Genomic DNA, 142883 nt, shown 5'->3' on the forward strand with positions numbered 1-142883 from the left:
AATGGATGGTAAGAATCTCAGCAGCTGGGCAAGAGCCAGACCCTGACGTGTTCCGGGAGTGTTTGCGGCTTCCTGGCTGTGCAGCTCAGACACATTGCTGCGTCGCTTATTCCTTACATCAATGGTTATTTTACATCCTCTACCTACCAGCCACAATGCTGGACTGTGCAGGTACAGAACTCCAGGAATTCTTGCAGCGACATCAATCTGGTGACACGGATTTGGCACCATGGCCAGCTGCAAGCAGACCCACGTGCCTCGGGGCTCCGTTACTACTCGCTGGGGGTGGCGGGGGGGAGTCACTCCCAGTTGCCACTCCCAGTCCATAGCCCTGGCCTGCTTTGGCAAGGTTCTGCCAAGTGGAAGCCCCAACAACGCCAGAAGAAGAAAGAAATTGATGGTGTCTGAGACAAGTTCAGGCTGCCACCCAAGAAACCTGTAAATGCCTAAGTCATAGCTCCTGGTGATTTTTCGTGCAAGAATATTAAGAGATCAGGACTCCTGCAGTCAGTATGGAATCCACGTTGGCTATATGCTTATCAGAACTCAAAACAGTTCAGGATCATTCACTCTGGCAAAAACACATCTCTGGAATGGATGTTATCAGCTCCTCCTGCACACTGGAGGAAATTGGACACTGTGGTTTAGATAACCCTGGAGAGCTTGCAAGTTTAAGAGGCTTGGTTGCACAACACCCAAGATATTAACAGCAATTCATATTCAGTCCTGATGACAGAAAATTCTTGTATTCAGGGAATGCTTCCTAATTCTTGTATAATACAACAGAAAGGGCAGAACCCAAATGTAGCAGCTGAGACAGAAAGTCAAGGATCAATCACATGCTAAACTAGACACAATGAGATAAGTGCTGAAACGCATCAGGAAAACAGCAACGATGCAAGAAATGACAAAACTCAAGACAGAACTTTGAGATCTTGAGTGCTTCTTACATGAGCAATTGTTTTTAAAAGTATTTATTTATTTATTTGGCTGTGTCAGGTCTTAGTTACAGCGGCATGCCAACTCTCAGTTTCGGCATGTGGAGTCTAGTATCCTCACCAGGGAAACCCAGGCCCCCTGCATTAGGAACGTGGTGTCTTAGCCACTGGGCTACCAGGGAGGTCCCAGCAATTGTTTTAAGAGGCCAGAACACTGATTGATTGTGAGGAACTGAAATCGTGCAACTCAGACTGGGACTTGAAACCATGATCTTTTGATGGAGATCACACACCTGTTCTGAGGACGTAATGAAGCTCAGGTTCTTGATGTCTCATCACAGAAAGAATTCAGCAATTGACAAAGTGGTAGCAAAGAAGTGGATTTATTTAGAGAAAAACACACTCCCCAGAGTGTGGGCCATCTTGGAAGGCAAGAGGCCTTGAGAGAAACAAGTGGATATGAAACAGGAGGGAAGGAGGCAGGGCACAACCTTTACAAAAATGACACAGCAATAGGACATGACAAAAACTGGTCAGAACCAACTAGGTCCAAGATGGCAGACAAGTCAACCTCCAGTAGACCTTAAGCCTCGGTATACACTCACTGTAACATACTAGCATGCTAAATGATATACCCATCAGTGTTATGACAGATCCCGCAAGCCGAGTAGTTGTGGCGCACAGGCCTAAGTCGCCCTCCGGCATAAGCAGCAGGGATCAACCCGTGTCTCCTGCATTGGCAGGCAGATTCTTAACCACTGGACCACCAGGGAAGCCCTCCCCTGTCTTTCAAGTGTGGGTTCTGCCCACCGTTCCCACAGTGGGAGCTGTTCCGAGGACACAGCTTTGAGAGCGAGGTGTGGTTGAAATCATCTGGACTAAAGGCGTGACTGAAGCCTGTCAAGGCCTCTATAGAATAAAGATTCTTGTGGGTGAGTAGGGAGATCTACTTCTCTTGTTGCTGTCCAGAATAAGCTTCAATTGTTATAATAAGTTCCCTTGCTTATTTTAAACCTGTCACCTACCAACCTGGAGCGGTCTACCTCTTTCTTTCATCTCTCCCTGCCCTCTGTGAACGGGGGCTGCTTTCAGAGTTTACTTAGGAAGCCCTGGAGGTTTTGAACCAACAACTAGGTCCTTTACCTCCCTCAAGTCTTTTTCTTTTCTTTGGCTGCAGCTGGTGGCATGTGGGATCTTTGTCCCCCAACCAGAGATGGAACTCTGGCCCTGTGCAGTGGAAGCATGGAGTCTTAATCACTGGACCACTTGGGAAGTCCCAAATCTTTTTTTTCAAGTGGCACTCTTAATTGGGATTCTTTCAAAGCAAACTCAGTGACGAAGACCTGGGTGCAGGTAGTTTACCTGGAAGATGATCCCAGGAACTACGGTGAGGGAATAGGGAGTAAAACAAGGAGAGAGGGAGGCAAGTATATAGAGGGCACGTCTAAATAATAGTGCCACCAGGGCTCCACTCTGCTGGAGGCCCTGAGACTATGTAGAACATTTACCCACTGATACTCATCCCTCACTGTTCGGAGTTGCTCCCAGGAATATTACTCCCTGGCAGTTTGGGCCTACCCTGCATGGCTTGTTTCCAGATAATAGTCTCAGCCTGAGATAGGAGCTGCTGTCATAGGTGGGAAGGATCTGCCAGAGGTAGCCTCGTCTGAGGTTGTCTGAGGGGGTATGGAAGAGGCACCCTCAGAGTCTGCTGGACACCTTCTCAGTGCTGCCTGCCTAGGCTGCTCTAACTGAACCTGGAACCTGTATTTCACAGCTTCTTTGCTCTCTTGGCCTTTTCTGTTGCACGTATCCCTTTAGAATACATAATTTATTGTCATACGTTGCTTTTTTTTTCTTGTCTTACTTCCGACTCTTGTTCATTGATGTATATCCTAATTCCTAACCAAATGGCCTGGCATAGAGTAGGCCCTCACAAAGTAATTATTAAATAAATGCATGAAATCCTGGCTTTTTGATACCCAGTGGGAAAACTGGATAACTTCATTTGTTGGAAGAAGTGTTGGAAGAAGCTTTAGGAAAAGAACACAGTCAAACTGCCTCATGTACAAATGTGTACTATGGGGACAATAACTCAGATTCACTGATGTCCAGGACCTGTCTTTTCTAAAATACTTTGCTGCTTGTTATTACAACCATAGTATAATTTTGATTACTAATTAAACTCTACTGTAGTTCCCTTAATACTCAGTTTTCAAAGTGTCACCACATATATTATCTCATCTGATAGGTAAAGCAACTTTATCACATAAAGCTAAAATTATTTACTATTTATTCCCTTTGTTGAGAATCTAAGTAATTTTTGAATTCCCTTCTGAATTCAGAACAGTCTCTCAACTCCTCTCTGTCCCCTGACAATACCCTTTTTTTTACCAGTTTTAAAAGTGGAGAAGGCAATGGCACCCCACTCCAGTACTCCTGCCTGGAAAATCCCATGGACGGAGAAGCCTGGTAGGCTGAAGTCCATGGGGTCGCTAAGAGTCGGACACGACTGAGGGAATTCACCTTCACGCTTTGGAGAAGGAAATGGCAACCCACTCCTGTGTTCTTGCCTGGAGAGTCCCAGGGACGGGGGAGCCTGGTGGGCTGCTGTCTATGGGGTCACACAGAGTCGGACATGACTGAAATGACTCAGCAGCAGCAGCAGCAAGCATATCTAAGGTTCAGGAATAATTAAGTCTCAGTTGCTATGGCTTTTGGGAGACCTTATTTACTTACTTATTTATTTTTTGGCTGTGCTGCATAGCATATGGGATCTTAGTTTCTGACCAGGGATCAAACCCGTGCCCCCTGCAGTGGAAGTGCTGAGTCCTATGGATTGCCAAGGAATTCTCAGACCTTGTTTTCTTGAACCAATTGTGATGACATAAGTTTCTTCTCCTCTAATTTTATCTAATGTGTCCTAAAAGAGCACAGATTTTGGACTACTAAATTGCTTAGAAACATTAAAGAAAGCTGACTACTGCATACTAGGGCTTTGATTTCCTCTTTGTTACAGGAAATCTGTTTTTGCACATATTGACTATTGTGTCATAATAAGTAAACAAGAAAAAGGACAGAGTTTTGGGAGGAGGAAGAGGCTATGATCTCTAGTGAGAGGAACCCCACTGCTGTCTCACTGTGGACATGTTCAGTCATGTGGCCTCATAAATCACACTTGAAACCACTTGGCCAAGAGTCAGATTTAGTGTGCCCGAACCAACCAGCTCAGAAATGACAAGGAGGGAGCCAAGGAAGGTGAGCTGAGGCCACAAAGGGTCCAGGCCTGCACAGAGTGTAACTTCAGGCTACACATTTGTGTTGGCTGCTATAGTTTACTCACTGGGCACTATCTCCAGAAACAAATGTTAAAGAATAACTCAGAATAGTTACTCGCACGGAGATTAGTATTTTCCAAGCAAATAATGTATCCACATGTGAGCGAATCAGTGGAGAGAATGAGTTAGGCACAAAGGCAAAATGAGGATGTGGTAGATTGCTACACTGGCGGTCCTTAGGGAATCAGTGAACCTCCCAGTATTCACACCCCAGCGTAGCCCCTTCCACACTAAACCTGGACTTGGCCATGTGATTTACTCTCATCTAGGGGACACTAGCAAGCGCGATGAGAACAGAGGCTTGACAAGCACTCATACCTTGGAGCTTGTCTTCTTGGATTACTCTCTGTGGAAGCCAGAGCCATGTAAGAAGTCCAGCCACCCAGAGACAGCCAAGCTGTGAGGCTGTCAAAGCCAGCTACATAGCAAGGCCACACGGAGAAGCAATGAGGTATCATACATGCAAATGAAGCTTCTTGAGTCTTCCAGACCAGGTACCAGCCACCAGCTAAATGCAGCTGAGTGATTCCAGCTGATGCCATACAGAATGGAATAACCACACAGCCAAGCCGTCAGTCAGTCTAGCCTACAGAATCAGGGGAAATAACCTATTGTTTTAAGCTACAACATCATGCAGTGATTTTTATGCAGCAATGAATAACTGCAACCAAGATTTACAAGAGAAAGGGAAGAAAGAAAACTGCATTCTGAGAATAGTGAATCTTATTTGTCTACTTTTGGAGTAAGCTGAGTAGCTGGCATCCAGCAAAGAAGTCAGTCTGATATTCTGTCCTCAAGTAAACTGTCCAGGGATATCAAATAAAACAATTTTTGTTGTTTACTGATTCTCAAGAAAACCCTGAAGGTTTACCTACAGAACTTATTGTATAATATCAGCCAATGTCCTTCTGTTAGTACTTTTGACTTTAATTAGTTCAGGTTGAACAGTGTCTCTTGTTAGAATTTTATAGAAGAAAATAGAGATTGGGAAAAGACCCAACACAAAGTGGCCTGCAGAATCTGAACCCTCCCTCCGCCAACCCCACCCTAACTTCTTTTCTTCTGTTAAAAACAGCATCAATGACATATATACACTACCATGTGTAAAACACCTAGCTAGGAGGAAGCTGCTGTATAGCACAGGAAGCTCAGCTCGGTACTCTATGATAACCTACTGGGATGGGATAAGGGGGTGGGAGGGAGGTTCCTGAGGGAGGGGATACATGTATACACATAGCTGATTCATTTTGTTGTACAGCAGAAATGAACACAACACTGTAAAGTAGTTATATTCCAATAATAACATTTAAAAAAGAATAAAATAAAAACAGCATCAGGGACTTCCCTGGTAGTCCAGTGGTTAACAATCTGACTAGCAATGCAGGGGATGCAGGTTGTATCCCTGGTCAGGGAACTAAGATCCCAAGTGCCACGAAGAAACCACGCCTGGGTGCAACTACTGAGCCTTGCATGCCACAGCTAGAGAGTTCAAGTGCTGCCGAATAGATATTAAACAAAATAAAACAAAAACAGCATCAGTGTCATCAGCAGTTTGTCTGTCCAGCCCTTTAGTCAACAGTCAGAACTACCTAAAAATGGACTATCTTAAGCTCAGGGCCTTGCAAACATCCCTGGAGCCTGAGTTCCAACCATGGTATTGCACCAAGGAGGCAAGGGTGGAGGGGCACTTGGGAGGCAGGGTCCTGGAAACGAGAGTTACTTCTCAAGGCCAAGTGGTAACTGGGATCTTCCTGAATGGTGGGACTAAGAGGATGACAAAAACAAAAGACAAAAAGGACAAAGAAGAGGTCAACTGGTGACAGAGAAATGCAACAGAAACAGGAAAGAGCTAAAACATTCACAGAATGGAATTACACAAAATTAAGCAGAATTAAAATTTATTTGGAAGACAAGGTGAGTCCATCACGGGTGACTGGAGCTCTGAGGCTGCACTTTCTCCTTAGGAAGCTGGGCTGGAATGGGGTGGGCTGTGTTTGGCAAGGGCTGTGGTGGTTTGGGATCTAAGTAGATGAGTAGAATTAGTTTTTGAAGACTGGCACTTTTCACACCAACCCAAAACTCACCCTCTGCAGCTATCTGTTACCCATTGTCTCTACTCCCTGGGTTAACCCCCATTTTCTCAACCACCTCTCACCTGCCTGGTTCCCCAGCTGGGCCTCGGGCCGGTCTCCCCAGAGCACATGCCTCGGGTCGTTGAGGAACCGTTGGCTGCGCTGGCATGTCAGGCAGGTCTGTACAGTCCAGCGCTGACCCTTGCAGCCTGGAATGCATGTGGGAGAAAGACAGTGCCCAGGTTTAGGAGAAGAAAAGGTCTCCTGAACCCAGTGTTGCCTCCATTGTTTTCTAGTAGGGATTCTCCTCCCTCCCCATCTTGAACGCAAATTTGATGGCGTCAGGTCCCTGAACAAAGTCTATCATTTTCTTGGCACCCTTTAAGACAAAGTCCAAACTCCTTAACAAGACTCTTCAAGATCTGCCCTGTTTCCCTCTCCCACCTCAGGTCTTGCCCTTGCCCACCTCAAAGCCCACCTCCTGAACTCTCAGTTCCTTGACAGCAACACAGGCTTTCTTTCCTGCTGCTACTGCTAAGTCACTTCAGTCGTGTCCGACTCTGTGTGACTCCATGGACAGCATTCTACCAGGCTTCCCCGTCCCTGGGGTTCTCCAGGCAAGAACACTGGAGTGGGTTGCCATTTTCTTTCCTGAGACCTCACAAATGGCAAGGACTTCCATCTCCTACTTCCCTGCTCTTGTAATGAACCTCACCATCACTGGTTTAAATAACTTAGTATTCTACTCCCCTAACTGAAGCATTTTTCTGCTACTGCTAAGTCGCTTCAGTCGTGTCCGACTCTGTGCGACCCCATAGACGGCAGCCCACCAGGCTCCCCTGTCCCTGGGATTCTCCAGGCAAGAATACTTGAGTGGGTTGCCATTTCCTTCTCCAATGCATGAAGGTGAAAAGTGAAAGTGAAGTAGCTCAGTCCTGTCTGACTGACCAACCCCATGGACTGCAGCCTACTGGGCTCCTCCGTCCACGGGATTTTCCAGGCAAGAGTACTGGAGTGGGGTGCCATCGCCTTCTCCGAAGCATTTTTCTAGGCTATTCTAATTGTTCCTGTCTTAGTCCATCCCATGAGACCATATTTCAATGAGAATGTTGATTCTAGAGAAATCCTTGACACATCTCAGAAAAATAATTCTTGAGTGAACGAATGAAGATGGGAATCATCCTCTATGATGTCAAATAACATCTATTATCATGGCCGGGCGAGGTTGCCTCTCAGGGCAACATCATTTTTCTACTGCCCAGATCTGTCTGTCCAAGTAGAGTTAACAACTCAGAGAAAGCCACCGACTCAAATCCCACACCTGGCACGCGTCTGCCTCGAGAAAGGGATCACTACCCGTCCCCTCCCCAGCCCGCAGGTGTTCCTCATACATCCCACCTCAGCAAGAGGGAGTACTCACGTCTCTGGCGCTGGGTGCAGGTCAGACCCGGGATGAGGAGGGAAGAGCAGCCACGGCAGAGAGTTCGCTTCACCGAGGGGTCCCTGGGGGCGGAGGCAGGTGGTGGTCTGGACGCCCGCTCTCCCTCTCTAGTCTTTCCCCCGTCCCGCTCCCTGCCGGGCTCCATAACCCCTCTTACCGCCGTAATACAAGCCGCTTCGCTATGGTCCTCTCCGTGTGGCAGTAAAATCTCGCTAGCGCCTGGTTCTCTGGATCCTGAGCGAGGACGCAGTGGGCGGCCTGGGGGAGTGAGCCGTCACTGGGGGCTCTCCTCATTGGGCTCCCCGCTGTGCGTGCGCCGTGGACTCACCTGGTACAAGAAGTTGAGCCTCTGGAAGGCCTCGCGGTCCTTCACCGGCCCCGCCATCCGCGCTGCGCGAGCTCTCCACACGCGACCGTCCACAGGCCCCGCCCCCAGGATAGCCACGCCCCCGGCGTCCGCGCAAGACCTCCTGGGAATTGTGGTTCCGGGAGCCATGTGCGCTCCTTTCTTTCTAGCCTTCCTTTCTCTGGCGCCACCCTGTGGCCTCACAGACCCAACTATTTGCAAATCCCCTCCGCCCCTGCAGAGTCCAGGGGCCTCCCCCTAGTCTTTCTCAAGCCAATAATTATATTAGGCAGAGACTGGAGAAGTTAGTTGAGCAGAAGTCTTAAACCCCTAAACATCGTCAGGACAGAAGACTCTTCTTTAGGCAGATAGGTTGGGAGATGGTTGCTGCTGCTAAGTCGCTTCAGTCGTGTCCGACTCTGTGTGACCCCATAGACGGCAGCCCACCAGGCTTCCCCATCCCTGGGATTCTCCAGGCAAGAACACTGGAGTGGGTTGCCATTTCCTTCTCCAAAGCATGAAAGTGAAAAGTGAAAGTGAAGTCGCTCAGTCGTGTTCAACTCTTCGTGACCCCATGGACTGCAGCCTAAGAGGCTCCTCCGTCCATGGGATTTTCCAGGCAAGAATACTGGAGTGGGGTGCTATTGCCTTCTCCAATGGGAGATGGTTAGGTGCAGTTTATACCCAGCTAGACTTTCTGCCCTATGCTTCTGAAGGCAAAGGCAGATGCCTGGAAGACCTACAGACAGAAGCAGCAGGTCTCCCTTTTTTTTTAAAAAAAGGCACTGGTGCCAGTGGGAGTGATGCTGGAAAGGATCATGAGGGTAGTGGAGGGAGGGAAGAGGGCTCCTGGCCCTTAGAAAGCACAGCTTCCTCCCAATCTTTTCCACTTACCAGATGCAGTGAGCACAGAAACCTTTCAACAGCATCCCCTCCCCCTGAAGAAACATCCCCTGTAGTACTTCACATCCCTCCCTTCGATCTCCGCCTCTCCTTTGCTGTTTGACCTCCTGCTTCTGCTTCATAATTAATACCACTCCTTCCTGAGGTTAGAAGTAGAGGGGCAGAATATGCATAAACCCTGAGATGGGGAGAGGGTAGCGATGTCAGCAGAGGATGAGAATTCTCTCCTCTATCAACTACCGCCCCCCACACCTTGCCCCAATCAGGACTCCAGTTTGAAAGAAAAGGCTGAAATTTCCTCTCAGATTACTTTCACAAGGGCCTCCAGACTCAAATAAGGCATATGTTTAAAAGGCAGATATGCCCAGGCCCACTCCAGACCTCAATCAATCACTGAGGGCAAGCACCAGGAATATGCTTTTTTTTTTTTTTTTTTGAGGCCACACTACAAGGCTTGTGGGATCTAAAGTTCCCCCACCAGGGATCAAACCCAGGCCCCCAACAGTGAAAATGTGGAGTGCTGACACTGGACTGCCAGGGAACTCCAAGGAACATGCATTTTTAACATTCAAGTTTCTAACACATCAACAGAGGTTACTGTCAAATTACCACAGGACACAAAGATTACTTCAGTGGATCCTTTGTTCCATATTATGTTTTACCAATCAAAGCATCTTGCCACAAAGAACCACAGTCAAGGCACAAAGGTAAGAGGAGAGTCTGGACGAAGTCCTGTTGAGGTGGTAGGAGGAGCTGAAATGCCCTCAATAAACTGCAGTTTCTTGTCCCAGTCTTCTGTGAACCCCTGATTAGCCAGTAGCAGATAATCCAGTCATTTTAGTTTGGTTTGGCATGCATTGCGTTACCTTTTCTGTAACATATGTACCCTATAGGTTGTTTATTTTGCCCTAACATTAAAATGATTTACATTCTCTGATAGGAGAAATGGCAAAACATGAAGGATGGCAACAAACAAACAAAAAACCGGCTCTTATGAACACTAGTTTCAGGCCAGATGCACACAGGCCAAAGGAAGTTGCCTGTCTGGCTCTCCCCTAAACATGCTACCCTCTTCTACCCTGTCCCCAGGGTAAGGAAGACACCAGTTTCTTTCTCCCTGTCTGGCTTGGATACCTTAGTCAGGTAACAAGGCTGACAACTTGGGAGCAACTACTTGGAGCCATTCTTTAAGGCCAGGGCTTTGGATAGGAATGCTTTTCTCTTTCCTCTAATACCTGACTCTCCTTTCCAAGTTCCCTTGGGGAAGCAGTGAGAGGGTAGACATGTCTTGCATGATCTCTTGCATCTTGCCCCTCCAGATGAGCAAGGTAACAGCTCTTGGAAACAAACAACTACAAGAAAGCAGGCGACAAGCCAGGCCTGCTGAAGATGGAGGCAGGGACCTGGGTTCTCTTTCTTCCTACTCCCTCCTCCTCACATTCCTACCTCTGGCCAATCCTACTCATAATGGAACCGAAGAAACCCTTCTCTCTTTCATTAGTCTCTAGGAATCGGGTCCTTTAGCCCTCTTTCCTGACCTTCGTTCTAAACTTCTTGATGCCCAATCTCTGCCCTGAAAATAACTCCTCAACTTCTAGACCCATGAGAACAACTGTCATTCACCTTTATTTCAATTAGAGGTACAAAGACCCCTGAGATCTTCCTAAAAAAAAAACAAGTCTATTCTGGGTCAAAGAACCCCCTGAAAGGCTGTACAGGGGTTTCTGTTTCCTTCTCTGGTTTGAGCAAGTCAGACCCTTCCACAGACTTGTTGTTTCTGGAAAAGTCTCTCCTTCCTTCCCAACCGGTCCTTGTGCAATAGCAAACCCGATGGACTTCAGGGGAGACCACCCCCTGAGGACCAGCTCTCCACCCTGTCAGGAGGGAGACACTGCAGTGCTCTCGACCTAGTCCAGTCCTACCTACTCCTCCACATAAACCATTCGGGAAACCAAGGTGTTCTCCCACATGGTTCAGAACCAGAACCAGGCAGACACGAAGACATTCCAGCAGGTCACAGGAAGGAAGGCCTGTAGATCTTGACCCTGCCTCACCCTGATGATTCCCATGCCCCGACCTGTCACTCCCAATCTGTTGGGGGCCTGATGGTGAGTGGTGCAGCATTCTTCCGACCCGCCCGGATGCCTGGATAGAAGAGGGGCCAAAGTTTCTCAGTAAAAGTATCAGTGAAGGTGTAGATATGAGAGCGGTCTGTGACGTTGTAAAAAGACAGTGTGCCGGCCTCATAGTCTAGGAATATGCCCACCCGCTTGGGTTTCACCTTGATGTGCAAAGGGGTAAAAGGCGTGGTGGTGGCTGCGTACTTGTCCCCGTTCCATAGCCGCACCCGCCAGTAGCCAGTCTCAGGAAGCGGGGTCAGTTCACCCTTTCGGCTCACGGAGTCCCGGCACACGCCCACTGCCCAGTGGGTCTTGTCGCCCACCTCCACCTCCCAGTAGTGTCGACCCGAGGTGAAACCCTCAGTAGCCAGGACGCAAGGGTAGAAGGTGAAACGCCGTGGTGTATCAGGGAGATCCCGGAGTCTTGTCTCCACGAACTTGACGCTCTTACGATCTTCCGACAGGACTAGATTAGGATGAGCAGTTTCAGGGTCCAGGGTCACATCCGCTGGCGGAAGAAGCCACAGTGGGGAGCTAGATGAGGATGGGAATAGCTAAACGCCCCCGCCTCACTCTTCCAGCCTGCCTTTACAGAGCCTGCCCCCTGAAAGCCCCCAGAACCCCATGGTTTGGTTAACCTTCTCAATCCTCAGTGTCACCTAAGGCGGGGGTGGAGAGGGGAGGGAACAATGGCTTCTCATCCTGGCCCTAAAATAAACAGGTAATGATCTCTTGACTCTGCAAGGGCTGGTGCTTGAGGCTCCTGCCTGGTCCTCCCTCTATTCCTCTGATATCACCATGCATTTCACTGGGTGGAGAAGTACAAGGCACAGACCAAGGGCCAGAAACAATGAAAAATGTTAAGAAGGATACAGAGCAAGAGAGCATTACAGTCTGGCGATACAGTTACCATGTGTCTGTTTTCCTCCAACAGTCTGGCTTATGCCTGTTTTCTGAGTAAGTATTAATGAGACTCCCTTTCATTCTCAAGAGGAGACCAGTTTTCAGCAAATTATTTAACCTCTCTGGGTCCCTATTTAGAAAAGTGTGGGACTAAGAGGAGACCAGTTTTTGGCAAATTATTTAACCTCTCTGGGTCCCTATTTACAAAATGTGGGACTAAGAGCAGATGACACCTGAGGCTTCTCACTTTGAGTTCTGTGACTCAGAGTGAGATTAGAAGCCAGGTAAAGGAGTGGATGTGGATACAGGCATGAAAAGTGACAGCAGGGATAACTGAAGTCCAGATAAAGTAGGACCTAAAGACTTCCTTCTCTCTGTTGATTCCCTTTGCTAGTTTCCTTTTGGGAACAACTCACCAATTAGCTGTTTAAGGATTTTCCTTAGTGCAAAGTACTGTCGGGGGAAATTGCTGAAGTTCTTTTCCAGCTCTATGGATACTGAAGTCACCTCCATGGTCTTCACCTTCTCACATCTAGGAGGGATGGGGAGATAGGGGAAGAAAGGGCAGGGTCAGGGGAAGCTCCAGCTTAGTCACTATTCAGATGCTGTCATCTTTAGGGAGAAACTAAAATCATTCATCCTTGTACTTTCTCCTCTCTCAAGATAAGTACTCACTGCTTTCTTTTGCCTATCTATGGAAAGAAAGGTGGTCCCTTGGACAAATCCTTAAGAATGAGTTTTAGAACTTTCTGGAGGTATTGTTATATTTCATGCAAAGAGATATCACCCCTACTCCCCAACCCATTCCTCCTTCCATCTTGTTTGGACATGATTCTACCCACAGGCCCAGGCCGAATCTGGTTCTATTACATTATGTTGGTATCTACCCTACCAAGGAAGTCCTGATGCTCAAACGGTAAAGGGGAACAGATTAGTACTCCCAATCATTTGCTCTGTAATTGGCTTCATGGATGCAAAAACCCTTCTCCCTTTTTCTACCCAAACACTGCATGACTTTCCCATTCTTACTCCCCCAGCTCCTTACTGCACCCCTACTCTTTAAGCCAAGACCTAACTCACTCGAAGAGATACAAGAATCACTTACTTTTCCAGGGTACTTTTGACATCCTAGAGGAAGGAGAAAAGAAAGCAATATTGGTCCTGGTAGTCAAGGGCCCTACAGGCAAAAGGTTCCCCTCCTCCCCAAAGTTCTAGAACTATTAAACAGGCACAGGACAACCTAAGGGTCACAGTGCAAAGGGGACTAACTCCAGAGGGATCTGAGTACATCTTTCCCAACCTAACCCCCACCTTCAGCTCTCAGTCATCATGAAACTTGGTAATTGATGTCACTTCCAAATAGTTTCCTGTGTGTTTGTCTTTGTTCCTCAAGAACACCGGGAGCTTAATGCCAGGGATAGGATTGTCTGCTCTTTGCTCTGTCCCCCAAGTACCAACCACACACCTGCCTCCTCGAGAATCAGTAGAGATAGTTCTAGACTGCTGGCATAGGAATGAATCACTCTCTCCCATTGTGGTTTGGTATCCCTTGTCTAGTATTGGTTAATAAATATTAATAAGTGCGTGCCAATCCTGATTTGTGAATACTTGGGGTCCAGAAGACAAAGAAGACAAATCTCTGCCCCGCCAAGGATTTCCCAGTTTAATGTGGAAGGCAGAACACACATACATGAAAGGACATGAGAATAAATACCAAGCAATATATAACATGCAGGTAAATATACAACAAAGCCTCAATGCTGGTAATGTGATCTCTAAGATAAGAAATATGTTTCCTGGAATCTTGCTAACACCATTCATTTGCTTAAGAAAACAGACTATTTCAAACATTTTAGAGGCACTATTTACATATCAAAAGCAGCATGTTACTATACATTATTTCAAGTGTCATCACACTATTTTTCTATTCTTTTTGAGCACTAGGTAAATCAAGTTCCAGGACTTAAAAGTAACAGTTACTGCATTTTACACAATTTTTAATGCATAGATTTTTCACTAATTTAGACTAGACTGCCCTCCTCTCAAAAAAGTGAGTTTTTTCTTTGGTACAAATTAAGCACGTAATTGTTGACAAGACATAAGAACACAGAAGTGATCAAAAGGGGATGTGAGAAATCAGAGAAGGCTTTCTGTAGAGAAAAATCCTTTGAGCATGTCTGGAAGAAAGAACTGGATTTAGAGAGGCAGAGTGGAGGAGTGAGCATTGCAGGCTGACAGAATGACCTGTGCAAAGCTAGACTGCGCTCGGCCTGAGTGGCTATGCAGGGGCAAAGGTCGAACCTTAAGCATCTCGAAGCCCGACTGTAAGCACTTGCCCTCCACCTCAGCAGCCAAGTGGGCGAGGTCCCGGCGCTTGTCTCCAAGGTGAGCAGCATTTTCTCGGAGGCGCTGTAGAATGTCCTGTTCCTCCTCCTCCAGCCGTGAAAGTAACACCTGCTGCTCTTCATCCAGCCGTCGGTGAAGCTCTTCAAATTCCTTTAGGATCTGCTGTCGGCGACTTTCCACCAGTCTCTGAGAACAGAGGGTGGGTGTTATGTTTAACAGGGTCAGTGGGGCATAGGATACCTTCCTCACCCACCATGTGTATGAATTCACAGACTTCAAGTGTCATTGGAAAGAGTTTAAAAGGACACTCATGTTTCTCTCCATTGATATTTCCTTCTGTAAAGAACGGCTCTATCCCCATTAGCACCCTTACTGATACCTTGGGATGAAGATCATTGAGATAAAAAAATAAACCAATGCTGAAAAAATTATTTTATTTACTAAATTAACTTCTAAAAAGCATACTTTTATGTTGTAGTAAAAAAATTCAAGACATAAGAACTCAATAATATGACAAGTACTATTACAGAGATACCGCGGTAATACTGCTGCAATAATATGACAAGTACTAATAGCAGAGATGGCTCTGCTATCTCTTACTCTTAAGTTCTAGCTAACGCAAATTGTCAAGAAAAGCAAAACACAAATACTGGAAAGTTAGAGATTGTCATAATTTGTACACTGCAAGACATCTACTTGATAAAAACCATAGATGGAAAAACTGGAAAAGTATCAGAATCAGTAAGATTTTAGTAATGGACTGTTATAAAATATAAATTTAGATTTCAGGGCTGAGCCTGCTAAAGTTTCAAGTCACTTCAGAGACTGACAGTTTACACCCCAGGAATGGGTTATAGATGTGAAAAAATAAAAGGGGCATTGGGTCTGGAGGTGGGGATGAGGGAGAGGGAAGAAAGAGAATTCAAAAGTCACTGAAGGAAAGTTGGTGATTGGTGACAGTTTCTGAGACGACTGAAATGATAATTTACATAAAAAAAAAACCCACACCACAGTTCTATTCAAGCATTTAGCAGGTTTTTAAACCTTTTATTTCCTTCTCCATCCTTTACCCTTAAGAATGTGATCAATAGGAAGAGGAAAGCTAATGATTAGGAATAAGCTTCATTTTCACAGATTTTAAGTGTTTCAAGACAATAACTTTTTAAAGTTTACCTTTGCAATCAAAATTAGTTCAACTTTTAAAAATTTCAAATGTGTGTTTTTAAAATGCATAAAGGACTAAGGTAATAATACTTGCTTCCTGTTGAAATGTTGTCATTGTTAAAAAACAAACACACACTAGTGTTCCCACTAATGTCAAACCTGTTTAGTTCTTGGTAATCCCTAAATTCCATTTATTTCTTCTGGAAGGCTTTAATGACGTTGAGTTTCTCTGCCATATTCTTGGGAATTTGCAGCTGTGCTTTTTGTGTCTGTTGTTTCTATTTTCTCTACCTGACAGTAAGCTCAAGGAGGGCAAGGACCGTGTTTTTGGTCATCAATGGCCCGGTGTCAAAGACAGGGTGTGGCCTATACTGGAAGCTTAATAAATATTTATTGATTCCTGCAGAATCAGTCGGAGAAGGCAATGGCACCCCACTCCAGTATTCTTGCCTGGAAAATCCCATGGACGGAGGAGCCTGGTGGGCTGCAGTCCATGGGGTCGCTCAGAGTCGGACACGACTGAGCGACTTTACTTTCCCTTTTCACTTTCATGCATTGGAGAAGGAAATGGCAACCCACTCCAGTGTTCTTGCCTGGAGAATCCCAGGGATGGGGGAGCCTGGTGGGCTGCCGTCTATGGGGTCGCACAGAGTCGGACACGACTGAAGCGACTTAGCAGCAACAACAGAATTAGTATCTCTGGTTTTGCCACATAATGGCTGTATGATCTTGGACTAGACACTGATTCAAGTTCTGTTTCCTTCTGTGTAAACTGGAGATAACAAGACTTACCCTACAGGGTATCTAAGTTCACTCTTGCCTAATATGCTTTGCTGGACTCCCTTCTCCTTTTCTTGTACCTTCTCTGTGTTCCACTGGGGCCAAGGCTAGCCTGACCTCTTAGAACTTAAAACTGGGCAGAACCAAGCATAAGAACTAATACAATACTTGAAGTTTGGAATGTCATGAACACCTAATGAATTAATGCCAAGGAATCAATAAATACTAGTTATTTTTACTGTTAAAATTCATACATGTTTCACTATCCAATAGAAGAAATAAGGCAGATACCAAAATACCAGGCTACAAATATGATAATACTATAGAAAAGATGTGAAATTGTATGAAAATTAAGAAAGTGAATTTCTGAAGGGTCAGGAAAGGCTACATAGTAAATGGTTTTCATTTTAGGATGGACAGAATCCTATAGGTAGAAGATGGGAAGGGGAAGAACATTCTAGGAAACCATACTACCTAGCATACTCGAGCTTATGTGAATTAAGAGAATGTGGTCCTAATGTGGCTGGGGGGTTCTGGGAGCTCTCGGGCAGGTTCTTCATCCTTCCTCCCCAGTGCACCTTCCACATTCTCCAGCAAAGAGCCTCCTTCCTGCTCTACAAAGAAAAGGAGACCAGCGGCCATGAACTCCCTCAACTCGCCAAATCCTTCACCCCTTATATCCTTCTCCTCAAGTCTTAATCCATGGCAAATAATTTAAGTACAATGTTTAATGACAATCAAGCTTAATAAAATATCATCGTTTTTGAGAGAAGAGCATTTTTTAATAAACCAAAAATGGTGGATTAAATAATGCGTCATTAATGTTCAGTTAAATAATGTTCAGTTAAATAATGTGTGGCTAATGTTCAGGGATTCCCTGGTGGCTAAGATGGTAAAGAATCTGCCTGCAATGCAGGAGACCTGGGTTTGATCCCTGGGTCAGGAAGATCCCCTGGAGAAGGGAATGGCAACCCACTCCAGTATTTCTGCCTGGAGAGTTCTATGAAGAGAAGGAACCTGGTGGGCTACAGTCCACAGGGTCACAAACAGTTGGACATGACTGAGTGACTAACAATGTTCAGTTATTGCCTGTAGGGCAGGCCAAATGGGACTGCCTGCCTTTACCTTGAGTTCGCCAGGCTTCTTCTCCTCAGCGGACTTACAGCGGCTGATCTCCTGCAGCTTCTGCTCCAGGGGCTCCAGGCACTTCTGCAGTTTTTCCTGAGAGGTGTGAAGTAGGAGAACAACATTTGTGGTTGGCTGGTACAGCCTATGTTCAGAGCTTAATCCATTTGTTTTAAACTACTTGCTTCCTATTCATCTCAGTTCAGTTCAGTCGCTCAGTCGTGTCCGACTCTGTGACCCCATGAATCGCAGCACGCCAGGCCTCCCTGCCCATCACCAACTCCCAGAGTTTACTCAAACTCATGTCCATCAAGTCGGTGATGCCATCCAGCCGTCTCATCCTCTGTCATCCCTTTCTCCCCCTGCCCCCAATCCCTCCCAGCATCAGAGTCTTTTCCAATGAGTCAACTCTTCGCATGAGGTGGCCAAATTACTGGAGTTTCAGCTTCAGCATCACTCCTTCCAATGAACACCCAGGGATAATCTCCTTTAGAATGGACTGGTTGGATCTCCTTGCAGTCCAAGGGACTCTCAAGAGTCTTCTCCAACACCACAGTTCAAAAGCATCAATTCTTCGGTGCTCAGCCTTCTTCACAGTCCAACTATCACATCCCTACATGACCACTGGAAAAACCATAGCCTTGACTAGATGGACCTTTGTTGGCAAAGTAATGTCTCTGCTTTTTAATATGCTATCTGGATTGGTCATAACTTTCCTTCCAAGGAGTAGGCGTCTTTTAACTTCATGGCTGCAGTCACCACCTGCAGTGATTTTGGAGCCCCCCCAAAATAAAGTCTGACACTGTTTCCACTGTTTCCCCATCTATTTCCCATGAAGTGATGGGACCAGATGCCATTCAGTTTTCTGAATGTTGAGCTTTAGGCCAACTTTTTCACTCTCCTCTTTCATCTGACCACCTCTTAATCCAACTCCGTCCCTTGCTCATGAAGTGTCAACTTCCTATAGGTTCCTCCTCCTGCCACCAGCCTGTCTCCAAGCCTTCCTTGCTTGCAAAACTTTCATTGAATCTCACTGTGTCCAGTTGTCACCAACTCTCCGTTCTTCCCTAGCCCTATTCATTTTCTAACTGAAGGAATTGCCTGTACTGACAGTGACCTTATGTACCCTGATATCCTTCTTCTGTTTTTGGCCACATGGCATGCAGGACCTTAGTTCCCTGACCAAGGATTGAATCCCTGCAGCACTGGAAGCATGGAGTCTTAACAACTGGACTGCCAAGGAAGTCCCTGATATCCTTTTAAATCTGTTTTCCTATACAACTCTAACCACTTGCAAATGAAATAAAATCTTGATTATTCTGTGAACTACCATAAAGTCTTGTTTGTAAGACTTCATTAACATAATTAGGCAAACTACTTGATAAAGTGCTAAGACAGTAAAATCTCTAGTTCCTATTACTCAAACATTTACCCTGTGTCTCAGCAGTAAGTTAAACCAGGTGTCATGTTACCCATTAGCTGGGGAAGATGAAAACAGGCTGGTTTAGCTTAGCCTGGTTGGGATTATTCTAAAATGATGTTACCTGTTCCCAATACCAGTGGGTAAATAAGCGGTGTGCTGAGCAGGGGGACAGAATGAAGGAACCAGACCATTTTTCAGTTCTTCTTAAGTCTGAGATTCTCTGTGTGGTTTCATTCATTTATGAAAAATAGGGTACATTCTAAGACCACACATACTCAAATGTGTTACAAAAGTCAAGAAAGAAATTTGGCGGGTACTTCTTACTGCTCTTCTTCATGCCTGAGGACAACCAATCAGAGGGGACTATGTGCACTGTCCGCGCCCCGCACCCCCCCGCCCCCGCCCCCACCCACCCCTGCCGGCCCAGTACATTGCTCCAAGGGGACTACAGAGTGAGGACCAGAGACTGTCTTGCCCTCAGGAACTTATGACTTTCTACCCAGGGAGTCTCCCATCCTCTGGGCTCCTCCTTCCTGCCCTGCTTTGAAATCAAGTGTCTGGTTCCCTACCTTATACTCCTGTGTGGCATCGTCCAATGGCACGACGGTATGGGCCCGGTGGGTGTGGGAAATTGCACATATCAAACACACAGCCTCCTGGTCCTCATAGCAGAAGAGGCTGAGGGCCTCATGGTGCTGGGGGCAGAGGCTCTCATCTCGGATCTTTCGCTTGACGGCCTGCAGCTGCTTAGCAATTTCCACCATACTGCCCAGCTGTCGATTAGGCCGGAGACTGCGGTAGCGGGACGTCTTTCGACATACAGGACAAGGGAAGTCCCTCTCTAGGTCCTCCCACCAGCGAGTGATGCAAGCTTTGCAGAAGTTGTGCCCACACTCAATGATGACAGGCTCCTTGAGATACTCCAGGCACACAGAGCAACTTGCCTCCACCTGTAGGTTCTCCAGAGCTGCAGCTGTGGAGGCTGCAGAGGCCCCGGCCTCTAAGAGACTTGTCTCTGCCATTATTTAACTTGAGGTTAAGAAGAGAGAAGAGAAAAAAAAAAAAAGTTAGTTGGGAGGGTTAATTTTTTTGCATCCCTGGCCTGACATTTACCCCCATGTTAAATCCTAACTCCAGATTTAGCACTGTCTTGGTATTTTTACATCTTCTGTTCCACCAGTCAATCTCTTCGGTTTCTCCATTTCCAAAAATTGTGACTCCCAGCTATGAGCAAACTGACACACAACCCTCAGTCTTGTCTTTCTCCACTGCCTTCTCTTGTTAGAAGCAGAGGCTTCTTTCAAGTCTAGCCCAGAGTATTCATCCTGATCCAGGTTCATTCCACTAGTATTGTAACAGTTTCAGAAAAATGTATTCTTAGTTTGACATCTTTTTCTAATAGATGAAAAAAGAGTATGGGAAAGTGAAAAGTACCTTAAGAGTCAAAGCATTAAGATTGCTTAAATCAAGTATATTTTAAAGTTGAATGCTACAGAAGAGTTCTACTACAATAGCCCACTGAAGCCTAAGCTTGATTCTCTGCCACTGTTCCCTCAGTCTTTCAAATGGTAGATATTGGAATGAGTTAGGCAAGGGTAACAACCTCTTCTCTTCAGAAAAGTGTGACACTATGCTTCCCTTCACCAGGCCTAGAGAAGTGTGCACTTATCATGGAATGAAACGATTCACACAACTGTTTCCTATTTGTGTGCATTTGGATGTTTGGAGCTGCTGTAAAAGTGATAAATTTACAGCAGCTATACCAAAGAGTTTATTACTGAGCCCAGGGCAATAATTTCTTGAAAAGAAGAGTTGACAAATTTATTCTAAGTATTCAGTGAGGACTGGAGTCTTTTGAAATAGTTGTTGATAACTAATTCCTTGGATATACTGTACTTTCAACTAATAGGTTCTGGGGTGGTCGGGAATTAAGAGAGAAAAGTAAAATGGCAATCAAAAACTCTAATGAAGCCTCAAAAGAATTGGAAATGCGCCTGAGAGATGTATAAAGCAGAAGATTGGTCCTCTTTAAGGTCCATCCTTAAAACATAACCACTATTATCCATGAAATATTTCATTTCTCTACCCCTTAACCTCTCTTTCTAAGGAACCCAACAGAAGAAAATTTAATACGTCTATCTATGTGTTAGGAGAGAAGTGGCCATGTAGTGAGTTGGGTTAACAATGATTGTATCTGTATATACTGATGGCAAACGTGAAAAGTGTTTAATTTGGAGTAGGAACTGATAACATATTTGGACCTGAATTTCTCCCTCAACCACGAGAGAAGTTCAGTTAGATGATTTTTCTCTACCTACAGGAATCCAACTTCGACGAGTAGCCCTTCCCTTTTCCTAATCTAGAAATTAGATGGTCGCCTCACCCGAGATGAGTTGAATTGTATGCTGAGTTAGGGACCAGGATGGATCTAGACTGGCGAAAAAGTAGCGTTAGAGAGAGATGGGGGAAAAGGTTAGGGAAGTATGGGGAGAGGGCTTGGAGCTACAGCATTAGTGAGGCCTGGGTCATTTCCCCCCTATTCCTCGTGTCTCAGTAGAAGGACAAACTTCAGAGAGGTCCTCATTGTGTTTCTACCACTGTCGGGGGTCCCACCTTGCGCCCCTTTCCTGAGCGTGGTCCACAACTCGGTCCCACCCCCGTCTCCATCTTCTCCCGCCTGATCAGGCGCAGGGGGGCTGGAGAGGGGGGAGAGGAAACGTCGTTGTTGGCAGGGAGGGAGGGATGCGAGTCCAGGTGAGAAGGTGTGACGTGAAGATGGGATGCCCGCCGCTATGACGCAGCCGAGACCCGCGGTGACGGCGTCAGTTTCACCCGGGGAGGCGAGCGGCAGCGGGACGGGGTAACGGCGGGGTAGCCAAGCAACGCCGGACGCGCTGACGTCGCCGGGGCGGCAAAACGTCCGCCCGGGCCTGAAACGGGCGGAGGCAGCTGTGGTTACGTGCGGGGGGCCGGTGACGCAGTCGCGGGGCGCTAGGACGCGGCGTGCGGAGCCGGCGGGCAGGGGCAGGCCCCAGGGTCCCGGCGCGGCGGCGGGACAGCACCTACCTTCCCGGCTTCGGGTCCGGGAGTGCGGGGCGCGGAGCCGCCGGAGCGCTGCCTCCCTCCTTCCTCCTCCCCCCGCCCCCGCCCCGCAGCGCGACACACAATACTCGCCGGAAGCGGAAGCCTCGCCGAGAGGCTCGTGTCAGTGGAAGCTGGGGTGTAGGCGGGCGACAGCGGGAGGGTCTAGCGGCGCCTGCCGAACAAGAAGGCGGGGGGCCGGAGGTGAGCACCAGCTGGAGGAGTCAGGGGCAAGAAGAGACCCGGAGGGGCAGGTGGCTGGAATGCGGTCGTCCAGGTGACCCGAGGAATCCGCTGGAGAAAGACAGCCGCGCATGCGCGTGCCGGAGCGCTGAAGCCCATTGCCCTCAGGGCGCCTACGGGCGCCGGGGCAAGCGGTACTGTCCCGCCCAGGGTCCGCGCCCGGACTCTGGCCTGGCTCGGTTGTTCCCAGGTGGCACTGGGAGCCGTCGAGGGCGGAGCAGGGGCGGGTTGCGGACTTTGAGCTACACTTCTCCTCTCTCCTGGCCAGTCTCGGGAGAAGGTGGCTCGCCGAGTCGGCGGCCAATAATGTGGCGGTCCTGCTGGTCTCAGCTGGCACGTCATTTCCGACTAGTTGAGTTTTAGGCTTTTAACATTCAAGGATTAGCTCAGTCCTGCTTTGGGCTTCGGATATTCCTTACCTTGTCCCTTCTAGGCGGGCTTTATGGAAATTACCTGCTGTCTCCGCTGGAGTGGGAGCCTCGAAAGAGCTGGTACTGCGACTCTGCTGCTCACCTTCGCATCCTCGGCTCCTTGCTCGGGGCCCGACTGCAGTGAGCGCGCCTTGAACTCGGGTTCTGAATGCGAGAGAATCCTGTCTTTTTCCAGTTTGGGAGCTTTGACTTGAGTTTCTCCCCAAGAGTAGATAGTGCTTGTATGGAGACTCCAGACTCCTGCGTTATTACCTCCTTACTTTCCTCTCCTGTTGCTGGAAGCTTCGCAGGTCTGTGACTTTGGAGGACGAGGGTGAGTTGAGGCTGGAAGAGTCTGCTGATGGAGGTGTGATGAGACTGGGAGGAGGTGCGGAGTTGATGGAGCTGCGGAGGGTGGGTGCTGGGTAAATGGGTGATGCGGCTGGGTAGGAGTTAGTGCTCTAAGCGCAGACACGGCTGGTAGAAAAGGCAGCCCACCTCCCCTCTTCCCCCAATATTTGGCATACAGAATGCTGACTGAAAGAAATAAGCAAATTTTGGTGTCCCCTTCGAGGGGAAATGGCCATATGGCCCAGCTTGTTCCTGTGTAAGTTGTGATGCTGTTTACAAACACTGTGCAGTGTTTAACCTCAGAGCATCCTGGGAGCCAGGAACTTATTTACTTGCAGAAAATATCTAATATGGGAGGTATGAAGATTTAGAGTCAGACATGCTAAGTACAGTTGATCTGCTTTTTCTTCACTGTTCTTTGCTTTTTGTTCACTTTTCTTTTTTCAGTAGCCAGTGGTTGAAGATTAAATTCGATAAAATTACATTAACTCTTCTCCACCCCATTGTTATTTGATTGTTAGGAATTTTAGAAGCAGTACGTTTTCTATTTTACGGACTGCCTCAATTCGAATGTAGTGAAAGCCACTAACTAGGTGGTCAGCCTCTTTAGCCTTGCTTTATGGGGAGAGTGGTGAGGTTTGGTTCTGGTTTATGATTTGTAACTTTTAAGGTGTTGGCTAGCACTTTACTCTGGCTTTCTGTTTGTAAAAACAGATGTGGTACTAAGGAAATTATCAGGAGCAAGGACATTGCCTAGGAGTATGAAGAATGTGTTGGCCTCGAGTAATAGATTTTTAAGGGGACTTCATGCCCAATAGGGCTTCCCTGGGGGCTCAGAGGTTAAAGCGTCTGCCTGCAATGCGGGAGACCCAGGTTGGATCCCTGGATTGGGAAGATCCCCTGGAGAAGGAAATGGCAACCCACTCCAGTATTCTTGCCTGGAGAATTCCATGGAGGGAGGAGCCTGGTAGGCTACAATCCACGGGTTGCAAAGAGTCGGGCATGACTGAGCTACTTAACTTTCATGCCAAGTACGGAAGAAAAGGGAGGAAGAATAGGTAAAACTATAAAATTATAGTTTAGAAGTTTATTATACTATAAAAATACAGTTTAGAGGGCATTATTGTCATAGGCCAGGGGTAGATATTGCCCATACTGTCTTTGTGGTATGAAAATTGCATCAGATTATACTAAATGGTGAGCATTACTGAAGTTTGAATTTCATATAAATTCTTCACTTGTTTTGAAAATTTATTCTCTTTTTTATTTTACCCCCAATCATTTAAAAATATAAACACATTTCTTAGCTTGTGGGCTGTACAAACACAGGTGGCAGACCATAGTTTGCTGAGCCCTTACATAGAACAATAAAGAAGTACTCGGTATTTTTCAAGAGAGAATAATTGAGAAAGAGGGTGATCCCAGTGCTATGATCTCTTATTTTCATCTGTCTATATGATAACACACAAAATAATAAAGAAAATTTGAGATCTTAACACAAATTTGTATTTTTTATGACCTGTGAAACTTGATCACGTGAGAATTATGAATATACTAATAAGATACAAGTACATTCTTTAAACAAGAAAAAGTATTCCTTGTCTAAAAAAGGGATTGTAGTTCAGGAGAGGTGGAATAACATCGAGTTGTGGTGTTGATTTAGACCAAAGGATTTCCAGCACAGGAATATGCTGGAATAATAGTAGTAAAATATTATTACTATTATGCAAAAGTAATTACTATATAGTAAATATTACTATATTACTATAATTTATGCAAAAATAAATAATAGTAATGTGAAGGATAATTCAAAAATTTTAAATATACACTTTAATATTGTTTTTATATCAGGGAACGATATATCTGCTATATCTTTTATATAGAGGATCTTGTGGAACTGCTGAGTCATATAGAGGAAAAGCAGGTATTAGCACTGCAGGTTGGAGAAGGAAATGGCAACCCACTCCAGTGTTCTTGCCTAGAGAATCCCAGGGACAGGGGAGCCTGGTGGGCTGCCGTCTGTGGGGTCGCACAGAGTCGGACACGACTGAAGCGACAGCAGCAGCAGCACTGCAGGTAGGAAACTGGTGGAGGTCGGATATACGATATGGTAGGTTGAGGAGGGAAAGAGTTCAGCTGTCCATACTTCTGAAATTCTAACTCAGAAAAAGGCAAAGCATCTAATTTTTCCCCACCTTTTTTTTTTTCAGTTATGAAAAATTTAAATTACAGTCTTTTTATAGGTTACTTTGGCTTTTATCTTTCCCGTTCAGTAACATTGGAGTTACTTTGTTCTTTTTCAAGTCTACATTATTACTTCTTTGTGTAGACATATGATTGATTCAGCCATTTGTTTAAATAAGACATTTAGGGCCTTTCCGGGTGTTAACTTTTTGGCCACGCGGCTTGCAGGATCTTAGTTCCTCAACCGGAAATCAAACCCAGGCCTTAGCAGTGAACGCGCTAAGTCTTAACCTCTGGCCTGGCAGGGAATATCCCCCAAGTCTTATTAAAGGCCATAGTGGACATACTTGTAATATATCTATTTCCCTCATTTTTACTCTGATAATACTTGACGTATAAACACTGTATTAGTTTAGGTTGTACAACATAATTATTTGACATATTTGCACATGTATCTTTATTTTGTCATAACATCTGTATTAGTAGGACAAACTCCTGAAAACTGAGCTTCTTTGTGAAAAGGCATGGAAATTTAAAATCCTAATCGTCTTTTCAGTTTCCTTGCCATAAGGTTGTACCTATTTATGCCCACACCAGCATGTAATGAGATGACCTCTTTGCTTACAGTGGAGCCTGTGTTGATGTTTTCATATTTTAAATTTTTTGCTAATATTTTTCATTAAAAGTTTTTAATGATTGCATAACAGATCTTGTTCTGTAGGTAATGTACATTTTCCAGCCTTTTTTTCAGCAGATGGGCATTTACTTAATTTCCTTTATAAAAAATTTTTTTTAATTTTGCTGCTGCATAAACAGTGTTAAAAGATTCTCTGAACATTTGTCCTTATGTGCTAGTGGATTTATTACTGTGAAAAAGGTTGGATTGAAGGCTATAATTTACATCAGCCCTCTGTATCTGTGGGCTCCTCATCTGTGGATGTGGAGAGCTGCCATTCTTTAGAAAGCACTTGAGTATCAGTGGATTTTGGTATCTATGGGGAACAGCTGTAGTACTAATTTTTATGAATATTTCCATACTGATTTTTAAGAAGGCTATTATTATTTACATTTACCTTGACAGCAGTATTTGAGCTTTCCTGTTTCCCACATCCCAGAAGAGATGGTTATTATCTATGTTTTTATTTCTTTCTGGCCAGAAAAGAGATGTTTGGTTATTTGAATCATATTTTTTTTCTTCCTTAGTAATTTTGAGTATCTTTTTGTTGTTATTTGTTTGTTACTGGGGTTTGTTTTCTGTGCATTTCCAATCTTTGGCTGTTTTTCCTGTTGCATTGTCTGTCTTTTGCTTATCAATTTATACATACATACCACACATGACATACTGTCCTCATTAAGAAATCCAGTCTGACTTCAGATTCTAATTTACTTTCCTACGTTTTCCTACAATGTTTTTTTATTTTTTACATTTAGATCTTTATTTTTTAGAATATGATGTAGCTTGAAATTTTCCATGAATAAAAAGTTGTAGAAATTAAATAAATTTTTAAAAGTATATGATGTAAAAGGAAGATCTTTATTTTTCTCTAGAGCAGTGCTGTCCAATAGAAATGGAATGCAAGATACTTATGTAATTTTAAGTTTTCAGTCAAGCCGCATTAAAAAAAAAGTAAAAACAGATGAAGTTAATCTTAATAGTATATTTTATTTCACCAACTTAACCCATTATATAAAAATATTATTTTTACATATAATTTATTTTGAACAATTATTAAACGATGTCTTTGAAATCCAGTGTGTATTTTACACTTATATCAAATCTCAGTTCAGACTAGGCACATTTTAGTTGATCAGTGGCCGCGTGTGGCTAGTGGCTTTTGTTGAATAGCGTGTGTTATATGGATTGGATGGATGGCTCGTTGTGCTAGCTTCATTTATTAAATAATCATCCTGTTTTTGTTGAATTAAATTTCACACTTGTCACACCTGAAATTGTTTCATAGTGAGATCTGTTTCTGGATTTTTGATTCTAATCTATTTGTCTCTTACACCAACACCACAGATTTTATTTCATTGAATTTTCTTGGATGTTCTTGGACATGTATTCCATATATAAATTCTAAATCAGTTTTTTTTTTTTTTTCACAGTTCTCTCCCCTCAAAGGAATTAAAAAAACCTATTGTGATTCTAAACAGAAAGGGGTTTAATGTATAATTTAATTTGGGTATAGTTGGCATTTTTTATATTGTCTTCCCAGTCAGGAATTTGGTTTGCCTTCCATTTATTCAGGTCTTGTTTTATTTCTTCAATAAGATCCTCATTTTTAAAAAACAGATTCTTTTATCTTTTTTTTTTGGCTGTTATGCATGGAGATCCCCCCCCCCCCCCACCCAATTTCTAATAAGTAAACCACGTGCTTCATTGCTTGGATAAAGAAGAAATAATTGATATTTGACTATTTCTTACATCTAGACCCCTATCATAGTCTCTTACTAATAGTAAATTTTTAACTGTAGAGTTTAAGTATTACTGGCACTCTATGTTTTCATGTGTTTCCCCAGCTCATTCTTATGCATTTGGCCAGAGAAGCTCATTTGAGATCTGCAAATCTGTATGCTAAAGATTCTCAAAATTTGTTTCTGGCTTATCTCGCTTTCCTGAAACTAAGACATCTGGAGCTCAACATGTACAACCTGAGGTTTTTCCCTCTCTTGCACGACTAATGTGTTACTGAGTTCCAGAAATTCTTAACTGCTGTCCTTCTTTCCCCCTCTGGAGTATCAAAGAATTTGTAGATATTTTAAAAACTACTGCAGAAATTAAAAGGTCTCACTATAGAGCCTTCAGAAATAAATTCCCTTGCCCATTACATCACCTGTGAAGTTGCTGTTTTGATTTGTTGAGTCATTCTGCTGCTCTCACCAGTACCCCTTTCCATGTGCTGAGATAGTTACTAGCATTGATATCTATCCTTTTCTGTCCAAGAAGATGGAAAATATCCTAAATCCTAGAGCATGTAGGAGGAAAACGTGTATTCTGGGGGGTATATATTGGTGTCCTAGGGTTGGTATAACAAGGTTTCATGAACTAGTGGCTTAGAAGAACAAAATTTATTCTCTCACAGGTCTGGAGGAAAACTGAAATCAGTGTTGGTCAGGTTGATTGCTTCTGGAGGCTCTGAGGGAGAATCTGATCCATGCCTCTCTCCTAGCTCTTGGGTTTGCTGGCAGTCCTGTGTTCCCTGGCAGTCTCCCTCTCTCCACTGTCACAAGGTGTTCTTTGTGTGTGTGTGTGTTTGTGTTTCTGTGTCCAAAACTCCCTCTTCTAATAAGAATGTCAGTCTTTGGACTAACACCCGTGTTAGTCCAGTATGACCTTATTTTAACTTCATTACACCTACAGAGATCCTATTTCCAAAAATGATTACATTCGGAGGTTCCTAGTGGACATGAATTGGGAGGGGGCACTATTCAACCCAGTACAGTATAATAGAAATAAAATTCACAGGTGTCGAGACTTCCCTGGTGGTCCACTGGCTCACTGGCTAAGACTGCGCTCCCACTGCAAGGGATCTGGTTCTATCCTCGGTCAGGGAACTAGATCCCGTTTGCTACGACTGAGAGTTCGCATGCCATGACTAAAGCATCCCATGCCTCAGTGAAGACCTGGCACAGCCAAATACAGAAATAAATCTTTTTTAAAAATTCACTGGAATCTCTAGACACTTCACCAGAGAGAAGTTTCCACGACATTACGATTTCCAGAGGTGCTCGGTGTAGACATTGAGTTGGTCAGTGGACTAGTCAGACTGTAGAATAGAACCTTGGCTGCTACTCATTCATATGTACATATTTGGTTCTGGGAAGCTAAAGAGAATTGGTACTAAGCAGAGGAAGTTGAAAACAGACATAAAGATGACTTTTCTAACCACTTTTATGTATGCTCTCATTGTCAGCTGAGCCTGGGAAATTTGCCACTTTTGATCATCTGGCTCTGTGTCATCGTACCACCTTGCTCGATTACTTGGTGCCAAGGGGTCATACCAGAGGTCATATCTGGCATCCTTCCGTCTGTAGGCAAAGCCTCTTTTCAAATCTGAGTGACACTTGAGTAGAGGAATCATGGGATTGTCAAGCGCTCCTCCACTCCACTTGCTTGATATGGACAGAAGGGGCACTTTTACCTCCTAGGAAAGGGTGCAGAACTTGGTTTTCAAGCTGGCTGTATTTTAGGGAGCGGACCAAAAGGCGAAGAGTCTGCTCCTAGTGCAGTGAGTATATAGATGGTATTCTATAAATGCGTGTTGAATTAAGGAATTTTTTCCTCATGGGGTAGCTCTTGGCATAGTACGTAGCTAAATGTTTACCTGAATAGTGCTTTGACTCCTTTGACTTCCAAAACAGCAGTATGTGGAAGGCTTTATTACTCCAGTTCTCCTCACTGCCAACGTACCGTCCGTCAGAACTAAGTTATTTGCAGTTCCCTGAATCTAGTGCCCTACTTTGCAGTTAGATATTTGTTGTTTCTTCTGGATTCCTCCTAATCTTGCTCCCACTTCCAAGTTACTAACATTTTTCTCTGCAATACTTCTGTACTTTTACAGTGTTCTTGAATTATTGATGTTTTTATATCTGTCCTCCACTAGACTGGGAGCTACTTGAGAACAGAAATTGTCTTTGTTTTCCCGTCACCTCATAGTGTCTTGACACATGGGAAGCCTTAGTTCAAAGAAGGAAATCAAGGCTTGAAAGAGTAATTTGCCTAAGGTCACACAGCTGGTGTATGGCAGCACCAGAAGGAGAATCTAGATCCTAAATCACTCAACAGCTATAAAGAAAAAAGTGCTGCACAGGTGTCAGGAGACCCAAGGACTAACCTTGAGTTGGTAGCTCTTTGTGTTATCCTGCCTGGGTGTGATTCTTTACCTTTATGGTATTTTGGTTCTTGTTTGTAATGCTCTTTTTAGGACCATCAACCAAAGGTACTTTTTGTATGTGTTTCTTCCAAGGAAATTGAAAAAGTCTCAATTCCCTCATTTTAAGGTAAGCAGCTGAAGAGAGTTGTTCAGGTACTTTTGGATCTTATGTTCCAGGTCTTTGTACCTTACCTGTATGCTCTCCATAGGTAACTCCACTACCCTTTATTCTTTATCTTCTTTGCATGTTGAGATGTGAGATTTCCTCAGGAGCAACTGCCTTCTGCTCTCCAAGGTTCTGAAAAGATACCCCTGGGCTTCCTGAAAATTCCTGTTTCCCGGAATGCAGATTTGAGTTCTGATTGGTTCTTCTTCTTCTTCTTCTTTTTTTTTTTTTTAAGTCTTTATTGAATTTGTTACAATATTGCTTCTGCTTTATGTTTTGTTTTTTTGGCTGCAAGGCATGTGGGATCTTGGCTCCCTAGCCAGGGATCATACCTGCACCCCCTGTGTTGGAAGGCAATGTCTTAACCACTGGACCACCAGGGAAATCCCCTGATTGGTTCCTGAAGAAAAAGAAGATGGCAGTTCTATTTCCAGTTTTTTAAGGAATCTCCACACTGTTCTCCATAGTGGCTGTAAACTGGAAATAGAACTGCCATATGACCCAGCAATCCCACTGCTGGGCATACACACTGAGGAAACCAGAAGGGAAAGAGACACGTGTACCCCAATGTTCATCGCAGCACTGTTTATAGTAGCCAGGACATGGAAGCAACCTAGATGCCCATCAGCAGATGAATGGATAAGAAAGCTGTGGTACATATACACAATGGAGTATTACTCAGCCATTAAAAAGAATACATTTGAATCAGTTCTAATGAGGTGGATGAAACTGGAACCTATTATACAGAGTGAAGGAAGCCAGAAAGAAAAACACCGATACAGTATACTAACGCATATATATGGAATTTAGAAAGATGGTAACAATAAGCCTGTGTACTAGACAGCAAAAGAGACACTGATGTATAGATCAGTCTTATGGACTCTGTGGGAGAGGGAGAGGGTGGGGAGATTTGGGAGAATGGCATTGAAACATGTATAGTATCATGTATGAAATGAGTCGCCAGTCCAGGTTCGATGCACGATACTGGATGCTTGGGGCTGGTGCACTGGGACGACCCAGAGGGAGGGTATGGGGAGGGAGGAGGGAGGAGGGTTCAGGATGGGGAACACAGGTATACCTGTGGCGGATTCATTTCGATATTTGGCAAAACTAATATTGTAAAGTTTAAAAATAAAATTAAAAAAAAGAAAAAGAAGATGGCAGATGATCTGATTATTGGAAAACACGGGAGAATTAAAGGCACTACTCAGGTGATAGAGTCAGATCTTCTGTTATTTTGTCTTTCTCCTTCTCCCTCTTTTCTTTGGCTGCCTCAGTGAGTCCACCTCTGCTTTTCTTGTTGCTGAGGTCTCAGACTTTACTCTAGGGGTGCTGGCATGACTGAACTCAGATGAAGGATTAAGGAGATTAGGACTGGAGGACTAGGTAGGGTCCAGAAGCTCATGGGTTTATCTATCAGAGAGACTTAAGAAAGTGTATCTCTCATACTCAGACCTTGGTCTGGGGTCAACACAGTGTTGTCATTGATCACACCCTGAGGATTCACCTCAGTGAATCCCTGAGAAACTAGAATGTCTTCCCTCTCATCCTAAGAATTCTGCTGCTTAGGAAATGACCCCAAAGTGATAGTCCTAAAGTCCTCTCCCTGTTCCCACAGAGAACTACAGAAAGATTCAGATGAAGAGCCTGACTCAGGATGTGAAACTACCAGGATGAGATTTTTTTTTTTTTTTTTCTTTTAAAGAGTATTTTCTTTGCTATTGATATTCAGTGCTTCACTATTTTGTTAATTATGTTATTCCTCTCCTGTATCCCTCCCATTTAATTAATTGCCAGTTTCTGACATTTTAAAACATCTTAGCCTTCTCCTTCCATTTCTGCTTTGTTCCATTTCAGGTCTTTCCTAGATAGTAGCCGCTGACTCCCTACCTTTATCTGAGCATTTGTTCTCACTCTGTTGCCCCACTCCCAGTGTTTCCTCTGTACTATGTCTTTGGTGATGTTTCTGACTCAAAACTCTTGTCATCTGACTACTCAGTCATTTTAATGATGACTTTTATCCTTCACCTGTTGGGTAAAATCTAAATCTCTTTGGAATGGCTTACAAGGCTCTTGATGATCTTGTCCAGTGGATGGTCCTAAGTTTATAGATGGGGGATTTGTGAGGAAGAACAGACCATTTGCAGAGAAATAGACAACTGCATCTTTGTGCACTTAGGTTTTTGGGGATTCCATATGTGATCCCATTAAAATGTGAGGAGAGAAAGTCTTTCTACAGTCTTCTTTTTAGCTGATGAAAGAAGCAAAGGAATCCTTCTCTTTTGTCAAACTGAGTACTTTCTAGGGAAACCAAAATCTTTACAAACTGCTCATGGAAATTACTCTTTCTCTTTGTACTAACAGAGGTGGGCCACAGACCACTGAGGACACTCATTAAGCATGTACTCCCAAAATACTGAAAAGAGAGTCCATCAGAAACAAACTTTTATTAAAAGACTATGTTAGGCACTGTGCTCAGTCACGTGGATACCAGTGAACAAGACAGACGTATTCCCTTCAGGAATCTGTGCTCATAGCTTGGAAAACAGACAGCTAGTTCTGAAGTATTTCTCTGGAGATATAACCAGTTCCAAACTATCTTTTGTCTTGATCATAACTCCTTTAGAGTTACTGTCTTCATAGTCGTCTTTTTTCTTAAGATTATTAGTCCCTCTTGTGCTTCCTCTTTTTTGCTTTCAAATCAGCATTTAACAAAGCGTTTATTGACTCTGCTGACCTATGTAGCAACAGTCTTCCCTTTTCTGCAATGAAAGAAATGGTATACGTTTTAGTTTCCTCAGTTCTCACCTCTCTGGCTTCTGCAATCCCTCTTCTCGCCACTGAACGCCCCTCTTCTCACACTGTCGTCCAGGGGTCCTCAGAGGCCTTTCCCTAGGCTTCTCTGCGGCGCCTGACTCCACTCAGGCCTCTCCCTCCGTAGTCTCAGAGCACTGTTGGATACAGTCCAGTTTGCGCAGTCTCTCCCGTTCTCCCCACCACCTTTACCCCTACCCTACTTGCTTCTCCTGTGAACCTCTGACAGAATCTTCATATCTATTCAGGGCTTTGTTGCTGTTTTCAACTTTGCGTCTGGTGATGTTTTCTTCACACCCAGAATCCTCTAGAGGATTCTAGAGAGTAATGTGAAATCTTACAGTAACACTGATGTTTCTGTGTCATGCACATAGAGAAATTTCAATTCTCTAGTGCCTGGGAATTTTAGAAGTGAAGTACTATAGTATGCATTCACAGATAATTCTTAGCAACATAATCCAGGATTGAAAGCTATTTTGTTGCATTTAAAATTGTATTTAGAATACAGTAGTTAATTTTTCTGTAACTATGCAAAAGTAACAGAGCAGGCCATCCCAAGGTTCATACCTAGTTTAGACAAAAGAATCAAAGGATTTACCTACCTTATAAGACCTAGCATTTTTCTCCTTCTGTAGTACTTTTCAAAAAATGGGCAGCAGATCTAAATAAACATTTCTCCAAAGAAGACATATAGATGGCCAAAAAAGCACGTGAAAAGATGCTCAACATCACTAATTATCAGAGAATGCAAATCAAACCTATAGGGAAGTATTCCCTCATACCATTCTGACAAGTGGCCATCATCAAAAAGTCTATAAACACAGAAAACAACATAGTGTTGTAAAGGAATTATCCTCCAATTAAAAATAAAAAGTAGGGACATGAAAAGAGAGAAGATGCCAATAAAGGGTACTTTAATTGGTAAAATAAAAAAGTGAATACATACCCAATAAAATACAAAATATTTAGTTCTTAAAAAAAAAAAGGCTACAAACAATAAATATTGGAAAGGAAGTGGAGAAAAGGGACCCCTCCTGCACTGCTGGTGGGGATGTAAATTGGTATAACCACTGTGAAGAACAGTGTGGAGGGTCCTTAAAAAACTAAAAATAGAACTACCATATGATCCAGCAATCCCACTCCTGGCCATATTTCCACAGAACTCATAATTAGAAAAGATACATGCACCTCAGTGTTCATTGCAACACTATTTACAATAGCCAAGACATGGAAGCAGACTAAGTGTCCATTGACAGGAATAGATAAAGATGATGTGGTACGTGTATATATAATGAAACGTTACTCAGACATAAAGAAGAACAAAAGAATGCCATTAGCAGCAACATGGATGGACCTAGAGATGATCATACTGAGTGAAAGAAGTCGGAGATGATTTCAGTCATATGTGGAACCTAATTTTAAAAAATTATACAAATGTATTTTTTTACAAAACGAAAATCATCACAGATATTGAAAACAAGCTTATGGTTACCAAATGGGAAATGTTAGAGGTGGGAGGATAAATCAGGAGCTTGGGATTTTGGTGGCTCAGACAGTAAAAGAATCTGCCTGCAATCAGGGAGATCTGGGTTCAATTTCTGGGTCAGGAAGATCCCCTGGAGAAGGGAATGGCTACCCACTCCAATATTCTTGGCTGAAGAATTCCATGGACAGAGGCTACAGGCCATGGGGTCACAAAGAGTTGGATACAACTGAGCAACTAACACTTTCACTTTGATTCACTTTGCTGTTTTACATCTGAGACTAATAAAATACTATAAATCAACTATACTCCAGTAAAATTAAAAAGTTGGACTAAGACTCTTATGGCACCTTTTCAATGTTTTGTTGATTTTATGATAATACTTATTTCAAGAGTTTTAGAGCAGATACTTTGTTGTGTGAATCTGATTCATAATACTCTTTAAATTCTTTGTGATCATTGCTAATTTTGAGTTCTGAGCACTGACAATGTGTCGAGTACTTTTAACTTTCACACAGCTTTAGAACCAGTATTTACATTGGTAACAATTATAAGCCACAGGTGAGTTTTGTCAAAATCATTTGTTTTAGGTATTAGAAAAGCCAATTACTATTTACTTTGAACTGAATCTTACACAGTATTAAAGGCATTACTACTTGTCATAGTTTTTGTACAGTATCATGTGTTTCAGACTATGATGCATGTCATTGTTTCCTTGTTCCCTCTCAGATCCACGAGATTAATGTTTATAAGATTTAAAAGCAATGTTAAAAATGTATCCAGGAACTTCCTGGGGGCTCCCAATGCAGGGGGCCTGGGTTTGATGCCTGGTTGAAACTAAGACCCAGTGCAGCCAAATAAACAAAAATAATGAAAATAAATACAAAAAAGTGTGTCTAGACTTCCTCACTTCATTCTGTTTATTCCTCATATTTTAAGTTCTTGGCATTTATAGATATGAAAACACTGCACAACTGTTTACTGCAAGAATAGCAGTACAGTAACAATAAGAACAAAGGAGAAGCCAAAAAATATATTGTTTAGGAATTTTAGCAGTATGAGGATTTAACAAAGAGATGATTTTTATAAATGTAGAATGAAGAATGTACAACCCTAGCCACGGAGCTTGTGACTGAACTGGCAATTGGTACCATGAACGTGTTTCCTGCAATGACAGGAACTCCTCTGTTGATAGATCCTGTGTTAACCTAGACTTTGCTAATGAGTATATGTTAGGATTTATATCACTTATTTTACTGTTTATCAGTTGCTATTTTGTTTTCTTTAGCAAGCAGTATGGCTTCTGCTGCTGCTGCTGCTGCTAAGTTGCTTCAGTCGTGTCTGACTGTGCGACCCCATAGATGGCAGCCCACCAGGCTCCCCCGTCCCTGGGATTCTCTAGGCAAGAATACTGGAGTGGGTTGCCATTAACTTCTCCAATGCATGCAAGTGAAAAGTCAAAGTGAAGTTGCTCAGTCGTGTCCGACTCTGAGTGACCCCATGGACTGCAGCCTACCAGGCTCCTCCGTCCATGGGATTTTCCAGGCAAGAGTACTGGAGTGGGGTTTCATTGCCTTATCCGATGGCTTACTAGTGTATACTAACTGAATACCGGTATGGAACAGAATACTGTAGAGGGCTATGAACATTAGTTAATATGCTACTATGACTTTTAGGGGCTTCCCTGGTGGCCCATGGTAAAGAATCCACCTGCCAATACAGGAGACGTGGGTTCGATTCCTGGATTGGGGAACATCCCCTGGATAAGGAAATGGCAACCCACTCCAGTCTTTTTGCCTGGGAACTCTTGTGGCCAGAGGAGTCTGGCGGGCAATAGTCAACGGGGTCGCAAAAGAGCTGGACACAACTAAACAACAGCATGACTTTTGAGTATTGAGCTGGTTAGGTTTGGAAGTCAGGTGGGGCATATTTAGAAATTACACTAATAAGGGGCCTCAAGAGTTAGGATACTTGCTTTTAATGCATGGCTCTTGTGGAGTGAGGGGAGGGTATGGTCTTTCTGTTTTTTTCTGATTCTTTTTGGCTGAATAAACAAAGTAGACTGAATAAAAATGAGAAAGTGTCTTCACTTTATTTTTAAAGTCAGATGAGGTGGCCTGGGTATTGGTGGTCATGTAATAATTTGCAGTTTTGTTGTTATTCAGTCACTCAGTTGTGTCCAACTCTTTACAACCCCATGGACTGCAGCACGCTAGGCTTCCCTGTCCCTCACCAATTCCTGGAGCTTGCTCAAACTCATGTCCATTGAGTCAGTGATGCCATTCAACCATCTTATCCTCTGTTGTCCCCTTCTCTAGCCTTTAATCTTTCCCAGCATCAGGGTCTTTTCAAATGAGTCAGTTCTTTGCATCAGGTAGCCAGAGCGTTGGAGCTTCAGCTTCAACATCAGTCCTTCCAATGAATATTCAGGACTAATTTCCTTTAGGATTGACTGGTTTGATCTCCTTGCAGTCCAGGGGACCTTAAAGAGTCTTCTTCAACATCACAGTTCAAAAACATCAATTCTTTGGCGCTCAGATTTTTTATGGTACAACTAGCACATCCATACATGACTACTGGAAAAACCATAGCTTTGACTAGACAGACCTTTGTCAGCAAAGTAATGTCTCTGCTTTTTAATATGCTGTCTAGGCTGGTCATAGCTTTTCTTCCAAGGAGCAAGCGTCTTTTAATTTCATGGCTGCAGTCACCATCTGCCATGATTTTGGAGCCCAAGAAAATAAAGTCTGTCACTGTTTCCATTGTTTCCCCATCTGCTTGCTGTGAAGTGATAGGACCAGATGCCATGATCTTCGTTTTTTGAATGTTGAGTTTCAAGCCAGCTTTTTCACTCTCCTCTTTGCAGCTAGATGTTATTAAATGCTTAGTGCAAGACTGGGATTGACTGTCATTCTTGCAAGTTATTTCACACTTAGAAAATAGCATGTTATGAAAGAGGAGGTTCTCTCACACTTCTAGAATGTGGTTAGGGAGGGGAGGGTGGAGATCCAAACAGAAAATTTAGTGTTTTCTTGTCCTGCCTTAAAATATAAATTTTAAGCAATGATCATGATATATTCATACAATAGAATATTCCTCTGTAATAAAAAGTCAAGTACTGATAAGTGTTACAGCCTAGTTGAGTCTTAAATATACTGAGTAAAAGAAACCAGACACAAAAGATGACAAATGATTTCATTTCTATGAAATGTCCAGAATAGGCAGATCCATGGAAATAGAAATAGTGGTTGCCAGAGGATTGGGGGATTTTAGGTGGGGGAAGGTCATGGATAAGGGCTTTCTTTGGGGGCTGATGGAAATCTTCAAAAATTGTGGTGCTGGTTGAAACAACTCTGTAAATTTATTAAAATGTGTTGAATTATACACTTTAAATGGGTGAATTATATGGTATGTAAATTACATCTCAAGAAAGCTGTTAAAAAATTAAAAATTTACATTTAGGGAATCCCTTGGTGGTCCAGTGGTTAGACCAGTGCCGGACTTGGGTTTGATCCCTGGTCAGGGAACTAGGATCCTACAAGCTGCATAGTGCACCCACCCCTAATTATTAATACATTTAGAATCTAAATTGAAATTAGTCAAAGTTGAACATTTTGAATTAAGTAAGATGTGGGCAGTGTGGAGATAATTTGTGTTATCTAGATGAGTACAGTTCAATAGAAGTAGAATGCATATGTGTGCAATTTAATATTTTGTAGTAGCCATATTCAGTGGGAAAAAAAAGGTGAAAATAATTTTAGTATATTTAATCCAGTAAGTCAAATATATTAGTGTACTCAGTTCCTCAGTTGCCACCTATGTCTCATTTTCCTCACCCTGAAACAAAACAACGGTAACTACTTATGGTTGTTGTGAGCATTAAGTGAGCTAAACATCTATTCTGTGTTTATTGTGTGTCAGGTGCCGTACTGAATTTAAGTGGACTTCCCTGGCGGTCCAGTGGTTAAGACTCTGCCTTACAATGTAGAGGGTGCAGGTTTGATCCCTGATTGGGGAACTAAGATCCCACATGGCATGCAGTGTGGCCAAAAATAAAAATACAAAAACCTTATTGAAAACAACGCCCCCCCCCACCCCCCCCCGCTGCCTCACCCGGCCCACCCTTGCCCAAACAAATGACTGTGCTTCCACTGCAGGGTCACAGATTCGATCCTTGGTCTGGGAACTAAGATTCTGAATGCTGCATGGTGTGGACAATAGAAAAATAAAGCTGAAGATTTTATCTACACTTAGTAGAAAAGGAAATACTAATTAAGGAAGAATGCATGATTTAGTTTGTGCGTTAATAGTATAGGGAACCATGAAGACTGTTTGATGTATATATTGTTAGATACATATGTGTGTACTTAAGGGAGTATATACATAGGACTATAGCTATCAGTTCCCACTAGAATGCGCGGGTGTGTGTGTGTGTACACTCACGTGCGTGTGCTGGTGGTGTGGAAGAAAGTTGATAAAGAATGTCAGAACCATGCTCCTAGACATCTTGTGCTTAGACTAGGGTTTCAGAATTGGCTGGTGAGCAAAGGATGGGCAGAATCTGTCCTTCAAGCTACAGACAGAAGCCATGAAAACAGCCAGAAAGCAGTGTTCAGGGGTGAAATGACTCAGGAAGCAAAAAGGCTGAGAGAGGAAAATCAGATGTGATTGTCATGCAGAGTGGGTCCCTTTAGGGTCACCACCTGTTCACCAGGACTCAACAGAAAACCACAGTACCATATGCTATAGGTTAAGAAATAGGTTTCAATTCAGCGTCAGCAAGTAAAAAGAGGGCACGAGTCCCATTCCTCCTCTTCTTTCCATAAACAAGCAAACTGGGCACCCTTCTGGGCAGGCAGGGTGGGAGCATGGAATAGTGGAGGGATCCTGCCACATTACTGCTCTCATCTTAAGGCAAGCAGTGCAAGAGCCACCTTACCAGGACTTCCCTGATGGTCCATTGGCTAAGACTCCAGGCTCCTGATGCAGAGGGTCCAGGTTCAATCCCTGGTGAGGGAACTAGATCTCACATGCTGTAACCAAGACTCAGTGCAGCCAAATACCCTTTTTTAAAACAAAGGGAGGGGAAGCCACCTTATCAATGAGGAGACACAAACTGCTTAGGCACCAAGCATTCTGGGTTAGTGTCAGCTGTTGACAGGATGTGGTGAACAGACTCCTGCAGTGTCCTCTAATGGTCCTCCACTGGTATTCACATACTTGTGAAATCCCCTCCCCTTGAGTGTGGGATGGATCTAGTGACTTAGTTCTAACCAAAAGACTATGGCGAAGGGAAAAGACATCGCTTCCTTGAGTAGATCATAAAAGTCTGTGACTTTCATCTTTCTAAGAAACTCCTTTACTGTCTTTGATGAAGCAAACTGCCATGTTGGAGAGACCTATGTGGTAAAGAACTGAGAGGTTTCCCCTGTCCAACAGCCAGTGAGGGTCTGAGGCCCTCAGTACAACAACCCTCAAGGAACTGAATCCTGCTAAAAAAAAATGTAAGTTTGAAAATAGATCCTTTCCTAGTTGAGTCCAGATGAGCCCCACTCTTGCCAACATCTTTATTGCAGTCTTGTAGACACCCTAAAGTAGATGACCCAGCTTATGCTGTGCTTGGGTTGCTGACCAACAGAAACTCTGAGATGCTTTGAGTTGTTTCAATCCTCTTGTTTTGGGGTAATTTGTTATGTAGTGGGAGACAATACAGGAGAAGGAAATGGCAACCCACTTCAGTATTCTTGCCTAAAGAATCCTATGGACAGAGGAGCCTGGTGGGCTGCTGTCTGTAGGGTTGCACAGAGTTGAACACAACTGAAGCAACTTAGCATGCATGCATGCATTGGAGATGGAAATGGAAACCCACTCCAGTATTCTTGCCTGGAGAATCCCAGGGACAGAGGAGCCTGGTGGGGTGCCCTCTGGGGTTGCACAGAGTTGAACATGACTGAAGTGACTTAGCATGCATCCATGCACTGGAGATGGAAATGGCAATCCACTCCAGTATTCCTGCCTGGAGAAGCCCAGAAACAGAGGAGCGTGGTGGGCTGCCATCTATGGGATCACACAGAGTCGGACATGACCGAAATGACTTAGCAGCAGCAGCAGCAGGAGATAATACGTTGCAGGTGTTTGGAAATGTTAACTGCCCAGTAACTGGAGACCTGGGGGCCCATGGCAAATTACAGTCTCCTCTGCCAAGTGTTAAAAACACCATTGATCCCCTTAGAAGGTGACTTCTTTTTTAAAATATTTATTTTTATTTATTTATTTGTACTGGTTCTTCATTGCAGCATGTGGGATCTTGTTAATAGTTGTGGCATGTGGGATCCAGTTCCCTGACCAGGGATTGAACCCAGGCCGCCTGCATTGGGAATGTGGAGTCTTTGCCACTGAACCAGCAGGGAAGTCCCAGAAAGGAACTTCTTGCAGCTCCACTCACTGGGAGAAGGAACCCCAGGTTCATTATTCAGGCTACCCACGAGTGCTCAGTGTTATTTTCAGACAGTTCTGCTTCTTGTAATATAAAGAGAATATTAACTCACTAGAGTGAGTTAATGAAGTTAGGATAGTGGGTTATAAACCCCCTTATGAAGGGATATGTTTTCCTAGACTCTTGAAACCTAACTTTGAAGACAGAGTTGTTAAAGGCACCAAATAATTAGAGAAAAAAGTTTCAAAGAAAATGTTAGTATCTTAACTTAGAATTTTGTGACTTCAAAGGGGAGGAGACAGGAAACTGTAGGTAAGCTGTAGTAGGAGTGAAGGCTGATTTCTAACCAAATAAATGTCAAGAGGGAAAAACGCAAAAGAGAGAAAATTAGTAAGTTAGGAGACAAAGCAATCAAAATCAATAAGTATGTCTCTTTGTATCTTGGTTTAACACCTCAGTTGTTAAGGAAAAAATAATAATATAACTAGAAAAGTGTGAACACGCCCTAGATATTTGATGATGGTAAGAATTATTATTATTTTTAGAAATGATATTATAATTATGAAATTTATGAAGTTATTTTTAGTGATATAGTAAAAATATTATAGGTGAAATGATATATTTATAATTTTGTTTAAAATATTCTGCACGTACTGGGGGGAACTAGGTGGGAGTATAAATGATGCAAGGCTGATTGCAACTATATGACATGGGAAAGGCAAACTACAGAGACAAGAAAACCTAGTGGCAGCTGGTGGGGTGGGTAGGGAGATAAACGGGCAGAACACAGAGGATTTTCAGGGCAATGAAAATACTTTGTATGCTGTAATCATAATGAACATATGGCATGTGCGTGTGTACTCAGTTGCTCAGTCATGTCTGACTCTTTACAACCCCATGGACTGTAACCTGCCAGGTTCCTCTGTCCATGGAATTATCCAGGCAAGAATACTGGGGTGGGTTGCCATTTCCTACTCCAAGAGATCTTCCGGACCCAGTGATCGAACCCCTGTCTCCTGTGTTTCCTGCATTGGCAGGCGGATTCTTTACCCATGTGCCACCTGGGAAGCCATATATGTCATTATACATTTGTTCAAAGCATAGTATGTACAACATCAAGAGTGAATACTAAGGAAAACTGTGGACTTTGTAGCTATGATGTGTCGATGTGGGTTCATCCTTGGTAAAAAATGTACCATTCTGGTGAGTGGTGTTGATAATTGGGGGAGACGATATAAGTGTGGAAAACCTCCATACCTTCCTCTCAATCTTGTTGAAAACCTAAAACTTTTCTAAGACAATGAAGTCTTTAAATACATATATATAAAGCAAAACCCAAAACCTGTTCAGTAGAAGGACTTAATAGCAGAATTGAGCTGGCAGAAGAAAGAATTTGAAGATAGTTCAAAGAGTTTATGCAGTATGAAGAACTGGAAGAAATAAGGATAAAAAATGTACGAACAGAGACTCAGATACTGTCGGACACCATCAGTATACCAACATATGCATAATAGTCTCAGAAAAGGAGGAAAGGAAAAAAAAGGCAGAAAAAAAAAATAATAAAGGCTTAAAACTTCCCAAATTTGATGAGAAATATTAATCTGTACACCCAAGAGACATACCATACTCCATGTAAGATAAACACAAGGAGATCCACACGAAGACACATTAAGGTCAAAAGATTACGAACAAAAGACAAAGAAAAATTTGAAAGCAATAAGGGAAAACATGCATATTAAACATATACATACCTACACCCAATAAGAATAACAGCTAACTTCTCATCAGAAAAAACAGAGGCCAGAAAGCATTGATATATTCAAAGTGAAAAGCTAAAAACACAGAAACCACCAAGTAACCTGATAATTAAGAATCCTATATCTAGCAAAACTGTGATTTGAAACTGAAGACAAAGACATTCCCAGATAAAGACCCTGAGAGAATTTATTGGTATTAATAGCAGATCTGTGGGGAGGGAGGTGGGAGGGGGGTTCAGGATGGGAGGGACACCTGTATACCTGTGGCCAATTCATGTTGGTGTATGGCAAAAACCATCACAATATTGTAATTATCCTCCAATTACATTAATTCAAAAAATGGAGCTGTCTTAACAAGAAATATTAAAGTCAGGTTCTTTAGACTGAAAAGAAATGGCACCAGATTATCCAATCCACATGAAAGAAAGCACCAGGAAAGGTAAGATGAAGGTAATTATGAAAAATAAATGTATTTTTATCTTATCTGACTTAAATTACATAAGACAATGAATTTATTGTATTGAGCTTATAACACCTACAGATATATATTCATGTGAATAATTGGACAAAGGATGGGGGAGGGAATGGAACTCTTGGAGTAAGGAAATGACAGAAGTGGTAATTTGAATCCACAAGAAGAAAGAGGACTGGAACTGCTAAATACAAAGTTTAAAATGAAAGGCTCAAGTATGTTTTTTTTCTTTTCTCAACTTCTTTAAAATAAATTGATATAAATCAGTATTTATGACACTATATTGTCAGCTTTATAATATATACATAGATGTAATATATATGATAACACAAAGGAGAGGAGACAAAACTTTATCAGAGCAAGTTTTCTGTGCTTACTGGAATTAAATTAGTATTTATCCAAAGTATATCATGATATGTTAAGGTGGAGATTATAATTTCTAAAGAAATCACTATAATTCAAAATTACACTGAGATTGAACAAAGTAATTTATATGGGTCATAGCAAATACTTAATAAAAGGCAGTAAGGGAAGGAATAGAGAAAAAGATGTGAAACACATTGAAAAAATGAAAAATGGTAAACAAATCCACTCATAATAAATGTGAATGGATTAAACGTAGTTTTCTATGGTACATAATAAGTGATTAAAACCTAGCACCCCAAATCAACACACATTTGTTATCTCATAATTTCTGTGGCTCAGGACTTCAAGCATACCTTAACTGGAGTCTCTGCAAGCCTTTTTTTTTTTCAATTAAGATGTCAGTTGTGTTCTTATCTGGAGGACTGACTGTAAGATCCACCTCCACACTCACTGAGGACATCAGTAGAATTCAGTTCCCTGTGGTTATATCATAAGACTGAGGGACTTGACTGGTTGTTGACTGGAGGCTGCCTCAGCTCCTGTCGGCCACCCCTCAGTTCCTTATCACATGGGGCTCTCAACATGGCTACTTCCTCAAAGACAGCACAGCAGGATATCTTAAGAAAGTCTGCTAGCAAAACAGACTCTGGTCATGTGATAATAGGCATGACATCCTATCACTTGCCATATTCTCTAAAAAAACAAATTTTTTTGTTTTTAATTTGGCTGCCTGTGGTCTTAGTTGTGGCATGTGGGATCCAGCTCTCTGACCAGGAGTGGAACCCAGACCCCCTGCATTGGGAGCTCTGAGTCTTCGACACTGGACCATGAGGGAAGTCCCTGCTACGTTCTCTTGGTTAGAAACAATTCAAAGGTCCCAGAGACAGTCTCGAGGTGGGGGATGATAAAAGGTCATAAATATTAGAAGAAGATCGTTGGGGGTCATCTTAGAGTCTGTCTGCCACAGAGGGAGCTTCCTTAACCTGATAAAAGAGCATTTATGAAAAACCTATAACTAATATCATGTTGTTCACTCACTCAATTGTGTCCAGCTCTGGGACACCATGGACTGAAGCACGACAGACTTCTAACATTTTTATTTTTTGGCTGTGCTTTCACTGCTGGGTTTGATCCCTGGTTGGGGAACTAAGATCCTGCAAGCCTTCCTGCGCTGCCAAAAGAAAAGCCTGTTGGAGAAAGCCTACGTTTCTGTGAACAGACTTGGTAGAAACCAGGGCTTTGAGAACTCTGCCAGTGAGAGTTCAGAAGAAAATGAGGAACATCTTATTGGAAAATAGAAAAGGGGGAAATCTTTGTTAAGTATTGATAGTAGTGGAAAGCTTAGCTAAATTATCTCCTGGAGAATTTGTAAGAAATGAAACTGTTTATATAGCTAAGGAGATTTCTGAGCACAGTTGGTGCTGCTTGTTCCTGTTTATGTTACAGGAACATGAGAGGAAAGAGATAAACAGGAACCAGGGTTGGCTTATTTTAAAAATTCTCTCTAGATGACAAAAAGCCAGGAGGAGATAGAAAGGCGATGTACTTTGTTTTTTTCATCTTTCTTTTGGCTCCACGTCCTTGCCTCAACCCTAATGTGGAGGTTTGAACCTTCTCCCCTTAAACTGCCAAGCCATGGAAAAGAGCTTACTCTGAGGCAACTCTGACTCAGTGGTGGTCTCATTTCCTCCAGATCAGGGGAAGGAACTGCCCCTTCCAAATTCCTCTTAGTAGTTTCTGGCTTAAACAGTAATCCTGCTGGATTTATTTTAATTGAACATTTTATTTTCCCCCCAGTGTTTCAGATAAAATTAACCTATAACATATTCATTAAAGGTGGAGGAATGATGATTTGATATATGTTTGTACTGATAACAGGACTGCCAGTGTGACTAATGGGACATTTTATTTTTTTATTTTTTTTTAAGTACCAAGGATCTTTATTCTTAGGTCTGATATTTAATCTGTGGCTGAAGATAATATGTCACTATTTAGAGAATAAAAGGTCCCATTATCTTCATTCAAGTCTTCAGCCACAAAGTTACACCTTATTCTCATACAAGATAAGGGTTGGTAGGGGATTTAGGAGGTACACTGAGGATAAAAGCAAAAGGGAACAAACACTTTTACAAGCATATTGTCCCAGTTACCGTGAAGGTTACGTTTCAGGTTAATTTACAAAAGTAGTGACAGAACCATGATTTCAGTGAAAATCAACACATTATACCTTTTAAAAAACCAGAAATACTAAGTCAGGCAAGCATGCGAAATTCAGAGTTAAAAAAACGCAAGGGCTGGCTGCCCAAACAGGTATTTCCCTCAGAAAGAGGGATTTGAAAATGCTGCACAGAACCAAAGGAATTAGAAGCTGAATTAGCACACTCATTTCCTCAGTTTATATATGAGGCAAGTGGGCAGACATTAACTGGTAAAGCTTACTCAGCCAGATTAAGAATGTATAGACATCCAATTCCTGGTGCTATCCGCAACTACATGTATCTAAAATACAAGGAGGTAAATATCCAGAATACATCAAACCCATTGATTTAAAGAAAACATTTCAAGGGAGGGGGTGAAGTTGTTATTATAGCATAGCAGCACATTACACATATTTAAGAGATTAAATGGAAAAAAATAATCTCTTAATGCTCAGTTTTGATCAACACAAGTTTCCAGCCAACTTTCTGATGTAGAGCAAAACAAGTATATTCTTCAGTTTTCTTCTACATTTTTTGGGGCCTGTCTTTCAAAACCGAGCACCAGGTATTTTTAATGTAAGTAATGGGATGTTATATGTACATTCTAATCACACATTTTAAGAATAAACAAAATGCATATTTCAGTAATTCGTAGTGTATTTATACAATGAAAAGCTCTCTATCAAAATACACTTCACTGGGAAAAATAAATAAAACAGACAAATGGATCTACACAAAGTAAAAATTAACTTTGGTAGACTTCACTGTGGAGGACAGTCCATAACAAGCTTATCTGCCCTTACTCCCCCAGAGCCGATCATCTTCTGAGTTAAGATTTTAAAAATATGTTTTAATTGAGATCATTATGTTGACATTTGTTTCTCATTCTACATCATCTTCAGCCAAGCTCTGAGCACTTACAATTCTCTGACTAATTGTTGGGAGATAAGTCAGAAGCATCTGGAACACTGGTGGTGGAAGTTTGTTGCAACACTTGCAGTAACTGCTGTGGCTGTCCACACAGCAATCGCATTTGTCAGATGGTCCACACCCTTCTCATATTCACCTTGAGCTAGTAATTCTTCACCAAGCTGTATTTCTTCTACGAAGAATTTCTGAACGGCTTCAGCATCTTTAAGGTCAGGTAACTTGGAAAGCCCAGCTCTCTCCTTGGCAAGCTTCTGTTTCTTTCTTCGTTCTCGCAGCCTGTTCTTGAAGTTGGGGTCACTTCGTCTCTTGCGGTCGAAGTAAATGCAGTAACCGATGAAAAGGGCCCCGCACACGCCGGCGGCGATGGCGCTGTTCCGGCCCACCATCTTCTCTCCACCGAGGAGCCGGGTCGGCTGCGGCGGGGCCCTCAAAGAAGCCGTTGACCGCGAAGCCTCGGATCCGAGTGCGCGGCTCAGTCCCGACGCCCGACGCCCGCCGCGAGGGACCTAATGGGACATTTTAAATGAGTGGCAGTTCACACCATAAATCGCCCCAAGTGAGAACCTTATTTTTGTGTCTTTATTGTCGATTTCCTCCCTAAACACGTAATTGTTTTTTTTCTTGCCCCGCGGTCCTCAGCAGGGAAAGCGCCTAGTCCAAACCACTGGACCGCCAGGGAATTCCTTAATGCTCCTTGTTTTTGTTTTTTGTTTTGACATGGCTATCAATTCAGTTTTAATTATTTGTTTATCACGTTCCCCCACTTAACATATATATGGCTACATTTTTCCAAGCTGCTGCTGCTGCTGCTAAGTCGCTTCAGTCCTGCTAGTCACTCTTAACTTCTCCGTAGTTTTCCAAATACAGATTAACCTTATTTGCATTTGGATGAGGAAGAAACCAAGGCTCCGAAGCGGAGAGGCCCGGCTAGGATCTGAAGTCCAAGCTGGTGGGTCCCATCTAGACCTGTCCTGGGCTACTGGCTGACTTGCTGTGGCATTGGCTATGCGGGATGCCATATGCTGGGGCTTTCGTTTTCTCCAAATTCAGCTTCAGTTCCGCAGATGTGTTCCTGACCAGCGTATCGCTGAGTGACTGGTGCTCTGTAATAGTTTCCGCCCCCCACTGCGACTATTTCTTGCGCTTTCAAGCGGTTTCAGTTCCCGTAAGGCGCCACCCCTAATGCGGTCCAGAGCTCGAGTGAAGCCGGTGGTCTCCGAGCTGTGTGCCACAGCCGTGCCCGGAAGTCTTGGGGCCAATCGGAACAGCCAAGGCGATGCTGTGGGGCCCTGTCCTCTTGTATTTCTTCCTAGCATACCTGCCAGAGACACAAACCCGTGAGTTGGGAGCGAGGGGTGGCGGGCTGGGAGAGTGGAAGAAGCTGAAACCGGACGAGAGTGGAATTTTTCAGATCACTGGAAGCTTAGTGGTGACTTTGAAAATCTTGGTGCAGGCCGTCACTGGCTTATTTGTGCGGGCTCTGTCAATAAGGGCAGCTAGTGTAAACAAGAGGAGAAAAATGGCAACCTACTCCAGTATTCTTGCCTGGAGAATCCCGTGGGTGGAGGAGCCTGGTGGGCTGCCGTCTTTGGGGTCGCAGAGTCGAACACGACTGAAGCGACTTAGCAGCAGCAGCAGTGTAAACAAGAAAGAAGTTGGCAGATCTCTGAACCAGGTCAGAAGTCATAATTCTGTAGTCTTGCTCAGAATAGATGTTCCTGGTTTCCCACTCCAGTATTCTTGCCTGGAGAATCCCCCAGGATTTTGGCGGGCTACAGTCTATGCGCGGTCGCAAGGAGTCGGACACAACTGAGCGACTGAACTAAACTGAACTGAACAGTCTATGCGGTCGTTCAGGAGGGAGCGACTAACACTTTCGCTTTTACTTTTAAAGTCTTTGGAAGGGCAAAGGCACAGCCAGAAGCAAAAATTTGGTATGGATGGTATTCAAGGTTTTAGATCATCTTTCTTTACAATTTAGAGTGTGTTTATTTATTTACAAAGTATGTGCATATTCCATTATAGCAGTACATTATGTTGAGTATACGAATTTACAGAAACAAATCCAAAAAGATGAGATAAAATATTTTAAATAACTTAAAAAAAATTGATCACAAGCTTGATTAATGACAGAACTGAAAGAAAATAACGTAGCACACACATTCATCTTTTATTCATATGGGGAAAGGGCTTCACTGAAGTGTTTGTTTAAATATGGCTCATCCAGGAAAACCCCATAGGGACAGTATGCAAAACTCTCACCACCCACTAAGCTACAATTTTTGCATTTTCCTACATGCAGGTTATTTGCAAAACCATTGTTCCCAGCCACAGGTCTCCTAGCACAGTTTCTCAGCAGCTATTATTGCGCTCCAGACTCTAGAAGTGTACCAAGAAAGCCAGAAGGAAAGCCAGACTCATGACTTAATTACTGGGTGAAATGTTTCCAGACCAACAAGTAACAACTCGTGGAAAATGAAACAAATTCTTGACATATCTGAAACATATCTGGCAGGGTGAATTTTTTTAAGTCTTACCTATTTATGAGCAAGAGAGGAGGAGAAATGGGTTCTTTTTTTTTGAGAAATGGGTTCTAAATAAAGCTTTGCTACTAAGCTTCAGTTTTCTCACCTCTAACATGGAATTTAAGCAGCTACTTCATACAGTCATCAAAAGAATTAAAGAAATAACGGCAGACCACAGAGGAAATGCTCCAGCACAATGATAATTTTTAGGAAACAGTTTCTGTGCAGGCGTTAAGTGGTGTGAGTGCTTTAATAGGAGTACAGTGTAAACATTTCCATATTTATACATTTCCTATCTGCCTGAATGGAAAGTCATCCAGCTATGGCTGCTTGGCTGAGCCTTAGAATAAAGGGGAGTTTGTGCTCAGTGTCTTCCTTTTGCTCTTGTTTTTGTGGTTTTTCCCTCTCCACAATCACTCCCTGGAGTTCAGTGTCTCCGAACATCTAACCACAGCCTTGCTCCCTGCATAGCCCCTGTTAGGTGCAGGGTCACAGTAGGGATCAGCAGAGAGCAGACAGGGACTGCCGGCTTGCATGTCCACTGGGTCCTCAGGAATGACCTCTGACCTCAGTAGGTGCTTCTCAATGGAGTCTAGATCTGAGTGGGGTCAGAGTCAGTTCACAGTGAGAGGGACTTTATTCATCAGAGGAGGCGCCCATGTCAAGGGGTAGAAGTGCAGAGGTTCTTCGGAAAAAAGAACAATGCTGTTAAAAACAGAAACGCTATGAATAATTTACAGAAGAATGAATTCAATTGGCAGATAAACATGGAATTATGTTCAATATAACTTCATAAATTAATGTATAAACTAAAATGTATGTATTTTAACTGCCATTTATAGCAGTGTGACTAGACCTAGAAAATATTATATTTAGTGAAATGTCAGACAAAAATACTATTTGAGATTACTTATATTTGGAATTGAAAAATAATACAAATGAATGTACCTACAAAACGGAAACAGACTCACAGACATAGAAATCAAATTTGGGATTACAAAGAGGAGAGAACAGAGGAGGGACAAAGTAGGGATACGGGATTAGTAGATACAAACTAAGTAAAGTAGATAAGCACCAAGGATTTGTTGTACAGCACAGGAAATTATACGCATGATCTTTAATCTGTTATGGAATACAATTTTTCAGAATACTGAATCACTATGCTGTACACCTGAAGCCAACACAATGTTGTAAAGCAGCTGTACTTCAGTTTTTAAAAATTTGCACTTCGCTCTCATCCCCCCACCCTGGGGCCATGGAAAAACTGTCTTCCATGAATCTGGTTCCAAAAAGGTTCAGGACTACTGCCCTAGCTGGTAATGTGGGTAGGCCTTATCTGATCAGTTGAAGGCCTTAAGGGGAAGACAGGTCTGAGGAAGAGTGAATTCTACTTTCAGACTGCCTTTGGACATAAGCTGCAATATCGTGTCTTCCTTAGGTATCCAACATGCAGCTCTGCCTTGCAGATTTGGGCTTGCCAGCTAATTCCTTAAAGTAAATCAATCTTACCCTGTATATATTCACTTATGCAGAGGAGTGTAATTGTCTTTTCATTGTTTTATGTTGTGCGCCATGTCTCCTATTAGACACACGCTCATTCCCTAGATCCTCACACAGTAAATTCTGGAGCTCTCTCTGACCCACTGTTGCTTGTTCTCACCTCAGGATCACACTCTCTGCAGTATTTCTACTCAGTTGTGTCTGAACCGGGTCCAGGAGTCCCTTCATTTATGGCTTTTGGCTTCGTGGACAACCAGCCCTTCATTCGCTATGACAGTGAAGAGATGAAGGCAAAGTCTTGTGTTCATTGGTTGAGGGAGGAGCCAAGTTACTTTGATGATGAGACCAAGATCTTCACAAGTCGGATGAAGATTTTCCACTTAAATCTGAGGAATGTACAGCAATATTACAACCAAACCAAGGAGGATGGTCTGAACAGAGCGCTGGCACAAAAGCAAACAAGTAGGTGCCTCAGAGAAAGCAGAGGGAAGTGGTGCTTGTCACTTCGTACCAATCCCCAGGGGTGAAAGGCTCTTGACAAGTGTTCCCATAGGGTCAGGCTGGGGCAGAAGAACATGTACAAGTTATCACTTGAGAATGAAAGCTGAGCTGGTCTGGTCACAATGGTGTAGGGTCTGTGTGACGAGAATTAATAATTAATAGATTAATTAAGCAGTTTTACTGGGTCATGGATATATGCTGAACATCTTTTGAGTGCTAGAAATGGGGACCCAGAAGAGTATAAACTGATGTTTGTCTTCAAAGAGCTTATAATTCATATGGGAAGGTACTCACACTTCTGTGAAAAGTTTATTGACCCTTCACTGCATACCCAGAGATGTCAAAGACAGGAACCTCCTTGAATGCCATAGTTTACTGAGATTCATAGATGAGATACCCCAGTGGTCAGAGTTTCATGAATGAGGCAGAACTTTATATAGAACCAGGTGGATATGTATTACTTAGGTCTATGAAGAACATAAAAGACGTTCCAAGCAGTAGGAAATTAGGGTGGAGCAAGTCGTGGGGTAGGATTTGTCTTAGTGAGCTCAAGGGATGGACTGAAATTTAATCATTTCTAGTTAATGGCTCTTGAGACTTTAGGTCTGTTGAAACAAGTTTGTAAAGGGCCTTGAAGCCCAATCAAGGCATAAGCCAGTGAGAAGTATAATTCAAGCTGAATACTGAGGCTGCTCAGCTTTTTCCCGTTGATCCTTCTAGGAACATGAATTCAACAAAGGTTTATCCGATGGTTACTTTACAGGCACTGATGTAGACTCTGCCTTTCAAGGGCTCACAGTATAAGAAGAGAGTGATGGTACACAATAAAGTTATAGTATGCAAGTTTGTTAGACTAGGAACTTGAGCTGGGAATCTGTGGAAACTTAGAAGCATGTGTGCTGAATCCAGGCTGCAGTGATCTCAGATTTATTCATATTTGGCTTTGAAATTCATTTGAGAAATTTTTCAGCAGTTTGGGCTTGTTGATGCTATTTGCTTTCTCTAGTATCTTGTGTTGTTGTCCTTTCGTCGCTAAGTTGGGTTGCAAAAGAGTTGGACACAGCCTAGTGACTAAACAGCAAGTGACCTGACTTAGCGATTAAACAACAACAGTAAGAATATTAGTCTGCCTGGCCTACCATGACAAAATACCACAGACTGCATGATTTAAGCACCAGAAATTTATCTTCTGACTGTTCTAGAGACTGGAAGGTCTAAGGTCAAGATTCAGCAGGGTTCTCTGTGGTGAGGGCTCACTTCCTGGCTTGCAGTCGGCCACATTCTCGCTTTCCTTGGTGTGTGCCCATGGAGTGAGGGAGAGAGCTCCTTAACCCCTCTTGTCCTTGTTGGATTAGGGCGCCACTCTCGTGACTTCATTTAAACTTAATTACTTGCTAGTATCTCCGAATACAGTTACATCAAGGGTTAGGGGTTCCACATAGTGAATATTGGAGGGATAAAATTTGGTCCATAGCTGTCAAGGAAAACTACTCAGTACATTGTCCCCTCCTGTGTTAATGCTGTGTAGTGTGGTCCTGTTCTCAGGAACTTGAGCTTAGACTCTGAGGCTGTTAGCCTAGAAGAGACCTGTTAGGTCATAATCTAACCCTCTTTTTATACAAGATAAATGTAGAATGAATAACTTGCCCAGATCACACAGTTCATGGCAGAGTTCAAATCTGTAACTCCCAATCCATGGCCTTTTCAATACCTCCTGGAACCAACCATAGACCATTCCTCAAGCAGAACTGACTGTAATGAAAAGAGATCGTTATTAGGGCAAAACTAGTTTGTCTATGGAATTTGAATGTCCTCTAAGGAGAAGATAAGAGATGGGAAGGTATCGGGGGGCTGGAACCTTGGGTGGGAGGCCTTGGGGGCAGACTGTGCCCAACTGACACTGGCTGACACCACTGTCCTGGGGCTGGGCAGGCCCCCACACCCTCCAGTTCACCTACGGCTGTGAGCTCCTGGAGGACGGCAGGACCACGTGGCACTGGCAGTATGGCTATGATGGTGAGGACTACCTGAGCTTGCATATGGACCCTCTGCAATACACAGCAGCCACATTCGTTGCTCAGTACACCAAACAAAAATGGGAGGCCGGTGGGAACTTCATAGAGAGAGACAAGAACTACTTGGAGAAGGAATGCATCCTGTGGTTGTGGAGATACTTGACGTTTGGAGGGGAGAGCTTGAACCGCACTGGTAATGACTTCCCACAGCCCAGCCTTTCAGCCCTTCCCCCATCCCCAGCTTGGGCCATTTTCTTTGCAGAGTGTGGGTGAGGGTATCTCCTCCAGAACTGACCCAGCACAGGGGTGTGAGATATTTAGCGTGGGATGGCTGGGGCCAATGTGCTGATGATGACTTCCCTACAAGCCATAGATGTGGAGTGGGGGGACTTCCTATCTTGAGTCTCCTGGGCAGTGCCATCTGATCCACCCATTATTTATTTTTTAATTTTTTAAAATTTATTTTGCTGAAGTACAGTTGATTCACAATGTTGGGTTTTTGTTTTTATTTTTGTTTTTTACCACACCTCATGGTATCTGGAATCTTACTTCCCTGACCAGGAATTGAACCCAAACCCCCTGCAGTGGAAGCATGGAGTCTTAACCACTGGACCACCAGGGAGGTTCCCTGAGCCACTCATTCTTATTAGTGCCAAGGAAACTACTCTCAGGAGGACACAGAGCTGCTTCATAGAGTCTTGAAGATTTCTCATCCTTTTGGTGCTTTCCCACTAGATACACACCTGTATGTAGAAAACATTGACCAAAGACTTGATACAAGAGTCGAGAGCCTTTGAAGGGGCTCTTATCCTGGAGGATAACGTTAGACTGAGTTCCCGCACCCTTGACTTGAAGCTGGCTCAGCTTACTGTGGGTCCCTCTACCCTCAGATAGAGGAAGTTCCCTTTCTCCCACTGGTTGGCAGATGAGCCATCAGGAGTTGTGGTGGCTTGGTCTTTGGAGTCGATGCTACTCAACAAACCTGGCCTGCACCCTCCCTGCTTTGTGTACCACAGAGCCTCCCAAAACACACATGACTCATCACCGCATCTCTGACCGTGAGGTCACCCTGAGGTGCTGGGCCCTGGGCTTCTACCCTGCGAAGATCTCACTGACCTGGCAGCGCAATGGGGAGGACCAGACCCAGGACATGGAGCTTGTGGAGACCAGACCTTCAGGAGACGGAACCTTCCAGAAGTGGGCGGCCCTGGTGGTGCCTTCTGGAGAGGAGCAGAAATACACGTGCCGTGTGCAGCATGAGGGGCTTCAGGAGCCCCTCACCCTGAGATGGGGTAAGGAGAGGGATGGATGGTCAACCTTATTATCAGGTAATCAGGAGCCTTCAGGAGAACTTCAGCAAGGTTAGGATTCATGCCTGAGGTCAGGGCCCCTTTCCTTTCTTCCACAGAACCTCTGAAGACCTCCGTCCCCATCACAGGCATCATTGTTGTCCTGGTTCTCCTCGTGGTCACTAGAGCTGTGATCTGGATAAAGAAGCTCTCAGGTAGGGAAGTGAGGGAGGGATCTGAGTTTTCTTGTCTCACTGGGGGTTTCAAGCCCAGGTAGAAGTTTGCCTGCCTCGTTACTGGAAAGTACCCTCCACACACTTGTGCTTGGTAAGTCTGGGGGTTTTGCTTGCACTTATTCTTTGTAAGGCACATGTGAAAATGGAGACCAGTATCAACATGATGAATCTGGTGATGGGGACATTGAAGGTCAGGGAAGGTCACTGTGAGGACAGGCCTCTGGGCAGGTGGTTGGTTCAGGCCCTGCATACCTACTTTCATCATGGTTTTGGTCCTGCCCTGGGTTTTCAGTCACAGTTCTGGAAACTTCCCTGGGGTCTGGGACTAGGTGGTTTCTTTAGCGGCTCATGACCTGTCTTCTGCCTGGCTTCTCACAGGATATTATCACTCTACAAATGGAAAAAATAGAACCTACTTTCAGACTGCAAGTAAGTACCAAGTATAGGTAGGGTCTGGTGGCAAACCCTGAGACCCTTGGAATAGTGCAAATGGGAGCCAATGGGGGAGCTCACCCACCCCGTGATTCCTTCTTTAGCCCCATCTCTGGACTTCCGCCAGGTTCTGGATTGTTCTCCTCTAGGCAGCAACAGTGCTCTGGGCTCTGATGCTCTCACTGATCCTAAAAGTGAGACTCTTAAGGGACCCCCAGTGGGAGAGAACTTGGGGCAGAGAGGACACACTGGGTGATGGAGATTCTTTGATGAGACATTTGAGCATGTCGGGGGGCTATTGGGAATGACCTTTTATGATGACTGACCTGAATTTGTTCATGATTATTTTCTTTCACAGTCTAAGAGAACGGCTTTGTCTGGAACTGAGTGATACAAGGTTTGTTTACGCCCCCACCCTCCTCCTTTGTGACGAGGTGGGGCTGGGCAATCTCTATCCTTGTCTTAACTCCATGTTACACTGAGTTGTAACTTCTTACTCCTTATTGAAAGTAGGAATCTGGATATGAATTCATTTTTTCTATTTACTTATTTATTTTTGGCCCTGAGTCTTTGTTGTTGCCACTGGCTTTCTCTAGTTGTGGCATATGGGCTTCTCGTTACAATGGCTTCTGTTCAGTAGTAGTGGCGCACAGACTGAATTGCTCCATGGCATGTGGAATCTTCCCGGGGCAGGGATGGAACCTGTGTCTCCTGCATTGGCAGGCGGATTCTTAACCACTGGACCACCAGGGGAGTCCTGAATTTGTTTTTTCTGATTCTTGTCATGAGGTGGGGTTGGTGGGTTAATTAAAGGCTAGGAAGATTCTTAAATTGTGCGAGAAATGAATGGAAGTGCTGAGAACCTTTTAAAATCTGAGTGTTTGCTATGCTGACTCTGTTGCAGGTGGGGCAGGAGAAGGCTGTGAGGAGCTGAGTGTGGACGGGGCCTGGGCCCAGTCAGAGCATCATGGGCTTTGATATGGTCGCTGCTGTTATCATCCTCTCAACATCTTTGTCCTTGTCTCTTCAGTAGAACCTTGTCTCACCAGGACCTGTGATCACAAGGACTGAGACATCACCTGAACCTTGTCTTCTGGACTGTGGGCAGTGAGGACCTTATGTGGCCGGGTCAACCAGGGCTCAGGACTGGGTCTGGTTCTCAGTCCTCATCTTTTAGGTGTTGATTTTTTTTTTTTTTCTTTATTTCTATAGAGACTTACTCTCCTTCTTGTTCTTGCATATGGATTCTAGTCTTAATTTCCTCTAGGTGTCCCCCATCTCTATAGGAGCAGGAGTAATTTTTGCCTGTCATTGTCCCCCCAAGGCTCAGGGGGCCCCTGCTCACTGTAGTGTCTGTGGTCTACAGAAATGACTCATCCAGCTCTTACCCCCCTTCCAAGGCTGTTTTCTGTGCTCTTAGCTCTAGAAGTGCTAGTGGTGGCTCAAATCCAGACTCATGGGTTTATAAAGCTGAGTCTAATTTAGATTTGCAGTGGTTTGGGAAATAGGACCCATAGGTCAAGGACCATTGCTTTCTTGAGTGGGACATGAGTTTGTGTGCTGTGGTGTGCAGGAGGGTTGCTGTGGGAGGAAGGAGGTGGGGGAGCGAGGGAGAGCAGCACTTGTGAGAAAAGCAAGGCAGCATTGACACCAGTCAGAGTAAATGTTGTGCTGTAGCTGCCGCAAGACAGCATGTGGCCCTAGGCTACGTTAATAAAGATACTGCCTTTAGAATATGGACTTCCCTGGTGACTCAGATGGTACAGAGTCTGCCTACAATGCAGGAGACCCGGGTTTGATCCCTGGGTCACGAAGATCCAGAGAAGGAAATGGCAACCCCCTCCAGTATTCTTGCCTGGAAAATCCCATGGACAGAGGAGCCTGGTGGGCTACATTCCATGAGGTTGCACAGAGCCCAACAGAATACAGAGATGCTGTCCACTTATCATTCAATCTATGTGTTGTGTCAGATACATCACACATTATTTTTGCATCTAAGAAATTTCAGAAAACCAAAGTCAGGCAAAGTTATTGGCCTGTGGAGCTTGTTCTAGTGAGAAGAGGCAGAGTGTGCATTATGATCCTAGTAAGTGAGGGAGTGTTTCCCTTTGAGGTTGGTGAGTGCTCTGAGGAAGGTGACCCAGAGTATGAGTGTGTAGGGACAGGGAAGGTGGCTGTGTTACTAGGGTGGTCAGTGGGCCTCACTGAGAAGGTGACTTCTGAGTGAAGATGTGAAGGACATGGGGGAATGCCCACAAGGAGGTCTGGGCGAAGTTCTCTCCAGGCAGAGGTGCTTCAGTGAAAATGCACAAGGGCAGGAGAGCGTCTGTATTCAAGGAAGAGTGAAGAGGACGCAGGTGTGGCTGGTGGAGCGAAGAACTGAGATGAGGTCTCATGTGTGTGCAGATCATGTGGCTTTGAGAATACTGGATTGACTTTTCTCTGAGGAAGACGTAGCACTCCAAGACAGTTTTGGGAGAAGAGGGACCGGTGTGACTTCTATTTAGAAGCATCAGTCTGGCTGCTGTGCTGGGGACAGAGCTGAGAAGTGAAGAGTGAACGAGGCAGTAGTGGAGACTGTAGAAATAGTGCAATGTCCAGGTTGGAAATGTTGGTGGTTGTCTCACGTGTGGGTAGGGAAAAATATTACAGAGTGACTAAAACTGGATATATCTAAAGATGGACTTTACAGCATTTCCTAAAGGATTAAGTCTGAGTTGTGAGAAAGAGGACACCCAGACTTTCAGACTATGCAAGTGGCTCAGTGGCAAAGAATCCGCCTGCCAATGCAGGAGACCCAAGAGTCGTGGGTTTGATCCCTGGGTCTGGAAGATTCCCTGGAGAAGGAAATGGCAACCCACTCCAGTATTCTTGCCTGGGAAATCCCATGGATAAAGAAGCCTGGTGGGTTATAGTCCATGGGGGTCACAAAAGAGTTGGACACGACTTAACAACTAAACAACAACAAAAAAATATGGGTATTCAGTTGAGGAAATGCTGAAATTGGATGCCTGTTAGAAAATTCAAGTTGGGTTGTTAGTTGGGGCACATGTTTGGAGTTTAGGAGAGATGTCTTGGGTGTAGAAATAATTTTGGAAGTGACACCATATAAATGCTATTTATAACCTGCTGAGAGGGATTAGAGGAGGAAGGAACAAGGACTGAACCCTGGACCTCACAGCCCTATACAGTCTGATCGGATTGCGCACGTGCGCAGACTGCACGATTCTGACACACGTCTAGACAGCGCAGAGAACAGGTAGTCCCCGACTTACCTGTGCATGAGAATTCCCCGGACATCTCATTAAGTTCCAGTGGTCCAAAGTCGAATGTAAGAATCTGAACTTATAACAAGGTTGGTGCTGATGCTGCTCATCTTCAGAGCACACATTTAGTAGCAAAAATGTAGAGCAGGATTGCCACATGGCTGTTCATCAGCCTCACCTGTAGGCTTGTTGGATAAGCAAGTCTTGGGCTCTGTGCTCAGCTTTCTGAGATGGTGGGTCTAGGGAGAGGCCCAAGTGTTTTGCAGCAGTACCTATAAGCAGTCTTAGGTCTTAGCCAGGTTGAGGACGACTGACAAGGGTCAGTGATAGGAGCGCTCAGGTTGGGGAAGTGTCTTAAATCCACAATTAAGTTGTTTTTTTTCCTGAGAAGAAAAAAGCAAGACATCTGCTGGGACATTTATGTTGTTTGCCCTACTCTGGGTTATGTAGCCAGGTGGAAAAGTGAGGAAGTGGTTATCAACTCAGCATAAAGAACGTCTCTGAATCCTTACTCTCTGAAACTATTCCCTGCATTGACTTCTCATTTACTTCTTGGTGCAATCAATGGAATCCTAAGTTTTTCTAATTTAAACGTGTGTGTGTGTGTGTGTGTGTGTACATATGCTTACATACTTGGCTCATTTTATTTCAGGGACTGAGTCAGCACATTCGGGAACAAAATTTTTGATGCTTTTCTAAGCTGAGTTACATACAGGAACCACTGCTCTGTTGCTGGACACAGTTGCCTTTGTTACGACGACACCCGTGATGCTGGACACTCAACTGTGTGGCTAGAACTGCTATCACTATTGCTCTTGACAACTGAATGTCACTACTGCCACTCACCACCTTTGGCAAATGCCTTGTGCACACACCCAGCAAATATGTGTCATTATGTCCAGAGTCACAACTCAGCATGTGTTATGTGACTAAGAGTGCCTCTCTTTCCCAGCTGTGTATTTGGGGAATTGAGTTTTCCTCTCTCATGGAAGGACGTAGTGTCTGTCTTTCAAGACTCTTTCATGTTGCAGCTGATATCACAGAAATACAAAGGAGTATGAAAGAGGACTCTGAATGATTATACAGCAAACAAACTGGAGGAACTAGAAGAAATGGGTTTATACAACCTGCCAAGACAATCATGAAGAAACAGAATAGCTGAACAGATCAATAACAGGTAAGAAGACTGAATCAATAATCAAAAACTTCCCAGCACATGGGAAAGCTGGACAGCTACATATAAATCAATGAAATTAGAGCATTCTCTCACAACATATGCAAAAATAAATTTAAAATGGTTTTAAAGAACTAAATGCAATACTTGACACCATACATCTCTTAGACGAGACTGTAAGCAAAACATACTTGGACATAAATCGTAGCAGTATTTTCTTAGATTAGTCTGTTCAGTTCAGTCGCTCAGTCGTGTCCGACTCTTTGCAACCCCATGAACCACAGCACACCAGGCCTCCCTGTCCATCGCCAACTCCCGGAGTTTACCCAGACTCATGTCCATTGAGTTGGTGATGTCATCCAACCATCTCATCCTCTGTCATCCCCTTCTCCTCCTGCCCTCAGTCTTACCCATCATCACGGTCTTTTCAAATGAGTCAACTCTTCGAATCAGGTGGCCAAAGTATTGGAGTTTCAGCTTCAACATCAGTCCTTCCAACGAACACCCAGGACTGATCTCCTTTAGGATGGACTGGTTGGATCTCCTTACAGTCCAAAGGACTCTCAAGAGTCTTCTCCAACACCACAGTTGAAAAGCATCAATTCTTCGGCGCTCAGCTTTCTTTCATCCATACATGACCACTGGAAAAACCATAGCCTTGACTAGACGGACCTTTGTTGGCAAAGTAATATCTCTGCTTTTTAATATGCTGTCTAGGTTAGTCATAACTTTCCTTCCAGGGAGTAAGTGTCTTTTAATTTCATGGCTGCAATCACCATCTGCAGTGATTTTGGAACCCCAAAAAATAAAATCAGCCACTGTTTCCACTGTTTTCCCACCTATTTGCTATGAAGTCATGGGACCGGATGCCGTGGTCTTACTTTTCTGAATGTTGAGCTTTAAGCCAACTTTTAAACTCTCCTCTTTCATTTTCATCAAGAAGCTCTTTAGTTCTTCATTTTCTGCCATAAGGACGGTGTCATCTGCATATCTGAGCTTATTTGTATTTCTCCTGGCAATCTTGATTCCAGCTTGTGCTTCTTCCAGCCCAGCTTTTCTCATGATATACTCTGCATATAAATTAAATAAGCAGGGTGACAATATACAGCCTTGACGTACTCCTTTTCCTATTTGGAACCAGTCTGTTGTTCCATGTCCAGTTCTAACTGTTGCTTCCTGACCTACATACAGGTTTCTCAAGAGGCAGGTCAAGTGGTCTGGTATTCCTATCTCTTTCAGAATTTTCCACAATTTATTGTGATCCACACAGCCAAAGGCTTTGGCATAGTCAAGGAAGCAGAAATAGATGTTTTTCTGGAACTCTCTTACTTTTTTGATGATCCAATGGATGTTGGTAATTTGATCTCTGGTTCCCCTGCCTTCTCTAAATGCAGCTTGAACGTCTGGAAGTTCACAGTTTACGTATTGCTGAAGCCTGGCTTGGAGATCTTTGAGTGTTACTTTACTAGCGCGTGCTGCTGCTGCTGCTGCTGCTGCTGCTAAGTCGCTTCAGTCGTGTCCGATTCTGTGTGACCCCATAGATGGCAGCCCACCTGGCTCTCCCGTCCCTGGGACTCTCCAGGCAAGAATACTGGAGTGGGTTGCCATTTCCTTCTCCAATGCATAAAAGTGAAAAGTGAAAGTAAAGTCACTCAGTCATGTCCGACTCCTAGCGACCCCGTGGACTGCAGCCCACCAGGCTCCTCTGTCCATGGGATTTTCCAGGCAAGAGTACTGGAGTGGGGTGCCACTGCCTTCTCAGACTAGCGTGTGAGATGAGTGCAGTTGTCTGGGATCTAATCAAACTTAAAAGCTTTCGGATAGGGTCATTTATTTTTCTGGAGTTGAGCTGTAGGAGTTGCTTGTATATTTTTGAGATTAGTTGTTTGTCAGTTGCTTCATTTGCTATTATTTTCTCCCATTCTGAAGGCTGCCTTTTCACCTTGCTAATAGTTTCCTTTGTTGTGCAGAAGCTTTTAAGTTTAATTAGGTCCCATTTGTTTATTTTTGCTTTTATTTCCAATATTCTGGGAGGTGGGTCATAGAGGATCCTGCTGTGATGTATGTCAGAGAGTGTTTTGCCTATGTTCTCCTCTAGGAGTTTTATAGTTTCTGGTTTTACGTTGAGATCTTTAATCCATTTTGAGTTTATTTTTGTGTATGGTGTTAGAAAGTGTTCTAGTTTCATTCTTTTACAAGTGGTCGAACAGTTTTCCCAGCACCACTTGTTAAAGAAATTCGCTTTAATCCATTGTATATTCTTGCCTCCTTTGTCAAAGATAAGGTGTCCATATGTGTGTGGATTTATCTCTGGGCTTTCTATTTTGTTCCATTGATCTATATTTCTGTCTTTGTGCCAGTACCATACTGTCTTGATAACTGTGGCTTTGTAATAGAGCCTGAAGTCAGGTAGCTTGATTCCTCCAGTTCCATTCTTCTTTCTCAAGATAGCTTTGGCTATTCGAGGTTGTTTGTATTTCCATACAAATTGTGAAATTATTTGTTCTAGCTCTGTGAAGAATACTGTTGGTAGCTTGATAGGGATTGCATTGAATCTATAAATTGCTTTGGGTAGTATACTCATTTTCACTATATTGATTCTTCCAATCCATGAACATGGTATATTTCTCCATCTATTAGTGTCCTCTTTGATTTCTTTCACCAGTGTTTTATAGTTTTCTATATATAGGTCTTTAGTTTCTTTAGGTAGATATATTCCTAAGTATTTTATTCTTTTCGTTGCAATGGTGAATGGAATTGTTTCCTTAATTTCTCTTTCTGTTTTCTCATTATTAGTGTATAGGAATGCAAGGGATTTCTGTGTGTTGATTTTATATCCTGAAACTTTACTATAATCATTGATTAGTTCTAGTAATTTTCTGGGCCAAAGAACTAAATAGACATTTCTCCAAAGAAGACATACAGATGGCTAACAAACACATGAAAAGATGCTCAACATCACTCATTATCAGAGAAATGCAAATCAAAACCACTATGAGGTACCATTTCACACCAGTCAGAATGTCTGCCATCCAAAAGTCTACAAGCAATAGATGCTGGAGAGGGTGTGGAGAAAAGGGAACCCTCTTACACTGTTGGTGGGAATGCAAACTAGTACAGCCACTATGGAGAACAGTGTGGAGATTCCTTAAAAAACTGGAAATAGAACTGCCTTATGATCCAGCAATCCCACTGCTGGGCATACACACTGAGGAAACCAGAAGGGAAAGAGACACGTGTACCCTAATGTTCATCGCAGCACTATTTATAATAGCCAGGACATGGAAGCAACCTAGATGCCCATCAGCAGATGAATGGCTAAGAAAGCTGTGGTACATATACACAATGGAGTATTACTCAGCCATTAAAAAGAATACATTTGAATCAGTTCTAATGAGGTGGATGAAACTGGAACCTATTATACAGAGTGAAGGAAGCCAGAAAGAAAAACACGGATGCAGTATACTAACGCATATATATGGAATTTAGAAAGATGGTAACAATAAGCCTGTGTACTAGACAGCAAAAGAGACACTGATGTATAGATCAGTCTTATGGACTCTGTGGGAGAGGGAGAGGGTGGGGAGATTTGGGAGAATGGCATTGAAACATGTATAGTATCATGTATGAAACGAGTCGCCACTCCAGGTTCGATGCACCATACTGGATGCTTGGGGCTAGTGCACTGGGACGACCCAGAGGGAGGGTATGGGGAGGGAGGAGGGAGGAGGGAGGAGGGAGGAGGGTTCAGGATGGGGAACACATTTATACCTGTGGCGGATTCATTTCGATATTTGGCAAAACTAATACAATATTGTAAAGTTTAAAAAAAAAAAGAAAACAGCTCCCATGCTGAAATCAATAAAAAGCTTTCGGATAGCAAAGGAAACCATCAATGAAATGAAAAAGGTAGCCTGCAGAATGGGAGAAAATATTTGCAAAGGATGTGATTGACAAGAAGTTAATATACAAAATATACAAACAACTCATACAACTCAATATCATAAAACAAATTCCCAACCAGAAAATAGGCAGAAGACATTTCTCCAAAGAAGACATACAGGCTTCCCTGGTTGTCCAGCAGTTAAGAATCTGCCTCGCAACATGGGGGCTGCCTGTTTGATCTGCGGTCCAAGAAGATCCCGCATGCCACGGAGCAACTAAGCCGGTGTGCTGCAAGTACTGAGCTCACGCAGCCTAGAGCCTGTGCTCCACAGCAAGAGGAGCCACTGCAATGAGAAGCCCAAGCACCGCAACTAGAGAGTAGCCCTCACTCTGCAGCTAGAGAAAGGCTTCATGCAGCAACCCAGGAAAGGTCTGGGGTTCTCCAGGAGGAAACAACAGATTTTTTTTTTTTTTCTCTACATTCCTTAGTCTTAGTCACATAAAACAGTTTTTTCTTTAAGTCCTGAACTGATGATTACACAACAAACAACTCAATTTAAACACTGTACTTGGGATTATATAACAACAATGTATCCTGCTTGAGGACAGTTTCTCCTTCCTGAAAACCTGACTAATCCTGATATCTTAGAATGTATATTATGGGAGTGGATCTGGTAGGATCTTTCTATTGTTAAGTTCTAATCCTGTTATCCTAAAACGTAAGTTGTAGGAGTGGGTCTCCTAATATCTTTACAACCTTGAGACTTATTGTAATAAGTTGTAATTTTTACAACCTTGAGATTTATTGTAACATAAAACAGATAGCCAATGGGAATTTGCTGTATGACTCAGAGAACTCAAACAGATACTCTCTGCGACAGGCTGAAGGGTGGGGTGGGGAGAGAGATGGGAGGGAGGTCTGAAAGTATGTAATTCCCTTGCTAATACTAGTGAGGGGGGCACTCTCTGCCTGCCTTCTGATATCTGTGTCAGAAGCTTTCTCTGCCCCTTTGCACTGTAATAAAACTTCTGCCACACAAGAGCCCCGAGTGGTCAAGCTTGGTCTCTGGTCCCGAAGTTGAATCTTTGGCGGTCATGAATCCGACATCGTTCACCATAAGCTATCACAAGCACAAGGTTGAAAAATCTCAAATAATAAAAAGTGTATACAGTGAAAAGTAAATTTTTCTCCCCTGTCCATCTACAGTTCTTCCAATTTTTTTTCCTGGACCCAACCACTATTGCTGGTTTCTGTATGTTATAGATGGAGATTTCCCTTTTTAATCAGGTGTCATTTTACCACACGTTCTATCTGTACCTTTGTTTTTCAATTTAAAATATATTCTGAAAATATTCCATTTTTTTACAGACAAATCTGATGTAGTTTAAGATAATAAAAATTATGACATTCTTGGTTTTTAAAAAATTACCAAGTGTAACAAAAATCATCCTTATTCCATAATAATAGTTTTATTGGGGAACAAAGTCACCCAGATTAAAAACTATCCATTCTCCAGCCTTCCTTGAATTTAACCATGTCTGTGTGACTAAATTATGATCAATATGATGACCCAGATACTAAGTTTTCCATTTTGCCTTTAAAGGGCTTCTGCTCTCCTCTCCTGCTCTCCCTGGTTGCTTATGGACCCTGAACATGGTCTTAGGTATGTTGTGCGTAGTTGCTCAGTCATGTTCGACTCTTTACGACCCCATGGACTGTAGTCTGCTAGGTTCCTCTGTCCATGGGGATTCTCTAGGCAAGAATATTGGAGTGGGTTGCCATGCCCTCCTCCAGGGGATCTTCCCAACCCAGGAATCAAACCTAGGTGTACCACATTGCAGGTGGATTCTTACTGTCTGAGCCACCAGATGACCAAGACCAGATGGAACTGGAGGGCAGTTTGGCCCAAGAGTGACTTGACTGACTGCCAAGTGGTTTCAGATGATTGTGGCATGAAAGTGAGAGTCTTTGGTCTTCCTTGTGTGGATAAAACCGTAGTTGGCAAAATTCGAACCTGTGTGGGGAAACCCCAATGGATGGTTAAGTCCATCGCCTTAACCACTTGGCCACGAATACCTTCAGGTGCCTTGGGTCATCCCAATAAGGGCACCACCTCAGCAAAAACAGAGAAGGAAGGTAGATCATAGGGACCCTGGATGCCTAGATACCTTCATGGTCCAGAACCCCTCTAGAACTGCCTGTCCTGAACTGCCTGCCTCACTATCATGGGAGACTTCCATCCTGTCTAGATCACTATTTGGGTTTCTGCTACACACACTGAATTAATACTTGTTGAGAGAATAGGACTTCCTAGGAGTGTGTGGCAGTGGTGATCTGTTCTGAGCAGAGATCCAGTTGCCGTGTCACCACTGGGCTCCTGGGTGGGACATTATTCTAAATTAAAGTAAGAGGAGCTGGGTCCCAGGTGCAGCACAGGGAGTTTGGAGACTTACCCTCCTAATCTTTCCGGCCCTGGGACTCACCAGGTGCTAGATTGGAAGTCTTTGTTTCTACACTTCCTGTTTTCACTACAGATCAGATTCCTTGTTTGTTTTATGATTTGTTTTGGAGGCGGCAAATTGTGCTCAGAGATCGAGATTGTCTTTGAAAATAGTTTGTTTAACAGAGGTTCACTGTGAAAATCATAATAATTTCAAAAGCCAATAGCATACAGGATAATGTCTTTTAATAAGTTAATAAAGAAATAACATACTCCAGACAAATGATTACACTGTTGTTCTAGTCAAGGAAATATGACAGAGATAATATCCAAATATACTGTGAGGTGCATCTTTTATAGCAGTTTGGTTTCTCGGGAGAGGTTTTGCTAGAGTGTGTGGCTAGGGAACATTGGCCCCTGCGTTGGCAGGCGGGGGAGGCTGCTCCGAGGGTTATCTCTCCAGGGACATTGCATGGCTCATGTCTCTGCCAATAATGAGGGCCTCTGTGGAGCAGTAACTGTCGTCCCTTTCCTTCTTGAGACTGCTGCATGGTTGGATATCACTGCCGACCAAAGGGGTGCCTTGGCCAAAGCAGGAGCAAGTGTCTCAATAACTTCAGAAAGCTAGATCTACAAAGGATAGTTTTGCCCTGACTGAAACTCTCAGATAGTCCTCCCTATCTCTTGTTTTTTTATATTCCAGCTGTCCCTTTGTCATAGTTGTTCCTGCACATGTTCTTATCAGTAAGTCCCCAGCAAGCCTCGGAGCAACTGGGCTGCTAAGTTCTTGTCAGTCAACAGCAGAGGACACGATGACATCCTTCACAATTTACTTCATTCTTATATCAAAACAACTGTACTTAGAAGAAAAAAATTTTTTTTGCTTTTAGCTGTAAACAAGTGGATTAAAATGACTCCACTTAAGGTGGAAGATCTGAACGAGGGGGTCTGAATTTCAAACCAATATACAACAGTCCTTGTTGTTTAATCTCTGTTAGTGGTCTCTCCCTCCTCCTCCTCCAGTCTGACCGCAGGGACTGTGAAGGATGAGATCCAGAGGAGGAGCTCCTTAGATGGAAAAGGAATGCAGGGTCACTTGACAATAGTTTTCACTGGGAATTTCTGCTTTCTCAGCCTGGCTTGGACAACGGAACTTGAGACAACTGATCCCAGTTCCCTCATATCCTGTCCCTGGTCATCCCCAAGTAAATATTCCATCACCCACTTCTTGAATTCTATTTGCTACCAGTAAGTCACTATCTACAGCTTATACTCTAAGGGTAAAAGTTACACATGGGCATGGATGCCAGAAGATGAAGATTTAGGGGAGGATCTTAAAGTCTGTCTGTTTACTACCCAGTACTTTTGTGATGAAAAGAGTCAAAAGTTGTTAGCTAGAAACTAAAGGTAAAGAAATGAAAAGAAGCTAACTTTGTTAATAGTTAATGTTCTCTCATTTTTCTCATGGACCAAAGAATTCTCAAGGGTATTTTTATTTAATAGTGACATGGTTTAATAATCAGTATGACCTTAAATAACTTAGGAAGTATTATTATGTACCAAGGGATGCACATGACCCAGACCTGACCAATCAGGGTGTAACCACATTATACCACATCTGCCTAGCAACAGGGATTGGTCCAAGGGTAACTGTCTCTGGTCCTTTATGTATGGACACAGTGAGAAAGAGATTTATCTTTTTGCTTAAGTTGTTTAAGCGGGGCAGTGTGAAGCAGGTTAAAGATGACCTTGGGTACTTTCCCTAAGAACAGAGAGAGATCTGATGACAAGTTTGCTAAGGACTGTGATATTATCTCCTAGAGTCAGCCCCAGCTCACCAAGGACAGACACAATGAGCTTGATACTCCCCTTACCTGTGCATTCCTTATTGCCTGATAAACAGTACCCTTTGTGTCTCTCCAAGGAAACAGTCACCTGTGTGTTTTCCAGTTCTATAGCGTAGATTCAGACTAGCATGCCCCCTTCTCTGAATCTTTTCATCTTTCTTTCTACAAACTCCCATGGCAGTTCTGGCATCTATATTTCATTTAATTGAGCCATCACTTTCATTAGAATAGTTTTTTTAAGATATAATTCACATATATTATTCAGTCATTTAAACTCAGTAGTTTTTATTATGTTCACAGAGCTAATGCAACAAATACCACACATCAATTTTAGAACATTCTCATCACTCCAAAAACATTTTCAAAAACATTTTCATCACCACACATCCATTATTTCTCAGCAGTCATCCCCATTTCCATCCAACATTCCCTGAGCCCTAGGCAACTACAAATCTACTTTCTGTCTTTATAGATTCACTTATTAAGGACCCATTGTTGTTCAGTCACCATGTCCTGTCTGACTCTTCAAAGAAACAGACCCATTAGATAAATGGAATAATACAATGTCAATCTTTGGTGACTGACTTCTTGCACAAAGCAAAATACTTTTTCAAAGTTCATCCCCATTGTAGCATGAATCAGTACTTCATTCCTTTCCATGGTCAAATAATATTGCATTATGTGGATATATCACCTTTTATTTATTCATTCATTCATGTGTTCATAGACATTTAGGTTATTTCTGTGTTTTGATTGTTATGAATAATATTGCTTGAACGTATGTTCCAAACTTAATAATACACTTTAATAATTATTACTTCATATAATTTTGGGAAGTTTCTATGTTTATGCCTTCAAGGTCACTGATCTTTTCTTCTGCAATGTCAAATCTACCATTACACATCTACCATGATCTACCAGTCTACCAAAGCACATCCAGTGTATTTTTATCTCAAACATTTTCATATCTAGAATTTTAATTGTGATCTTTTAAACATCTTTCATGTCTCTGGTATAACTTTTTAAGCATAAGGAGTACATTTATAGTAATTTTTTTTAATTGACTGCACTGTGCAAAGTATGGGATCTTAGTTCCCTGACGAGGGATCAAACTTGTGCCCTCTGCATTGGAAGGCAGAGTCTTAACCACTGGACCACCAGGGAAGTCCTATAATAATCTATAGTAACTTTTATTGTCACTGTCTGCTAATTCTAACATCCTGGTCTCTGCAATTCTTAACTCTGTCCCCTTAACTCACTGGGACTGCTGGGCTCTTTTAGGGCTCCTCCCTTCCCACACTGTGTCCTGGAAGCTCTCTCCAGGAAGGAAGCTGGACAATTGTCGGCCTTGCCGCTTTCGTTTTCTTATTTGTAGAAGTCACAATGCTTGTGCTGCCTGATGTCCAGGGTCTGAATACTGTTGTTTCATATATTTATCTGGATTCGTCATTGTGTAAGACAAGAGAGTAAATCTGATTCTTAATGCTCCATGATGGCATTTTCAAGCTTGTCATTTTTCTCTTTACACAAAATATCTGGGTTGTTTTATTTTCTATGTTTTATAATTTAAAATATTGAAGTTTTATGTACTATCTGTTGTTTGTTGAGGTTCTCAATCATATTGTCTTTTGCCCACTTGTACTTATACATCTCCTGCTCCCAGCTGTTCCTTTATCTTGCACCATTATTTGTGTAAATTCTTTGACATGTGACATAGGTTAAATGTCAAACAAATATATTAGCAATAAATGTGAACAAAAATGAGAATGTGGACTAAGAAATGGAATAAAACAAAATAGGTCAGTTAGTCAGAGATGAAAGTGAATGAGGAGGATATTGTCAGTATAAGGAAAAATATACTGGTTGTAGTATTGGGGGAAACAAAATCTCTTTTTTTCTCCTCTTCTTATCAACTCTATTAATTTATGTTTACTCTTAGAATATTATAGGTTTGCAAAGTAAGGAGTAAAGGGAACATTTAATTGAGTAATTGAATATTAGATTCTGTAGATATGGTCTAAGTATAAATGATACCAAAAGAGTGAGTGAGTGAAAATCACTCAGTCGTGTCCAACTCTTTGAGACCCCATGGACTATATAGTCCATGGAATTCTCCAGGCCAGAATACTGGAGTGGGTAGCTGTTCCCTTCTCCAAGGGATCTTCCCAACCCAGGGATCAAACCCAGGTCTCCCACATTGCAGGCCGATTCTTTACCAGCTGAGCCACAAAGGAAGCCCACCAAAACATTATATAATATAAAATTAAGTGTGGTAAGTACAAAGCCCACTTTCTCAACCACTCACAGAAAGCTATCTAAAATACAGACTTCTTTGCTCATCTCTATCCTGAAGTATAGAATTTGGAGGGGGAAGTAAAAGAATTGAGTATATTAAATTTTAATAAACAGGCTTTTTTCAACTTTGAAATAAAGTAGTATTAAAAAAATTATTTTTAGCGGAGGATAATTGCATTACAATGTTGTGTTGATTTCTGCTGTACAACAAGGTGAATCAGCCATAAGTATATAGATATATCCCTCCCTCTTGAGCCTCCTTCCCACCCAAAGTAGTGTAAAATTCCTAAAGGGCACTTTTGCAAATCATCTCTACAGTTTAAGTGTGCTTGTATTTTGATGCAGAAATAACTAAGTTCCTGGGACTCTTCTGGCTTCCCAATGGTTAAGACCCTGTTTCCAATGCAGGGGACATGGATTCAACCCCTGGCTAAGGAACTAAGATCCTACATGCCAAATGATGTGGCCAGAAAAAAAGCAAAAAGGAGAAGTAACTAAATTCCTGAAAAGGATTTATCCTAAGAAGATAATCATACATGTTGCAAAAATATTAATATGTGTTTAACGATGTTTCCTGAATTGTGGTTTATACAAGCAAAAGAGTGGAACTTTTCTAAATGCTGTAGTCAATATAATGATGGTGTACTCAGTCGTGTTCGACTCTTTGCGACCCCCATGGACTGTAGCCTGCCGGTCTTCTTTGCCCATGGGATTTCTCAGGCAAGAACACTGGAGTGGGTTGCCACTTCCTCCTCCAGGGAAGATCTTCTTCACCCAGGGATCAAACCCAGGTCTCCCACATTGCAGGTGGATTCTTTACTGTCTGAGCTGCCAGGGCAGCCCATTATAACAATGGTAACTGTGGATAAAGGAACACTTACTATGTCTCAGGCAATAAGGCCATGTGATTTACATGGTCAAATTGTATCCTCAAAGCAAACCCATGAAGCACCCAATTTGTGATCATTTTGTACTGAGAGAGTTTAAGGAGGTGGTGGAGTTGGGGTTGGGATTGAACCCAGGATATCTTCCCTCAGAGACCTTTGTGACCTATTTTCCACTAGTTCCCTATCCATCAGGTAGCAGGCATGACTCTGTACCCTGTGCTAGTGAACTGTTGCAGTGTTCCAGAATGTTCTATGATAAGAGGCTGCTAGGTTCAGAAGTCAGGAGGACATCAAGTGGCAATGTGGCTTAACTGCCTGAGCCACACTAAAGTCCATCATCCAGGATATGTTTTGAGGCCTCCAGTGGGTCAGGATCTGCTAGTTCCTAGAAACAGAAGGAAGAGCAAGGGTAAGACCCTGGTGATATGGTGCTTTAACTGTCATAAGGGAAATGAACATTCAGCAGAAATCATAAAAGAAGATAATCAAGAGACCTAATGGATTCCATATGACTATAATCAATAATATATAAAAGATGCAAAAAAGATATGGCATATGAAAAAAGATCAGAATTACATATTATTGTATACAGAGAAGAAGAAAGCACTCTTAGAAATTAGAAATATGATCACAGAAATAAATAATTCAATAGAAGAATTAGAAAATTAAGTTGTACTTCCATTTAATGCTACAAAATGGAGAAGAAATGGCAAGAAGGAAAGAAGAACCATAAGAGTTCTGGGTTATCAGCAAGGGATTCCAACACATTAAGAACATAAGTTTCAACATGAATGGAAAGTAGCAAATATTTTTAAAATTTCAAGAAAGCTTCTCAGAGTTTGACAGACAAAAGTTTATACTTTGAATGGTCCCAACCAAGTTCTCGGCACAGAAGATGAAAACAGATCCACACAAAGATATATCACAGGTGAAATTTTGGTGAAAAGGGTGCAAAGAAGAGACCTTGAGCACTTCCCTGGTGGCACAATGGATAAGAATCCACCTGCCAATGCAGGGGACACAGGTCTGAGCCCTAGTCTGGGAAGATTTCATATGCCCAGAGCAACTAAGCCCAGGCACCACAACTACTGAGCCTGTGTGTCGCAACTACACAGCCCACTCGCCCTTATGCTCACCCCGACTACTGAGCCCGCAAGCCTAGAGCCTGTGCTCCACAACAAGAGGAGCCGCCTCCCGCTCGTGTAACTAGAGAAAGCCCTTGGACAGCGATGAATATCCAGCGCAACCAAAGATAAAGTAAGTAACATTTTTTTAAAAAGAAGAGACTTTGAAAACTTCAAGAGGCAAAAAAAAAATCTGCTCTGGAGAAGCTAGAAAATGCTGAAGCAATGCTTTCTAAATTCTGAGGGAAATTATTTCTAACACAGAATTCCATATCAAGTCACTATGTAAGTGCTAGTGGCCTGAAGACATTTTTAGATATTTGTGTGTGTGTGTGTGTGTGTATGTGCTAGTCACTCAGTTGTGTCCAACTCTTTGAGACCCCATGGACTGTAGCCCACCAGATCCTCTGACCATGGAATTCTCCAGGCAAGAATACTGGAGTGGGTTGGCATGCTCTTCTCCAGGGGATTTTTTTTAGATATTTAGTTTCAATATTTTTCTTTACATGTTCCCTTTCTCAGGATACTAACTAGATGGAGTAAAGGGAAAGTGTTTGAGAACACCAAAGAGAGGAATATGTGAGATCCAGGCAACAGGGCAAGCCAGTAGGAAAGAGAGGCAGAGGTCAGTCTGGGATGAGGTGAAGGAGATTCCGAATGTCAGCCATGCCCAGGCGAGCAGGGAACCTGTCCCCGTGTGGCAGCACCGAGGGCCATGGGAAAGTCTGTGCAAAGAGACGAAGTTGGTAGAATATCTGATGTGCTTGAATATATTCATAAGGACTTAGGCTGTGGAGGAAATTTGGGAGTGATTTCATAATCAATACAACAGAAACTAAGCAAATGAAGGAATAAGACATTTATTAACTCCAGAACAATGTTTTTAAAAATTCAAGGGAGAAAAATTATCACAGTCTACTAAATGCTTAGCTATGAGTAGCATTTGTTTATAGGGTCATAATAATGTAGACACTGAACACTAAGCTAATAAAAATTATAAAACAACTATTTGAAGGATTGTGGTATGTTAAAGAGAGCTAATTCACTAAAAGGATACACATACAAAAACAAAGAAGGAGTATCATGAATGTGCTATTTAGAGGAACAGAAATACCAATAAGAGGAACGGATACAAAGTTAAAGAGGTTGGCTCTGGAATCAGAAATGGGATGTATGGAAGATTGGGAGGCTTCCCTGGTGGCTTAGATGGCAAAGAATCTGCATTAAATGCGGGAAACCTGGGTTCATTCTCTGGGTCAGGAAGATCCTCTGGAGAAGGGAATGGCTACCCACTCCAGTATTCTTGCCTGGAGAGTTCCATGGACAGAGGCTGCAATCCGTGGGGTTGCAAAGAGTTGAATACGACTGAGTGACTTTCACTTACTCACTTATTTCCATTAACAGGCCTTGTAGTGGTATTTATTTTTCAAGATATGTGCATATATGTATCTGATAAAAATAAAAGACAGCACAGTAGGTGAGAGCATGGACTCAAGTATTGTTCTATAAGGAAAGTCATAGAAATGGGGCACTGGTTGGAGGGGGATATGGCATCAAGTGGTGGATTTTAATGGGACCATTTTGTTTTCATTTATTTGGTTTCATTTTGTTTGTTCTAATGAGAGGTATTAATATTACAGCACATTTGTATGTAAGAATGAGTAATACAGAAGAGACCAGGAAATTGATTATTGGGGGAAGCAGGGGCCCAATCTTATGCTCAAGCTGAGAGGTGACCTTAGGTATGTGCAGGACCATCTATCATCACTGGTTGGAAGGCAGAGATATAGACAGAGAGCTTGGGGCCACTGAGATCTGTGCCCGTCAACTTAGAGCTTTGGCACCTGGGCAGCATCAGTTTATATAATAAACTAGAAGAAAATACAACAGAGTATTTCCAAGTGTGAAGGCTACAGCTATTTTTATTATCATTTATTTTCATCATTTTATAAGTTTTCTATAGTGAACATACGTTACCATATATATTATAGAATTTCCATATACATTATAATCAGAATTTTAAAAACTTGGTTTACAGTTTGAAAGGGAAGACAGATGGGTGAAAACATCAGGGACTTGGGGCGAACAGCTGGAAGTGCAGGATTGCCTGTTTGGACTCTGGTGCAATAAACTTACAGGGCTGCTTCTCCATTTCCAGGACACTGTTCTCTATGAAGGGCAAGCAGGATCTTTCCCTTCTTTGGGAGGCTAAGTCATTTATTACTATCTTGTCAACTCATTGATGCTTTTAAGAAGATGGTTTTTGAGTTTAACATAGTATTTTTACCTCTTTTCAGTGGAAGGATTTGTCCGTATACTATAGCCCATCTTTTCTAGAAACGGAAAATGGAAGTTCCGTGAAAAGATCTTTGGGGAGTTTCTGGTTTCAGTTCTACACATAAGCAGTTGGAAATCACCTTTCTGTCCTTAAGACAAGTAAAAACCTGAATGAGCTGAAAAATTACCAGTTCTTCTAGAATTCATCAAAGAGAGGAAACAGGGCAAAGCACTGCCCCCAACATGAAAAAAAAAAAAAATTCTCAGAAGTTCCCCAAAGCAAAATTTGAGTTTACTACACACTGGAAACTATTCACATAGCATTTACATTGTATTTACAAACATTTCCATAGCAGTTACAGGTATCGTATTACAGGGATTAGAAGTAACCTAGAGATGATTTAAAGTACACAGGAAGATGTGTGTCGGTTGACATCATTTAAAACGGACTTGAGCATCCACAGACTTTGGTGTCTTTGAGGGGCCCTGAAATTAATCCCCTGTGGATGCTAAGGGACAATGTAGATCAACTGAATAGAATAAGGGGCCTAGAAATAGACCCACATAAATATTGTCAACTGACCTTTGACAAAAGGCAATGCAATGGAGGAAAGATAACCTCTTTAAGAAATGGTGCTGGAACAACTGGACATCTATATGAAAAAACATCAGTCTCACACAGACTTTACACCCTTCACAGAAATTAACTCAAAGTGGAGTATAGACTTAAATGTAAAATGTTAAACTATACAACACCCAGAAGGTGATATAGGAGAACCTTGATGAATTCTGGGTATGGTAATGACTTTTTAGATACAACACCGAAGGCACAATCCATGAAAGAAATAATTGATAAGCTGGACTTTAATTAAAGTGAAAGTGAAGTCGCTCAGTCGTGTCTGACTCTTTGCAACACCATGGAGTGTAGCCTATCAGGCTCCTCCCTCCATGGGATTTTCCAGGCAAGAGTGCTGGAGTGGATTGCCATTTCCTTCTCCAGGGGATCTTCCCAACCCAGCAATCCAACCCGGGTCTCCCGCATCGCAGGCAGACGCTTTACCGTCTGAGCCACCAGATACCCTGGATAATTATACACCAGATAATTAAAGTCTTCTACAAATGTGAGCGAGGATGTGGAGAAAAAGGAACTCTTATGCACTGTTGGTGGGAATATAAAATTAGAGCAGCCCTTATGGAAAGCAGTATGGAGATCTCTCAAAAAATTAAAAATGGAACTACCACGTGATCTAGCAATTCTACTTCTGGATGTTTATCTGAAGAAAATGAAAACACTAACTCAAAAAGAAATGTGGCAGCCATGGCGATGGAGAACGCAGGATGTCCGGAACCCCGGGTGGGGCGACTGGGTGAACGAACCCCTGAGTATGAGGCTGGACCACAAGTTTTGCCAGCTGAGCAAGACCAAGGCTAGAGCACAGAGGAGTGAGCAGCTGCAGGATGAGGCCGCCGTCTGCCACCAGCTAGGGGAACTCCTGGTGGGATGGCTGTGGCCAGGCTCTGGCCTCCATCCAGCGGGTCTGCCGCTCGCTCAGCACCGTGTACCTCCAAGCCTGTGACTTAGGCCCCAGCTTTTCCCTGAACCACCAGGCGGCCCTGAGCAGCACCTTCCAAGACACCCAGTGCCTGAAGACACTGGCTCTGTCCTACAATGGCCTGGGCGACACTGCCCTAGCCCAGGCCCTGAGCAGCCTGCCGGCCCACAGCCTCCTGCATCTGCAGCTAAGCACTGTAGCTGCTAGTGAGAGTGACCCAGGCCTCATGGACCCTGGTCAGCTACCTGATCTGGAAAGGCTGCCCCTGGGGTACCTGAAGCTGTCAGCAAACCACCTGGGCAACATGGCCTGAAGAGCTCTGAACAGATGTCTCCGTCTCTGCTCCTCACTGGTCTCACTCACCTGTCTGCCCACCCTGAGATCAGTTGAACTGGCCTGGAGGAGTTCCTGGCTGCCCTCCAGGATCGGTCCCAAGGCCTCAGCTTCCTCCACCCATCAGGCTGTGCTGTCCAGGTCCTTGGGCCTGGGCGTCTGGAACAAGATTATGGTGCAGCAGCTGTCTCTGCTGAAGACCGTGATGCCCTCCTGCCAGCTGGGCCCCAAGGGTGCACCCTGGACCGAGGCCCCAAGCTCTTCTTCAGGTGCCTCTGACTGGCCAGCGCCATGCCCCGCCCGCCCCACCCAGTCAAGCCTCTACTAAAGGAAGCCCTTCTGCCTGCACCTCCCTCCGCTGCTGCTATCTGGAAGGCAAGTGGGAGGCAGAAGGCAAGGTTGTAAAGCCTAGAGCCCTCCTGGAAGTGAGGATGTTACTGAGACAGGTTCATCTGCCCAGTTAGCAGTGAGCCAAAACTGCAACATGCCAAGGTTGGTAGCAGAAAAAGGATTTAGTCACAAGGCAGCCAAGTGAGGTGACGGGAGGACAGATCGAATGTTTTCTTCCCCAAAGGCCAGGGGCTTGCGATATTTCCAGGACAAAGAAGCAGGCCAGGGGAATTCCCTGGTGGTCCAGTGAGTAGGACTCAGCACTTTCTCTGCTAAGGGCCCCGAGTTCAACCCCTGGTGGGGGAAATAAGATCCTACAAGCCAAATGCCTGTCTCCTCCTCCCCCACCCTATCCCCCAAGCAGGGTGGTCTTAGGCACAGGAAAAGGACATTGGAGGCACGAAAGAGGTGAGGTAATCTGCTCTTCAGAGCCGCATCTGAATTACTTGCTTCTTCAGGGACCCATGTTAAAACATGGTGGTGCATGACGGGGAAAGGGGGCTCTGTTGTCAAAAGGTCATTCATCAGACACCTGTGCAGGGCCAGTTTTAGTATGAAACATGGAAATTTTTGTGTCAACAATTAAAGGCAGCTTGATAAGAGGGGAGAAAAGAGATGTCCACCCCCATGTGCACTGAAGTATTGCTTACCACAGCAGTCAAGATATAGAAACAGCCTAAGTGCCCATCAATGATTGAACAGATATGAAAATGTAAGAGGAATATTAGTCTGCCATATAAAATAATGGAATCTTGCCCTTTGTATCATGTCTAATGTACAATGGTGGGACGGGCATAACCTTCATACACTTTAAAAAAGAATTATCTATTTATTTTTGGTAGTGCCGGGTCTTCATTGCTGTGCAAAGGGCTTTCTCTAGTAGTGGAGAGCGGGGGCTTCTCGCTGTGGTGGCTTCTCTCGTTGCAGAGCACAGGCTCTAGAGCATGTGGGCTCCAGTAGTTGTGGCCAGTGGGCTCGGTTGCTCCGCAGCACATGGGATCTTCTGCTAACAGGGATTGAACCATGTTCCCTGCATTGGCAGGCAGATTTTTAACCAGTGGACCACCAGGGAAGCCTCAAACACATTTAAAAGGGGAGAAATGGGAGGCACAAAGAGTCATTGGTCCGTAGCAATGTTCAAATACAGCCAAAACCAAAATGACATTAGTCATTCTTTTTCCATCTCTCATTCCCAACCTCCACACCTACTAACTGTACCCTCTTCCCATGTTAGGGGAATCCCAGACTTTAAGTGCCCTGGTTGAAGGCAGAGACTACCTCCCTCCATATGAGAGGAAAACTTGCTTCCCCAACATTCTTGCAGGTGGACACAGCATAAGTCCACAGTGAGGTGACCACATACTGACTCTGGCTCAGGGTGTGGTGACATAAGCTGCAACAGTGAAGAATGCATTTGGCAAAGGTGGCACCCATTGGCCAAGAGAAGTAATGAAAGCAGTCCCAGCCCAGTTCTGGTTCAGTGGTGTGAGTTGTGATATCTGCGCTCAGCTGAGGCCAGTGGGTCCAATGTGGGTCCCCACCTAGGAGGATTGTGGATTCTGTTCCTGGCTGTGTAACTTCAAGCTTATTCTGTGGCTTTTCCTGAAATGAAATGAGTACACATATACACAATTCTCATTTATGTAACAGAAAAATTTGTATTCCGTTGTTTACACTAAGGAATGAGTGAGAAATCCATTTAGGTAATAGTTTCAAACAGCAGGATTCATTGATTTTCATTATTTTGAGCTGATAACACTTCTTCAGTCTTCCACCTGGCTATGTACCTCAGGGTAGAGAAACCAACATGCATCTCTAGCCCTTTTCTTCCCAGGAAACTACAACTGCTGAAGTGTGGATTTAAGACTCCTCCCCAATTCGAGTGCTCTCTGATCACTGACCTCAGTTGTTCCCAATCTGGCTGAGCTCCCGGATTGCCTGTGAGTCCCTGTGATCACAGGTTCTGGTGGGACAAGTTTCTACTGAAGGGAAAAGGACAAAGAAACAGAGAAGATGACCCATCCAACCAGTGACCACTCTGAAGCCCACAAAAGACTCAGAACTCACTGGAGAGGGCTCATACCTCTTCGTATCCTTCTCTGGTCCCACTAACATCAGACTCAGCACAGCAAACATGTAGATGCTGGAAGATTCTCAGTGCTTCCGTTTGTTTTCCTGTCTCAAACTTTAAGAATCTTTTTCTTTATTAACCCATCAACCCTCATGACATGAATTAGAAAAAACAAATTCACATCCAGATTCTTATTTTCAGTATTTCTCAGTACAACATGAAGTTAAGACAAAGGTAGAAAGGGCCCAGCCCCACCTCTGCCGAAACACGGGAGTCCAACAGGGAGGTGAACACAGCTCAGGGTGGGGAGGGGGCGCAGTGGGCAGGGGTCACCAGTCTCCCCATCTCCTCATGTTATGCTAATAGGAGCACAGATGCATTCAGATGCAGCTGCAGAAAGAGGGGTCAGGGGATCTGATGTCACAAAGCAGGACCGAGCATCACTCAGTCCCCACAAGGCAGCTGTCTCACATTGTTAGAGAAAAGAATCAGGAACCAGTTCAGGTCAGTCACGTAAGGGCTGACATTCTCCACAGCCCCCCACATGCCCACATGTCCCACTCAAAGATCTCTGCTGCCCAATGTGTCCCCTCTGCCCCAATCCCCCTTCCAATTTAGATTCTCCATGGTCTCACCTTTAGGAACCGTGAGAGACACATCAGAGCCCTGGGCACTGTCACTGCCTGGTGGGGAACAAGACCAGGACATGGTCAGAACCCACAGGAGAGAAACTAGAGAAGGAACTTTGAGGAGGGTGAGCCCCCCATGGCCTCCTGTCTGCACCCTCACAAGGGTCTCAGGAATCACCCCCTCCATACTTACTTGAAGCCTGGGTGTAGGTCCGTCCTTTTTCACCTGTGAGAAGAAAATATCACGTGAGAGGCCCGGGAGAAGGCTGAGTCATGAGACCCTACAGGAACCCCTAGTCCTGGACCCCAGAGAACTTTCTGGAACTGTGGTCAAAACTCATGCTAGGATCAGGAACACAGAGAAGGGAGACGTGTAAGGACGGGGCCACCTGCCCTCCTGGAGGTCTGTCCTCAGCAAGGACCTCCCTTCTGCTGTTCAAGTGCTGGAAACCTGGTCCCTAACTGGAATTAGGAAGGTGAAAATTTTCTCTTTCATTTTCATACATGCTTTAGAAAAGCAAAATGTTAGCATCAGCTCCAGACTCCATGCGTGTGTGGGCATACTTTCCAGTAACAGGCAGGTAAACTACCTGGGCTTGAAACCCCCACTGAGACAAGAAAACTCAGATCCCTCCCTCCCTTCCCTACCTGAGCGCTTCTTCCTCCAGATCACAGCTCCAGCCACCACAGCTACTACGAGGAGAACCAGGCCAACAATGATGCCCATGGTGAGGAAGGGGGTCTGAGGAGGTTCTGTGGAGGCAAGGGAAGAGGCCCTGACCTCAGGCTTGAGTCCTGACCTTGCTGAACTGAGTCCTGAAGGGCTCCTGCTTTATCTGAGAGGACACTCCAGCCCCATCCCCCTCCTTACCCCATCTCAGGGTGAGGGGCTCCTGAAGCCCCTCGTGCTGCACATGGCACGTGTATCTCTGCTCCTCTCCAGAAGGCACCACCAGGGCTGCCCACTTCTGGAAGTTTCCGTCCCCTGAGGCCTGGTCTCCACAAGCTCCATGTCCTGGGTCTGGTCCTCCCCATTGTGCTGCCAGGTCAGTAAGATCTCCTCAGGGTAGAACCCCAGGGCCCAGCACCTCAGGGTGACCTCACGACCAGAGATGGGGTGATGGGTCACATGTGCCTTTGGAGGGTCTGAGGAAGAATCAGAAAAGTCATAGTTTGTGTTACCTCCATGGGTCACTGAAGCAGCATCATGTGACCATCCTGAGAAAGGACAGAACAGTGATTTTTTCCCCAGCTTTACTGAGGTATACTTAACAAAAATTGTGCACATTTAGAGTGTACTACATGTTGCTTTGATATATATGTACACTGTGAAGTTAATTAATATATTCATCAACTTACCTTATGTGTGTGTGTGTTTGACAGGGGTGATGAGAATGATTAAGATCAATTTTAAAGTATACAATACAGAATTATTATTAACTATAGTCACCAGGCTGTACATCAGATCCCCAGACTTATTATGAAATTTTTTTACCCTCTGAGCTATGGAACGTTTAGGAGCATGGTTTTGAAAAAAGCAGCACAAGAGCTAGATAAATTCCTCAAATCAGAGATCAGGGATGATCTACGTTAGTCCTTGGAAATTTCTCCAATGAGAGACTAGAATAGGAGCTCTAAAAATGTGAGGGGGAGAATACAGAGTAAAGGTCCTGAGTCTGGTGAAGGCTGAATGACTCAGGAAAGCTGAAGTCAGGGGGTTCTCAGGGTGAGAACAGGCCTTGAGAGAGAAAGTCATGGATCACAAGATGGCGGCCAGGGTCACAGGGCACCGCTGACCAGCTATTTCAGGGATGGTTTGTTTCCTGCTTCTTCGTCAAAGACACTGGATTCCTTGATTGTCCTTCAGAGAAGTGGGGCCACTGGTGACTGTCTTGTACAGAATATGAAAACCCGGGCGGATTTCCTCGCTCTCGGGACAAGAACCTGGGGCGCTGCTCCCACAAGGACACCACTTTCTTCTCCTCGTGGGAAGCCAGCTCCAGCCCGAGGGGAGATCAGGGCGGCCCCGCGCCCCTCGTACCTGCGCGCAGTAGCGTTTCCTTCCCGGTCTCCAGGTATCTGCGGAGCGACTCCACGCACCGGCCCCCCCAGGTAGATCCTCACACGCGCCGCATCACCGGCCGCCTCCACCTTGCGTTTGGAGATCTGAGCCGCCGTGTCCGCCGCGGTCCAGGAGCGCAGGTCCTCGTTCAGGGCAATGTAATCTCTGCCGTCGTAGCCGTACTGCTCATACCCGCGGAGAAGGCTCCCGTCCGGCCCCACGTCGCAGCCGTACATCAGCTGGAGGGTGTGAGACCCTGACCCGCCCCGACCACCCGCGGTGATTAAACCCAAACTGAAAATGAAACCGGGTCAAGCCCCGCCGGTTCCCCCCGGGTGGGGGTCGGGTGTGTTCCGCAATGTTGGGGTGACCCTCGGACCCGCAGACTCGGGCGACCCCGCCGGTCCCTGGGGATAGGGGTCGTGACCCGGACCCGGGCCCGCGTCGCTCACCGGCCTCGCTCTGGTTGTAGTAGCCGCGCAGGCTGTTCAGGTTCGCCCGGAAAGTCTGTGCGGCGTCCTTGGCCTTTCGCGTCTCCTGATCCCAATACTCGGGCCCCTCCTGCTCCACCCACCGCGCCCGCGGCTCCATCCTCGGATCCGGGGCGTCGCTGTCGAACCGCACGAACTCCGTGTCGTCCACGTAGCCGACGATGATGAAGCGGGGCTCCCCGAGGCCGGGCCGGGACACGGCGGTGTAGAAATACCTCAGGGAGTGGAAGGCTGGGGGCGGGGAGGGGTGAGACCGGGCCGGAGCTCCTCCCGGCGCGGGTCCCGGGTCCGAGGTAACGGACCCGGGAGGGAGGAGGGGGCGTAGGGCCAGCGAGATGGAAGCGGTCGAAAACCTGTCCGAACTTTGAAAGGGGTAGAAAAGAAGGTCGGGATGCAAGGGAGGGACAGGACGGGACCCGGGGAGGGGGCGGGTCTGGGTAGGGGCGTCGGGGTTGCTCGTTCCCTGGGGTAGTGCCCTAGACTCCCGGGCGGTCCCCTCGCCCCTCCCCGCAGAGGCCGTTCCCTCCCGACCCCGCACTCACCAGCCAGGGTCTCGATCAGGACCAGGATCCCCGAGAGCAGCTGGAGGAGGGTTCGCGGCCCCATGACTCGCATCCTCTGGGTCTGGGAAGAAGCAGCGTCTGGGCGGGTCGGTGGAGACTTTATAACCGGGATCCGCTGATTGGTTTTTCTAGAAACCGGGCACCTAGTGGCAGTGAGAACTGGAGCCGCATCATGAGGGTCCAGGCAGCAGGGCTAAACACAAGTTGTGAGAGATTCAGTGAAACTCGAGGAGAAGGGGAATCCCCAACATGGAGCGTTCCAGCCCCAGACACCGCCCTTGATCCTGAGATCCTGAGCGGCTTGCCCTCCAGGCACCTGGGACTTTGCCCTGATCCCTCCCCTCCTGCTAGGTAGAATGTTGAAACTACCCAATAATTGCACCCATCTCACACGCTAGCAAAGTAATGCTTAAAATTCTCCAAACCAGGCTTCAACAGAACCCGAACCCTGAACTTTCAGATGTTCAAGGTGGATTTAGAAAAGCCAGAGGAGCCAGAGATCAAAGTGCCAACATCCCCTGGATCATCGAAAAAGCAAGAGAGAAAACATGTACTTCTTCTTTATGGACTATGCCAAAGCCGTTGACTGTGTGGATCAAAACAAACAGTGGAAAATTCTTCAAGAGATGGGAATACCAGACGACCTGAGCTGCCTATTTCAGAAATCTGTATGCAGGTCAATAAGCTACAGTTAGAACTGGACATGGAACAACAGACTGGTTCCAAATTGGGAAAGGAAGCCTGTATATTGTCACCCTGCTCATTTATCTTACATGCAAAGTACATCATGTGACATGCTGGACTGGATGAAGCACAAGCTGGAATCAGATGGCCAAGAGAATATCAATAACCTCAGATAAGAAGATGACAACCACCCTTATGGCTGAAAGCAAAGAGGAACTAAAGAGCCTCTTGATGAAAGTGAAAGAGCAGAGTGAAAAAGTTGGCTTAAAGCTCAACACTGAGAAAACTAAGATCATGGCATCTGGTCCCATCACTTCATGGCAAATAAATGGGGAAACAATGGAAATAGTGGCAGACTTTATTTTTGGGGGCTCCAAAATCATGCAGATGGTGACTGCAGCCATGGAATGAAAAGACACTATGGAGAACAGTGTGGAGATTCCTTCAAAAACTGGAAATAGAACTGCCTTATGATCCAGCAATCCCACTGCTGGGCATACACACTGAGGAAACCAGAAGGGAAAGAGACACGTGTACCCCAATGTTCATCGCAGCACTGTTTATAATAGCCAGGACATGGAAGCAACCTAGATGTCCATCAGCAGATGAATGGATAAGAAAGCTGTGGTACATATACACAATGGAGTATTACTCAGCCATTAAAAAGAATACATTTGAATCAGTTCTAATGAGGTGGATGAAACTGGAGCCTATTATACAGAGTGAAGTAAGCCAGAAGGAAAAACATAAATACAGTATACTAACGCATATATATGGAATTTAGAAAGATGGTAACAATAACCTGGTGTACGAGACAGCAAAAGAGACACTGATGTATAGAACAGTCTTATGGACTCTGTGGGAGAGGGAGAGGGAGAGGGTGGGAAGATTTGGGAGAATGGCATTGAAACATGTAAAATATCATGTAAGAAACGAGTTGCCAGTCCAGGTTCGATGCATGATACTGGATGCTTGGGGCTAGTGCACTGGGACGACCCAGAGGGATGGTACGGGGAGGGAGGAGGGAGGAGGGTTCAGGGTGGGGAACACATGTATACCTGTGGTGGATTCATTTTGATATTTGGCAAAACTAATACAATTATGTAAAGTTTAAAAATAAAATAAAATTAGAACAACAAAAAAAAGAAAAGACACTTGCTCCTTGGAAGAAAAGCTACAAGCAACCTAGACAACATATTAAAAAGCAGAGACATTACTTTGTCAACAAAGGTCCGTCTAGTCAAAGCTATGGTGCTATGGTTTTTCCAGTAGTCATGTGTGGATGTGAGAGTTGGACCGTAAAGAAAGCTGGGTACTGAAGAATTGATGCTTTTGAACTGTGGTGTTGGAGAAGACTCTTGAGAGTCCCTTGGACTGCAAGGAGATCAAACCAGTCGATCTGAAGGGAAATCGGTCCTGACTCTTCATTGGAAGGACTGATACTGAAGCTGAAGCTCCAATACTTTGGCTGCCTGATGGGATGAACTGACTCATTGGAGAAGACCCCTGTGCTGGGCAAGATTGAAGGCAGGAGGAGAAGGGGATGACAGAGGATGAGACGGTTGGATGACATCACTGACTCGATGGACATGAGTCTGAGCAAGCTTCAGGAGATGGTGATGGGCAGGGAGGCCTGGCATGCTGCAGTCCATGGGGTCACAAAGGGTTGGACATGACTGAGTGACTGAACTGAACTGAACTCCCCTCCAAGAGCTCTTTGTCCCACTGTCTCCCTGAGTCCTAGCTCTGGGGCTGTTTGTGATTTTGATTAAAATATCTATACAATCTTACAAATTAGTGATGACCCTAAGGATAGTATTATGTGAACACTTCCATGCATATTTTCCATACTACGAATAATATACTTTAAACATTTTTGTTTATTTAAATAATATTAATAACCCATGTGTTTAATGTGAATAACTATTTCCCAGAATAAACAGGGTGGTGAGAAGCATAGAGCTTTTTACATTTCTCCCAAGTTCTTTCCTGTCTCTTTCACTAGAAGACCATTGGATTTTCAGGTTTGCGTCTGCATTGAATCTGTTATTTTGACGGTAGTCTGTGAAAGTGAAAAAGTCCGCACATAGGTAGGAGTAGTATTTTTTAATAATATTTCCAGATAATTGTGGGTGTTCATCTTGGATACAAAACTAAAACTGTACAAATTGTAGTTTCTCAAAGGGTTTTCCACAGTGGACCTGAAACAATATCATTGACTATTTTCTCTTCTGTTACATTAAAATCCATAAGCCTATTTTGCTCATTGAACATCTCTAATACTAATATAAGATTTTTACAAAGTAATAGATTGTTTCACTAAATTATACAGATGTTTCTGCTCATTCATTCTTTCAATAACAGTTGTTTTCTGTGAAAAAGAGGGTAGTTCAGATCACACAGTTTTTTCTTGGGCCATAGGACTTTGAAATGTAGTAGAAGTGCTCGATGTGTACTTTCCATGTCATCACAGAAGATACTTTTAAAATGTGTATTTAAGACTGATGATTAGGAAACATAAGCATTTTTTAGTTTATTTTTAAAATTTTATTTTACTGAAGGATATTTGATTTATAATGTTAATTTGTGCTGTACAGCAGAGTGATTCACTTATACATGTGTATAGATATATTCTTTTTCGTATTTTTTTCCATTTTGGTTATTAAGGACAGATAAGAATTTTTAATGTGTCATTCTGGATGTTTTAAAGCAAACCTGATTATTAGTTTTCTTTTTTTCTGCAAGAAAGTTTTGAGGAAATAATTACTAGTTAAGTTTGCTACCATAGTCTCCATTACTGCTGTTATACATCAAAGCAAATGTCAACACAGTGAGAAGTCAAATAATATCTGAGTGATGCTATGAAAGTAGCTTTCACCTCAGGGATCTCATGAAAGGGTCTCAGTGACATCAAGGGTTCCACAGACCACACTCTGAGAACTGCTGTTCTGAAGGAACCAGGGCGTCTCTCAACTGATCCCTGCCTTTGGCTCCTCTTCATTTTGGAAAATGCTTTTACCTGAGCTGGACTCCCTGCCTCCCCAAACTTAACTGAGGGCCCTGTGCCTGGGCTGCTCTAGGAGAGAACTTACCGCCTAGAAAGTGATGCCAGAGAGTGTCCTCAATCTGGGAAGGAAGGTGGGGGGACAGGTGTTTCCCCTTAGGAACTGGGAACAGTTTGTACCTGAAGGGGCCAGACCCACTCATAACCTAGTTTGATTTTGTTACACACCAGCTTAATGTGTATTCATATCCCAGACAGAAATCTGACATAGTGTCTAAGAAAAATAATATTGGCCCTTTCAACTCACGTGGTCTAGTGCACCTGACTCGAGGCCCACAAATAATGAAGAGCCGTCCATTCCAACAGAACATCCTGTGCTGAAAGAATTGTTCTATGTCTGTGCTGTCCAGTCAGGTAGCCAGTAGCTACATGAGGCTATTTAGCACCTTAAAGTGACTGTTGTGCTGAGCACTTTTATTTAATTTAAATAGCAATATGTGGCTACTAGCTAGCATATTGGTCAGTGCATATGTAGAATGTTGTTAATTAATCTCCTGTCTCTTTCCCCTAAAAGATACTGTGTGACTCATAGGTTGATGCACGTTAAAATAATCTTAATATTGAAGTTATGGATTTGTCTGTGCAGGTCTTAGATATATCTTTAAATACAGCGTGCTCTGAAAGTTTCTTTAATGTGTATTTTAACAGATAGAGTGTTCAGACATTAGCCAAACCATGGTTTATCACCTTAAGGTTGTAAGTGTTCAAAACTGCTCATCACTATATATAATCCTTGATCTCTTGGTGTTTTCCTTAACCTGGTAAACATAAGGAGACACAGAAGTCTTCAGGTAGCCCAAAAGAAAGTGTTCATTGAACACAACAGATATCAATACTTTGTAAGACTTGTACATACTTAGAAAGTTGTAAAGAAGAATATTAGAATTCACCACCTTATTACTTTTTACTTACTGCTTCTGCTATAGTTTCTTCCCAAATTCAATCCGTTCTGCTTCTCTTCACCCTTGGACCCCTCTCTCCTAGACAAAAATATACATGAATTTTTTATACTTGTGGAATGAAGAGTTTTAGGACCCAAAGATTAAAAGCCATCAAAATAGAAAAATGTTTCCTATGTCAATCAGACACTCACAGGCTACAAACATATGCCCCTGTTCCAATGGAGATACTTAAAAGTTTTTGGCGAACAGGTAACATGTCTGAATGTTCTTCAGCCAAAGACCATCAGAAGCAAATCTGTGGGCAATCAAGTTGGATTTATACTGGATACAGCGAGGGAGATTACACAGTATCAGAGACGATAGGTAGTGTCCTTGAAAAGTGTTAGAACACATACAGCCAGGAGTCCCCAAACTCTGAGCTTGGCCCGGTACCTCCTGTCAGATCAGTGCCAATAGTATATTAGAAATAAAGTGTACAATAAAAATGCTGTGCTTGAATCATCCTGAAACCATTCCTCCCACCCCTGATCCATGGAACAGTTGTCTTCCATGAAATCAGTTCCTGGTGCCAAAAAGTTGAGGACCGCTGATATAGAGGATGTGGGCTTTGATTTTGAGAAGCGTCTATGCGAGACTGGCTCACTCTAGATTGGGTGTGGTCAGGAAGTGGGGGCAATTCTATGCCTGGGCACCTCAGTGAGCCTCTGCTATAGGGAGGGCAGACTAGAGCGAGGATACAGCTGTGACTGGGAGGAAGCAGTGGTCTCTGGATCAGCACAGGGAGAGGTTTGGTCCACGGTGAGGCGCACCGTGCTGCCTGGTTGGTCTGAGCTTGTACAGAATGCTGTCGTGTTCTTGTTTTGTCTCTCTGTGTCATGCACTCAGATGTCCTTGTCTGATGCTGATCTTCTGTGAGATGACTTATGTCTAACAGGAGAATAACACAGAAGCGAGGTGAGCTCCAGCCCAGCTAGAGGATCAGAATGTACATACTAGTGTATGAGCTGAGGGTGATCTGTCAAGTGCTTACAAATGTAAGGGATTTTCATGTAATTTTTGAAAGCATTATTTACCAGCACACAAGAGAATTGAAGAGATACTCAAGCATATACAAAAATAAATAATCCATGTTCTTCCCCTCATTCCCCATTCACTCAAGTCCTCTACTCAGAAACAAGTGCAGTTAGAAATTTCTCATTTTTCTTTCCAGAAAAGTATACTGTTCATTAATGAATACTGTTAGATCAGTAGAAGAGGTCAGGCCACAGCCTGGGAGAAATTATTGTAAATTCACATATCTGATAAAGGACGTGTTTTAGAATATACATAGAAGTCTTCAACTCAACAAAATGAAAATAAGTCTTTAAAAATAAAGTTTGAACAGACACCTCTTGTAGAAGGTATAACAATGGAAATGTATATGAAAAGATGCTAAACATCTTATGTTGTTAGGAAATGTAAATTACAAAGACAGTAACGTGCATCACACCTGATGGCACATCTACAGTCCAAGAACTGGTGACGCCAAGGTTGGAGCAGCAGAAGGACGCAGAGCAGCAGAAACCCTCACTCACTGGGGCAGGAATAGGAAGCAGCGCAGCCTTGAGAAATGAGAGTCAGCAGTTTCTAAGGAAGCTACCCAGAAACTCTCCATCCTGTCCACTGATGAATCTAGTATTTTCTCCAACTCATTTGAAAACTTATATTTGCACACACCTAACCCTGATGCTGGGAGGGACTGGGGGCAGGAGGAGAAGGTGATGACAGAGGATGAGATGGCTGGATAGCATCACCGACTCGATGCACATGAGTTTGGGTGAACTCAGGGAGTTGGTGATGGACAGGGAGGCCTGGCATGCTGCGATTCATGGGGTGGCAAAGAATCGGACACGACTGAGCGACTGAACTGAGCTGAACTGTACACCAATGTGCATATCAGAGCGCCCCTAAGTGTGGGCTGCACATAGTGACTTTCTTCTAAAGATCACAGGGTGAGGAGTGGGAAAGTAAAAATAGAAGTTCACACAGAAACCTGGGAAATGTACCTTAGCCAGGTGATGAAGTGAACTTATTAGTGATATCCCAGTGGACAGTGTGTACCTTTGGTGACTGGAGAATGTCACTCATCTCTGTGGTCCTCTTCCCAAAACCCTTTGCCCCAGTCAAATCAAAAGATGTTCTACTATGTCTCTGAGCAGTACTCCCCAAAACATCAAAGTCATCAAGAATAAAAGAAGTCTGTGTGACTGTCTCAGCCAGAGGAGCCTGAAGGAGACACAATTCAGACTTAATATGTGTCTTTCATAGGATCCTGGATCAGGTTAAAGGAAAACTAATGAAGTCCAAATAAATTCTGGAGTTTAGTAACACTGTATCAATATTGGTCATCATCAGCTGTGAGGACTGTATGATGGTGGCATAAAATGTCCTCACAGAGTGTGGGCTATATAGTAACTCTCTACTAACTTTGCTACTTTTTGGTAAATTTCAAACTATACTAAAATGAAAGCACATTTTATATCAACTAGAAATGAACAGGAAATGGAAGAAGCGATTATCAACTTTCCAGGATGTTTTCTTGCCTAGAAAATCCCATGGATGGAGGAGCCTGGTGGGCTGCAGTCCATGGGGTCGATAAGAGTCGGACATGACTGAGCGACTTCACTTTCAATTTTCACTTTCCTGCATTGAAGAAGGAAATGGCAACTCACTCCAGTGTTCTCACCTGGAGAATCCCAGGAATGGGGGAGCCTGGTGGGCTGCCGTCTATGGGGTCGCACAGAGGCGGAAATGACTGAAGCAACTTAGCAGCAGCAGCAACAGGATGTTTGCATCAATGAGCTGTAGAGAGGAGACATGGAGAGAAAAGATGGAAAACTGAGATACAGGCGGGGTTCCAGCGCTCTCCTCTCCTCTAATCCTTGCTGTACCCTCGAGCCTGACCCCAGAGCTGCTCAGAAACCACCTTCACCCCCTCACTGGACCAGGGCAGCCACCTCTGACTCAGACCACAATGCATCCTCTGCCTTCCCTGTGCAGAACTGGAGAGGAAACAGTGGTCATGACCCAGTGTGGCCACCGGGCTGATGACTGGACACCTGAGCTCCCCTTTGACCTCCTTACCAGAGACCTGCCCAGGCTCTCTTTAGGCTCCCAGCAGTGGGTGAGTGCTGTGCACACAAGCTGGTGTCCATTCGGTGTCAAAATCAAAGTTGGAATTTCACCCAAAATACGCGCTGACATGGACATTTCTCTCCCCATTAAATAACCAAGGACTTTGGCCTCAGAGAGGATCAGATATCAAGGCCGTAATGCCAGGTCCAGGGTGGAGCCCACAAACATACAGGGTGTCCTCATTATCAAGGGATGGGACCTTGCTACTGGCTACTGCCACACTTACAGACTCTTCCTCTGGGGAATCAGCTCTGGAACCTCCATTCCTAGGATGCAGGAGGAGAGGGGAGAAAGAAGAGAGAGAGGAGATCCCAAAGTGCCTGTAAGGTGGGGAGGCTCCTGGAGAAGTGTGGAGAGGCAGGAAACACTGACATTGTGGGATGGAGGCCACGGGCGTGGGAGGTAGGAACCAGAGAGGAGAGGGTGGGGGAGGGTCACTGAGTAGATGTGAACACAGGGAGGTGGGGTCTGAGTGGGGAGAGGCACAGGGGCTTCGGGCCTGGGTGCTGGTAGAGGCTCTGTTTTCCACCTGGATGATAAACACACAGGTGCTAGCTCTGTATTCTGGTGGTAAACTATACTTATGTTTTCGGTATTTTTCTGAAATTACATGTATCAGTTCAGTTCAGTTCAGTCACTCAGTTGTGTCTGACTCTTTGCAACCCCATGGACTGCAACAAGCCAGGCCTCCCTGTCCATCACCAACTCTCAGAGTTTACTCAAACTCATGTCCATTGAGTAGGTGATGCCATCCAACCGTCTCATCCTCTGTCATCCCCTTCTGCTCCCACCTTAAACTTTCCCAGCATCAGGGTCTTTTCAAATGACTCAAATCTTTGCGTCAGGTGGCCAATGTATTGGAGTTTCAGTTTCAGCATCAGTCCTTCCAATGAATATTCAGGACTGATTTCCTTTAGGATGGACTGGTTGGATCTCCTCGCTGTCCAGGGGACTCTCAAGAGTCTTCTCCAACACCACAGTTCAAAAGCATCAGTTGTTTAGCACATAGCTTTCTTTATAGTCCAGCTCTCACATCCTTCCAAGTATGCTGTGACTCAAGTACAGGTGGAAGAAGGAAAAAGAGAAAAGGAGAGAGCACAGGAGATTACAGGAATTCCTTTCTTCCAGAGAAATACCTCCACCTCAGTCCCCACTTCACACACCCCCATACATGATGCTGGGGGCGGCAGTGGGGCAGGGAGACTCAAGGAAGGGAAATCTCATCCTGAGCTCACAGTCAAGGTTACTGGGACATTGTCCATTTATTTGCTATAACAGTGGCACCACTGTGTCAGAAAGACTGGCCCAACAGATTGGGAAAAAGATCTGCCCAGCTGGTGGCTATGAAGGTGGTTCCTGGAGATCAAAGGACAGGACCTGGAGTGGAGCCTGGAGGCCACAAGGGTGACAAGGAGATCAGGCATGAGTGGGGGCCAGGGGTCCCCCTAACATTTTCCAGAGGCAGGAAAATGACCTTCTCCCTCTCTAGACGTACACTGAAGGACACCAAGGAGGGTACCCCTCCTCTCCAGGCATCACACACCTCCCACCCTTTGAAGCCTCGAAGAGTACTCTTCTGCCCTGAGTCCTAAGAGCCCAGGACCCCAGCCTCCTGCCTCTTCATCTCCTTCGTGAACCTTACTCACTTACCACACAAGGACAACAGAGATTAGCAGGGGTCTGGGGAAGTCATGGGCTGGCACGGATCCTCATCAGGGTGGGAGGTTTAGGTCACCAGAGCATAGTCCTCAGTTTTCTTCATGTTCCCAGCAGGGGGCGCCACTCCTGGCACACAGGAGGTTCTCCATCAGTTCCCTGCCTCCTGGAAGCTGTTTCCCAACAACTCATTATAGACTAGGTTGCATTTACATCTCATTCCACCCTGCTGTGAATCCCTTGGTGTGTCACTCACTGAGACCCTGTACAGAGCCTGACATCTAGTAACTACATAACAAATGATGAGCAAATCAGTGTGGGGTTTTCTTCAACTGACTCATACATGCATAAAGTCTAAAAAGTTCATATGACATAAAGGGTTACAGTGAAAAGTAAATTTCCTCCTCCATCCCATCCAAAATCTTTCCACATTCCCTCCCAGAACAAGGTAAGTGTTACAGTTTAGACAGTATTCTAGAGAGAGAGTCCATTTTGTAAGATGGTATTTTGCATACATTCTATCTACAACTTTGTTATCAATTAGCAATATATTCTGAGACTATTCTATTTTTAAAATACAAATCTAATTCAGTTTAAGATATTGATAATAATGATTCTCCACTGATGATTTTAAACATTTACGTATAGCAAAAATCCTTCATCTTCCATAATAATAGAATTTTTTCCTAGACAAAGTCACCTAGATTTAAAATATACTCATTCTCCAATCTCTCTGAGGCTGCTTGTCCTCATGGTTAAATTCTCGCCAATATGATGAGGCAGATGTAAGTTTTTGAATTTTGATTTTCAAGGGAAGAAACTTTTCCTCCTTTCCTGCTTTCCCTGGTTGCTCCCAAACCATGAACGTGGTCTTGGGTTCCTCGGTCCATGCCAACAAGGGTAAGGTCCCAGGGAGAGAGAGAGGAAAGGTCCCGGGGACCTGGATGCCTGGACAACCTCGTGTGCAGGGCCGCCCTAAGGTTAAGGTGTTAGCCGCTCAGTCGTGTCTGACTCTTTGCAAGCCCATGGACTGTAGCCCTCCAGTCTCCTCTGTCCATGGGATTCTCCAGGCAAGAATACTGGAGTGGGTTGCCATGTCCTTCACCAGGGGATCTTCCCAACTCGGGGATTGAACCCGAGTCTTCTGCACAGGGGGGCGGACTCTACCATGTGACACCAGGGAAGCCCAAGCAGCCCTGCAGGGCCACCCTAGCAGCCCTGGAACTCCCTGCCTCACTGTCCTGGGAGACACACACCAGTGTGTGAGACCAGTGTTACTTGGGTTCGGCTGCACAGAGTGAATTAATACATATCGGGAGAACAGGATTCTCAGAGTGTGTGTTCATGATGGTGTGTTGGGAGATGAGCAGAGATGTATTTATAGTGTCACCCCTGGCTCCCGGGACATTACTGTGAGCTGGAGGAAAGGGAGAGCTGGGCTGGGGGTGGGGGGCAGCACAGGGAGCCTGGAGATGTTACCTTCCTCATCTTCCCAGCCGTGGGGTCTGACAGGGGAGGGTTTGGTCACCAGGTATCCATTTGGGGGCGTTTGTCTCTTCATGTTCCTTCCTGTCCTCTTTACAGACAGTTTCCTTCACATTCCAGACAGGATGAGAATCTCTGCTGATGGTCTCTTCCTCCTTGTCCTCCTGTTTGAGCGCAGGGCCTGTGGAGGCTGAGACCTAGAGGAGGAACTTCTCAGGTGGGAAAGGAATGCAGGTCACTTATCCTCCTTGTGGAATCTCTGCTTCCCCAGCCTGGCCTGCACAGCTAGTCCTGAGACAGCTGACCATGGGTCCCTCATATCTTTTTGCCCTGTGATCCCAAAATGTATGTTTATTAATCTCCTAAATGTTACCAGAGAGTCACTAGTCCAGCTTATGTTCCTAAAGTGAGTATTATACAGAGGTATTGCTCCCAGAGGAGGGAACACTGGGAGCACCTTAGACCTGCCAAGCACAGGATGACTCTGGGATCATCTGACCACATGGCTTCTCACAGAACTAAGGCTAGAAATGCAGAGACCAAAACAATAGAGAGTTCAAGTCCAAGGCTCTGGGTCTCACTCCTCATATATCCAGAGAAAAATTATGTTCCAAAAATACTAGGCCAAACTTCCAGGTTATTTGGAATTAAAAGAGAAAACTTTGTAGGTAGAAACATAAAGGTAGGAAATGAAAAGAAAGTAGCCAGGTTGAGAGTTACAGTTGTCTCACTGTCACTGGCAATTATCATGCCAGTTTCTGCAAGAACCACAGTGGAGAATTAACTGGATATGATGTGACCACCACACTTATATCCTGTAACTCTTTGAGGATGACATTAATTTCTTTCATTATCCCCAGGACACAATATTGCCTTTAATAATCTGTCCTGGCTGAGTATTTTCCAACACCATTTTATATTCCCAGTAGTAGGTTCCATGCTTCCAAACTCTCCACATCCTCTCCGAGGATATGAATCTTGGTTTCTGGATTTTCAAGGAGGGGATGTCACCTATGCTCCCCACATGAGCAAGCTCTGGGTTACATTTCCTATTACAGCTCATAAGCTTTAGTAAACCAAAGGTAAGATTTTTCCAGATTTGGCTAATGCCCTAAGGGTGAAAACAACTCCCTCTGAAATATTGCCCACATTTATTTTTTGCCTAAATTATATTTATATTTATTCTCTTAGTACTGTACTTACAGAAGCTTTTTATATTTAATCTATTATTTTTATTTGCTTTCACTGGCCACATAAACCTTAAAACCAGGCCAACCATGTTACCTAAAATGGAATCTCCAAAGCCTATTTTGTCAATCCTGCTATTTTTCTGGCACCAGGTAGTTGCCCGAATATAAGCCCACAAACCAATGATACTTTATGTCTTCTGTGAGCCAGTGCTGGTTTGGGAAATGCTTGTGATCAGCTCACAGTAAGAAACATACAGACGTTGAAAGTGAGCATAAGCAAGTAAACTACCTTATCTTGACCCAGACTGGTAATTGCCAGGAAAAAGATGAGCGTTTTTATCACATCATGGATCTGCTAAGACTGTTGGATTATTAGTCTTCATGGACTAGAGATTATAGCTTGGTGTCTAAACTAGTACTTAAAAGACTTCTGTGTGGGTCACATGTAACTAATCAATTTCATAGATACTTTCCCCAGCAAATGCATGTACAAAGAAACACAAAAGTACAGTTCAGTCGCTCTGTCGTACCCAACTCTTTGCAACCCCATGGACTGCAGCACAGCAGGCTTCCCTGTCCATTACCAACCCTTGGAGCTTACTCAAACTGATGTCCCTCGAGTGGATGATGCCATCCAACCATCTCATCCTCTCTCATCCCCTGCCCCTCCTGCCCTCAATCTTGCCCAGCATCAGGATCTTTTCCAATGAGTCAGTTCTTCCCATCAGGTGGTCAAAGTATTGGAGCTTCAGCTTCAGCATTACTCCGTCCAATGCATATTCAGGGTTGATTTCCTTTAGGATTGACTGGTTTGATCTCCTTGCATTCCAAGGGACTCTCAAGAGTCTTCTCCAACACCACAGTTCAAGAGCATCAGTTTTCTTGTACTCAGCCTTCTTTATGAAGTCCAACTCTCACATCCCTACATGACTACTGGAAAAACCATAGCTTTGACTAGACAGACGTTTGTTAGCAAAGTAATGTTTCTGCTTTTGAATATGCTGCTAGGTTGGTCATAGCTTTTCTTCCAAATATCAAGCAACTTTCAATTTCATGGCTGCAGTCACCATCTGCAGTGATTTTGGAGCCCCCCCAAAATAAAGTCTGACACTGTTTCCATTGTTTCCTCATTTATTTGCCATGAAATGATGGGACTGGATGCCATGATCTTAGTCTTCTGAATGTTGAGCTTTAAGCCAACTTTTTCACTCTCCTTTTTCATTTTAATCAAGAAGCTCCTCAGTTCCTCTCCGCTTTCTACCATAAGGGTGGTGTCATCTGCATATTTGTGGTTATTGAAATTTCTTCCGGCAATCTTGATTCCAGCTTGTGCTTCATCCAGCCCAACATTTTGCATGATGTCCCTTTCATTATAGGGGACTGGAATGCAAAAGTAGGATGTTAAGAAACACCTGGGGTAACAGGAAAATTTGGCCTTGGAATACGGAATGAAGCAGGGCAAAGGCTAATAGAATTTTGCCAAGAGAATGCACTGATCATAGCAAACACCCCCTTCCAACGATACAAGAGAAGACTCTACACATGGGCATCACCAGATGGTCAATACCGAATTCAGATTGATTATATTGTTTGCATCCAGAGATGGAGAAGCTCTACACAGTCAGCAAAGACAAGACCAGGAGCTGACTGTGGCTCAGATCATGAACTCCTTATTGCCAAATTCAGACTTAAATTGAAGAAAGTAGGGAAAGCCACTAGACCATTCAGGTATGACCTAAATCAAATCCCTTATGATTATACAGTGGAAGTGAGAAATAGTTTTAAGGGACAAAATCTGATAGAGTGCCTGATGAACTATGGATGGAGGTTTGTGACATTGTACAGGAGACCGGGATCAAGACTATCCCCATGTAAAAAAATACAAAAAAGCAAATTAGCTGTCTGAGGAGGCCTTACAAATAGCTGTGAAAAGAAGAAAAGCAAAAGCAAAGGAGAAAAGGAAAGATATAAACATCTGAATGCAGATTTCCAAAGAATAGCAAGGAGAGATAAGAAGCCTTCCTCAGCAATCAATGCAAAGAAATAGAGGAAAACAACAGAATGGGAAAGACTAGAGATCTCTTCAAGAATGTTAGAGCTACGAAGGGAACATTTCATGCAAAGATGGGCTCGATAAAGGACAGAAATGGTATGGATATAACAGAAGCAGAAGATATGAAGAAGAGGTGGCAAGAATACACGGAAGAACTGTACAAAAAAGATCTTCATGACCAAGATAAACATGATGGTTTGATCACTCACCTAGAGCCAGACATCTGGAATGGTAAGTCAAGTGGGCCTTTGAAAGCATCGCTATGAACAAAGCTAGTGGAGGTGATGGAATTCCAGTTGAGCTATTTCAAATCCTGGAAGATGATGCTGTGACAGTGCTGCACTCAATATGCCAGCAAATTTGGAAAACTCAGCAGTGGCCACAGGACTGGAAAAGATCAGTTTTCATTCCAATCCCAAAGAAAGGCAACGCCAAAGAATGCTCAAACTACTGCACAATTGCACTCATCTCACACGCTAGTAAAGGAATGCTCAAAATTCTCTAAGCCAGGCTTCAGCAATACGTGAACTGTGAACTTCCAGATGTTCCAGCTGGTTTTAGAAAAGGCAGAGGAACCACAGATCAAATTGCCAACATCCGCTGGATCATGGAAAAAGCAAGAGAGTTCCAGAAAAACATCTATTTCTGCTTTATTGCCTATGCCAAAGCCTTTGACTGTGTGGATCACAATAAATTGTGGAAAATTCTGAAAGAGATGGTAATACCAGACCACCTGACCTGCCTCGTGAGAAAGCTATATGCAGGTCAGGAAGAAACAGTTAGAACAGGACATGGAACAACAGACTGGTTCCAAATAGGAAAAGGAGCACGAAAAGGCTGTATATTGTCACCCTGCTTATTTAACTTCTATGCAGAGTACATCATGAGAAACGCTGGGCTGGAAGAAGCACAAGATGGAATCAAGATTGCCAGGAAAAATATCAATAAGCTCAGATACGCAGATGACACCACTGTTATGATAGAAAATGAAAGGAACTAAAAAGTCTCTTGATGAAAGGTAAAGAGGAGAGTGAAAAAGTTGGCTTAAAGCTGAACATTCAGAAAATGAAGATCATGGCATCCGGTCCCATCACTTCATGGGAAATAGATGGGGAAACAGTGGAAACAGTATCAGACTTTATATTTTGGGGCTCCAAAATCACTGCAGATGGTGATTGCAGCCATGAAATTAAAAGATGTTTAGTCCTTGGAATGGAGAAGGCAATGGCACCCCACTCCATTACTCTTGCCTGGAAAATCCCATGGATGGAGGAGCCTGGTAGGCTGCAGTCCATGGGTCGCTAAGAGTCGGACATGACTGAGCGACTTCACTTTCACTTCACTTTCATGCATTGGAGAAGGAAATGGCAACCCACTCCAGTGTTCTTGCCTGGAGAATCCCAGGGATGGGGGAGCCTGGTGGGCTGCCATCTATGGGGTCTCACAGAGTCGGACACAAGTGAAGTGACTTAGCAGCAGCAGCACTCCTTGGAAGGAGAGTTATGAGCAACCTAGACAGCATATTCAAAAGCAGAGACATTACTTTGCCAACAAAGGTCCGTCTAGTCAAGGCTATGGTTTTTCCAGTGGTCATGTATGGATGTGAGAGTTGGACTGTGAAGAAAGCTGAGCACCGAAGAATTGATGCTTTTGAACTGTGGTGTTGGAGAAGACTCTTTCGAGTCCCTTGGACTGCAAGAGGATCCAACCAGTCCATTCTAAAGTAGATCAGTCCTGGGTGTTCATTGGAAGGACTGATGCTAAAGCTGAAACTCCAATACTTTGGCCACCTCATGCGAAGAGTTGACTCACTGGAAAAGACTCTGATGCTGGGAGGGATTGGGGCAGGAGGAGAAGGGGACGACAGAGAATGATGGCTGGATGGCATCACCGACTCGATGGACATGAGTTTGAGTAAACTCCAGGAGTCAGTGATGGACAGGGAGGCCTGGAGTGCTGGGATTCATGGGGTTGCAAGTGTCGGACATGACTGAGTGACTCAACTGAACTGAACTTTGCACATAGGCCTTCCCTGATAGCTCAGTTGGTAAAGAATCCACCTGCAATGCAGGAGACCCCCATTTGATTCCTGGGTCAGGAAGATCTCCTGGAGAAGGGATATGCTACCCATGCCAGTATTCTTGGGCTTCCCTTGTGGCTCAGCTGGTAAAGAATCTGCCTGCAATGTGGAAGAACTTGGTTTGATTCTTGGGTTGGGAAGATCCCCCTGGAGAAGGGAAAGGCTACCCACTCCTGTATTCTCGCCTAGAAAATTCCATGGACAGTCCATGGGGTTGCAAAGAGTCAGCCACGACTGAGCCACTTTCACTATTCACTCTGCATAGAAGTTAAAAAAGCAGGGTGACAATATATAGCCTTGATATTCTCCTTTCCCATTTTGGAACCAGTCTGTTGTTCAATGTCGGGTTCTGACTGTTGCCCCTTGACCTGCATACAGGTTTCTCAGGAGGCAGGTAAGATGTTCTGTTATTCTCATCTCTTGAGGAATTTTCCACAGTTCATTGTGATCCACACAGTCAAAGGCTTTGGCATAGTCAATAAAGCCGAAGTAGATGTTTTTCTGGAACTTTCTTGTTTTTTCTGTGATCCAACGGATGTTGGCACTTTAATCTCTGGTTCCTCTGACTTTTCTAAATCCAGCTTGTACATCTGGAAGTTCTAGTTCACATACTGTTGAAACCTAGGTTGGAGAATTTTGAGTGTTACTTTGCTAGCATGTGAGATGAGGGTTACTGTGTAGTAGTTTGAACGTTCTTTGAAATTGCCTAAGTTACAAAAGCTAATATGCAATAAAATGTCAGTATATATGTATGGGTCCCATGAAGACTTATAGATCTTCTTTTTTAAGCCTGGAATGAGACAATGGCAGCTGGAGGACATTTTGAGTAATCATTTCATCATTCCGAAGTGCACTCTGCTTAACTGAGAGTATAAACTAGAGTAGACAGAAACGCCCTCATAATGCAAGGTCACAGAAGAAGTTGAAAGACATCATTGATTCATTCATCCAACCTGACTGGTTACAAAGTAGCAGACCAAGTCTGATCTAGATCACTGCTCAAAAAGATTGAAATTTGTCATTCTTTTCCCCTCCCTCACTCTCCTTCTCCAACCCCAGAATGTGTACCCTCTTCCCAAATAAGGGGAATTTCACACTTGATGATCTTGGTGGAAGGCAGACAGCTTCCTCCATTAGACAGAAAACCTTGCTTCCTAAATATTCCTGCAGGTAGAAAGAGGCTGAGGCTCCACCAGGCAGGTTACCACATGCTGGACTCTTCCTTAGGACATGGTGCCATAGAGAGACTGGAACTGCACTGAATACTTTAGGCACATATGGCACACGGGGAAGGGGTGGCAGTGTGCCGTCCAGCTGTCAGGAGCAGCAGAGAGCAAGTCTACCACAGGGTCCGTTGTCCAGCATCAGGGCTGACAGTGCTGTGAACAGGAGTATCTGTGCTCACCTGCAGGGGAAGGGGTTCCTGGGTGGGCCCTGACCAGGGTGGGGTTGAGGATTCTGTTCCTGGCTGTGGCCTCAGGGCTGTTCAGTGGTTTTCCCTGAAATAAACTCAAAACCACAAGTGTGCCTCTCTCTGTTTCATTTAGAACAATTTGAAATCTTTTTTTCTACCCAGAACTACCTAAGAATACCATGCAGGGAAGACTCAGAGAGCAAGGATTCAGAGACTTTTCCTTCTGCTTTATTATGATTGATATACAATATTGCGTCAGTTTATGGTGTACAACTGTTGATTTGATACACTTCTGTACTTCAAAATTATCACCACCATAGCTTTGTCTGACAACTGAATCATGTCCCATAATTACCTCTTTTGCATGTGTGGAGAAAATTTAGATTTACTCTCTTAGCAACTCAGAGACTCTCTTTATGGCGAGCTGATAATCACTTCCTAAATTTTCAGCCTGGTGATAGCACACGGCAGAAACAACATGTAACTCGCACCAAATGTTTTGTCTTTTTCCTCTGAGGAAAAAAAAACATTTAAATGTGTGTTTAAGACCCCTCCCCACCTTAATCATTCTCTGATCTTTAACGTCAGTGGATCCCAGTCTGCTCAGGACTGCTTGTTGAGATTGTTACAAAATACTCAGGACTCTTCCCAGATCCACCATCTAGAGTGTAGGGCTCAGAGTCCGGGAGTCTATTATGAACGAGCCTACAGGGAGGCTGGTGCACAGCCAGGTGGGAATCCAGATCTGTGTTCCTGCTATGAAATGTGTGATCTGAAGATCAGCACCAACTGTGTTATAAGTCTATTCCAGACCTTCTGTCTCTAAGAGGAGTGCAGGTGAAGGACATTCCTTCATGTCCTTCAGGACCCCTTTCCATGTGCCATCTAGGTGTCAGAATGGTGCCGTCTGCTCAGGTGTGTGGTCTGATCAGTTCCCATAGCAAAGGGGATTCAGGATTCAGTCCTTGTTCCTCTGCTTCTATAGCCAATTCTCCCCTCATCTGTGACCTCATCTATTCTCAAGGCTTTGAATATCATTTATATGGTGTGACCACTTCCATCTATTTCTCCAGTCAAGTGATCTCAACTAAACCCTAGACTAGTAACCCAATTCAGTTGCCACCTCCCTAAACCAAATGCTGATGATGCCTCCTCAACATGCTCCTTCCAGAGTCCTTTCATTTCCACAGTAGGTGCCCCACATGCTTACTTGCAAATCTCAAATTTTGCAGTCCTCCTTCACTCTTTCTCATAACTGAGATTTAATCCTCTAGGATGTGCTGTAAAATGCATTTTCAGAATAAATCAAGAATCCACTCACTCACTACTATCTTCCCTGCTCACACCCCAGACAAGCAGTAGCCTCCCCAGCCTGGACCCTGTGCTGTTTCCCTCAGGCTCCTCTGCTCCTCCCTCGCCCTTCACCTCCTGCCTCTGCACAGCAGCCTGGCTGACCCTTCCAGAGAGCAGTCATAGCAGGTCCTCCTCTGTTTGTATCATCCTATGACCTCACAGCTTACTGAGATAAAATCAACCCCCTCTAACATCCTGGAGGCCCACAGGATCTGGCCGGACATGGGATCTCATCACAATTCCTTTTCCTTCAGCCCCAGCTGCCTCCTGGCTCCCCCTTGAACACAGAACCCTCGTGCATTTGCCCTGGAGGCTCCTCTGCCTGGAGAGAACCTCCGCTAGACCTCCTTGTGGACAATCCTTCATGTTCTCCACATCTTTACTCAAAGGTCACCTTTTCAGTGAGGCCCCTGTGCACCCTAGTAACACAGCCACCTGCCCTGTCCCCACACACTCATACTCTGCGTCACCTTCCTCAGAGCATTTACCAACCTATACGGGAAACACTTCACTCACTAGGCTCACAGTCATGCTCTGCCCCTTCCTTCTAGAACACATTGCACATGGTGGACAAGGTTTTTCAGTTGTTAGTTCACTGAGTTCTCCTAGATGCAAAAAGAGTGTGTCATGTCTCCATCACACAACAAATATCAGTTGAATGAATGGGCAGTAAAGCACTTCCCTATTCCAGAGATAGTGTCTTTATTAATGTGACCTCAGGCCACATGCTGTCTCATTGCAGTTACAGCACAACATCCATTCGCACCGACCTCAATGCGGCCTATATTTTACTCATAAAGGCTGATCTCCCTTCCCTCCCACACCGATCAGCCCGCATACCACACACAAGGCTCTATCTCTTCAGAAAGGGAAGATCCTTCGCTTCCGGCTCCTATATTCAACCCGCTGTGATTTTATTAGACTAGCTTTCTAAATCTATGAGTTGAGATGGGAGCCAATAGTAGCCTTAGAAGATGTAAGGGCAGAAAAGGGGGCAGACTGCAGAGAAGAGAGAAGTCCAGCAAGAATTAAGTCAAGATAAGAAAACTATCGGGTCCCTCTTCTTTGCAAGTTCCATCACGTGGTTCTTTTTAAAGATGGAGAAAAGTTGGAAGAAGAATCCGGCAAAATTTCTAGGATGGCAAGAGCTGGATGGCTCTGAAATTTCCCTCTTGACACCGCTGAGATCCTGTGTGTATGGATCCCTTGACTTGTGGGGACAATGACAGGCAAAGTGACCCCTGCTGCTGTCAGAGATGGGATCACCCAGAGAAGAATGAGACCAGGACTCTACACATGAAAAAGAACAGTCATTACAGCAACAACAATAATAGCAATAACTAAATAAGCAAAATATAAACACATTCAAAAATGACAGGAGCTAAGGATTGGTTCAAGGCCTGAGCCTAGGCTAACCGTTTAAGAAACGCACCCTGCCCATGGTGCTGGAGATACAAGGCCCAGGTGACTTCTCAGTCCATGATCACAGGTCCTTGGTGGAAAAAGGATTTACTGAAGGGACAAGGACAATGGAATGGAGAAGAGTGACCAGTCCAGGAGTGACCATGGGCAGTGCATGCATGCCCACCAGGCATGGTTCACTGACTGGGCACAGGCCCTGTCCATACTCCTCACAACCTCCTCCTGTTCTCCTGCAGCTGACTCAGCACAGCAAACCTGTGGATGGATCTGGAAGGTTCTCAGTGTTTCAGTTTATTTCCTCTTTCAAACTTTAGGAATCCTCATCTTTATTATCCAATCCCCCTTCATAGCATCAATTAGAAAAAACAAATTCATCTATACAGATTTTATCTTCAAAAAGGAAATAAGACATCATTACTCAGTGCATATGAAGCAAAGAGCTTCACGTTATGCCAATAGGAGCACAGATACATTCAGATGCAGCTGCAGAAAGAGGGGTCTGGGGATATGACATCACAAAGCAGGACCGAGCATCACTCAGTCCCCACAGGGCAGCTGTCTCACACTGTGAGAGAAAAGAATCAGGAACCAGTTCAGGCGGTCATGTAAGGGCTGACATTCTCCACAGCCCCCCACACGCTCACATGTCCCACTCAGAGACCCCCACCACCCAGTGTGTCCCCTCTGCCCCAACTACTCTCCCAATCTAGACACCCCAGTGTCTCACCTTTAGGAACCGTGAGAGACACATCAGAGCCCTGGGCACTGTCACTGCCTGGGGGAGAACAAGACCAGGATGTGGTCAGAACCCACAGGAGAGAAACTAGAGAAGGCACTTTGAGGAGGGTGAGCCCCCCATGGCCTCCTGTCTGCACCCTCACAAGGGTCTCAGGAATCACCCCCTCCATACTTACTTGAAGCCTGGGTGTAGATCCGTCCTTTTTCACCTGTGATAAGAAAATATCACGTGAGAGGCCAGGGAGAAGGCTGAGTCATGAGATCCTAGAGGAACATCTAGTCCTGGACCTCAGAGAACTTTCTGGAACTGTGGTCAAAACTCATGCCAGGATCAGGAACACAGAGAAGGGAGACGTGTAAGGACGGGGCCACCTGCCCTCCTGGAGGTCCTCAGCAAGGACCTCCCTCTGACCTTCAAGTGCTGGAAACCTGGTCCCCAACTGGAATTAGGAAGGTGAAAAATTTCTCTTTCATTTTCACACGTGTTTTAGAAAAGGAAAATATTAGCATCAGCTCCAGACACCACATGTGTGTGGAGGGTACTTTCCAGTAACCAGCCAGGTAAACTTCTACCTGGGCTGAAACCCCCAGTGAGACAAGAAAACTCAGGTCCCTCCCTGTCTTCCCTACCTCAGCGTTTCTTACTCCAGATCACAGCTCTAGCCACCACAGCCACCACGAGGAGAACCAGGACAAGAATGATGCCCATGATGGGGACAGAGGGCTGAGGAGGTTCTGTGGAGGCAAGGGAAGAGGCCCTGACCTCAGGCTTGAGCCCTGACCTTGCTGAACTGAGTCCTGAAGGGCTCCTGCTTTATCTGAGAGGAAACTCCATTCCTACCCCCTCCTTTACCCCATCTCAGGGTGAGGGGCCCCTGAAGCCCCTCGTGCTGCACACGGCACGTGTATCTCTGCTCCTCTCCAGAAGGCACCGCCAGGGCCGCCCACTTCTGGAAGGTTCCGTCCCCTGAAGGCCTGGTTTCCACAAGCTCCATGTCCTGGATCTGGTCCTCCCCATTGCGTTGCCAGGTCAGTGAGATCTCCTCAGGGTAGAAGCCCAGGGCCCAGCACCTCAGGGTGACCTCACGCTCAGAGCTGGGGTGATGGGCCACATGTGCCTTTGGAGGGTCTGAGGAAGAATCAGAAAAGTCACAGTTTGTGTTACCTCCATGGGTCACTAAAGCAGCATCATGTGACCATCCTGAGAAAGGACAGACAGTAATTTTTTCCCCCAGCTTTAGTGAGGTATACTTAACAAAAACTACACATTTAGAGTGTACTACATGTCAGTTTGATATATATGTACACTGTGAAGGTAATTAATGTATTCATCAACTTGCCTTATGTGTGTGTCTGTTTGACAGGTGTGATGAAAATGATTAAGATCAATTTTAAAGTATACAATACAGGATTATTATTAACTATAGTCACCAGGCTGTACATCAGATCCCCAGACTTATTATGAACTTTTTTTACCCTCTAAGCTATGGAACATTGAAGACCATATTTTTGAAAAAAGCAGCACAAGAGCTAGATAAATTCCTCAAATCAGAAATCAGGGATGATCTATATTAGTCCTTGGAAATTTCTAGAATAAGAGACTAGGATAGGTGCTCTAAAAATGTGAGGGGGAGAATACAGACTAAAGGTCCTGATTCTGGTGAAGGCTGAATGACTCAGAAAAGCTGGAGTCAGGCCTCCTAAGATGCTCTCAGGGTGAGAACAGGCCTTGAGAGAGAAAGTCATGGATCACAAGATGGTGGCCAGGGTTACAGGGCACCGCTGACCAGCTATTTCAGGGATGGTTTGTTTCCTGCTTCTTCGTCAAAGACACTGGATTCCTTAATTGTCCTTCAGAGAAGTGGGGCCACTGGTGACTGTCTTGTACAGAATATGAAAACCCGGGCGGATTTCCTCCCTCTCCTGACAAGAACCTGGGGCGCTGTTTCCACAGGGACCCCATTTTCCTCTCCTCGTGGGAAGCCAGCTCCGGCCCGAGGGGAGATCAGGGCGGCCCCGTGCCCCTCGTACCTGCGCGCAGCAGCGTGTCCTTCCCGTTCTCCAGGTGTCTGCGGAGCAACTTCACGCACTCGCCCTCCAGGTAGTTCCTGAATCTCTCCGCCTCACCTGCCGCCTCCCACTTGCGCTTGGTGATCTGAGCCGCTGTGTCCGCCGCGGTCCAGGAGCGCAGGTCCTCGTTCAGGGCGAGGTAATCTTTGCCGTCATAGGCGAGCTGATTATACCCGCGGAGGAGGCGCCCGTCCGACCCCACGCCGCAGCCGTGCATCCACTGGATGGTGTGAGACCCTGACCCACCCCGACCACCCGCGGTGATTAAACCCAAACTGAAAATGAAACCGGGTCAAGTCCCCACCGGCTTCTCCAGGCAGGGGGCCGGGCGTGTTCTACAATGTTGGGGTGACCCTCGGACTCGCCGACTCGGGGGGACCCGGACCGGTCCCTGGGGATGGGGGTCGTGACCCGGACCCTGGCTGCGTCGCTCACCGGCCTCGCTCTGGTTGTAGTAGCCGAGTAGGGTGTTCAGGTTTGCTCGGAAAGTCTGTGTGTTTTCCTTTTGTATCCGCGTCTCTTGATCCCAATACTCCGGCCCCTCATCCTCCACCCACCGCGCCCGCGGCTCCATCCTCGGATCTGGACGGTCGCTGTCGAACCGCACGAACTGCGTGTCGTCCACGTAGCCGACGGTGATGAAGCGGGGCTCCCCGAGGCCGGGCCGGGACACGGCGGTGAGGAAATACCTCATGGAGTGAGGGCCTGAGAGCGGGGAGGGGTGAGACGGCCCGACCTCCCCGCGGCGCGCGTCCCGGGTCCGAGGTGATGGGACAGGGAGGGCGGAAGGGTCGTAGGGTCAATGAGATGGAAGAGGTCGAAGACCGGCCCGAACTTCGGAGGGGGAAGAAAAGAGGGGTCGGGATGCAACGGAGGGACAGGACGGGACCCGGGGAGGGGGCGGGTCTGGGCAGAGCAGTCGGGGTCGCTCGTTCCCTGGGGTCTTGCCCACCAGACTCCCGGAAGATCCCCTCGCCTCTCCCCGCAGAGGTCGTTCCCTCCCGACCCCGCACTCACCCGCCCGTGTGTCTCGGGGGACCAGGACCCCCAAGAGGAGCAGGAGGAGGGTTCGCGGCCCCATGACGCACAGCCTCTGGGTCTGGGAAGAAGCAGAATCCGGGCGGGTCGGTGGAGACTTTGCAATCGGGATCCGCGGAGAGGCTGATTGGTTTCTCTAGAAACCGAACACCCAGTGGCAGTGAGAACTGGAGCGGCGTCACGAGTGTCCAAGCAGGAGGGCTCGACACAGGTTGTGAGAGAGAAAGTGAAACTCGGGGAGAAGGGGAATCCCTAACATGGAGCGTCCCAGCCCCAGACACCGCCCTTGACCCTGAGATCCGGAGAGGCTCTCCTTCCAGGGACCTGGGACTTTGCCCTGATACCTCCCTTCCTGCTAGGTAGGATGTTCAAACTACCGCACAAATTGCACTCATCTCACAGGCTAGCAAAGTAATGCTCAAAATTCTCCAAACCAGGCTTCAACAGTACGTGAATCGTGAACTTTCAGATGTTCAAGCTGGATTTAGAAAAGCCAGAGGAGCCAGAGATCAAATTACCAGCCTGCGCTGGATCATCGAAAAAGCAAGAGAGTTCCAGAAAAACATCTACTTCTGTTTTAAACTGTGGAAAATTCTTCAAGAGATGGGAATAGCAGACCACCTGACCTGCCTCCTGAGAAATCTCTACGCAGGGCAAGAAACAACAGTTACAACCGGACATGAAGCAACAGACTGGTTCCAAATTGGGAAAGGAGTGCATCAGGGATGTTTATTGTCACCCTGCTTATTTAATTCATATGAAGAGTACATCATCGGAGAAGGCAATGGCACCCCACTCTGGTACTCTTGCCTGGAAAATCCCATGGACGGAGGAGCCTGGTAGGCTGCAGTCCATGGGGTTTGGAAGAGTCAGACAGGACTGAGCGACTTCACTTTCACTTTTCACTTTTCACTTTCATACATTGGAGAAGGAAATGGCAACCCACTCCAGTGTTCTTGCCTGGAGAATCCCAGGGACAGGGGAGCCTGGTGGGCTGCAGTCTCTGGGGTCGCACAGAGTCGGACGTGACTGAAGCGACTTAGCAGCAGCAGCAGCAGCAGCAGCAGTGTACATCATGCAAAATTTGGGCTGGATAAAGCACAAGCTGGAATCAAGATTGCCAGGAGAAATTTCGATAACCTCAGATATGCAGATGACACCATCCTTAGGGCAGAAAGTGAAGAAACTAAAGAGCCTCTTGATGAAAGTGAAAGAGGAGAGTGAAAATGTTGGCTTAAAACTTAACATTCAGAAAACTAAGATCAGGGCATCTGGTCCCATAACTTCCTGGCAAATAGATGGGGAAACAATGGAAACAGTGAGAGTTTATTTTGGGGGGCTCCAAAATCACTGCAGATGGTGACTGCAGCCATGAAATTAAAAGATGTTTACTCCTTGGAAGAAAATCTATGATCAACCTAGACAGCATATTGAAAAGAGACATTACTTTGCTAACAAAGGTCCGTTTAGTCAAAGCTATGACTTTTCCAGTAGTCATGTATGGATGTCAGAGTTGGACTACAAAGAAACCTGAGTGCCGAAGAACCGATGCTTTTGAAGTGTGGTGTTGGAAAAGACTCTTGAGAGTCCCTTGGACTGCAAGGAGAACAGTCAATTTTAAAGGAAATCAGTCCTGAATATTCATTGGAAGGACTGAAGCTGAAGCTCCAATACTTTTGCCACCAGATGTGAAGTACTGATTTATCAGAAAAGACCCTGGGCAAAGATTGAAGGCAAGCGGAGAAGGGGATGACAGAGGATGAGATGGTTAGAGGGCATCACTGACTCAATGGACATAAGTTTGAGCAAGTTTCAGGAGATGGTGATGTATAGGGAAGCCTGGCGTGTTGCGGTCCATGGGGTCACAAAGAGTCGGAGTCAACTGAGCGCCTGAACTGAACTCCCTTTCTGCACCAAGAACTCTTTGTCCCACCGTCTCCCCGAGTCCAAGTTCTGGGGCTGTTTGTGATTTTGATTAAAATATCTACACAATCTTACAAATTAGTGAGGACCCCAAGGATAGTATTATGTGACCACTTCTATGCATATTTTCCATACTACGAATAATAAACCTTAAAGATTTTTGTTAGTTTATTTAGAATAATATTAATATGAATAACTATTTCCCAAAATAAACAGGGTAGTGAGAAGCATGGAGCTTTTTACATTTTTTCCAAGTCTCTTTCTTGTCTCTTTCGCTAGAAGACCACTGGGTTTTCAGGTTTGCATCTGCATTGAGTTTGTTATTTTGATTGAAGTGTATGAAAGTGAAAAAGCTCACACATACTTAGGAGAAGTATATTTTAATAATCTTTTCAGATAATTGTGGATGTTCATCTTGGATACAAACTAAAACTATACAAATTGTAGTTTCTCAAAGGTTTTTTCCACAGTGGACCTGAAACAATATCATTGACTATTTTCTATTCTGTTACATTAAAATCCATAAGCCTATTTTGCACATTGAGCATCTCTTGTACTATTATAATATTTCTACAAAGTAATACATTGTTTCACTTAATTAGAGTCGGACACGACTGAAGCGAATTAGCAGCAGCAGCCTAATATGTATTCATATCCCAGACAGAAGTCTGATGTAGTGTCTAAGAAAAATAACATTGGCCCTTTCATCTCACGTGGTCTAATGCACCAGACTCGAGGCCCACAAATCATGAAGAGCAGTCTATTCCAACAGAACATTCTGTGCTGAAAGAATTGTTCTATGTCTGTGCTGTCCAGTCAGGTAACCAATAGCTACATGAGGCTATTTAGCACCTTAAAGTGTCTGTTGTGCTGAGCACTTTAATTTAATTTAATTTAAATAGCAATATGTGGCTACTAGCTAGCATATTGGTCAATGCATATCTAGAATGTTGTTAATTAATCTCCTGTCTCTTTCCCCTAAAAGATCCTATGTGACTCATGGATTGATGCACATTAAAATAATCAATATTGAAGTCATAGATTTGTCTGTGCAGGTCTTAGATATAGCTTTAAAATACAGCATGCTCTGAACGTTTCTTTAATGTGTATTTTAACAGATAGAGTGTTCAGACATGGGCCAAACCATGGTTTATCACCTTAAGGTCGTAAGTGTTCAAAACTGCCCATCACTGCTAGTTGTCCGATAATGATAAATGGGTATAATCCTTGATCTCTTGGTGTTTTCCTTAACCTGGTAAACATAAGGACACACAGAAGTTATCAACTGAACACAACAGATATCAATACTTTGTAGGACTTGTACATACTTGTAAAGTTGTGAAGCAGAACATTAGAATTCACCACCTTATTACTTTTTACTTACTGCTCCTGCTATATATGCTTTCTTCCCAAATTCAGTCAGTTTTGTTTCCTTTCACCCTTGGACCCCTCTCTCCTAGACAAAAATATACATGAATTTTTTTACATATGTGGAATGAAGAGTTTTATGACCCAAAGCTTAAAAGTCATCAAAGCAGATAAATCTTTTCTATGTCAATCAGACACTCAGGATACAAACATATGCCCCTATTGCAATGGAGACACATAAAAGTTTTTTGCAAACAAGTAACATGTCTCAATATTCTTCAGCCAAAGACCACCAGAAGCAAATCTGTGGGGAATCAAGTTGGATTTATGCTGGGTACAGCAAGGGAGATTACACAGTATCAGAGACGATAGATCACTCCAGTACTCTTGCCTGGAAAATCCCATGGATGGAGGAGCCTGGTAGGCTGCAGTCCATGGGGTCACGAAGAGTCAGACACGACTGAGTGACTTCACTTTCACTTTTGACTTTTATGGGTTGGAGAAGGAAATGGCAACCCACTCCAGTGTTCTTGCCTGGATAATCCCAGGGATGGGGGAGCCTGGTAGGCTGCCGTCTATGGGGTCACACAGAGTCGGAGACGACTGAAGTGACTTAGCAGCAGCAGCAGCAGCAGCAGAGACCATAGATAGTGTCCTTGTAAAGTGTTAGAACATATACAGCCAGGAGTCCCCAAACTCTGAGCTTGGCCTGGTACCTCCTGTCAGATCAGTGCCAACATTAGATTAGAAATAACGTGTACAAAAAATATACTGTGCTTGAATCATCCTGAAACCATTCCTCCCACCCCTGGTCCATGGAACAACTGTCTTCCATGAAATCAGTTCCTGGTGCCAAAAAGTTGAGGACCGCTGATATAGAGGATGTGGGCTTTGATTTTGAGAAGCGTCTATGCGAGACTGGCTCACTCTAGATTGGGTGTAGTCAGGAAGTGGGGGCAATTCTATGCCTGGTCATCTCAGTGAGCCTCTGCTATAGGGAGGGCAGACTAGAGCGAGGATACAGCTGTGACTGGGAGGAAGCAGTGGTCTCTGGATCAGCACAGGGAGAGGTTTGGTCCACGGTGAGGGGCACCGTGCTGCCTGGTTGGTCTGAGCTTGTACAGAATGCTGTCGTGTTCTTGTTTTGTCTCTCTGTGTCATGCACTCAGATGTCCTTGTCTGATGCTGATCTTCTGTGAGATGACTTATGTCCAACAGGAGAACAACACAGATGCATGGTGAGCTCCAGCCCAGCTAGAGGATCAGAATGTACATCCTAGTGTATGAGCTGAGGGTGATCTGTCAAGTGCTTACAAATGTAAGGGATTTTCATGTAATTTTTGAAAGCATTATTTACCAGCACACAAGAGAATTGAAGAGATACTCAAGCATATACAAAAATAAATAATCCATATTCTTTCCCTCATTCCCCATTCACTCAAGTCCTCAATTCAGAAACAAGTGCAGTTAGAAATTTCTCATTTTTCTTTCCAGAAAAGTATACTGTTCATTAATGAATACTGTTAGATCAGTAAAAGAGCTCAGGCCACAGCCTGGGAGAAATTATTGTAAATTCACATATCTGATAAAAGACATGTTTTAGAATATACATAGAAGTCTTCAACTCAACAAAATGAAAATAACTATTTAAAAATAAAGTCTGAACAGACACCTCTTCTAGAAGATATAACAATGGAAATGTATATGAAAAGATGCTAAACATCTTATGTTGTTAGGAAATGTAAATTACAAAGACAGTAACGTGCATCACACCTGATGGCACATCTACAGTCCAAGACCTGGTGATGCCAAGGTTGGAGCAGCAGGACACAGAGCAGCAGAAACCCTCACTCACTGGGGCAGGAATAGGAAGCAGCACAGCCACCAGAAATAAGAGTCAGCAGTTTCTAAGGAAGCTACCCAGAAACTCTCCATCCTGTCCACTGATGAATCTAGTATTTCTCCAACTCATTTGAAAACTTATATTTGCACACACCTGACCCTGATGCTGGGAGGGATTGGGGGCAGGAGGAGAAGGTGACGACAGAGGATGAGATGGCTGGATAGCATCACCGACTCGATGCACATGAGTTTGGGTGAACTTGGGGAGTTGGTGATGGACAGGGAGGCCTGGCATGCTGCGATTCATGGGGTGGCAAAGAGTCAGACATGACTGAGCGGCTGAACTGAGCTGAACTGCACACCAATGTGCATATCAGAGCGCCCCTAAGTGTGGGCTGCACATAGTGACTTTCTTCTAAAGATCACAGGGTGAGGAGTGGGAAGGTAAAAATAGAAGTTCACACAGAAACCTGGGAAATGTACCTTAGCCAGGTGATGAAGTGAACTTATTAGTGATATCCCAGTGGACAGTGTGTACCCTTGGTGACTGGAGAATGTCACTCATCTCTGTGGTCCTCTTCCCCAAAACCCTTTGCCCCAGTCAAATGGAAAGATGTTCTACTACGTCTCTGAGCAGTACTCCCCGAAACATCAAAGTCATCAAGAACAAGAGAAGTCTGTGTGACTGTCTCAGTCAGAGGAGCCTGAAGGAGACACAATTCAGACTTAATATGTGTCTTTCATAGGATCCTGGATCAGGTTAAAGGAAAACTAATGAAGTCCAAATAAGTCCTGGAGTTTAGTAACACTGTATCAATATTGGTCATCAGCTGTGAGGAATGTATGATGGTGGTATAATGTCTTCACAGAGTGTGGGATATATAGAAACTCTCTACTAACTATGCTACTTGTTTGTAAATCTCAAACTATACTAAAATGAATGCACATTTTAATATCAACTAGAAATGAACAGGAAATGGAAGAAGTGATTATCAACTTTCCAGGATGTTTTCATCAATGAGCTTCTGAGAAGAGACATGGAGAGAAAAAGATGGAAACCTGAGATACAGGCAGGGTTCCAGCGCTCTCCTCTCCTCTAATCCTTGCTGTACCCTTGAGCCTGACCCCAGAGCTGCTCAGAAACCACCTTCACCCCCTCACTGGACCAGGGCAGCCACCTCTGTCTGACTCAGACCACAGTGCATCCTCTGCCTTCCCTGTGCAGAACTGGAGAGGAAAGAGTGGTTATGCCCCCGTGTGGCCACAGGGCTGATGACAGGACACCTGAGCTCTCCTTTGGCCTCCTTACCAGAGACCTGCCCAGGCTCTCCTTAGGCTCCCAGCAGTGGGTGAGTGCTGTGCACACAAGCTGGTGTCCATTCGGTGTCAAAATCAAAGTTGGAATTTCACCCAAAATACACGCTGACATGGACATTTCTCTCCCCATTAAATAACCAAGGACTTTGGCCTCAGAGAGGATCAGATATCAAGGCCATAATGCCAGGTCCAAGGTGGAGCCCACAAACATACAGGGTGTCCTCATGATCAAGGGATGGGACCTTGCTACTGGCTACTGCCACACTTATAGACTGTTCCTTAGGGGAATCAGCTCTGGAACCTCCATTCCTAGGATGCAGTAGGAGAGGGGAGAAAGAGGAGGGAGAGGACATCCCAAAGTGCCTGTAAAGGTGGGGAGGCTCCTGGAGAAGTGTGGAGAGGCAGGAAACACTGACATTATGGGATGGAGGCCATGGGCGTGGAGGGGAGGAACCAGAGAGGAGAGGGTGGGGGAGGGTCATTGAGTGGATGCGAGCACAGGGAGGTGGGGTCTGAGTGGGGAGAGGCACAGGGCCTTCGGGCCTGGGCGCTGGTAGAGGCTTTGTTTTCCACCTGGATGATAAATACACAGGTGTCAGCTCTGTATTTTGGTAGTAAACTATACTTATGTTTTCGGTATTTTTCTGAAATTACATGTATCAGTTCAGTTCAGTTCAATCACTCAGTTGTGTCTGACTCTTTGCAACCCCATGGACTGCAGCAAGCCAGGCCTCCCTGTCCATCACCAACTCTCAGAGTTTACTCAAACTCATGTCCATTGAGTAGGTGATGCCATCCAACCATCTCATCCTCTGTCGTCCCCTTCTCCTCCCACCTTAAACTTTCCCAACATCAGGGTCTTTTCAATGAGTCGAATCTTTGCATCAGGTGGCCAATGTATTGGAATTTCAGCTTCAGCATCATTCCTTCCAATGAATATTCAGGACTGATTTCCTTTAGGATGGACTGGTTGGATTTCCTTGCTGTCCAGGGGACTCTCAGGAGTCTTTTCCAACACCACAGTTCAAAAGCATCAGTTCTTTAGCACATAGCTTTCTTTATAGTCCAGCTCTCACATCCTTCCAAGTATGCTGTGACTCAAGTAGAGGTGGAAGAAGGAAAAAGAGAAAAGGAGAGAGCACAGGAGATTACAGGAATTCCTTTCTTCCAGAGAAATACCCTCACCTCAGTCCCCAGTTCACACACCCCCATACATGATGTTGGGGGCTTCGGTGGTGGGGGGAGACTCAAGGAAGGGAGAGCTCATCCTCAGCTCACACTCAGGGTTACTGGGACATTGTCCATTTATTTGCTAAAACAGTGGGACCATTGTGTCCGAAAGACTGGCCCAACAGATTGGGAAAAAGATCTGCCCAGCTGGTGGCTATGAAGGTGGTTCCTGGAGATCAAAGGACAGGACCTGGAGTGGAGCCTGGAGGCCACAAGGGTGACAAGGAGATCAGGCATGAGTCTGGGCCAGAGGCTGAAAAATGACATTCTCCCTCTCTAGAGACAGCAAGGAGGGTACCCCTCCTCTCCAGGCATCACACACCTCCTACCCTTTGAAGCCTCGAAGAGTACTCTTCTGCCCTGAGTCCTAAGAGCCCAGGACCCCAGCCTCCTGCCTCTTCATCTCCTTTGTGGACCTTACTCTCTTCCCACACAAGGACAACAGAGATTAGCAGGGGTCTGGGGAAGTCATGGGGTGGCACGGACCCTCATCAGGGTGAGAGGTTTAGGTCACCAGAGCATAGACCTCAGTTTTCTTCATGTTCCCAGCAGGGGCGCCACTCCTGGCACACAGGAGGTTCTCCATCAGTTCCCTGCCTCCTGGAAGCTGTTTCTGAACAACTAGTTATAGACTGTGTTGTATTTACATCTCATTCCACCCCGCTGTGAATCCCTTGGTGTGTCACTCACTGAGACCCAGTAAAGAGCCTGACATCTAGTAACCACATAACAAATGATGAGCAAATCAGCGTTGGGTTTTCTTCAACCGACTAATACGTGCATAAAGTCTAAAAAGTTTATATGACATAAAGGGTTACAGTGAAAAGTAAATTTCCTCCTCCATCCCATCCAAATCTGTCCATATTCCCTCCCAGGACAAGGTAAGTGTTACAGTTTAGACAGTATTCTAGAGAGAGAGTCCATTTTGTAAGATGGTATTTTCCATACATTCTATCTATGAGTTTGTTATCAGTTAGTAATATATTTTGAGGTTGTTCTATTTTTAAAATACAATCTAATTAAGTTTAAGATATTGATAATAATGATTCTCCACTGATGATTTTAAACATTTACGTATAGGAAAAATCCTTCATCTTCCATAATAATAGAGTTTTTCTTAGACAAAGTCACCCAGATTTAAAATATACTCATTCTCCAATCTCTCTGAGGCTGCTTGTCCTCATGGTTAAATTCTCGCCAATATGATGAAGCAGGTGTAAATTTTTGAATTTTGATCTTCAAGGGAAGAAACTTTTCCTCCTTTCCTGCTTTCCCTGGTTGCTCCCAAACCATGAATGTGGTCTTAGGTCCTCGGTCCATGCCAACAAGGGCAAGGTCCCAGGGAGAGCAGAGAGGAAAGGTCTCGGGGACCTGGATGCCTGGACAACCTCGTGCTACAGGGCCGCCCTAAGGTTAAGGTGTTAGTCGCTCCGTCATGTCTGACTCTTTGCAACCCCACAGACTGTAGCCCTCCAGTGTCCTCTGTCCATGGGGTTCTCCAGGCAAGAATACTGGAGTGGGTTGCCATGTCCTTCTCCAGGGGATCTTCCCAACTCGGGGGTTGAACCCGAGTCTTCTGCACAGGGGGGTGGACTCTACCATCTGACACCAGGAAAGCCCAAGCAGCCCTGCAGGGCTGTCCTAGCAGCCCTGGAACTCCCTGCCTCACTGTCCTGGGAGACGCACACCAGCTTCCTTCCTGTGAGACCAGTGTTACTTGGGTTCTGCTGCACACAGTGAATTAATACATATCGGGAGAACAGGATTCCCAGAGTGTGTGTTCATGATGGTCTGTTGTGAGATGAGCAGAGATGTATTTACAGTGTCACCCCTGGCTCCCGGGACATTACTGTGAGCTGGAGGAAGGGAGAGCTGGGCTGGGGGTGGGGGGCAGTATAGGGAGCCTGGAGATGTTACCTTCCTCATATTCCCAGCTGTGGGGTCTGACAGGGGAGGGTTTGGTCACCAGGTATCCATTTAGGGGCATTTCTCTCTTCACTTTCCTTCCTGTCCTCTTTACAGACAGTTTCCTTCACATTCCAGACAGGATGAGAATCTCTGCTGGTGGTCTCTTCCTCCTTGTCCTCCTGTCTGAGGCCAGGGCCTGCGGAAGCTGAGACCTAGAGGAGGAACTTCTCAGGTAGGACAGGAATGCAGGTCCCTCATCATCCTTGTGGAATCTCTGCTTCCCCAGCCTGGCCTGCACAGCCAGTCCTGAGACAGCTGACCACGGGTTCCTCATATCTTTTTTCCCCGTGATCCCAAAATGTATGTTTATTAATCTCCTGAATGTTACCAGAGAGTCACGAGTCCAGCTTATGTTGCAAAAGTGAGTATTATACAGAGATATTGTTCCCAGAGGAGGGAACACTGGGAGCACCTTAGATCTGCCAAGCACAGGATGACTTTGGGATCATCTGACCACATGGCTTCTCACAGAACTAAGGCTAGAAATGCAGAGACCAAAACAATAGAGAGTTCAAGTCCAAGGTTTTGGGTCTCACTCCTCATATATCCAGAGAAAAATTATGTTCCAAAAGTACTAGGGCAAACTTCCAGGTTATTTGGAATTAAAAGAGAGAACTTTGTAGGTAGAAACATAAAGGTAGGAAATGAAAAGAAAGTAGCCAGGTTGAGAGTTACAGTTGTCTCACTGTCACTGGCAATTATCATGCCAGTTTCTGCAAGAATCACAGTGGAGAATTAACTGGATATGATGTGACCACCACACTTACATCCTGTAAGTCTTTGAGGATGACATTAATTTCTTTCATTATCCCCAGGACACAACATTGCCTTTAATACTCTGTCCTGGCTGAGTATTTTCCAACACCATTTTATATTCCCAGTAGCAGGTTCCACGCTTCCAAACTTTCCACATCCTCTCCGAGGATGTGAATCTTGGTTTCTCGATTTTCAAGGAGGGGATGTCACGTATGCTCCCCACATGAACAAGCTCTGGGTTACATTTCCTATTACAGCTCATAAGCTTGAGCAAACCAAAGGGAAGATTTTTCCAGATTTGGCTAATGCCCTAAGGGCAAAAACAACTCTCTCTAAAATATTGCCCACATTTATGTTTTCCAAAACATTTATTCTCTTAGTACTGTACTTACGGAAGTTTTTTATACTTAATCTGTTATTTTTATTTGCTTTCACTGGCCACATAAACCTTAAAACCAGGCCAACCATGTTACTAAAAATGGACTCTCCAAGACCTATGTTTCCAATCCTGCTATTTTTCTGGCACAAGGGTAGTTGTCAGAATACAAGTCCATCTAAACCAATGATACTTTATGTCTTCTGTGAGCCAGTGCTGCTTTGGGAAATGCTTGTTATCAGCTCACATACAGACATTGAAAGTGAACATAAGCAAGTAAACTGCCTTATCTTGACCCAGACTGGTAATTGCCAGGAAAAAGATGAGTGTTTTTATCATGTCATGGATCTGCTTAGACTGTTAGATTATTAGTCTTCATGGACTTAGAGATTATAGCTTGGTGTCTAAACTGGTACTTAAAAGACTTTTGTGTGGGTCACACGTAATTGATCAATTCCATAGATACTTTCCCTAGCAAATGCATGTACAAAGAAATACAAAAGTACAGTTCAGTCACTCAGTCGTATCCAACTCTTTGCAACCCCATGGACTGCAGCGCAGCAGGCTTCCCTGTCCATCACCAACCCCTGGAGCTTGCTCAAACTCATGTCCCTCGAGTTGATGATGCCATTCAACCATCTAATCCTCTGTCATCCCCTTCCCCTCATGCCCTCAATCTTGCCCAGCATCAGGATCTTTTCCAATGAGTCAGTTCTTTGCATCAGGTGGCCAAAGTATTGGAGCTTCAGCTTTAGCATCACTCCTTCCAATGAATATTCAGGGTTGATTTCCTTTAGGATTGACTGGTTTGATCTCCTTCCATTCCAAGGGACTCTCAAGTCTTCTCCAACACCAGAGTTCAAGATCATCAGTTTTCTTGTACTCAGCCTTCTTTATGAAGTCCAACTCTCACATCCCTACATGACTGCTGGAAAAACGATAGCTTTGACTAGACAGACGTTTGTCAGCAAAGTAATGTTTCTGCTTTTGAATATGCTGTCTAGGTTGGTCATAGCTTTTCTTCCAAGCAGCAAGCATTTTTCAATTTCATGGCTGCAGTCACCATCTGCAGTGATTTTGGAGCCCGCCTAAATAAAGTCTGTCTCTGTTTCCATTGTTTCCTCATTTATTTGCCATGAAATGATGGGACTGGATGCCATGATCTTAGTCTTCTGAATGTTGAGCTTTAAGCCAACTTTTTCACTCTCCTTTTTCATTTTAATCAAGAAGCTCCTCAGTTCCTCTTCGCTTTCTACCATAAGGGTGGTGTCATCTGCATATTTGTGGTTATTGATATTTCTCCCGGCAATCTTGATTCTAGCTTGTGCTTCATCCAGCCCAGCATTTTGCATGATGTCCTTTTCATTATGGGGGACTGGAATGCTAAACTGGGAAGTCAAGAAACACCTGAGGTAATAGGCATTTGGCCTTGGAATATGGAATGAAGCAAGGCAAAGGCTAATAGAGTTTTGCCAAGAGAATGCACTGGTCATAGCAAACACCCTCTTCCAACAACACAAGAGAAGACTCTACACATGGACATCACCAGATGGTCAACACCGAATTCATATTGATAATATTGTTTGCATCCAAAGATGGAGAAGCTCTATACAGTCAGCAAAGACAAGACCGGGAGCTGACTGTGGCTCAGATCATGAACTCCTTATTGCCAAATTCAGAGTTAAATTGAAAAAAGTAGGGAAAATCACTAGACCATTCAGGTATGACCTAAATCAAATCCCTTATGATTATACAGTGGAAGTGAGAAATAGATTTAAGGGACTAGATCTGATAGAGTACCTAGTGAACTATGGAATGAAGTTCGTGACATTGTACAGGAGACTGGGATCAAGGCCATCCCCATGGAAAAGAAATGCAAAAAAGCAAAATGGCTGTCTGAGGAGGCCTTACAAATAGCTGTGAAAAGAAGAAAAGCAAAGAGCAAAGGAGAAAAGGAAAGATATAAGCTTCTGAATGCAGAGTTCCAAAGAATAGCAAGGAGAGATAAGAAGCTTTCCTCAGCAATCAATGCAAAGAAATAGAGGAAAACAACAGAATGGGAAAGACTAGGGATCTCTTCAAGAAAATTATAGATACCAAGGGAACATTTCATGCAAAGATGGGCTCGATAAAGGACAGAAATGGTATGGACCTAACAGAAGCAGAAGATATGAAGAAGAGGTGGCAAGAATACACAGAAGAATTGTACAAAAAAGATCTTCATGACCAAGATAATCACGATGGTGTGATCACTCACCTAGAGCCAGACATCCTGGAATGTGAAGTCAAGTGGGCCTTAGAAAGCATCACTACGGACCAAGCTAGTGGAGGTGATGGAATTCCAGTTGAGCTATTTCAAATCCTGAAAGATGATGCTGTGAAAGTGCTGCACCCAATATGCCAGCAAATTTGGAAAACTCAGCAGTGGCCAGAGGACTGGAAAAGGTCAGTTTTCATTCCAATCCCAAAGAAAGGCAATGCCAAAGAATGCTCAAACTACCACACAATTGCACTCATCCCACACGCTAGTAAAGTAATGCTCAAAATTCTCCAAGCCAGGCTTCAGCAATACGTGAACTGTGAACTTCAGATGTTCCAGCTGGTTTTAGAAAAGGCAGAGGAACCAGAGATCAAATTGTCAACATCCGCATGATCATGGAAAAAGTTAGAGAGTTCCAGAAAAACATCTATTTCTGCTTTATTGACTATGCCAAAGCTTTTGACTGTGTGGATCAGAATAAATTGTGGAAAATTCTGAAAGAGATGGGAATACCAGACCACCTGACCTTCCTCTTGAGAAACCTATATGCAGGTCAGGAAGAAACAGTTAGAACAGGACATGGAAAAACAGACTGGTTCCAAATAGGAAAAGGAGTACGTCAAAGCTGTGTATTGTCACCTGCTTATTTAACTTATATGCAGAGTACATCATGAGAAACACGGGGCTGAAAGAAGCACAAGCTGGAATCAAGATTGCCGGGAGAAATATCAATAACCTCAGATATGTAGGTGACACCACCCTTATGGCAGAAAGTGAAGAGGAACTAAAAAGCCTCTTGATGAAAGTGAAAGAGGAGAGTGAAAAAGTTGGCTTAGCTCAACATTCAGAAAACGAAGATCATGGCATCTGGTCCCATCATAGCCTTGATGTTCTCCTTTCCCAATTTGGAACCAGTCTGTTGTTCAATGTCGGGTTCTGATTGTTGCCCCTTGACCTGCATACAGGTTTCTCAGGAGGCAGGTAAGGTGTCTGGTATTCCCATCTCTTGAAGAATTTTCCACAGTTCATTGTGATCCACGCAGTCAAAGGCTTTGGTGCAGTCAATAAAGCTGAAGTAGATGTTTTTCCGGAACTTTTTTGCTTTTTCTGTGATCCAACAGATGTTGGCACTTTAATCTCTGGTTCCTCTGCCTTTTCTAAATCCAGCTTGTACATCTGGAAGTTCTAGTTCGCATACTGTTGAAACCTAGCTTGGGGAGTTTTGAGTGTTACTTTGCTAGCATGTGAGATGAGGGCTACTGTGCAGTAGTTTGAATGTTCTTTGGAATTGCCTAAGTTACAAAAGTTAATATGCAATAAAATGTCAGTATATATGTATGGGTCCCATGAAGACTTATAGATCTTCTTTTTTTAATCCTGGAAAGAGACAAGGGCAGCTGGGGGACATATTGAGTGATCATTTCATCATTCAGAAGTGCACTTCACTTATCTGAGAGTATAAACTAGAGTAGACAGAAACTGGCCCTCATAATGCAACGTCACAGAAGAATTTGAAAGATATGATTCATTCATCCAACCTGACTGGTTATGATGTAGCAGACCAAGTTCTGATCTAGATCACTGCTCAAAAAAGATTGAAGTTTGTCATTCTTTTCCCCTCCCTCACTCTCCTTCTCCAACCCCAGAATCTGTGCCCTCTTCCCAAATGAGGGGAATTTCACACTTGAGGATCTTGGTGGAAGCAGACAGCTTTCTCCATTAGACAGAAAACCTTGCTTCCTAAATATTCTTGCAGGTAGAAAGAGGCTGAGGCTCCACCAGGCAGTTTACCACATGCTGGACTCTTCCTTAGGATGTGATGCCACAGAGAGACTGGAACTGCACTGAATGCCTTAGGCACACGTGGCACATGGAGCAGGGGTGGCGGTGTGTCGTCCAGGTGTCAAGAGCAGCAGAGATCAGGTCTAGCCCAGGGTCCATTGTCCAGCATCAGGGCTGACAGTGCTGTGAACAGGGGTATCTGTGCTCACCTGCAGGGGAAGGGGTTCGTGTGTGGGCCCCGACCAGGGTGGGGTTGAGGATTCTGTTCCCAGCTGTGGCCTCAGGGCTGTTCAGTGGTTTTCCCTGAAATAAACCCAAAACCACAAGTGTGCCTCTCTCTGTTCCATTTAGAACAATTTGAAATCTTTTTTTTCCGCCCAGAACTACCTAAGAATACCATGCAGGGAAGACTCAGAAAGCAAGGATTCAGAGACTTTTCCTTCTGCTTTATTATGATTGATATACAATATTGAGTCAGTTTATGGTGTACAATTGTTGATTTGATACACTTCTGTACTTCAAAATTATCACCACCATAGCTTTATCTGACAACTGAATCATGTCACATAATTACCTCTTTTGCATGTGTGGAGAAAATTTAGATCTACTCTCTTAGCAACTCAGAGACTCTCTTTATGGTGAGATGATAATCACTTCCTAAATTTTCAGCCTGGTGATAGCACAGGAACAACATGTAACTCACACCAAATGCTTTTTCTTTTTCCTTTCAGGAAAAAAAACATTTAAATGTGTGTTTAAGACCCCTCCCTACCTTAATCATTCTCTGATCTTTAACGTCAGTGGATCCCAGTCTGCTCAGAACTGCTTGTAGAGCTTGTTACAAAATAGTCAGGACTCTTCCCAGATCCACCATCTAGAGTGTAGGGCTCAGAGTCTGGGAATCTATTATGAACGAGCTGTACAGGGAGGCTGGTGCACAGCCAGGTGGGAATCCAGATCTGTGTTCTTGCTATGAAATGTGTGATCTGAAGATCAGCACCAACCATGATATAAATCTATTCTTAACCTTCTGTCTCTAAGAGGAGTGCAGGTGAAGGACATTCCTTCATGTCCTTCAGGACCCCTTTCCATGTGCCATCTAGACGTCAGAATGGTGCCGTCTGCTCAGGTGTGTGGTCTGATCAGTTCCCATAGCGCAGGGGATTCAGGATTCAGTCCTTGTCCCTCTGCTTCTATAGCCAATTGTCCCCTCATCTGTGACCTCATCTGTTCTCAAGGCTTTGAACATCATTTATATGGTGTCACCACTTCCATCTATTTCTGCAGTCAAGTCATCTCACCTAAACCCTAGACTAGTAAACCCAATTCAGCTGCCACTTCCCTAAACCAAATGCTGGTGGCGATGCCTCCCCAAATATGTTCCTTCCAGAGTCCCCTCATTTCCACAGTAGGTGCCCCACATGCTTACTTGCGAATCTCAATATTTGCGGTCCTCCTTCACTCTTTCTCATAACTCAGGTTTAATCCTCTAGGAAATGCTGTAAAATGCATTTTCAGAATAGATCAAGAATCCACTCACTCACTACTATCTTCCCTGCTCACACCCTAGACAAGCAGCAGCCTCCCCAGCCTGGACCCTGTGCTGTTTCCCTCAGGCTCCTCTGCGCCTCCCTCGCGCTTCACCTCCTGCCTCTGCACAGCAGCCTGGCTGATGCTTCCAGAGAGCAGTCACAGCAGGTCCTCCTCTGTTGGTATCATCCTATGACTCTACAGCTTACTGAGATAAAATCAATCCCCTCTAACATCCTGGAGGCCCACAGGATCTGGCCGGACATGGGATCTGAGTGCAATTCCTTTTCCTTCAGCCCCAGCTGCCTCCTGGCTCTCCCTTGAACACAGACACTCTCCTGCCCTCGTGCATTTGCCCTGGAGGCTCCTCTATCTGGAGAGAACCTCCCCTAGACCTCCTTGTGGACATTCCTTCATGTTCTTCACATCTTTACTTAAAGGTCACCTTTTCAATGAGGCCCACTGTCCAGCCTAGTAACACAGCCACCTGCCCTGTCTCCACACACTTGTACCCTGGGTCACCTTCCTCAGAGCACTCATCAACCTGTAAAGGAAACCCTCCCTCACTTACTAGGCTCATAGTCATGCTCTGCCCCTTCTCCCTAGAACACACTGCACATGGCGGACAGGGTTTGTCTGCTGTTAGTTCATTGAGCTCTCCTAGATGCAAAAAGGGTGTGTCGTGTCTCTGTCACACAACAAATATTAGTTCAATAGATGGTCAGTAAAGCACTTCCCTATTCCAGAGATAGTGTCTTTATTGATGTGACCTCAGGCCACATGCTGTCTCGTGGCAGTTACAGCACAACATCCATTTGCACTGACCTCAGTGCCGCCTGTATTTTACTCACAAAGGTTGATCTCCCTTCCCTCCCACACCGATCAGCCTGCACACCACACACAAGGCTCTTTATCTCTTCAGAAAGGAAGATCCTTTGCTTTCAGCTCTTATATTCAACCTGCTGTGATTTTATTAGACTCTGCTTTCTAAATCCATGAGTTGAGACGGGAGCCAACAGTAGCCTTAGAAGATGTAAGGGCAGAAAAGGGGACAGACTGCAGAGAAGAGAGAAACCCGGCAAGAATTAAGTCAAGATATGAAACTATTGGGTCCCTCCTCTTTGCAAGTTCCATCACGTGGTTCCTTTAAAAAGATGAAGAAAAGTTGGAAAGAAGAATCCAGCAAAATCTCTAGAAGGGGAGCAAGAGCTGGATGGCTCTGAAATTTCTCTCTTGACACAGCTGAGATCCTGTGTGCATGGATCCCTTGACTTGTGGGGACAATGACAGGCAAAGTGACCCCTGCTGCTGTCAGCGATGGGGTCACCCAGAGAAGAATGAGACCGGGCTCTACAAATGAAAAAGAACAGTCATTACACCAACAACAATAATACCAATAACTACATAAGCAAAATATAAACACATTCAAAAATGACAGGAGCTAATGATTGGACCAAGGCCTGAGCCTAGCCTAACCGTTTAAGAAATGCACCCTGCCCATGGTGCTGGAGATACAACAAGGCCCAGGTGACTTCTCAGTCCATGATCACAGGTCCTTGGTGGGACAAGGATTTACTGAGGGCACAAGGACAACGGAATGGAGAAGAGTAACCAGTCCAGGAGTGACCATGGGCAGTGCATGCATGCCCACCAGGCACGGATCACTGACTGGGCACAGCCCTGTCCACACTCAGCTCCTCACAGCCTCCTCCTGTTCTCCCGCAGCTGATTCAGCACAGCAAAGATGTGGATGGATCTGGAAGGTTCTTGGTGTTTCAATTTATTTCCTCATTCAAACTTTAGGAATTTTCACCTTTATTATCTAATCCCCTGTCATGGCACCAATTAGTAAAAACAAATTCATATATACAGATTTTGTCTTCAAAAAGGAAATAAGACATCATTACTCAGTGCATATGAAGCAAAGAGGAATGGAGATGGCCCAGCCCCGTCTCTGCTGGAACAGGACAGTGGATCAGGGAAGAGAACATCAGGGTGGTGGGAGGGGGCGTGGTGGGCAGGGGTGACCAGTCTCCCCAACCCCTCACGTTATGCTAATAAGAACACAGACACAATCGGATGCAGCTGCAGAAAGAGGGGTCCGGGGATCTGATGTCACAGAGTGGGACTGAGCATCAATCAGTCCCCCCAAGACAGCTGTCTCACACTGTGAGAGAAAAGAATCAGGAACCAGTTCAGGTCAGTCATGTAAGGGCTGACATTCTCCACAGCCCCCCACATGCCCACATGTCCCACTCAAAGATCCCCAGCACCCAATGTGTCCCCTCTGCCCCAATCCCCCTTCCAATCTAGACCCTCCAGGGTCTCACCTTTAGGAACCGTGAGAGACACATCAGAGCCCTGGTCACTGTCACTGCCTGGGGGAGAACAAGACCAGGACGTGGTCAGAACCCACAGGAGAGAAACTGGAGAAGTCACTTTGAGGAGGGTGAGCCCCCCATGGCCTCCTGTCTGCACCCTCACAAGGGTCTCAGGAATCACCCCCTCCATACTTACTTGCGGCCTGGGTGTAGGTCTGTCCTTTTTCACCTGTGAGAAGAAAACATCAAGTGAGAGGCCAGGGAGAAGGCTGAGTCATGAGACCCTACAGGAACCCCTAGTCCTGGACCCCATAGAACTTTCTGGAACTGTGGTCAAAACTCATGCTAGGATCAGGAACACAGAGAAGGGAGACGTGTAAGATTGGGCCACCTGCCCTCCTGGAGGTCTGTCCTCAGCAAGGACTTCCCTTCTGATGTTCAAGTGCTGGAAACCTGGTCCCCAACTGGAATTAGGAAGGTAAAAAATTTGTCTTTCATAACACATGTGTTTTAGAAAAGGAAAATGTTAGCATCAGCTCCAGACTCCACAAGTGTGTGGAGGGTACTTTCCAATAACCAGGCAGGTAAACTTCTACCTGGGCTGAAACCCCCAGTGAGACAAGAAATCTCAGATTACTCCCTCCCTTCCCTACCTGAGCGCTTCTTCCTCCAGATCACAGCTCCAGACACCACGGCCACCACGAAGAGAACCTGGACAAGAATGATGCCCATGATGGGGACAAAGGGCTGAGGAGGTTCTGTGGAGGCAAGGGAAGAGGCCCTGACCTCAGGCTTGAGCCCTGACCTTGCTGAACTGAGTCCTGAAGGGCTCCTGCTTTATCTGAGAGGAAACTCCATTCCTACCCCCTTCTTACCCCATCTCAGGGTAAGGGGCTCCTGAAGCCCCTCATGCTGCACACGGCACGTGTATCTCTGCTCCTCTCCAGAAGGCACCACCAGGGCTGCCCACTTCTGGAAGGTTCCGTCCCCTGAAGGCCTGGTCTCCACAAGCTCCATGTCCTGGGTCTGGTCCTCCCCCTCGCGCTGCCAGGTCAGTGAGATCTCCTCAGGGTAGAAGCCCAGGGCCCAGCACCTCAGGGTGACCTCACGGTCAGAGATGGGGTGATGGGTCACATGTGCCTTTGGAGGGTCTGAGGAGGAATCGGAAAAGTCAGTTTGTGTTACCTCCATGGGTCACTGAAGCAGCATCATGTGACCATCCGGAGAAAGGACAGACAGTGATTTTTTTCCCCAGGTTTACTGAGGTATACTTAACAACTTAGTATACATTTAGAATGTACTACATGTTGCTTTGATATATATGTACACTGTGAAGATAATTAATGTATTCATCAACTTGCCTTATGTGTGTGTCTGTTTGACAGGGGTGATGAGAATGATTAAGATCAATTTTAAAGTATACAATACAGGGTTATTATTAACTATAATCACCAGGCTGCACATCAGATCCCCAGACTTATTATGAACTTTTTTTACCCTCTGAGCTATGGAACATTCAAGACCATTGTTTTGAAAAAAGCAGCACAAGAGCTAGATAACATCTTGGAGATCAAGGATGATCTACATTAGTCCTTGGAAGTTTCTAGAATGAGAGACTAAGACAGGAGCTCTAAAAATGTGAGGGGAGAATACAGACTAAAGGTCCTGATTCTGGTGGAGGCTAAATGACTCAGAAAAGCTGGAGTCAGGCCTCCTAAGGTGTTCTCAGGGTGAGAACAGGCCTTAAGGGAGAAAGTCATGGATCAAAAGATGATGGCTAGGGTCAAAGGGCACCCGCACAATGAGAAGCCCGCCCACCACAAATGGGGAGTAAGCCCTGCTTGGCCCAACTAGAGAAAAGCCTGTTCAGCAGTGCAGTCAAAAATAAATTAATTAAAAAAATCACACTCGGCACATCTGCTGCAATTAAGCTAATTCGAGTTAAGTTCTTAGCAGTCCACTGTCATCTACCACGACCCATCCAATTTTTGCTAGAACCAGACTGGCAAATTCACTGCTAATATATTTGGACCAGGCTCCACCCCACATCCCTTGTGTATTCAAGGGAGGTATTAAGCACTTTCATTACCCTTGAGATATAAAATTGTTTTAATTTTCTATCCTGGCTAAGGTTCAAAGGCTATTTCATGGGCTTCCACCTGCCCTATATTATCACCAAACTTTTATTGCACAGGTCAAACAAATGTGAGGTTCCAGAAATTGTTAAACATGGCCATTCTAATGACGCATTTGGAAACTTGGGAAATAATCACAGGGGGGATGTGTGGACACAGAGAATCCACTGAGACATGGGTGGACCTGAGACAGGACACAAACTATTTCCTGGTCCTCATATACCTCTCTTCTAATGGGAGTCCATGACGGTGCTTTGGTTCCCTAAGAATTAGTGTCAATTCTAGTAAGCCTAGCAAAGATCTAGGCAGTTTCTTTCTTCAGTGTATTGTGGCCGTTGATTCCTTTAGTGAAGGACTTGGGGAATTACTAATGTACCACACCTGCTATAGTGTTACAGAAACTATGGGGGCCTCTAATTAATGGATTCTGGGTCTGAGACTGGAAACTGGTCAAGGAATCATAACTTTCTATTGAGATCGTTTATCTCAGCCTTCAGCTTATTTGTCATTCTTCTACTGGTTCAAATATTAGACAACACTCTTGTAAGCTGCCCTTCTATCTTGCCCCAAGGAGTATAATGGTCTGTTATCCATTTCCAAAATTCCTCACAGTCAGAATTTCTCTGGTTTCAATTCTGACAATGATGGCTATTTTGACAATTCTGCTCACTTTGTTTCTTACTTGCTGTCACCTGTCCTCTGGCTTTCTGGGATCTTATTATCCCCACTAATGCTAAGGAGACATTAATGCTAAGTTCTGTGATATCTCCTAGAGTCAGCCCCAGCTCACCAAGGACAGACACAATGAGCTTCATACTCCCCTTACCTGTGCATTCTTTATTGCATGATAAACAGTACCCTTTGTGTCTCTCCAAGGAAATAGTCACCTGTGTGTTTTCCAGTTCTATAGCATAGATTCAGACTAGCATGCCCCCTTCTCTGAACCTTTTCATCTTTCTTTCTACAAATTCCCATGGCAGTTCTGGCATCTATATTTCATTTAATTGAGCCATCACTTTCATTAGAAGTTTTATTTTTTTTAGATATAATTCACATATGTTACTCAATAATTTAATTAATCCGTAGTTTTTATGTTCATAGAACTAATGCAACAAATACCACATCAATTTTAGAACATTCTCATCACTCCAAAAACATTTTCAAAAACATTTTCATCACCACACATCCATTATTTCTCAGCAGTCATCCCCATTTCCGTCCAGCATTCCCTGAGCCCTAGGCAACTACAAATCTACTTTCTGTCTTTATAGATTCACTTATTAAGGCCCCGTTGTCACCAAGTCGTGTCTGACTCTTCGAGGAAACGGACCCGTTAGATAAATGGAATAATACAATGTCAATCTTTGGTGACTGACTTCTTGCACAAAGCAAAACACTTTCAAAGTTCATCCCCATTGTAGCATGAATCAGTACTTCATTCCTTTCCATGGTCAAATAATATTGCATTATGTGGATATATCACCTTTTATTTATTCATTCATTCATGTGTTCATAGACATTTAGGTTATTTCTGTGTTTTGGTTGTTATGAACAATGTTGCTTGAATGTATGTTCCAAACTTAATAATACACTTTAATAATTATTACTTCATATAATTTTGGGAAGTTTCTATGTTTACGTCTTCAAGGTCACTGATCGTTTCTTCTGCAATGTCATATCTACCATTACACATCTACCATGATCTACCAGTCTACCAAAGCACATCCAGTGTATTTTTATCTCAAACATTTTCATATCTAGAATTTTAATTGTGATCTTTTAAACATCTTTCATGTCTCTGGTATAACTTTTTAAGCATAAGGAGTACATTTATAGTAATTTTTTTTAATTGACTGCACTGTGCAAAGTATGGGATCTTAGTTCCCTGACGAGGGATCAAACTTGTGCCCTCTGCATTGGAAGGCAGAGTCTTAACCACTGGACCACCAGGGAAGTCCTATAATAATCTATAGTAACTTTTATTGTCACTGTCTGCTAATTCTAACATCCTGGTCTCTGCAATTCTTAACTCTGTCCCCTTAACTCACTGGGACTGCTGGGCTCTTTTAGGGCTCCTCCCTTCCCACACTGTGTCCTGGAAGCTCTCTCCAGGAAGGAAGCTGGACAATTGTCGGCCTTGCCGCTTTCGTTTTCTTATTTGTAGAAGTCACAATGCTTGTGCTGCCTGATGTCCAGGGTCTGAATACTGTTGTTTCATATATTTATCTGGATTCGTCATTGTGTAAGACAAGAGAGTAAATCTGATTCTTAATGCTCCATGATGGCATTTTCAAACTTGTCATTTTTCTCTTTACACAAAATATTTGGGTTGTTTTATTTTCTATGTTTTATAATTTAAAATATTGAAGTTTTATGTACTATTGTTTCTTGCGGTTCTCAATCATATTGTCTTTTGCCCACTTGTACTTATACATCTCCTGCTCCCAGCTGTTCCTTTATCTTGCACCATTATTTGTGTAAATTCTTTGTCATATAATGTAGATTAAATGTCAAACAAATATATTAGTTATAAATGTGAATGAAAATGTGGACTAAGAAATGGAATATAACAAAATAGATCAGTTAGTCAGAGATGAAAGTGAATGAGGAGGATATTGTCAGTATAAGGAAAAATACTGGTCATAGTATTGGGGGAAACAAAACCTCTTTTTTTCTCCTCTTCTTATCAACTCTATTAATTTATGTTTACTCTTAGAATATTATAGGGTTACAAAGTAAGGAGTAAAGGGAACATTTAACTTAGTAATTGAATATTAGATTCTCTATATATGGTCTAAATATAAATGATACCAAAAGATTGAATGAGTGAAAGTCACCCAGTCATGTCCAAGTCTTTGCGACCCCATGGACTATATAGTCCATGGAATTCTCCAGGCCAGAATACTGGAGTGGGTAGCTGTTTTCTTTTCCAAGAGATCTTCCCAACCCAGGGATCAAACTCAGTTCTCCCGCATTGCAGGCAGTTTCTTCACCAGCTGAGCCACAAGGGAAGGCAACCAAAACATTATATAATATAAAATTAAGTGTGGTAAGTACAAAGCCCACTTTCTCAACTGCTCACAGAAAGCTATCTAAAATACAGACTCCTTTGCTCATCTCTATCCTGAAGTATAGAATTTGGATGGGGGAGTAAAAGAATTGACGAGTATATTAAATTTTAATAAGCAGTTATGCTTTTTTCAACTTTGAAATAAAGTAGTATAAAATTTTTTTTAATGGAGGATAATTGCTTTACAATGTTGTGTTGGTTTCTGCTGTACAACAAGGTAAATCAGACATAAGTATATAGATATATATCCCTCCCTCTTGAGCCTCCCTCCCACCCAAAGTAGTGTAAAATTCCTAAAGGGCACTTTTGCAAATCATCTCCACAGTTTAAGTGTGCTTGTATTTTGATGCAGAAATAACTAAATTCCTGGGACTTTTCTGGCTTCCCAATGGTTAAGACTCCGTGTTTCCAATGCAGGGGGCATGGGTTCAACCCGTGGCTGGGGAGCTAAGATCCCACATGCCAAACGATGCGGCCAGAAGAAAAGCAAAAAAGAGAAATAACTAAATTCCTAAAAAGAATTTATCCTAGGAAGATAATCACACCTGTCTCAAAAATATTAATATGTGCTTAACGATGTTTCCTGAGTTGTGGTTTATATAAGCAAAAGAGTGGAACTTATCTAAATGCTGTAGTCAATATAATGATGATGTGCTCAGTCGTGTTTGACTCTTTGTGAGCCCATGGACTGTAGCCTGCCAGTCTTCTTTGCCCATGGGATTTCTCAGGCAAGAACACTGGAGTGGGTTGCCATTTCCTCCTCCAGGGAAGATCTTCCCCACCCTGGGATCAAACCCAAGTCTCCCATATTACAGGCGGATTCTTTACCATCTGAGCTATCAGGGAAGCCCATTATAATAATGAAAACTGTGAATAAAGGAACACTTAATATGTCTCAGGCAATAAGACCATGTGATTTACATGGTCAAATTTTATCCTCAAAGCAAACCCATGAAGCACCCAATTTGTGATCATTTTGTACTGAGAGAGTTTAAGGAGGTGGTGGAGTTGGGGTTGGGATTGAACCCAGGATATCTTCCGTCAGAAACCTTTGTGACCTGTTTTCCATTAGGTCCCAGTCCATGAGGTAGCAGGCATGACTCTGCACCCCGTGCTAGTGAACTGTTGCAGTGTTCCAGAATGTTCTATGATAAGAGGCTGCTAGGTTCAGAAGTCAGGAGGACATCAAGTGGCAATGTGGCTTAACTGCCTGAGCCACACTAAAGTCCATCATCCAGGATATGTTTTGAGGCCTCCAGTGGGTCAGAATCTGCTAGTTCCTGGAAACAGAAGGAAGAGCAAGGGTAAGACCCTGGTGATATGGCGCTTTAACTGTCATAAGGGAAATGAACATTCAGCAGAAATCATAACAAGATAATCAAGAGATTTAATGAATTCCATATGACTATAATCAATAATATACAAAAGATGCAAAAAAGATATGGCATATGAAAAAAGACCAGAATTACATACTATTGTATACAGAGAAGAAGAAAGCACTCTTAGAAATTAGAAATATGATCATAGAAATAAATAATTTAATAGAAGAATTAGAAAATTAAGTTGTACTTCCATTTAGTGCCACAAAATGGAGAAGAAATGGCAAGAAGGAAAGAAGAACCATAAGAGTTCTGGGTTATCAGCAAGGGATTCCAACACATCAAGAACATAAGTTTCAAAGAGAATGGATAGTAGCAAATATTTTTAAAATTTCAAGAAAGTTTCTCAGAGTTTGACAGACAAAAGTTTATACTTTGAATGGTCCCAACCAAGTTCTCGGCACAGAAGATGAAAACAGATCCACACAAAGATATATCACAGGTGAAATTTTGGTGAAAAGGGTGCAAAGAAGAGACCTTGAGCACCTCCCTGGTGGCACAATGGTGAAGAATCCACCTGCCAATGCAGGGGACACAGGTCTCAGCCCTAGTCTGGGAAGATTTCATATGCCCAGAGCAACTAAGCCCAGGCACCACAACTACTGAGCCTGTGTGTTGCAACTACACAGCCCACTCGCCCTACTGCTCACCCCGACTACTGAGCCCACAAGCCTAGAGCCTGTGCTCCACAACAAGAGGAGCGCCTCCCGCTCGTGTAACTAGAGAAAGCCCTTGGACAGCGACGAAGATCCAGCGCAACCAAAGACAAAGTAAATAAGATTTTTTTTTTAAAAAAGAAGAGACTTAGAACACTTCAAGAGGGAAAAAAAAAAATCTGCTCTGGAGAAGCTAGAAAATGCTGAAGCAATGCTTTCTAAATTCTGAGGGAAATTATTTCCAAGACAGAATTCTATACCAAGTCACTATGTGAGTAAGTGGAGAAGGCAATGGCACCCCACTCCAGTACTCTTGCCTGTTAAATCCCATGGATGGAGGAGCCTGGTAGGCTGCAGTCCATGGGGTCGAGAAGAGTTGGGCACGACTAAGTGACTTCACTTTCACTTTTCACTCTCATGCATTGGAGAAGGAAATGGCAACCCACTCCAGTGTTCTTGCCTGGAGAATCACAGGAATGGGGGAGCCTGGTGGGCTGCCGTCTATAGGGTTGCACAGAGTCAGACACGACTAAAGCGACTTAGCAGCAGCATGTGAGTAAGTGCTAGTAGCCTAAAGACATTTTTAGATATTTGTGTGTGTGTGTGTGTGTGTGCGCATGCTAGTCACTCAGTCGTGTCCAACTCTTTGAGACCCCATGGACTGTAGCCCACCAGATCGTCTGTCCATGGAATTCTCCAGGCAAGAATACTGGAGTGGGTTGGCATGCTCTTCTCCAGGGGATTTTTTTTTAGATATTTAGAGTTTCAATATTTTACTTTACATGTTCCCTTTCTCAGGATACTAACAAGATGGAGTAAAGGGACAGTGTTTGAAAACCAAAGAGGGGAACATGTGAGATCCAGGCAACAGGGCAAGCCAGTAGGAAAGAGAGGCAGAGGTCAGCCTGGGATGAAGTGAAGGAGATTCCGAATGTCAGCCATGCCCATTCGAGCAAGGAACCTGTCCCCATGTGGCAGCACCGAGGGCCGTGGGAAAATGTGCAAAAAGACGAAGTTGGTAGAATATCTGATGTGCTTGAATATATTCATAAGGACTTAGGCTGTGGAGGAAATTTGGGAGTGATCTCATAATCAATACAACAGAAACTAAGCAAATGAAGGAATAAGACATTTATTAACTCCAGAACAATGTTTTTAAAAATTCAAGGGAGAAAAATTATCACAGTCTACTAAATGCTTAGCCGTGAGTAGCATTTGTTTATATGGTCATAATAATGTAGACACTGAACACTGAACTAATAAAAATTATAAAACAACTATTTGAAGGATTGTGGTATGTTAAAGGAGAAGGCAATGGCACCCCACTCCAGTACTCTTGCCTGGAAAATCCCATGGACGGAGGAGTCTGGTAGGCTGCAGTCCATGGGGTCACTAAGAGTCAGACACAACTGAGCGACTTCACTTTCACTTTTCACTTTCATGCATTGGAGAAGGAAATGGCAACCCACTCCAGTATTCTTGCCTGGAGAATCCCAGGGACGGGGGAGCCTGGTGGGCTGCCGTCTATGGGGTCTCACAGAGTCGGACACGACTGAAGTGACAGCAGCAGCAGCAGGTATGTTGAAGAGAGCTAATTCACTAAAAGGATACACATACAAAAACAAAGAAGGAGTATCATGAATGTGCTATTTAGAGGAACAGAAATACCAATAAGAGAAACACACAAAGTTAAAGAGGTTGGCTCTGGAATCAGAAATGGGATGTATGGAAGATTGGGAGGCTTCCCTGGTGGTTTAGATGGCAAAGAATCTGCATGAAATGCGGGAAACTTGGGTTCATTCCCTGGGTCAGGAAGATCCTCTGGAGAAGGGAATGGCTACCCACTCCAGTATTCTTGCCTGGAGAGTTCCATGGACAGAGGCTGCACAGAGTTGAACACAACTGAGTGACTTTCACTCACTCAATTATTTCCATTAACAGGCCTTGTAGTAGTATTTATTTTTCAAGATATGTGCATATATGTATCTGATAAAAATAAAAGACAGCACAGTAGGTGAGAGCATGGACTCAAGTATTGTTCTATAAGGAAAGTCATAGAAATGGGGCACTGGTTAAAGGGGGATATGGCATCAAGTGGTGGATTTTAATGGGACCATATTGTTTTCATTTATTTGGTTTCATTTTGTTTGTTCTAATGAGAGGTATTAATATTATAGCACATTTGTATGCAAGAATGAGTGATACAGTAGAGACTAGGAAGTTGATTATTGGGGGAAGCAGGGGCCCAATCTTATGCTCAAGCTGAGAGGTGACCTTAGGTATGTGCAGGACCATCCATCATCACTGGTTGGAAGGCAGAGATACAGACACAGGGCTTGGGGCCACTGAGATCTGTACCCATCAACTTAGAGCTTTGGCACCTGGGCAGCATCAGTTTATATAATAAACTAGAAGAAAATACAACAGAATATTTCCAAGTGTGAAGGCTACAGCTATTTTTATTATCATTTGTTTTCATCATTTTATAAATTTTCTATAGTGAACATACGTTACCATATATATTATAGAATTTCCGTATACATTATAATCAGAATTTTAAAAACTTGGTTTACAGTTTGAAGGAAGACAGATGGGTGAAAACGTCAGGGACTTGGGGCGAAGAGCTGGAAGTGTAGGCCTGCCTGTTTGGACTCTGGTGCAATAAACTTACAGGGCTGCTTCTCCATTTCCAGGACACTGTTCTCTATGAAGGGCAAGCAGGATCTTTCCCTTCTTTGGGAGGCTAAGTCATTTATTACTATCTTGTCAACTCGTTGATGCTTTTAAGAAGATGGTTTTTGAGTTTAACATGGTATTTTTACTGCTTTTCAGTGCAAGGATTTGTCCACATACTATAGCCCATCTTTTCTAGAAATGGAAAATGGAAGTTCCATGAAAAGATCTTTGGGGAGTTTCTGGTTTCAGTTCTACTATAAGCAGCTTGGAAATTACATTTCTGTCCTTAAGACAACTAAAAACCTGAATGAGCTGAAAAATTACCAATTCTTCTAGAATTCATAAAAGAGAGGAAACAGGGCAAACCACTGCCCCCAAGATGAAAAAAAAAAAAATTCCCAGAAGTTCCCCAAAGCAAAATTTGAGTTTACTATACACTGGGAACTATTCATATAGCATTTACATTGTATTTACAACCATTTCCATAGCAATTACAGGTATTGTATTACAGGTATTAGAAGTAACCTAGAGATGATTTGGAGAAGGCAATGGGACCCCACTCCAGTACTCTTGCCTGGAGAATCCCGAGGACGGAGGAGCCTGGTGGGCTGTGGTCCATGGGGTCTCTAAGAGTCAGACATGACTGAGCGACTTCACTTTCACGTTTCACTTTCATGCATTGGAGAAGGAAATGGCAGCCCACTCCAGTGTTCTTGCCTGGAGAATCCCAGGGACGGGGGAGCCTGGTGGGCTGCCGTCTATGGGGTCGCACAGAGTGGGACACGACTGAAGCGACTTGGAGGAGGAGGAGGAGAGATGATTTAAAGTACACAGGAGGATGTGTGTAGGTTATGTACAAACACTATGACATCATTTAAAAGGGACTTGAGCATCCACAGATTTTGGTATCTTTGACGGGCCCTGAAATTAATCCCCTGTGGATGCTAAGGGACAATGTAGATCAACTGAATAGAATGAGGAGCCTAGAAATAGACCCACATAAATATTGTCAACTGACCTTTGACAAAAGAGCAAGGCACTACAATGGAGGAAAGATAGCCTCTTTAATAAATGGTGCTGGAACAACTGGACATCTATATGAAAAAACATCAGTCTCACACAGACTTTACACCCTTCACAGAAATTAACTCAAAATGGAGTATAGACCTAAACGTAAAATGTTAAACTATACAACACCCAGAAGGTGATATAGGAGAGAACCTTGATGAATTCTGGGTATGGTAATGACTTTTTAGATACAACACCAAAGGCACAATCCATGAAAGAAATAATTGATAAGCTGGACTTTAATTAAAGTCTTCTACAAATGTGAGTGAGGATGTGGAGAAAAAGGAACTCTTATGCACTGTTGGTGGGAATATAAAATTAGAGCAGCCCTTATGGAAAGCAGTATGGAGATCTCTCAAAAAATTAAAAATGGAACTACCACGTTATCTAGCAATTCTACTTCTGGATGTTTATCTGAAGAAAATGAAAACACTAACTCAAAAAGAGATGTGGCAGCCATGGCGATGGAGAACGTGGGATGTCTGGAACCCCGGGTGGGGCGACTGGGTGAAGGAACCCCTGAGTATGAGGCTGCACCACAAGTTTTGCCAGCTGAGCAAGACCAAGGCTAGAGCACAGAGGAGTGAGCAGCTGCAGGATGAGGCCGCCATCTGCCACCAGCTAGGGGAACTCCTGGTGGGATGGCTGTGGCCAGGCTCTGGCCTCTGTCCTGCGGGTCTGCCACTCGCTCAGCACTGTGTACCTCCAAGCCTGTGACTTAGGCCCCAGCTTTTCCCTGAACCACCAGGCGGCCCTGAGCAGCACCTTCCAAGACACCCAGTGCCTGAAGACACTGGCTCTGTCCTACAATGGCCTGGGCGCCACTGCCCTAGCCCAGGCCCTGAGCAGCCTGCCGGCCCACAGCCTCCTGCATCTGGAGCTAAGCGCTGTGGCTGCTAGTGAGAGTGACCCAGGCCTCATGGACCCTGGTCAGCTACCTGATCCGGAAAGGCTGCACCTGGGGCACCTGAAGGTGTCGGCAAACCACCTGGGCAACGTGGCCTGAAGAGCTCTGAACAGATGTCTCCATCTCTGCTTCTCACTGGTCTCACTCACCTGTCTGCCCACCCTGAGGTCAGTTGAACTGGCCTGGAAGAGCTCCTGGCTGCCCTCCGGGATCGGTCCCGAGGCCTCATCTTCCTCCACCCGTCAGGCTGTGCTGTCCAGGCCCTTGGGCCTGGGCGTCTGGAACAAGATTATGGTGCAGCAGCCATCTCTCCGCTGAGGACTGTGATGCCCTGCCTGCCAGCTGGGCCCCAAGGGTGCACCCTGGACCGAGCCCCAAGCTCTTCTTCAGGTGCCTCTGACTGGCCAGCACCATGCCCCACCTGCCCCACCCAGTCAAGCCTCTACTAAAGGAAGCCCTTCTGCCTGCACCTCCCTCCGCTGCTGCTGTCTGGAAGGCAAATGGGAGGCAGAAGGCAAGGCTGTAAAGCCTAGAGCCCTCCTGGAAGTGAGGATGTTACTGAGACAGGTTCATCTGCCCAGTTAGCAGCGAGCCAAAACTGCAACATGCCAAGGTTGGCAGCAAAGAAAGGATTTAGCCACAAGGCAGCCAAGTGAGGTGACGGGAGGACAGATCGAATGTTTTCTTCCCCAAAGGCCAGGCGCTTGTGATATTTCCAGGACAAAGAAGCAGGCCAGGGGAATTCCCTGGTGGTCCAGTGAGTAGGACTCAGCACTTTCCCTGCTAAGGGCCCCGAGTTCAATCCCTGGTGGGGGAAATAAGATCCTACAAGCCAAATGCCTGTCTCCTCCTCCCCCACCCCATCCCCCAAGCAGGGTGGTCTTAGGCGCAGGAAAAGGACATTGGAGGCACAAAAAAGGTGAGGTAATCTGCTCTTCAGAGCCGCATCTGAATTACTTGCTTCTTCAGGGGACCCATGTTAAAACATGGTGGCGCATGATTGTCAAGGGGGCTCTGCTGTCAAAAGATCGTTCATTAGACACCTGTGCAGGGCCAGTTTTTACTGGGGTCCAGCCCCAGCAGGAGCCTGAGGGTATCCCTCAGGATGAACGGCATCAGCGAGAGAGTAAAGGAGAGAGAAGGAGGCTGATATTCCTTGGTTTACACAGAAAGACAATAAAGCCCCTGTCATGGGACTTGCTCTGTTCATGGAGGCCACAGGCACCTTCTGGAAGGAGCGAAGATGCAGAACGCCTTCTCTCCGGAGTGAAGATGCAGAGCGCCTTCTCGATTGGTTCTTAGAAGCCTGGGCAAAAAAGTGAACTCAGAGAGCCTCTGTGCTCCAGGGAATCAGCCTGAAAAGAGAGAGAGAGAGAGAGAGAGAAAGAGAAAGACCCGGGGAGACCAAGCTCTGATGAAGCTGGGTCTGCAGCTTTATTTTCAGAAGGAGCTTTTATATCCTGAGTTACACACATTTCCAGAAGTGAAAGATACAAAGTCACGCAGAGTCAGCTCAACATTACATCAGTTTGACCTTCATGGGGACCAGGATGTTTTCTGCATACCTTTTCATTTACAAGGGTCTTTGTGTTATGTACATTATCTTCTGGCCCTGTGGCCTGCCAACATTTTATGACTCTTTTCTGATAAAGGTTGGTCAACCAGAAAACTTGTTTTCCCTTAAGGTGTTTCTCTTTATTCATCCAATCTACTAAATAATGTTACATTCTTATGGAGCAAAGGTGCAGTGGCTACAACAAAGAAAGCACTTATTAACTCAAAGGTCTTATGTTGCTAATGCCAAGGCTACTGCTCGCGTTTCTTGCATACCAACTATACTAGCTAATGCACTCCCAGGTGCACCTTGGGTAAAGGGCAAGGAAACTCGGTAGCAAACATTGGCTCAACAATGCAGTATTATTTTAATAAAGCTTTTTTATCGCTCGAAGGTTATGCTTGGGGTGTTGTGAACAATCATATGCGTTAGTTGCAAGAGTGTGGATAAACCTGCCAAGCAAGCTAAAATGGTGACAGAGGGGTTAGAATGGAAATACTCCTTTCAAGCCCAGGAGACTTATTAACTAGAGCCCTAAGTTGATTTTCTTCAGAGAAAGGTGGTCGGGGATAGCCCCCTGTTAAAGTCAGAAGAGTTGGTGAAAGCATAATATAGTCAACAGTAGACAGATTTTGGTTTCGTGGTAGATGCTTGAGCAAGTCCAGGGACTCCCTCGAGTCCTGATCTACCTTTGCCTGTCAGGTCTTCTCCACATGACCTTTGTCATGGGTGGGATCTCCCGTGGTGGCTCCCGGCAAGTTTTAGTATGAAACATGCAAGTTTTTGTGTCAACAATTAAAACCAGCTTGATCAGTGGAGAGAAAAGAGATGTGCACCCCCATGTGCACTGAAGTATTATTACTACAATAGTCAAGATATAGGGACAGCTAAGTGCCCATCGATGATTGAAAGGATATGAAAATGTAAGAGGAATATTAGTCTTCCATATAAAATAATGGAATCTTGCCATTTGTATCAAGATCTATTGTACAATGGTGGGACGGGCATAGGATAACTTCATACACTTTTTAAAAACATTTTATCTATCTATTTATTTTTGGTAGTGCCGGGTCTTCATTGCTGTGCAAGGGCTTTCTCTAGTAGTGGAGAGCAGGGGCTTCTCGCTGTGGTGGCTTCTCTTGTTGCAGAGCACAGGCTCTAGAGCATGTGGTTTCCAGTAGTTGTGATCAGTGGGCTCTGTTGCTCTGCGGCATGTGGGATCTTCCTGGAACACGGATTGAACCATGTTCCCTGCAATGTCAGGCAGATTTTTAACCAGTGGACCACCAGGGAAGCCCCAAACACATTTAAAAGGGGAGAAATGGGAGGCACAAAGAGTCACTGGTCTGTAGCAATGTTTGAACACAGCCAAAACCAAAATGAAATTTGTCATTCTTTTTCCATCTCTCATTCCCAACCTCCACCCCCAGTAACTGTGCCCTCTTCCCATGTTAGGGGAATTCCAGACTTTAAGTGCCCTGGTAGAAGGCAAAGACTACTTCCCTCCATATGAGAGGAAAACTTGCTTCCCCAACATTCTTGCAGGTGGACACAGCATAAGTCCACAGTGAGGTGACCACATACTGACTCTGGCTCAGAGTGTGGTGACATAAGCTGAAACAGTGAAGAATGCATTTGGCAAAGGTGGCATGAATGGCAGTAACGACACCCATTTGCCAAGAGAAGTAATGAAAGTAGTCCCAGCCCGGTACGGGGTCAGTGGTGTGAGTTGTCACATCTGTGCTCAGCTGGGGCCAGTGGGTCCTAGTGGAACCCCACCTAGGAGGATTGTGGACTCTGTTCCTGGCTGTGTAACTTCAAGCTTATTCTGTGGCTTTTCCTGAAATGAAATGAAATGAGTTCAGTTCAGTTCAGTCACTCAGTCGTGTCCAACTCTTTGCGATCCCATGAATCGCAGCACGCCAGGCCTCCCTGTCCATCACCAACTCCTGGAGTTCACTCAGACTCATGTCCATCGGGTCAGTGATGCCATCTCATCCTCTGTCGTCCCCTTCTCCTCCTGCCCCCAATCCCTCCCAGCATCAGAGTCTTTTCCAATGAGTCAACTCTTCACACGAGGTGGCCAAAGTACTGGAGTTTCAGCTTTAGCATCATTCCTTCCAAAGAAATCCCAGGGCTGATCTCCTTCAGAATGGACTGGTTGGATCTCCTTGCAGTCCAAGGGACTCTCAAGAGTACACATACACACAATTTTCATTTATGTAACAGAAAAATTTGTATTCTGTTGTTTACACTAAGGAATGAGTGAGAAATCCATTTAGGTAATAGTTTCAAAGAAATCCGTTGGTTTTCATTATTTTGAGCTGATGACACTTCTTCAGTCTTCCACCTGGCTATGTACCTATGTAGGGTAGAGAAACCAACATGCATCTCTAGCCCTTTTCTTCCTAGGAAAATACAAATGCTGAAGTGTGGATTTAAGACTCCTCCCCAATCTGAGTGCTTTCTGATCACTGACCTCAGTCATTCCCAATATGGCTGAGCTCTGGGATTGCCTGTGAGTCCCTGTGATCACAGGTTCTGGTGGGACAAGTTTCTACAGAAGGGACAAGGACAAAGAAACAGAGAAGATGACCCATCCAACCAGTGACCACTTTGAAGCTCACAAAGGACTCAGAACTCACTGGAGAGGGCTCATACCTCTTCATATCCTTCTCTGGCCCCACTGAGATCAGACTCAACACAGCAAACATGTAGATGCTGGAAGATTCTCAGTGCTTCCGTTTGTTTCCTATCTCAAACTTTAAGAATCTTTTTCTTTATTAACCCATCGACCCTCATGATATGAATTAGAAAAAACAAATTCACATCCAGATTCTTATTTTCAGTATTTCTTAGCACAACATGACGTTAAGACAAAGGTAGAAAGGGCCCAGCCCCACCTCCGCCGAAACAGGGGAGTCAAACAGGGAAGAGAACACAGGTCAGGGTGGGTAGGGGGAGTGGTGGACAGGGGTGGGCCAGTCTCCCCACCTCCTCAGGTTATGCTAATAGGAGCATGGATACATTCAGATGCAGCTGCAGAAAGAGGGGTCAGGGGATCTGACGTCACAATGGTGGGGGGCGGGGAGACTAATCTTGTGTCACTCGGTCCCACATAGGCAGCTGTCCCACACTTAGAAGAAAATGGTCATGAACAAATTTAAGTCAGTCACAAACGTCTTGACATCCTAAACAGTCCGTTGTATGTTCCAAATGCCCACTCAGAGAATCCCCATTACCCAGTCATGCCACCTCTGACCTACTCCTCTCCTGCTTCAGGCCCTCCAGGGTCTCACCTTTAGGACTGGTGAAAGGTAACATCACAGCCCTGGGCACTGTCGCTGCTTGGGATAAAACAGAACAAGGCCTGGTCAGAACCCACAGGAGATGAGCCTAAAGGAGGGATTATGGGATGGGTAAGATCCCCCATGGGCTCTCATCTGTACTATTCCAGGGTCTCAGGGATAACCCTCCAACCCACCAAACTTACTAGCAGCCTGAACATAGCTCCCTCCTCTGCCTGTGGGGAGAAAGCATCACATAATAGGCCAGGGAGGAGGCAGGGCCATGACATCCTAGAGGAGCCCCTTAGTCCTGGGCCCACTGAAGACCCAGGTAAGGTCAGGAAATATGAAAAAAGGAGATGTGCAGGCATTGGACCGAGTGCCGTCCTGGAGGTCTGTCCTCAGCCAGGACCCTCCCCTCTGACCTTCAACTGCTAGGAATCGGGTCCCCATCATCAGAATGATTAAGGTGAAAAATTTGTTTTCATGTTCACATATACTTTACAGAAAGGTAAATGTTAGCACTCAGCTCCAACTGGCAAGAACATATGTGTGGATGGTTTTTCCAAGGGATGAGGCAGGCAAGATTCTACCTGGGCTTGACACCCCCAGTGAGACAAGAAAACTCAGATCCCTCCCTTCCCTACCTGAGCACTTCTTCCAGATCACAGCTCCACTCACCACAGCCACCATGAGGAGAACCA

General features: G+C 44.4%; 4 protein-coding genes, 2 long non-coding RNA genes and 2 pseudogenes across 25 annotated transcripts; 2 read left to right on the top strand and 6 right to left on the bottom strand.

Moving 5' to 3' along the window:
* Positions 1 to 1305: 1305 nt before the first annotated feature.
* Positions 1306 to 8196, bottom strand: RPP21 (ribonuclease P/MRP subunit p21). Of its 4 annotated transcripts, none has more exons than XM_059880723.1 (5): positions 8118 to 8196; positions 7947 to 8047; positions 7769 to 7851; positions 6432 to 6557; positions 1306 to 5771 (listed from the first exon to the last, which is right to left on the bottom strand). In XM_059880723.1, the coding sequence occupies exons 1-5, from the start codon at positions 8172 to 8174 to the stop codon at positions 5683 to 5685; spliced, it is 456 nt and encodes a 151-aa protein (XP_059736706.1). In that variant the 5' UTR covers positions 8175 to 8196; the 3' UTR covers positions 1306 to 5682. The 4 variants fall into 4 exon arrangements, with proteins under 4 accessions (XP_059736706.1, XP_010816690.2, XP_010816689.2 ...); XM_010818388.4 differs by lacking the exon at positions 1306 to 5771 and adding an exon at positions 5781 to 6040; XM_010818387.4 differs by lacking the exon at positions 1306 to 5771 and adding an exon at positions 6158 to 6297 and having other exon boundaries at positions 7947 to 8023.
* Positions 8197 to 9662: 1466 nt separating this feature from the next.
* On the bottom strand, positions 9663 to 22505 carry TRIM39 (tripartite motif containing 39). 4 transcript variants are annotated; one of them, XM_059880722.1, is made up of 8 exons: positions 21966 to 22505; positions 21513 to 21829; positions 19469 to 19928; positions 17477 to 17572; positions 14363 to 14593; positions 13167 to 13189; positions 12478 to 12593; positions 9663 to 11666 (listed from the first exon to the last, which is right to left on the bottom strand). In XM_059880722.1, the coding sequence occupies exons 3-8, from the start codon at positions 19919 to 19921 to the stop codon at positions 11119 to 11121; spliced, it is 1467 nt and encodes a 488-aa protein (XP_059736705.1). In that variant the 5' UTR covers positions 19922 to 19928; positions 21513 to 21829; positions 21966 to 22505; the 3' UTR covers positions 9663 to 11118. The 4 variants fall into 4 exon arrangements, with proteins under 4 accessions (XP_059736705.1, XP_003587749.2, XP_024839900.1 ...); XM_003587701.6 differs by lacking the exon at positions 21513 to 21829; XM_024984132.2 differs by having other exon boundaries at positions 21513 to 22505.
* Positions 22506 to 22577: 72 nt separating this feature from the next.
* On the top strand, positions 22578 to 42613 carry LOC132343680 (uncharacterized). The gene is made up of 2 exons (XR_009492637.1): positions 22578 to 22967; positions 30094 to 42613. It is a non-coding gene; the product is annotated as an uncharacterized lncRNA (long non-coding RNA).
* Positions 42614 to 45425: 2812 nt separating this feature from the next.
* LOC101906024 (mitochondrial import receptor subunit TOM20 homolog) lies at positions 45426 to 47170 on the bottom strand (annotated as a pseudogene).
* LOC512672 (major histocompatibility complex, class I) lies at positions 47131 to 64529 on the top strand. 9 transcript variants are annotated; one of them, XR_009492460.1, is made up of 8 exons: positions 47827 to 48001; positions 50855 to 51151; positions 53123 to 53398; positions 54222 to 54497; positions 54614 to 55159; positions 55521 to 55559; positions 56067 to 56339; positions 59081 to 64529. XR_009492460.1 is itself a non-coding variant. In XM_024983558.2 (8 exons), exons 1-7 carry the CDS (start codon positions 47941 to 47943, stop codon positions 55523 to 55525), a joined length of 1062 nt encoding a protein of 353 aa, XP_024839326.1. In that variant the 5' UTR covers positions 47827 to 47940; the 3' UTR covers positions 55526 to 55559; positions 56067 to 64529.
* Positions 64530 to 77443: 12914 nt separating this feature from the next.
* Positions 77444 to 82526, bottom strand: LOC101905956 (BOLA class I histocompatibility antigen, alpha chain BL3-7-like; annotated as a pseudogene).
* Positions 78273 to 78819, bottom strand: LOC132343678 (uncharacterized). Its single transcript, XR_009492635.1, has 2 exons — positions 78718 to 78819; positions 78273 to 78616 (listed from the first exon to the last, which is right to left on the bottom strand). It is a non-coding gene; the product is annotated as an uncharacterized lncRNA (long non-coding RNA).
* Positions 82527 to 102190: 19664 nt separating the features above from the next.
* On the bottom strand, positions 102191 to 106853 carry BOLA-NC1 (non-classical MHC class I antigen). 6 transcript variants are annotated; one of them, NR_198909.1, is made up of 8 exons: positions 106753 to 106853; positions 106171 to 106440; positions 105697 to 105972; positions 104507 to 104794; positions 104296 to 104400; positions 103842 to 103874; positions 103655 to 103702; positions 102194 to 103492 (listed from the first exon to the last, which is right to left on the bottom strand). NR_198909.1 is itself a non-coding variant. In NM_001435204.1 (7 exons), exons 1-7 carry the CDS (start codon positions 106814 to 106816, stop codon positions 102539 to 102541), a joined length of 1224 nt encoding a protein of 407 aa, NP_001422133.1. In that variant the 5' UTR covers positions 106817 to 106853; the 3' UTR covers positions 102194 to 102538. The 6 variants fall into 6 exon arrangements, 5 of the variants coding, with proteins under 5 accessions (XP_059736271.1, NP_001422133.1, NP_001422132.1 ...); NM_001435204.1 differs by lacking the exon at positions 104296 to 104400 and having other exon boundaries at positions 102194 to 102795; positions 104519 to 104794; NM_001435203.1 differs by lacking the exon at positions 104296 to 104400 and having other exon boundaries at positions 104519 to 104794.
* Positions 106854 to 142883: the final 36030 nt, after the last annotated feature.

The sequence above is a fragment of the Bos taurus genome, chromosome 23 (genome assembly GCF_002263795.3).
Source record: "Bos taurus isolate L1 Dominette 01449 registration number 42190680 breed Hereford chromosome 23, ARS-UCD2.0, whole genome shotgun sequence".
In the NCBI taxonomy this organism is placed as follows: Eukaryota; Metazoa; Chordata; class Mammalia; order Artiodactyla; family Bovidae; genus Bos; species Bos taurus.

Bases quoted from the DNA above. Each gene is read 5' to 3' on its own strand.
- RPP21 (XM_002697333.3), bottom strand. From the start codon at position 8,174: ATGGCGGGGCCGGTGAAGGACCGCGAGGCCTTCCAGAGGCTCAACTTC. The intron at 7,852-7,946 runs GTAAGAGGGGTT...CTCCGCCCCCAG, and splicing joins AAGCGGCTTGTATTACGGCG to GGACCCCTCGGTGAAGCGAA. The intron at 6,558-7,768 runs GTGAGTACTCCC...CATGCATTCCAG, and splicing joins CTGCACCCAGCGCCAGAGAC to GCTGCAAGGGTCAGCGCTGG.
- TRIM39 (XM_003587701.6), bottom strand. From the start codon at position 19,921: ATGGCAGAGACAAGTCTCTTAGAGGCCGGGGCCTCTGCAGCCTCCACA. The intron at 13,190-14,362 runs GTTCGACCTTTG...TCCTTCCTCTAG, and splicing joins CGGGCTTCGAGATGCTTAAG to GATGTCAAAAGTACCCTGGA. The intron at 12,594-13,166 runs GTAAGTGATTCT...CATCCCTCCTAG, and splicing joins GTCAAAAGTACCCTGGAAAA to ATGTGAGAAGGTGAAGACCA.
- LOC512672 (XM_059880302.1), top strand. From the start codon at position 47,941: ATGCTGTGGGGCCCTGTCCTCTTGTATTTCTTCCTAGCATACCTGCCA. The intron at 48,002-50,854 runs GTGAGTTGGGAG...TTCTCACCTCAG, and splicing joins CCTGCCAGAGACACAAACCC to GATCACACTCTCTGCAGTAT. The intron at 51,152-53,122 runs GTAGGTGCCTCA...GGGGCTGGGCAG, and splicing joins GCTGGCACAAAAGCAAACAA to GCCCCCACACCCTCCAGTTC.
- BOLA-NC1 (NM_001435204.1), bottom strand. From the start codon at position 106,816: ATGGGGCCGCGAACCCTCCTCCTGCTCCTCTTGGGGGTCCTGGTCCCC. The intron at 104,795-105,696 runs GTACGAGGGGCA...ATTCTTCCTCAG, and splicing joins GGACACGCTGCTGCGCGCAG to ACCCTCCAAAGGCACATGTG. The intron at 103,703-103,841 runs GTAAGTATGGAG...GTTCTCCCCCAG, and splicing joins GATCTACACCCAGGCTTCAA to GCAGTGACAGTGCCCAGGGC.